At 38.9% G+C, this 110,603-nt stretch overlaps 6 protein-coding genes and 1 long non-coding RNA gene across 11 annotated transcripts; 2 read left to right on the top strand and 5 right to left on the bottom strand.

The window, feature by feature from the left end:
• Positions 1 to 2,519: 2,519 nt before the first annotated feature.
• On the top strand, positions 2,520 to 15,566 carry LOC114939011 (venom protease). 3 transcript variants are annotated; one of them, XM_029313226.1, is made up of 10 exons: positions 2,520 to 3,502; positions 8,745 to 9,226; positions 10,222 to 10,266; positions 11,536 to 11,790; positions 13,468 to 13,556; positions 13,638 to 13,723; positions 13,988 to 14,125; positions 14,254 to 14,390; positions 14,637 to 14,794; positions 14,899 to 15,566. In XM_029313226.1, exons 2-10 carry the CDS (start codon positions 8,752 to 8,754, stop codon positions 15,055 to 15,057), a joined length of 1,542 nt encoding a protein of 513 aa, XP_029169059.1. In that variant the 5' UTR covers positions 2,520 to 3,502; positions 8,745 to 8,751; the 3' UTR covers positions 15,058 to 15,566. The 3 variants fall into 3 exon arrangements, with proteins under 3 accessions (XP_029169059.1, XP_029169060.1, XP_029169061.1); XM_029313227.1 differs by lacking the exon at positions 11,536 to 11,790 and having other exon boundaries at positions 2,522 to 3,502; XM_029313228.1 differs by lacking the exons at positions 10,222 to 10,266; positions 11,536 to 11,790 and having other exon boundaries at positions 2,522 to 3,502.
• A 381-nt stretch (positions 15,567 to 15,947) lies between these two features.
• anne (polyamine-transporting ATPase anne boleyn) lies at positions 15,948 to 30,967 on the bottom strand. Of its 2 annotated transcripts, none has more exons than XM_029313230.2 (11): positions 30,011 to 30,967; positions 23,218 to 23,302; positions 22,899 to 23,126; positions 22,697 to 22,821; positions 22,453 to 22,609; positions 22,147 to 22,351; positions 21,714 to 22,052; positions 20,582 to 21,536; positions 19,977 to 20,496; positions 19,168 to 19,349; positions 15,948 to 19,054 (listed from the first exon to the last, which is right to left on the bottom strand). In XM_029313230.2, exons 1-11 carry the CDS (start codon positions 30,114 to 30,116, stop codon positions 17,622 to 17,624), a joined length of 4,335 nt encoding a protein of 1,444 aa, XP_029169063.1. In that variant the 5' UTR covers positions 30,117 to 30,967; the 3' UTR covers positions 15,948 to 17,621. The 2 variants fall into 2 exon arrangements, with proteins under 2 accessions (XP_029169063.1, XP_029169062.1); XM_029313229.2 differs by lacking the exon at positions 30,011 to 30,967 and adding an exon at positions 23,729 to 24,977.
• A 509-nt stretch (positions 30,968 to 31,476) lies between these two features.
• Positions 31,477 to 41,633, bottom strand: LOC146722883 (uncharacterized). 2 transcript variants are annotated; one of them, XM_085483661.1, is made up of 4 exons: positions 41,273 to 41,633; positions 34,037 to 34,125; positions 33,442 to 33,666; positions 31,477 to 32,812 (listed from the first exon to the last, which is right to left on the bottom strand). In XM_085483661.1, the coding sequence occupies exons 2-4, from the start codon at positions 34,118 to 34,120 to the stop codon at positions 32,168 to 32,170; spliced, it is 954 nt and encodes a 317-aa protein (XP_085339787.1). In that variant the 5' UTR covers positions 34,121 to 34,125; positions 41,273 to 41,633; the 3' UTR covers positions 31,477 to 32,167. The 2 variants fall into 2 exon arrangements, with proteins under 2 accessions (XP_085339787.1, XP_085339788.1); XM_085483662.1 differs by lacking the exon at positions 41,273 to 41,633 and adding an exon at positions 35,492 to 35,547.
• A 604-nt stretch (positions 41,634 to 42,237) lies between these two features.
• LOC114939033 (hyaluronidase) lies at positions 42,238 to 46,861 on the bottom strand. Its single transcript, XM_029313258.2, has 6 exons — positions 46,235 to 46,861; positions 44,807 to 45,274; positions 44,083 to 44,294; positions 43,473 to 43,899; positions 42,723 to 42,927; positions 42,238 to 42,652 (listed from the first exon to the last, which is right to left on the bottom strand). The coding sequence occupies exons 2-6, from the start codon at positions 44,872 to 44,874 to the stop codon at positions 42,488 to 42,490; spliced, it is 1,077 nt and encodes a 358-aa protein (XP_029169091.2). The 5' UTR covers positions 44,875 to 45,274; positions 46,235 to 46,861; the 3' UTR covers positions 42,238 to 42,487.
• A 416-nt stretch (positions 46,862 to 47,277) lies between these two features.
• On the bottom strand, positions 47,278 to 50,353 carry Nmt (N-myristoyl transferase). The gene is made up of 7 exons (XM_029313018.2): positions 50,227 to 50,353; positions 49,358 to 49,599; positions 48,953 to 49,280; positions 48,721 to 48,891; positions 48,454 to 48,634; positions 48,108 to 48,371; positions 47,278 to 48,035 (listed from the first exon to the last, which is right to left on the bottom strand). The coding sequence occupies exons 1-7, from the start codon at positions 50,271 to 50,273 to the stop codon at positions 47,877 to 47,879; spliced, it is 1,392 nt and encodes a 463-aa protein (XP_029168851.1). The 5' UTR covers positions 50,274 to 50,353; the 3' UTR covers positions 47,278 to 47,876.
• A 2,537-nt stretch (positions 50,354 to 52,890) lies between these two features.
• On the top strand, positions 52,891 to 84,961 carry LOC146722882 (uncharacterized). The gene is made up of 3 exons (XR_014924867.1): positions 52,891 to 53,066; positions 63,769 to 63,840; positions 84,742 to 84,961. It is a non-coding gene; the product is annotated as an uncharacterized LOC146722882 (long non-coding RNA).
• On the bottom strand, positions 53,347 to 74,952 carry LOC114938892 (ly6/PLAUR domain-containing protein 6B). The gene is made up of 8 exons (XM_029313019.2): positions 73,871 to 74,952; positions 73,629 to 73,801; positions 59,952 to 60,161; positions 58,830 to 58,991; positions 58,112 to 58,152; positions 57,491 to 57,589; positions 55,120 to 55,194; positions 53,347 to 54,964 (listed from the first exon to the last, which is right to left on the bottom strand). The coding sequence occupies exons 4-8, from the start codon at positions 58,978 to 58,980 to the stop codon at positions 54,758 to 54,760; spliced, it is 573 nt and encodes a 190-aa protein (XP_029168852.1). The 5' UTR covers positions 58,981 to 58,991; positions 59,952 to 60,161; positions 73,629 to 73,801; positions 73,871 to 74,952; the 3' UTR covers positions 53,347 to 54,757.
• Positions 84,962 to 110,603: the final 25,642 nt, after the last annotated feature.

The raw sequence follows: 110,603 nt of genomic DNA, 5'->3' as shown, positions 1-110,603 counted from the left end.
AATAGCTGTTGACAAGCCTCATTAATTATTATTCACTTCGTAAAAGTACAAGCGCAAGCGGAAAATTACGTATTTTCATTAAGCGTTAAAAATTAATTGAGATATCTAATATTATAATAAAGAAACTAAATGAATAAAGTTTGGAATACAATTTCTAATTAAAAGTATAAAAGAAACTCGTTGGAATTTGATTTCGCATAATTCGTGCGTTATACTCTCGCTAATGTGGATGCGTTTTTTAATTTGGCTGTAGCCAACCGGATCATTTACGTAAAGAGATAGCAGGATATACAATCGGCAAATCCTGCTCAGAGGTGTTAAAGAGGAGAAAGGAGTTAATCATGCATCGAACATGACGTATGTGACGTCGCCTACTTTCGTTTTCATCTAGTATATAATCTGCATAAATTTTCGAAGAGTGCACACATAAACACGTAACAGCTTATGTTTATAATTCTCCTTTGTTAGTAAATAATTTTTATTCTACGTCACTCATAATTTGCTACAATTATTTTCTTAACACTCCCACGCAACCGGATGTTTATCGCAATTTGTTTTATTTAAGATCAGCTGGGATTCCGGAATTACCCAGAATTTGATGAATCAACCTGAATTGATGAATCATAATCAAATATCATCTGTTGCTCTTTTTTCAAGATTATAACTTGTTGCACCTTAAAAATGTGAATTGTCGCGTTTTTATCTCACATCCTTGCAACCATATTATCGAGACGGATCTTGCGAGATCGCACTGTAATTCTTTCGCGTCATCAGTGCGAAAGAATTTCATGACGATCGGCAGAGCTGATCTCGAAGGCGATCAGGATGGCTCGTCATCATTCGCCAATCATTCGCCATCGCAAAGATGACAGGACAATCTTTCGTTCTTAGTATTCAACGCACGAAAGTGGCACATTTATATAGCTTTACGCCGAAAAGTAATCTTATTATTATTGCGATTGTCCCATCTCACTTCAACTTGTCACCGACTTTCACCGACGCTTAAATAATAATTCACGGCGCAACGATTTCCTGATGGTCACGGATACGATCATAAATTTGCAAAAACGAGAGTGCCCCGAATAAAAAACGCAGCCTTCTTTCCTTGAACGGGCCGAATTATTCGTCTAACGAGCTGAGGATCCACCGATCTTGAGTCGTAGCGCCAAATACGGTTCAACTTAAGATTTAAGTGGCGTTAGCCCGGCTGCACAAATGCATATATATATATTTAATCGATCTGAATATTTTAATTAATGATTGTGCAGATCAGAAGAAAGTAAAGCAAAAAGTACACTGGCCAAAAATACATATACAGTAAAAGTGAGAAATCTTTGTCGAAAAGTTTTGTCACAAAATTCAAGAAAGTTTTCTTTCTTCGTGCTCCTTCTCAAACAAAACAATGCACTCATTTTCAGCACGACTGCAGTTGATTATCTCAACTACTTCCTAAATGTTTACAGCAGCCGAGCAAAATAAAAACGTACGAATTTGAAATGCGCTTCTTCGGTCTTTTAATTTTTTATATTTGCTGTCGAAAGATTTTACTTTTGTTCTTCTATGTTGAACTTTTACCGTCTGGTTAATTTTGCAGAATACAGATGCTTTGATCGTTGAAATCACGCGAAACTTATATTCTATAATTATAAAAAAAAATTTTATATATAATTTGCGGAGTACTTTCATTCGCGCTTTTTGGAATACGCGGGCGAAATCTCACCTCGATTAATAAAATAGAGAGATGTTAGGTGTCTGTAAAACTTTCTAGCATGACAACGAAATTGGGTACTTGTATCTCGTTCATCCCGTGGAAGTCATTAATGAACAAAGGAACAATGCCAACGAGAGATTAGGTATTCCATCATGAGTTTCGATGGAACGATACTATAGAGTTCATCTTCTGAAATAAATTATCAAAAAAAATGTAATTTTTTTTAACATCAAAATAATTGTAATATAAACACGCTGCTTTATTATGTCATCTATTCATCTCTAATGCTTTAATCAAACACATACATATATGTATATATATTAGTAATATTATAAATATTATATTGCCATTACTAACATGGAGAAGTTGTAAAATTGTTAATTAATAGCATTTATTATTAACCGTTAGAAATAGAGTATTTAGGTCATTATATGCTAAGTTTTGTATTATGCCGCATTATTTCTTAACAGCTTTGCTGTTACGCGCATGCTTTGTTTTACCTTTTGTTGGTGTTGTGTGCATTGTCTTTTCATTTCATTCAAGTTTAGTTTTTCTGTATCTATTTCATATGAACAGTTGTTCTTTGCATACTCATTCTTGAAAAACTATTATATTCACAATAATAATTCAGTACCAAAGATAATAAATAAGTGTGTTGGTATTTATTCAGTAACTCATTCAATAAAAGAAAAGTCCAATATTAACAAAAAATAAATACTGAAAATTGAGCAAATATCCTTCCTGGAAATTCCCATCCCCACTGGAAATCGAGTGTTACGGAAGGTCGGCGAAGTCGAAGGTGAGTGAAAAAAATAGGAGAAGGAGAAGACGAGAGATCGTCAAAGGACAATCCCGGGTTCTCCATATGCGGATGCCGGTTAGGACTTCATCCTGGAGTGGTGGCTGGTTCGGACTGTCGCCTCGTACGCAAACCTGGTGGGGGACAACGCGAGAGAGTTTTATGTGCCGAAATGAAACTACTCGCGGAGAAAGTGAGAGCAGACGTAGCGGTGCCGGCGGACACCGACGACGGCGCGAGCAAGCAGGCCGTTCTTCGGGACTCCTCAAGAAGAGAGGATAGACATGCGGAGCTCCGCCACCGCGTGGTAGCCGAACACCGGGTCGTTCGGGTCCGCGAGAGGACCGCTTCGATCGAAACTGGGAGGAAACTGGAAGAAGTCACAGACGAGATCTCAACTCGAGAAGAAATTGAGAAATTTCGAAATAGTCTATTGGAAATGAGTGACAGTGAAAAAAAGAGGTGTACACTCGTGTGACGACGATACCTTGAAGATTCAGAAGAGTGGAACCACTGGAACCTCGAAGCCGCGATTGGTAGGTGCCGAAGTCGCGGTATTTCTAAAGCAATTTCAGCGACCTCGTTAGTCACTCAAGTGACAGTTGGACACTTTATCGTGTGTATCGCGATAACTAGCGATTACATATGTGACGTCGTCGTGTTTAGTTTTCTTGTCATTCCGGAGGATATGTAAGTCGCGAGAGTGCTCCAAGAATTTTTTGGTGACGTAATCGGGGAGAATCGGCGCGATCGATCAAAAATGATGAAACATATCTCGCAGTGATACACCAGGTGAACAACCACTCTTCGCAACGGTACCCTTGATTGTGTTATGGTGCTGAGGACTACCTCGGTCAGACGAGGCAGACGAAGAGGTCGCAGAAGAGAGGGTGGCGGAAGTAACTTCATCCTGGCGAATTTCCCCCGAGAAATCGTTCGCATTGGTTCGATTAGTCGAGGAGAAATCCGGGAAGGTCACGTCTCGTGAATCGGTGAGTGCAGTCTCACGCTGATTTATCTATCCTTCTCTCTTGTAAATCGGCAAATACTAGTCCATTTTATTTCCCGCGCGTTTTCTATTTTCTAATCTTATTACGCTAAAACAAAAGAATGCGCGAGAAATCTGCGACTGGTTTCTATAAGTAAGATGGAAGTAGATAAGAGCACAGACTCTGATTAGTAGTAGCTGATATGTACTACGAAAAAAAAGATTTAAAACTACATTGAATATTGTTAATTTTACTCGAGAGAAAGCAATTTGTGAGAGAAGAGATTGTTACGTTTCCATAATGAGATGTGCAATTTGAGGTTCATAATCAGGTTATTCATATACGTATACATAGTTCATTATTACAAAATGACAGAGTTGGTGCTTTCTTCTCGACACAGTGTACTGAAGGATTTATCTCTCGATCTTGAGAGATTCGTATTTTTTTAATAATGCAAAAATCGGTGTGCGTAAAAAGTGATCGGTTCAGCTTTGAAAAGGAAAACTTTCTCCCAGGTAGCATCCCGTGTGTTTGATTGTACAAACGATAAATCGTGTGCACAAAGAATTAAAACAGCGAGATTGAATTTTTATTAGATTTACTATCGAAATCGACGCGATGAATTAGAACGGTACGCTCGGTTTCGTTTCGTTAAACTTAATGTCTGATTAAACGCGGCAGTTATTATTAAAAGCAGAGAGAAAGCAAGATCGCCTTCGTGGAGAGCAACTATCTTTCCAAAGAGAGGCTATCAGCCGTCTCTTACGTATAAAAAGTATGTTAAGCGAAAAAAACGCAAACCGATGCGCGGTAATTTTGATGTATGGAGATGATCGATGTCACATTCGCTCTTGATCTGGATTTTTTATTCAATGTTAATTAAGTCTAATAATATGCTTATTAATGTAATTTCTCGTTTATAAATTCTTATATGGTAATAGAAGAGTTATATGGTAATAGAAAAGAAAAAGTATTTCAATATCAATCTTAGATAATTTGCACTTACGTATTCCTTAGTTTTAATTAGAGCATTTTTTTGTAATTAATAATAAATGATAATAATAATACGTGATCGCGTGACTGTGAAAATCACAGTTGTAAGTGTTTTTTTATTTCAAAGAAATTTGATGCAACTATTATATAGGAAAGTTTCACCTTAAAAACTCTCACTTTATGAAAAATTTATACAAATAGAAATTTATGTTAACGAAATATATGTTACGAGAAAATAGTGAAAGACTAAAAGATGTGCTCTTTAAAAATCTCAGATAGAGCCAAGAAAGAGAAGTGCGATCTTATTTTTTGATATAATTTTAATGGAAAAAAATCCTATACCACCGCTAGTTCCTTCCCTTGAAAGGAGGACACGGTTTCGTAAGATCGCCGGCTTAAAACGCGAACTTTTGCGTCACGTGGCATAGTGTCGCTTTTGAGTAGAAGGCTCTTTTATTTTTTAAGTTGCCATCCTCGTAGACAGTGAAAGTACTTCCGTTCTTTCTCAAAACGAAACGCTCGCGACAGCGCATCGAGGATGCACGCTTCGGTACCGTTGTACACGCGTTGCCCAAACACTCCCTGTGGTTTACGTAACGGAATTCGATAGAGGCCTGAAGAGAAACGTGGAACTCGAAGAGTCGCTACACGAGTAGGCTTTTAACTCGGGTTATTTAAATTCATTGTAAATTCGAGATAAGGCGCGATAGTTGAGCTGATGCGCTCTGCAATTCCGTAAGAAGTGATCGATAGAAATATATCTCTTTTGCGGGATTTTTATACTTTTTACATTACTCATTGTCAGTGCTGAAAAGCGTTTGCTCGCGTTGCTGCTGCACATTCATCATCTTCGGAAACGGACGAGAAACCAAGCGGCCAGCGAGAAAAGATTCATTACACAATGGAAAGTGTTCGTCACGAAAGATATCGGTGAATTAGACCGCGAAAATGCTTACTCCTTTCAAGGCCATGAATAAGATCAGTCGCTACAACGCCAAGATTTCTTCGGTGAAGAAACCAGTTTTTATATTTCGAAACAAAACGCGCACGAATGGGTTTTCGAAATCCATATATTATACAAAGACGAATTTTGAATGTTGATGAATCTATTCAAGTTTTTATACGCGAGAAGTAGAAGTTGTCCTCCAAAATTGTCACGTTCGTTATATCCGGTGCGATTACGTCAGCGAATTTGATAATTGAAAGGTAAAGAGCTCTCTTCCGTTCTATTCGATATGAAGTTGAACAGTCTGATAAATTTATGTGGTTTCAAGTTCTTGGTAAAGAAGCATGCAAAGAAAGGAGTTATTTAACTGTTATCTTAATGATTAGTAAAATGTGATAAGTATAAAGTGGTACAAATGAAACGTAAATATAAATTGCCACGCTATCATTATACTTTATTTCTGTCATTAGCACAAGATCTCACTTATTATGTCAAATTATATATTATATATATATCATACATGACATTACAATATTATAGTATGTATATAATATAAATGTTATTACACACATATACATATGTACAGCATGCAATTTTAAAATCTGCGATATATCGATACCGGTCGTAGGATTATCCTTATATTATACGGAACATTAGCCACGTCCGGTTAAGTAGATACGGTATGTTTAATAACGCGCGTACGATGTAATAGTGCTTTATTTTGTTCGACGACGAGATATATACGTATTATTTAGATGTACATTATATAATTTAAACCGCGCGTGCATGCACATAAATATTTCTATTATCATCGACATTATCGTCGTGGCTCGGTGGCGCGTGCCGAGCTTTTCTTCGTGACGCTTGGCCGATTCCCATTGTCATTGTTAGCTATTAGGGTAATACACACGCGATATGCATCGAGGGAAAATTGTGGCCCATTCGTAGCGGAACGCACGAGGACGACTATCCTTCGGAAGTTTGGGCGAAAGTAATGCTTGCGCGTGGCGTCTGGAGAAAGTGATGGGCCGTTTCCCCTCTCGTTCTTATAATGTCGATTCACGCGGAATTCGAGATCTCACCGGAGTACGAGAGAGGAAAAAGGTATCCGATCCGGGGGATCGCTCCATGTGGGTGCTTGCACGTGCGCGAGCTTTCACTGACAGCTGGAAACGGCGACGTCTCCAGCTGGTCCAAGGTCTGAATTCAGAATTTTTACGACTCGATAAACTATTACAGAGCCAATTGTCGTATCTTTAATTTTCTATTCGAAATTGAAGACTGGACTATCAACTTTTGAAAAAGTTGCAGTTAGATTATAACTGAAATATCTCTTTGTATGTATATCGTATATATTGCTATGTATGCGTGACGGACATTATAGTTTGATTTCACAATTTAACACGCGAAGATACGCTCGATGGAGCCGAAAATTTAAAAAAAAAATCACCGCGTTTCGTTGCCTGCATTTCGCGGGGAAACGAAAGGGGAAAGAAAAAAAAAGACGAGACTCATCAGAAATCGCAATCGAGCGTTTATAAAGATCGGAGTAGAAGCGATAGCGCGCGCGTTACAATAATCGAACACTTTCACGGTGAAATTCATCGCGTGCGCGATAAATTCTCATTTTGCGACGACGAACATTTGTATAGGGTACAAAAGGGATATAAATAGAGGAGGAGACAAACAAAAGGCACAAATGGAGACTTACCGAGAACACGATGCAAGCAGCGATTTGTAAGACTTCCGTCGTGGCGGGTCGGCGGGTGGCACCTCGTGAACGTGAACTTCACACTGTGCACGCAAGAAGTACACACTTTCACTTCTGGTGGATCCACGTGACGGGGAGCCAATGACCTACTAACACATCGAACCGTTCACCAAGCGCCGCCGCGATTGATAGTGGCTCGACAAGGCCGTCCATCAGATATTATTCAACGAACAATTATATCCCTCTCCCTTTTCTTTCTTTTTTCTTTTTGACATTTCCCGCCCCATTTGTCTAGACGAATATGAGGTAACGATCAATCAACGTCAATCGGATACGCCTATTTCGCATGTGCCCTGTAGGCCTTAGAAACTTAGCTTCTGAAAAAAAATTAGACGTAAAGGATCCTCTCATATTTTTTTCTTATAATAAAAAATTATAGATTAATTAATGAATCTGAATTTTATTTTTTATTATTAATATTAATTGAATTATAAGCGATTAAAATATTAGACTTACAGACTTTTCAGATGCCTTAGAAATGCTAATAAATGAGAAATTCTTATTAAAGTTTTGCGGTTGGCAAAACTTCGTTTTCTCTCGCTAATGTTATTGATAGGTAATAATTTTGTTCAACAGAACCGTTGATGGATGCTTATAGTGAATCTTCTCTCGAGTATAGATGTCTCGATGTTTGGTTCCGGGTGAACTTCTTTACTTTCACTCGTTACGAAGGATTGTGACGCAAACTGGATTTTGTCTTGTCGTGTCGAGAGGAATCCAAGACGAAGTTGTTCTCCACTTTGCTTCGTTTGACTCTAAGCGTTACCTTATACAGCAGTCTTTCTCTATCCACTCACGCAAACTCTCTCTCAATCATAAATAATAAAATTCTGGATAATAATAGAATCATGTATAATAATAAATAATAGAATCTAAATTTGAAATGATAAATTGTTCTATAGAGCAATATATTGACGCATATCTCAAGTAATTATACAAATTTTAAATAAAAGTTAAGGAAATATCAAAAAGGATAATTATATATAAAAGAAATATTTCGATAATTAATTTCAAGAAAATTTGATTAGAAAGAATTTTGAAATTTCTCGCATTTTATTCTTCTTTCTGTTTTCCATCTGCATAACTTATTTTTATATCATTCTCATCGTTTTTACGTACAGAAGCAACGCTCACGAATGGTTCGTGCCAAAAGAAAGTTCTTCGAATCGCCGCGAAACCGCTACCGATAATTGTCGGTACGAGTAACGTGGCATTCTTCGAACCAGAATCCTTAACGATTCCACCTGGTTACGAGTCCGAGCGATGCGTATTTCCTTTCGCTGAGAATCGGGCGCTTTAATAGCGCTCGATGATGATTAACGACTCGTGAAACTCCGACTCGAGGAGAAAATCGCTCTGAATCGAGAGTACTAACATTATCTAGGATCTTCAAGAATATTATCGTATGATAAGATCACGTTCGTATAAGCTCACGTTTCTCACCTTACGCGATACGTAAAATGTCTAATGTAAAATATGTGTTACTACATCTACACGGGATTATTTCGCATAATTAATTTCTAATTTTTTCTTAGAAAAACGATGGGTGTATCGAGGCCGTGTCATTGGCTTTTCGCTGCGGTCATCCTGAGTCTCTCCTCGAGCTTGATGGTGAGCGAGACGCGGCAGCTCGCGAATTTGGATCCCTTGGCCATCGACGTGCAAAGAGACGAGACGAATCGCACCAAGGGAGTAACGGCGATTCGCCGACGAAGATATGTACGATTTCCTACGGGGTCCGCTGCTTATCTCGCCGACTTCGGTGGCGGTCCACCCTCGCTCGGCAAAAACCTGGGGCCGATCGCGCGTTACGCTCCCCCGTTACCTAGCACGTGGAGGCAGCAAAAGTCCCTTTGGAGGAGCCCCGTAATCGCCGATTACAACAGACCGGTGATGTCCCATCGGACGCCAAGATTGATATTCCGCGACAACGACTTCCTACCGCCGATTGGAGGCGGTGGAGCCTCCTTCTTCCAGCAATCTAATCAGTTGCCGGAATTTGAGGATGATGTCAGAGGTAAGAGCCTTTTCTCTTTTTCCTCGTTTCAATTATATATGTGATTATGTGTTATGCAATATATAAGTTCTTTAATCGTTCCAGTTTTATTCTTATTGTCTTATTCGCTTGAAATCCACATTTAATATTGTGTGTTTAAATTGACTCTTAATTATAGCTTCTCATTATTCTTGTGTCATGTTGCAATTTTCAGTATATGAATTGTTGCATTGAAAACTGCACAGATCCTAGCTCTTCTTATTGTTAATCTTCTTGGTGAATTATAGAATAGTAATCTTACAATTTCTCTAATATTTAAGCGATTCAGAGTCATCATCAAATATACATTTTCCTGCGATATTAGAAACTGTAGGCTGCACCGTTTAATAGAACGATATAGACCCGTGTTTACTGCTGCACATTTTTCTTTCAAGTGTCTAATAAGCACTTTTCCCTTTTACTTTCATCTTTATTTTTGCGCGTTTGCATAATTCTGTCGCTTCTGTAAACTACTTTGTTGTGCAAATACCGCTTTATCGAGAAGAATGCTTAGAAGAGCGTGCAAATGTAAATGACGTGTCGTATGATACTTTCAAAGCATTTTAATTGCAAACCACGTACGATCCGATCAAATAACTCACGCTCATAAGTGCTCGTGAGTCGTGAGATACCTACGTAATTTTTACGCAACAAATTTCAACAATCAATTTGTCCAAGTAAATAGCAATGGTATTTAAAAAATATCAAGCAGTACTTACTTTCTATGAGAATGCTATTTATTAATTCTCGTATTTTAATATTCTTTATTTTTTATTAATTTTTAATTAATAATGCAGTCTTTTTGCAGTCTTCTTTAATAATAAGGTTGTTAAGCTTCTTTAATAAGTTAAAATATAAAAATTGTTCTAATTTTTTTATTGATATTACACATGAGCTTATACAGTAAATTGTTTTTTTTTCCTTGGATACGACGTTAGGCGTCATCTTCCCAGAAAAACATCTCATCTTTATTTCAGATCACCGAAAGCAAACGGCGGAAGATTACCCCAGATTGGAAACAGGTACGTATTAATATTCACACGCTGGCACACGCAGAATCAGGGAATCGATAGTCAGCCTTAACAACGTCGCTTCACAGGGAACTTTCGATTTTTTTCAAATTCGCGATCTCTGCTTGGTTCTCTTCAATCTCTCTGCCTCTTGCACATTCATAAAAATCACGCAACTCGCGATGGCGCGCAAGACTTGTTTCCATTGTAATCTGCAACTTCCGTCGTGGTCTGAAGTACAGAAATTACTACATCTTTATCGCGGGATGATAAATCAACGTAATGTTGGATTGATACCGAGGGACTCTTTTACAATTTGCCCAAATCCATCTTTCTATGGGGAGCTCATTTTCGTCGGGAAAAAGCGATCGTCTCATCGCGTCTATATTTTTTTTATATCGATTGCGGATATTCCTGTCGTGATAGATTTCAACGTAGGTTAACTATTTGCCGTGTTTTATTTTAACCAGGTCTTATACGAGATATAATTATTTATAATATTTTCACATTATCACTTTGTGATGACTTTAATTACACAGATTATAAATGTCATCTAATCCATTGTAAAAATTATTCAAGCTGCACATATCTTGTTAATACAGAAATATATTTACATATTGTTTCACTTAAGATTTAATGAAGAATAAATAATATTTAATTTACAAATATTTATATTATAATTTTAAAAGATTTAATAATTATTTTATTATAATATTGTAATTATATGTAATTATATTAGCTTTAAGTCGATTCTGATCTTTGCGATCGTTTTATATTTCGAAGTTAGACTTGGAGTAATTGGCAGAATAAAAATGACGGTTCGCGTTTCCTTTGATTGATAATGATTGACAATCGGGACATCGTAAGATTGATAGGAAATTTTTGCATTTTCTAAAAGTCGCACAAATTGACAAATAAAAACGTATCAGGATTATTTGTTTTATTCGACATATGTATATTAATATGTAGCAGTAAAAAACTTTAAATGACTGACAATAATAATTGCAATAGTTTATAATAGTTTATATAGGTACCTTGATTGAGGAGAAATCGCATTAAAAATTCGCATTCCACGTCGAAAGCGCTCTCTTGATTTTAGTCCTTAATAGTCATGCAGATCGCTATTTAGATTAATAACCACGATGACGATAGTCGCTTAGTCTTCTTTCTCTTCGGCTGGACCGGAAGCGCGACCGCGCTCTGATAGCTTGACAGTTGCGCGGGACAATTACGTAACTTGACAGTCGCGAAAGACAAAGAGTTTCCATATTTTCTCTGCAGAGACGCGCCAACAAAAAAGACCGCTGTGGAAAGGCGACGATACATTGTGCGCGGACGGACGGAGCTGCGAATTTTTTCTAATGTGCTGGATGTCTGCTGGCCTATTGGACGGCAGCTGCGGCGGAATTATGTTCGCGTGTTGTCAGCGGAAAGAAAATCCTAAAGCCCTCACTGATAATAACCTGATCGAGTCACCTAGAGATCAATCCCGGCCACTTCCGCTGGATTTGTACACGGAGACCGACAGCGACGATCGTAAGTCCTTCCTTCGAAAAAGCATGCTTTCCATGCACTGGCACCGCACTTGCAAGCATGAATTCTTCTTTCCCTATCTCTTCGATATTTCCTCCTTCTTTTCTTGCTCTCGTCTTTTTTGTCAGCTCTTTGTTATTCTTCTTCTTAGCTCAACTATTTTGCAATTCCGCGCACTTGCATGTACTCCAAGCATGTCATTTCTTTCCTCAAACCAATTTCATCTCCCAAAAATTGCATAGTTTCCTCGCCGGATATCTTCTACATATTTCATCATCTTAAATATGATAAATCCTTCTTTCAATTTTCAATCATTCTTTCTTCTTTATATATTTTTTGTTACTTTATTTTTCTTCATTTTCAAAGCATGTTAAATAAATTTGTAAAAATTTCTATCTTTCTATGCATGCTTGCCCGAAGATAATTTTTTATTGATATTGTAATATAATATTGTGTCTCTCTGCACAATATATATCCGTTGAAATTCCCATAAATGCATGTTGACAAACGCCAGTTTCCTCAATCTCAATCCTTTTATAGTTTTCGCTGCAAAAATAAAAACAGCCAAATAAGATGTTCTCTTAAACGTGAAGAAGTGGTATAATTTTTTACGAACTATGATAAAAGGAAATCTCTACGTAATAAAAATTATAAGTTTTACAAAGGACTGGCTTAGGTTAAAACCGATAGAAAATAAGACAGATGTATTAAACATAGTATTATGTATTAAAAATTATAATAATTATGCTCGTCGATGGATCAATTTTCTTGAAACATTTTTTATATGACATTTCGCAAAACTTTGGCGATCTGCAGTCTCCGTTTCTTTTTCATGATATTCATGGCGATGAAACGCTTCGTTGCATTCGCAATAACTCCGTTTTTTGCACACGAATGCTTTTATTCTGTTAGAAGGCGATGCACTAATAAGCGCATGAATTTGCTAACTAAAAGATAAACTGTTGTTTTTATTTATGCATTATGTATATTAATTATGCTGCTTCTCTTCTCGAGATTTTTTCATCGGCAGCTTTGACTCAGTGGCTAATACGTGTATGTACAAATAATCTCGAATAATTTTTTCGTCTGTCGATATTTGAGAAAGACTGGATGATCGAGTTACCATTAAATTACTGCGATTATATATACGCAATGCAGAAGTTGAGGCCAACACATTGAAATCGGATGGAAGAGACGTCGTATTAATTAAAATTAAGTCGTTATATTACTCCAAGTCCAATTTCGGTGATACAAGAAAACGGGAAAGAAATATTTTTGTCACTGTCGATTACTTCACGTTTTCAACTTCACGATGCAATTCGGCTCTAAAAGCGTTGATTGCAATGGAACTGCGTTTATAAGCGTCATTGCGCGTTATTGTAGTCACAGATTACGGCATAATTGGAATTGCCAAACATTTCTACCGAAGGATTTTTAGCGTTTTATACTTCTTGCAAAAGGTATCTGGATATCTTTTTTCGCGCGACTATTATAAATGTTATATAATATGACTATACTTACTAAATATTTCTATGGGAGTTTATGCTCAATTCCCATCTCTTCGAAAAAGCTGGTAACTCTGACGTAATTCGTCGTGAACAATAATTAAATTTGATACGGCGTTATAACTATAAAGATGCCATAATTACTCGCAATTTTCCAAGTAATTACGTTTTGCAGGTTGCGGAATACCAGTCGTTTCGAAGCAAATTGCGCAGAGAAGAATCGTCGGTGGTGACGACGCCGGTTTCGGCAGTTTTCCGTGGCAGGTCAGACACGGCAATCACATGTAACATTTGTTCGAATACATTGAACTTTGTCATTGAAATCATCATTTCTCGCTTTGACAGGCTTATATACGAATTGGATCCAGCAGATGCGGCGGCACTCTGGTCAATCGGTTTCACGTTGTCACAGCTGGGCACTGCGTTGCGAAGTGAGTGAAAAATAATGTATGCTGTATATAATGTGTTACATAAATTATTAATTAAATTGATTAATTGCAGTCGCGTTTGTGACTTGTCTCACAAGTTAAAAAAATATTTTTATGATAGTAATATTTTTAATATTAAATTTGATATTTAAAAAGTATCATAATACATAAAATGGTATTGAAAAAGTTCTGTATATTAATAAATACTATAATTATAAAATAAATAAAACATAAAATATAAAAAAGATAATCAAATAAATTCTTTAGAGCGTCGGCTCGGCAAGTTCAAGTAACTCTGGGTGATTACGTGGTTAATTCTGCGAGTGAGTCTCTTCCAGCTTATACTTTTGGGGTTCGAGAGATTAGAGTGCACCCTTACTTCAAGTTCACGCCGCAAGCGGATAGGTGCGTTTATGGTATCGTTAATTTATTAGAAACACACTGGATGTCTATATCGAATGTTGCAATTTTGTAATAAATTTTATCGATTCTCTTACCCTCGTTTACATCTTCTATATTTGATTATTTATTAGATTCGATGTGGCGGTGCTTCGATTGGACCGACCAGTTCATTATATGCCCCATATAGCGCCTATATGTTTACCAGAGAAAAATGAAGATTTCTTGGGACAATATGGCTGGGCTGCTGGATGGGGCGCGTTGCAAGCAGGTGACTAGAAAAATTATTCGTCATTAATAATTATAAAATTATTAAAATTATTGATTTTATATATCCGGTAATGTAATTGTAAAATCGCGGATTTTTCGCTGTTATCTTTTATATCTAATTATTTAATTATGTATCTTTCGAGAGAGAAAAAAGTAAAATATTAAGTATTACGCATTTAAATGAATAATAATTTTATTAATTAGTTATTCTCGTTGGTTGTTGATTTTCACGAATTATTTCGCTTAGGTTCCAGATTGCGACCCAAAACGCTGCAGGCGGTGGACGTGCCCGTGATCGACAATCGCCTCTGCGAGCGATGGCATCGATCCAATGGTATCAACGTCGTTATTTATGACGAGATGATGTGCGCAGGTTATCGCGGCGGCGGTAAGGACTCGTGTCAGGTAAGCGATTTCGTCATCGTGGGTGCGTATTGTTTGAACGATAAATCGTCATTTCCCATTGTCTCGTTCATCATTCCGCGAGGGCGACGCATTGAATTTTTCAGGGCGACAGCGGTGGCCCATTGATGTTGGAGAAAACTGGCCGGTGGTATCTCATCGGCATCGTCTCCGCCGGTTACTCCTGCGCACAGCCAGGTCAACCAGGGATCTATCATCGCGTGACCAAGACTGTCGATTGGATCACGTACGTCATAAACTCGTAACGCGCCCGAGGAGAATTATCCTCAGGAGGGTCCTGAGAATATATCTTCGCTGAGCCGCGGACTTTGCATGACACAAGGTTCGAGTGTTCTTCATGTTCGAAGGATGGAATTTACGATCGTGCTTTAAAAACCGTGATGCGACGTAAAGAGAGAGACATTTCACGGAAAGATAATTTAAACGAATTTTTGAAAAAGAATTATATGCCTAATGAAATTATAGCCATTTTACTTTACAAGGATGTAAAAATTATTTAAATATGAAATCTAATTTCGCGCAGAGTTTAAGAAGCGAGTTGCGAATTTTTAATATAGTTCCGAAAAGCGCGAATAGAGTCGATATTCTCTATCAAAGGTAATTTTGCGCGATATTATACATAAGTATCTCTATTGACACAAGTGGGTGGCGTAAGTGTGTTGTAATTTTATCGATGTGAATGCATTGTAAATTAAGCGTGTATGATATACGTGTATGAATTTGCGCTTAATAAATACTCTGTTTTCGACTTTCATTATCGATCAGTTGATTATTTTTTTCTTCCAGTCTCTATCATAGCATTATAATTGCATTTTATCTTCAATCAATTTTAATATACATATATGTACTTTAACGCACTAATCGCGTAATAATTACATATAATATTAACAACTTGGTAACGTTGTAAATCTATGTTACTTTGATTATATATAGTAATAATTATTCGTTATTAATATAATCAAAGTAATAGATTTAATTGACGGTATTACTGTTTTATATTAATTGAAATTTTTTTTAATATATTGATTTATATATATATATATATATATATATATATATATATATATATATTACGCAACAAATAAAGAGTAACAATGAGAAAATGAAAGAGAGAGCTAAATGAGAGTAAACAGTATTTACATTAAAAACATATTTCATTTGACAACCGCTACTTTTCAACACAAACTAACAGCGTTGCGAAATCAACGCGTTTACGCATTAAGTATCTATATTTCCGTCGCGTATTTTATAAGTACACATTTACTTTGACAGGATATTTAATAAAATCAATACGTGTCAGCTCCGACGTTGATAATGCGTCTAGCTTATCCGTATCGCTTTGGCCTATTTTAACATTGCAAAGTATTCAAGAAATAATTCTATCATTAAATCTAATACGTAATACGCACTCTCCGGCAGCCTCTGATCCCTTCACATCATTACATATCTTCTACATATATCATTACATATTATTCAATAATCAAATATCGTCGTGGAATGATTTTTTAAATTTTAATGAACGATAACAATAACAATTGTTGTTGTTATTATATTGAACATAATAACAGCAACAATTAATTTTTATCATAAGTCACATCATTATTCGTCATTGCCTGTCGAATTTCATTGTTCCGTAAAATGCAAAAGGAGTGTACATACACACGCTATAATTGATCAATGCTCATGTTGCTTTGAAAGAAACATGAATATTAATGACTAAAAATTTTGAAGAAAAATGCATTAAGAAACGTGTCACAATGTTCGGGGAGAATAGCGGCTCCAGGCTAAATTTTCATCCTAGCTATACACAATATGATGGATTAAGTCGCGAATTCTCGCTTAAGTATTCGTTCGAATTACAAGTGAAAGAAAAGGACATCATTACGTCGAGTTGCATTCAAAATTCTCGCATTGCTCTAAAATCCTATGATAAACATTGTTCTATTATAATTATCTACGTGTGTCCTTGAAATATAAATAGCTGTGCTCTGTCACAAGAGAAATCTTGGTTTCGCGGAACCAATATATATAATTCTCGCTAAATTTTTTTCTAATATAAATAAGAATAATACTTTCTCGAGAGTTTGCCCTCTCGAATACTAATGAAGGGGAGGACGAGGACAAAGGAGAGCTGGGTCAAAAGGGACCCTTTGAGTTTGATAAATATAAATAAGCCGAAGCTAGAATGGTTAGGAAGTTATAAAATGCTTATATAATATATAAATTACACATTAAATATTAATTACTTCTAAAAGAAAGACTCTCCATAGAGAGGAAAGAGAATAATGAGACGAATCCAATTAATTAGCTTAGAGATCGACAATGAGCAAACAGCTTTAATGCTATTCTAACATTCGGCTTATTCGTATCACTCACGTGACTTAAGTAACGTTGTTAATTATCCTAATTATGGATACCGACAGACTAAATGCATCAATTCAGAATTCGCCCGATCAATGACGGAAATCGAGCTGAGCGTCTACTAATCGTTAACAATATATCGTGATCGATATCAAATACGCGTTCTGTATATCACGAGCACCGGACAGAAAGAGAGCTTAACGAGGATGTAAATTGCAATTCCGGTATCCAAATCTCACAAAGGTGCCGCTGGATCAGGCTTGTCAATTTATGTGATATTCTTCTCAATCACAATTATCAAGCTGTGATACCCTAAATACATCAATCGGCAATGGAGATTACGCTATACATCGCGAAGAATATATGCGTAAAAATAATACTCTGCATCAATTAGCCGTTTTATCAGTACTCAACTACCTCTTGAACGGTCTTTCGAATGCTTCGGTTCTCAGGACGGCAGAATATCCAATTCGAGTACGCTTTGAGTGTTGGGCGACACTCGATCGTCGCTCTGGTGCACCAGGACGTCCTTGAAGTCTCTCAACTTCTGTGGCTGAAGCGTCGTGTTAGGATTTCGGGGAAGCGTGGCAATTGGATTGGTGTTGTGAGTCATGTAGGGCTTCTCGTAACGATTGATGCCGTTCTCCGATTCCGAGTTGTGCCGTCGTTTCGTGATGGATTCCGTGTTTGATGGCCTTGGCGACGAGTCCTTGTCCTCGAAGCATGGCACCGTTTGCATCGATACCGTGTTTCGGCAGTCGTCGAAGAGAGATCGTGGATTGAGAGTGACTTCGCGGGCGGAACCAAAATGTTTGAAGCTGGCGCAGATCGGCGGCGAGCTGTTCATGAAGCTGGTATCTCCGGGAAGGCACGGTTCGGTAATCCGTTTTTCAATCTTAATCTCGGTGACGTTCTGCCGGATCAGCACATTCGGTGCAGCTTCCGGTAACGGCTCCTGAGAGATCGGCGGCCACTTGAGGTCGCGCGCCATATCGCGCTCGATCGCCAGGAACTTCCGCCGTGATTTATCTACATCGTGCCAACGGTAGCGCAACTTGCCGAACACAAGGTATTCCACAAAGAGATACTCGACTAAGATCGCGATCACAAAATTCATCACGCCGTAACCGACCAGAATGAATCGGAAGTTCAGATCGTTAGGCAGCACAAGCTCGAATAAATTAATCAGCCACTGAAAGGGACATATGGCGACGTAGATGGAAAATAGGCTTAGGAAAACGAAGGAAGTAAGGAGACCGTAGTTGGTGAAAAGCGATTTTCTATACGGTGGTCCTTTGGAGAACGCCATGGCCAGAATAATGTATTGCATGGAACTGACGATGAAGATCGTATAATTTTCCAAACAGCCTACATTGTCCTTGTTTTCAGATGCGGTCACATTGAACGGCACGTACCAAGACATCTGCTGTAGATGCCAGAAGCTCGTGTACTGGAAGATCGCGACGATTAAGAGCTGGGTGATGAGACTGAGTACCGGCGACGTGCTAATGAGGCTGTTAAGCGGCGCCATTTTCACCATCGGGCCCTCGTAAGCCTCGGTGCGACCAAAGAAGAAAGCGAATAACGAGATGATGAAGAGATCGATGTACAAGAATTCGAAGTCGGTTAGATTGGACTCGATGCTGTAGAGAACCATCACTGAGATAAATTGTGTGAGCGAGTAGGCGGCCATGTACTTGAAGATGCCAAAGGACGTTACTAGGGCGGCACGACCTTCGCGTATCACCGTCAGAACGCAGGAAATGTTGGTCTCGCGGCTGGTAAAGGGCGAGGCGACGGAAGATTCCGTGTCCGACAAGGAGATTCCGGTATGCGCCGCTTTTAAGGCGCCGCAGTCATTAGCTCCGTCCCCGACCATAGCTGTACAAAAAGGGAAAATCTTCTGTCAGATCGATTAAGCATGATTCATCGCATTTATTGATTTTAAAGGTATATTGTATTTAAAAAAAAATATGTTGTATGTTTGCACTTACCAACGTAGTAGCCCAAGGATTGTAATTCTTGAACGAGTTGTTGTTTCTGGTCAGGTGACATTCTGGCGAATATGGCACCACGGGTAACTATTTTGGGTATCAGTTCCGGATAGTACTGCCTTATCAAAGCCCACGTTTTTCCCGTCAACGCAAACACATACTTGTTCTTAGAATATTGTACTCTGCAATTTAGCAAACATATTTATATATAAAATAGAATAATATAAAAAATATATAATATTATATAAAATAATATAATAATATAATAGAATTTAACAATATACTTAATCATAAATATATGAGTATATGTATATGAAACTATATATTATAACATGAATAATATAAATTAGATTTTACATAGTATATATATTTTTAATATAAAGGAATAAATATAGCTCTCATAAAATATAATTTAAATTTTTTGTTGTATATTTTGCATATTTTTTCATGTATGTTAAATATATTGTAGGGATTTATTTGAAGCAAACGGCTATGGATAAAAAAAGAAATATAATATTATCGATCGCGATTATTATTAGGTCGAGCAACACATCGAGATTTATTAAAGTAAGCAAATCAGGTCAGACAAACAAATAATCAAACATTCGAGACGTGCTAACATTACAGCGAAAAAATAAATATAGTCGGTTAACTACATATAACATCTATTGTAATATTTTTTTCTCATAAAATAGATATACTTTAACATTTTACTAGACGTTTTAATTTTTACTGCTCTCGTAAAAATATCTATGATATTATCTTCTTATTGTAATAAATTTGCAAAACTAGAAAAAAGAGATACTCACTCGTCTGAGAGATAATTTATATCGTTCTCCAGTTTAGTGTTGCCGAAAGAGCCGCTTTCGACGGTTTCCAAGCTAACCACGCTGTTCAGATCAGTCATCTCGCTAAGATCGCCCTGACCATTCGGCGACATCGGCGGTGGTTGACTATCACTTTTCGTGAAATAAATTTGTGGTTTCAACAGATTTTGCTGGATGGTTAAGACAGCGATTACCGGCGTGCCTGGTTTCACTATATCGCAATCCCTGGCTACTGAGAGGGCGGTCAATATATTGTCGCCCGTCACCATAACTGTTTTGATACAGGCAGTATTCAGCTCGGCGATTACTGGCGAGGTCTCTGGTTTTAATCGGTTCTCCATAATTATAAGCGCAAGGAAGGTCAAATCGCTCTCGGCAGCCTCGCGATTTATACGTTGCACTTTGGCGTATGGAAGACGGTTTAGAGATTTATGCGCGATGGCAATAACTCGATAACCTTCGGATGTGTATTCCTGCAAAACAGCCGTAAAATCCGGAGGAACTGCAAAAAAAGAGAACAAAAAAAATGTCATTTATTGCAAAATTAAAACACATAGAATAAAACAAGTATAATCATGAAGACTCACTAGATTCTGCTTTCGAGAGACTAAGAATCATCTCCGGACTGCCTTTGCAATAAAGATCATAATGATTAGCGCCCAGTGTCCTGGTAATTACGCTCATCCTCTGAAGACTGGATGTGAAGGGAAACTGCCGAACGATGCCCACCTCTAATCCCTGCTCGCCAAGTTCTGTGGTAGAATCACTGAATTTAGCGTCGTGAAGATTGGTGAGGGAGATAGCATCGACCACATCGGAAGACACGGAGTTTTGCCGACTGAGTGTACCGCCTAAATCACTTGGCAATCTTTTGAGAAGCTTTGAACCCTTCGCTGGTTTGACGATCGTCGGGAAGAGCATGGAGAACTTGGATGTATCGGATACGTCGGGTTCCTCCAGCGACCATCCGGTAGATTCAAACATTTTCAGATCGAGCGGATCTCCTACCAGTTGATTATCGATTATAGTGATTCCGTGGCACGTAACCATCCCGATAAGAACCTCGGACAATGGCAGACTAATAATGTCTTTGACTGGCAACTGGAATTTTCTGTCCGAAACAGTCAGTACGCCCCACATGTCCAGACCGTCCTCGGTCAACGTTCCAGTTTTGTCGAAGCAAATGCAATCGATGGAGCCGGACACGTTGATCGTTCTCGGACTCGTACAGTATATCTTTTTATTTTCCAATCTACGTTGCGCTACGAGACGTCCCACTGTCATGGCAGCTGGCAATGCCGGCGGTATCACGATAGTGATGAGATCTAACGCTTCCAGAGCTATATGACTGCTATGAACGCCTTTCATAATTTTTGTTATGATAGTGTAAACAACGCCAATACTAGCTATACACGCCAACAATATGACAAACTTGTACGAGTCCTGTTCGAACTTGAAATCTACGGGCGGAGGATACATGATGGATCGTATCAGGCCACCTTTGCTGGTGTTAAAACCCGTTCTAATAACTACCGCCAATACCTAACAAAACATACGCGATGTTTAATTATTCAGATAATTAATAATAAAATATTTATATAAATATTATTGTAATATAATAAATTTTCACTAGGTTTAATATTTATCTAAATTATATAAAAATTTGCAAAAATATAGAAAGAGAAAGAATATTTTTAAGTTAACAAGAAGTTAACATACTTTTTCGCTGCCATAATATCTTGTCTGAATAATTCTGGTTCCACAGAAGAGAGTATGCCTGGCATGTTCTTTGGTATCATATATCACATCGTTGGAGGAAGGAACTGGTGTCTTTGTGACGGGCACGGATTCTCCCGTCAACATAGACTCATTTAGTATACAATTGCCTGTTAGCAAGACAGCATCGCATGGCATCAGGCATCCGTGAGAAGGGATGACCAAGACGTCTCCAGGAACTAAACGTTCAGCTGGAACAGTTGCTGTTTGACCAGTCGTACGATCACGCATGACGGTAGCTACGTCGGACGAATGCACTGTAGAGCGTAAGTTTTGCTGATTCTAAAAATAGTGAATGAATTAGGTTATTTTCTGGATGATTGCAACTTTAAATATTGTAAAATGACGAGCAAGATACTAAAGTAGAATGACTCACCCGTCGAGTTTGGAAAACTGCCATCATAATGCCGACACTTGACATCCCGAGAATGACCATGGCGTAGTAATAATAATCGTCCGCAATCCACAGACAAAAACTGAATAGTTGGAAGACGTAGAACGGGTTAAGCACCTCGAGGCAGAGTAGCGTGAATATGCTTTTTACGGGAATCACGATTTCATTGTTACCGTAGACATTACGTCTGTCACCATAAATTAATTAATTAATTGTACTGTATACAAATTATCATTTTGTGCATTTTATAATGCAGTATTTTTATTAAGTGATTGATTCGATTTTTACCTCATATACTGCTCCTGAGAATCAAGACCTTGCGCTTGATGTAACGTGGACGTCAAAACATCGGTGTCGAGGCCGCGCAGTTTCAAAAACTCTGATCTCTCCTGGTCCCAGATGTAGGTCAACTTTTTGCAGTTAAAGGTGGTGATGGATGGCACCTCTGAAAATATATAATATCACTACGTTAATTATATTGGAAAGGCGTACAAGTTACTGTTTTTCTTTTTTAAATCTAGTATTTACTTACGTTTAAACTGACCGCCGCAAAGATGTACAGTCAACGTCGGATAGGTTTCCTTCTCTTCCTTGATTGTTAGTGTACTGCCGTCCCATGCTTCATCAATTAGAGATTCTTCATTAAAGGATTTATTACTGTGGAATAAAATAAAAATTGTTAGCATTGCAATTTCGTTGATGTTTAAAGGCGAGGAATATTAAAGTATACTGACATAACTTCCCGAGCGGTCAAGACTCTCAGTCTCTTCACATAGTAACTCGTGTGTTTCCCTTGAAATCTTTCAATCAACAAAACGGTTTCCGCCTCTTCCAGGGAACATTTGGAATGAGTGGCTTGGAGCATTAGATGTGGCACCCAATGAAAAATCAGCCTCAAGAGACCTCCGGTAATGATAATCAAGAACCATATAATAACGGTCCATAGGCGACTTTGTGTGTAGCTATAACGACGATAAGAGGAGATTAAGCGGATTACGTACAATAAAGGAGAATTCACTTAGAATAATGTGACGTAACGTGCGAACAACTTACCCGTAAATTTCCATCTGGTCCTCTTCGCCAGGATTGATATAATCCACGCCATTCTTCAAATGTTGAAGACCATTCGTCCTGGTACCTGAAATAACGCCAACATGATTATAATGAGCTGCCATTCGCGCGTTTTGCGAACGTTCGCGTGTTCATCAATCGCGGATTTTATTAGATTGATATCTTTTTCGTTTCTCCACGTTTTGTAAAAATTTTTTACTTGTTATCAAAGATACGGTACAATGTGGGCGCGTGCAAAACGCGACGTGTTTCTAACAATAACGACGTTGCGAGTGGCCTTTATACTCTCGATCGTATTAAATTATGGAGAACGAGAGAGGACGAGGAAATTGTACAGTCATACCCAAGGATAGTCGCGTATAGTAAAATAACGAGAGGCTGAACATGCTAACGTGTTTATTTCAGTTGTCAGCGGTATTAACAATCGCGAAACGTGACGATCGATTGTTGTGAAAACGATTTTGTGTTCTTCTTTTTTCCTCTTATTTCTTACCCTCTAATAATTCCGTTTTTTGTTCACGTTGATGCTCGTTCGCAATGGTCGCGTTGCGACCACCAAAGACGCTGTAAGCATTTCTGGCGAAGCTCAGGTTTAACTTGCTCGGCGTGGGCGGCATACTCGTGGTTGAGAAAATTGCGAATCGATCGAAATGTGATTAAAAAGAAAATTTAGAAAATTAAAGACTCTTGAAGCGACGAAAATTCCTTCACGTTGCTCTTCCACTTCCGTCACTTTCTCTAGCGTATCTTTTCCTTTTTTCCTTTCTTCCTTCTTTTTTCCTCGTCTTTGACCGGTGAGAATTATGGAAAGTGCAGATTGTGCAATTTACGAACTTTCCCTCGACCTTCCTCCCACACACTACTTATTTTTACTACTACATATTATTTTAAGCACTAGCCTTAACGTCTAAAGAATTATTGTCTATGTGACAACTCCTCGTCTCAGGGAAACGCGACAGAGTTTCGTCACCTCTACGTGACCGAAAGTTCAGCCGGGACGTAGAAACACGAAGGGGAAGAAGAAGAGAGAGACAGTTGCCGAAGACTATCGGTACGACGAGATGCGATGAAAATCGCTGAAACGGTTGTGCTCCTGGGGGACAAGACGTTAACCCCGTCTGCTACCGACACCGATTGCCCGCCATTTCGGGATCTCTTTTCAAGGTTCTCGCGGCGGGTCTCGGCGGCACGTTCTCCGGCATCTGGCCGGCATCGAGCTGGCACAAGCGACGCGACGACGATGACGATAACGTAGGTGTTACCCTACGGATCTCAAGGGCGATTGCGATCGTCGGAAAAGCGATAGGAGAACGAGGATGCTGACGAGCGAGTAACGGTAGCTGGTGCTATCGCTTCGGAGCTGCCCTCGACTTCCTGGATTCGTGTCAGTCGCCGGGATCGGTGAGCTTCCGCCAGCCGATTCGTGGCGTGATCGCCGCCCGTTCACCTTCGCTCATGCCGCGTTTCAGGCACACCAGGTCCGAATCTGCGCCCCTGCCTACGAAGCCGGCCCGTAGCGGCCGCGGTTGCGGCTGCTGCGATGCTGATGCTAGATCGCGGTAACGGCACGCCGTCACTCTCTTCTTCGTCCCGCCTTTGGCCCTCGAGGACGACGAAGATCCGAGATCTGTGCGACCGCACGCGGCCGCTAAACTAGCTCCTATCGCCTCACTTGTGTGCTCGTGCCTCCCTTGTGCTGCTCCTTGGCGCGATCGCAAATACATTACGGGTTATAGAAGTATCCGGGGTTGCCGTCGGGATATCTCGATCGGCAGAAAGGTCGATGGTTTTTCACCCGCGCACTTAATGTCCACTTGATGTCTTTTTTCCCTTGAAAAAGCCTGATAGTTTGTTCTTATTGGGACAATTTTACCGCGTTCGATCGAGCTGAATAAATCGCGAGTTCCTCTTCCGATCTAATCGATCGATACGACAAATAGTTACGCGCTGTTACGACAGAGAGTGCTCTCCGAAAATTTCTGCGAGTCACGAATCTATTAATACATTAACGATTACGTCGACGGTGACGTCTTGGAGATAAGAAACTCGCGTGGAAAACTCAGAAAAGGAGTTCTCTATTTCAGAAAACACTTAGACACAAATCACTTTAGCGAACGCACGAATCGTCCTCGCGGAAAATATGCGACAACGACGATTTTCGTTTAGTTGCGCAATTCTTTCAGATGATCCGTTTAAACTCTTCACCCTCCTCGGGACTTCTAAGTACAGAGAACACGGTGCGATAGTTTGTGTCTAGCATCTTACTCATAGTGCCGGTACACGTTAGCGCCGATGCGTGGTAATATATCCCGGTTTCGATCACCCGCAAATTAGGAAACGGAAAAGAAAAAGCCACTCTCCTGCGAGAAGTCACTTTGCGCGCTGATGTTTCTTCGGCGTGGCGCTCATCCGTGGTGCGATGTCGTCGCCAGCGGATCGAAATACAATGCCTCGCAGAACGTTTCTGTTCCTCAGAGAACCTGCCACGTTCTTCCAGTATGAGCTGCGTGTGGATCCAATTCGCAAAAAATGTGCTCACGCTAAGATGGCGGCGTTGCGCAGTCGTTTCGGAGTTCAGCTTCGAAAATGCTGATCTTCGGCTGGACTGGCTGAGCGACAGATTCTTGACTGGTCGACGATGTCGCTCAGTCGATCAACGAGCGATCATCGAGAGATGATTCCTCCACCTGGAGGAGATTTTTCACCAAGAGTACACCGACAAACACGCGATTGAAGAGCGCGAACTGAGAAGCCGGGGTTTAGCTGCTCCGTTTTGCGACCAGCCTCTGAACGCGAGTGAATCGAATAAATCGCCTGGTACGACCGACCGAAAGGAAGACTTGCGCCCTGAGTCGTGGCAAACTCGGTCGCAGGGATGTACCTAAATAGGGTGCCACGTCGGAGCAAAATCCGCGAGTGGAATCGAGTTCAATGCTCCGGCAGCGGCGACTAAGTATTGACTCTTTACATGCTACAATGCTTTATCGTAACTGGTGCGATGATTCACAGTTTATTGAGCGCTAGATAAGTTTTATCTATATATATATATATATATATATATATATATATATACTTGTTTTCGTAAAATTATATCTGCGACGCCAAATTACTATACGACTGACGTTACAGAATATGTCCTATCAGCTCTTGTGCAATAGTTTTTAATAATTTAATATTGCAGCACAGTTATCGTTTAATAAATATTTATTACAAGATATAGCTTACATTTCATGATGAATTTATCACAGTTTTATCGCCCGAGTCTATCGTTGATTGTTTAAAACATATTATGCCACCCTCGTGGAGTATTTATCGTGATGTAAATTATATCACATGTCATTTGGAAAATATAGGGCTCATATTACTCCATTAACTAATTAGCTTTGAATTGGTATATGGAATAACAGCACAATATGATAAGAATTATCGGGCAAAAATTGTTCTCCATTTCGAGATCCAAAATATTAGTATAAATATGTTTGTTTCCTCCAAAAAAAAAAACTGAATAAAACGCATGTGTCACATCTTATTTACGTGGCTTCTATTCTTGTATAGCCGTACCTGGAATTTCCCCTACCAAACAAGCTGCTCAACTTATACGATGACGAGTATCAAACATTGCCGTCGATGTCGACCATGACTCATTTTTCGCAAGCGCCAATGCAACCGATGAGTCTCTTCGTCATCATCCCTTCTGATCAATTCTGGCACTCGCTTTTTCATAATTCGACTTCCGGTTGCAACTGTATGCAGTCTTCTATATGTTTCATATGTATTCCTGGCCCTGACCATATTGGCTGTCTTTATCGATACAACTTTGTCTCCTCGTCTTACATTGTATTGTTGTTTCCCTCGTGTTCCCTCGCGCCGCACGAGGTCCCATCCTTAGAATATCGAACAAGCAGACTCGCGTGGCTTATACTTCATTCTAGCTAACTCATTACTGTTCCGACTACACGTGCTCGAAATACCGTATATGTATTTTTAAGAGCTTCGCTCTTTGACCAAGCCGGTAGAAGGCGTTTAACTCTTGCTGAAAGACATTCAACGATGCGAATCTTAATTTAATAAAATTCTTAATTGATAATTTTTTAAAATTTTGAACTTTAATTTTTATTCTTTCTATATTACTAAATTCATTTTTAACAATTACAAATCATTTTGATGTCACGATGTCAATAAATGACTAACGCGGCGTCAGATGTTGCAAAAAAATAATATTTAAGGACTCTTTAAGCGCCTCGTGGAATTGCTTTCATTTGCAGATGAATGGTTCCTTTTAGATAAACAGATAAGGTTGCGTGAGCATTTATATTCGTAGAAACTAACACATTGCAAACTCTCGGTACGATAAAAATTATGTGCTGTATTTCACCGCTTATCTATACATGAGATCGTTTCTGTTGTTAATTACACTTTCGCGATAATTACGATCGTGGTATCATGATATAAACTCGCGATTAAGTGATAACAAAGTACATCAGATGAATTAGCGGGTTTTATCGCAATGCGATAGATAGCTGACAAAAACAAGTAAAAACAAAAAGATACTTTCAAAAAAGAAATTTCTCAGAACAAATAAATTTTTCTCGAAGAAGATAAAATAATTAGCGAGTCGCTTTAATTAAAGTATAGCTTTAATAGCATAAATAATATAAGTATTAAAGTATAAATAGAATTAAAAAATTGTCGACAATGAAACGCTGAGACATTATTACCAATTGAATATATAAGTAAATAAGCAATGTCATTTTTATTTAAACGGTCGCGACTTTAAATGATTCAGAGGTCAAGGATAATGTCGTTCTTAAAATTTTAATTTAACAATTCTAAATATATTTTTTAATTTAACAATTCTAAATATAATTTTTAAATCTGCAGAAAAAACACATAACATACATTTTGTTGATATATCGTAACATCAAATATCTAACGAGAAAGAAATGTCAAGTATATTTAATTAGGACAAATATATATATATATATATATATATATATATATATATTACAAAATATATTTAAAGGGAGAGGGAGCAAATTCTGCGAGAATTGCGCGAAATATAATCTTGATCTATACATTTGAATTTGAGGTTTAGATTATCACACACACAGTAAACAACTTTATATTCACTTCAAGATACGTTCCCTGTTTGGTTGTCGCACCATAATCAAGTTTGAAATGTCAAATAGAATCGTCGGTTGCGTAAGAGCACAAGTTCTTTTGATGATTGATGTATACATGTTGCGAGCATGTATCTTGCGCGACTATATGATCATTACGTTAATTGCATTTTTTTGTGTTTTAACGTCACACCAAGAAAAATTAGCGGAAGAGAGTAGACACATTTATGTAATCTTCTGAAATATTAACACAAGATTCTCCCTACGAAAAATATTCAGTATAATTATTTTAAATACAAATTACATTATAATGGTGGACCTTGGAATATTGTTATGCAATAAGAATTTATATTTTAAATATTATATATTGTCTGTATTATTTTCAGTAATATAAAAATTAACACACTGTCAAGCAAAAATATTTTGTGAAAAGAGTGCTTAATTTGATAATTAATATTTTTATGAGTGTTTATCTTCTTCTGTGATAATGAACTGTTGACAAAGCTCATCAAATATTCGATGGCGATATATTCTTACTCAAAAGAATTATAAACCTAATTTAATTTTTGCAATTTCTTGCAAAAATATATGACTCCTATTAAGAATTATCAAATCTTTCCTTTCAAACTATGCTATCTTTTATAACTTTTAAATATAGTATATAGTTTGTTATTATCGTCTCAGATAAGCACTATAGATAATAATCTCTTAAAAAAACAGAACAGGAAATTAAAAACAGATTACAGATGCATTGGTATTCTGTTGAAAAGCGACACACTTCGCTCACAACACTTTGCTCACAAGAATACTTTCTCTTACTTTTAATTCACATAACTTAATCATTAGTTCGTTTCGGTTACATTATTTATATATAAAGAATATTGAATATTCGACCAAACTAGCTCAAAATTAAATTTTATTAAGTTTCACGACGATATTAGCGTTTTCTTTTTCACTCGAATAAGGACCACAATTACATGATCGAAACGACGTGAAACTTATTAATAAACTTTAATTTTCAGCTAGTTTGGTCGACTATTCAATATTTCTTATTTTACTAGCGACTAGCGAATGCGAATATTTAAGAACTGATTATATATATATATATATATATACATAGAACTCATTAGTTGCCTAAGAATAGTTTATCGGTCAAAACATGTAATGCGATAATTGGATGCGCCTTGAACATTTGCAAAGATGGTTGCGATACGAAATTATGTCACCTCATGAATAATTAAACAGGTTCTTCCTCATAAATAAGACAAATAAATATGAGTGAAAGCGAGTAATGAGATTAATATCTTCAAATGTATTAAAGGAATTTTTTAGTATTTTGTAAATATTTGGAAACTATAAAATTTTTTTAAAGCCGAGAAATTTTGCTCACAAAATTACAGAAATTCAGAAGCGTAATGGTAAACATGTTAAAACGTAGAAATAAAACAGAGTAATCAGTCTTTCAAAGCGATAACCGCAATGTGTTAAAGATTTCAGTCATGAGGCCGAAAGACCAATCACCGACGTAGATCGACGAGCGGAGCGAACGTTCGGTAGTTCAGCAAGAAACGGTTCGACAAGAATTACGAGACCAATCTTCGGTGCTATAAATCATGCTCAGGTTTCACGCTTAAATAAATGATCGCAAGTCTTACCGTTCGCCATTGTATTCATCTTGGTGTCGTACGAAGATCGACGGCGGGTTGATGCGATTTCTCTCGTAGTCCTTAGCGATGATTCGTTTGTTAGCGAGACGGACATGCACTCAGTCTTCAGGATCGGGTTGTAGCTCTCACTGCGTTTGTCAAACTAGACTTATGGAATCTGGTGCAGCGAAGAAAGATTAAGAGACCACAATTTCTTTAAATCACCACCGATTTCTTTAAATCACCACCGATTTCTTTAAATTACCAATCTAAATTTCTGCATACAACTCTATCTCGATGTTTAAGAGACGTACGCTTTTATTACTTCGTATTTCGAAACGTCATGCAATGATAAAAAGGTTTTTTCGAATCTCGGAGTAGCAAAATGTAGCTTAAAAGTAATCGAAAACTATAGGATTTTGGTGCATCGCGTTTGGCACCCTCAAAATATCGAGGGGGTGCGTGTCGATCTTCCCGCGCACGACGCGATCGCGCGATCGAAAAAGCGACGACGGTGCGACGACGACACGCCAGACGACACTGCGCTCCGATATATAGCACTTCGCCGATCCGCTCTCTTTCCACCAGACGACGTATGTTCCACCGCCACTGTCGTCCGAAAGTCGCCTCCTTTCTTATCGTTACGATACTCGTGCCCGCCAACCGATCTAGATCCGCCAAGACTCGATAGCGCTGAGACGAATTGTATGAGATCATGATCGAAGGTCGCGAGTTTCATTCATCGTGTACGCGCTGCGCGCATCACGTACGTGAGGATGATTCGTTTATGACAATTATCTGGAAAATTTTTTTACGATATTTTAAAGTATCTGTACGTGATACCAGTCTGGATTTACATATCTCAAAATCGTGCGGAAACTTATCACTCGTCATCGAATGGCATTGAATTGATTGTGACGAATGTTATTCTTATTACAGTCATCAATATAGATTGAATAGTTCCATCCGCGGTATCCTTTTGTTAATTTATCAAATTTACTAGAAAGACTCCAGGTATTAATATATTAGTACTAAGTATTAATGTGTTTATAAAAAAATACAAATAAAAAACGTCTTGCACAATTTACATGTCATTGCTTAAATACTCGCTTTCAAACATTACTGGCTCATTTATACAAACAAAAAAATGTTTTTATGTTAAATTACACCAGGGAAAACTTTAAAATGAAAGTATAAAGATTAATACAAATCAGCTGAAAAATACAAATATTTTCTTGAAAACGAATAAATTAAGAAAATAATACATATAAGATGAAAAAATACATGTCAAATGATGAAACTTTGAGTTTATAAATATAACGCGCCGTGTATAGCATAATATTATTAATAATAAATATAAATGTAAGAAATGTAAGAAAGAGATAAGAGAGAAAAAGGGGGCAGGTGGTACAGAATATAAAATGGGGAAAATCTTTACATTATGTAGGAATCACATTAAAGAGGCATAAGTGAAGTAAGTAATACATACCATCGATGGTCTTTATTCTCTAGGAGAATAATACAATGTATACGTCATAGTAATTGACGTCATGTCAAGACTGATATTCAATCTCGAGAGTATTATTCATATGTTCATCGATCGAGATGTAGATCTCGATAAAGTGTCACTCTATGTATTTAAAGTTGAGTTAAACACCAAATTGCGCTCTGCAACTTTTTAAATAATTAATTAACATAATAACAATTATATATATAAATATATATTAAAATTTTCTCTCATACACTTCCAATCTTTCCATTTTCTCAAGCTCTTGCTATTTCTCTTTCTCATCCTCATTAGCGAATCCAATAACGATATAATTAATTTTGAAACATCATGTTCACATTTATTTTTAATTCGCATTATTTTCTAGTTATTTCATATAGTATAAGCTTTCTTATAGAATATATTGTAAAAGACATCTTTCTTTGCAAAAATAATTTTATCGTAATAAATATCAACAATTAATATCTTATGCTCCAATTATCGCTACGGAAATAAATATGTAGAAATATCAAAATCAGATAGCGTATTAGGTCCAAATTGTTTACTTATCAAATACTATCTAGACGCGATAAAAACGCGTTTGCTAAAAATCTCGAACGAATTCCTACGAATTTTGAAGAGTGATGACATCCGTGCGACGACGAATTTCCGGCAGGCTTTTAAAAATCTTTCTTCTTTTTTTCCTTGCCTACAAGAATGTTGTCGTGATAACTAATTTCTTGGCCGGCAACAGCGGGATGCAAATAATGCGGCTCCACGTCGATCTTTTCCTTTACGTCCGAGTCTAGTACCAGAGAGTGATGGGGTCCGCGATGTAGGTGTTGTTGCTGTTGTTGCTGATGTTGATGCTGATGCTGATGCTCATGCTGGTGCTGATGATGATGTTCGTGCTGGCCTTCTTCTTCGTCTCCCTCGCTATACTTTTTAAACATCTCCCGCAGCATCTCCAAATCGATCTTTTCCTCCTCGAATTTGGCGAATTCCTTTAAACCGGATTCGTTCAGTTTCTGCGACTCTTTAAATTTCTTAAATAGTTGAAGAAATCGTTCGTTAGTCTGAGTTCCATCTCTAGTCGTGTTCTTCGAAGCATTCAAATTCGGATCTAGTAGTAAATCTGGTGTTTCATGTGCTACATTTACGTTCTTGTCCAAGTTTTCCTCCGTCAGAGACTGCAGCAGAGTATTGTAGTCCGGTTTGATTTTTGAGGTTTCCATACAGGAGCTGCAGGAGCAGTTTGTGATAATCTGCACTTTCTTCTGCATGGTCACTGGATTTTTCTGCTCGTCTTTACAGTCTAGTGTTACCTGCAACGAATAATACAAAATAATCTTTAATAAGAAAGTTATTGAGAAGTGGCAAGTACTTGTTAACACTTTTAAAATCTTATTAATTATATTCTACATATATAAATCAGTTTAAAATATTTTGTTATATTTAGTACTAATTTGATCACAAATTAATATTGGATTTCGATTTAACTTTTTGGTCAAAAACAAATAAACGTGTTATAATTTTTTTATGACATATTAATTTGTGTTATTTATTGTAAAGATACGATTTAAACAAATTGAGGATTTCCTAAATTTAATTTTTTTAAATTAGTTTTGCAAATAGAAATAATAAACAGGTTGCAAAAAAATATGATTGATTTACTAACATATATATATATATATAAACTAAAAACAAATAAAAAGTATCCAGCAGATAATAATTAAGTGACGCAGTTTAATTAAATTCGGGAAGTATTATTATTAGATTACGGAGAAGTGCGTTCTATTTTTTTTTTAATTAACATGATAATCTTTCTAACGGATATAAATCATTTATTTCAAAATCTAAGGAACAGCGTTACGCAATGTGATTTTTAAAAGAGATAAAATTTTAATTATCAATTATTTTTAATCTCATTTCCTGTCCTACTTCATATACTTACAGTGTGCCAAACGCTGTCCAGAGGTTGGCAAGAATCGCAGTAAGGTCTTATGAGATCACCGGGTGCAGAAGGCTCGCTATGAGGGACCATATACGAGAAACAAGCACCAACGCATACATTATTGTCCAATTCCTGTGAAGAGCACTGAGGCCATGTCACTACTTGCTTTATCGGTGTTGTTTTGCACCAGCTATGCTTATCTGGATACAGCACGATATTGTGAACCTAGAGATTTTATTAGAGTCAGTTTTATCTAACATATCTATTTAAAGATAAGCTGAAGAAATTATCTTATTATATATGTACATAATTTTTCCAAATTTATTAATAATAATTTTTTTAAACTTAATTGTGTTTGCATTATTTATTATAATACGGATTCGAAAAGGATCAAAATGTCTAAGACATACCTGCATTTTATTAATACAATTTATCTGTATACATATCAATAACAATTTGTCAAGCTTCTACAACATTAAATTCTCTCTTTTAATATTATGAGAAAAGGTAAAATTTTTTGTACAAGTTTCAGCCAAAGAATATACAATTAAAATAAATTAATTTTCAGAGATTTTATCAAGAGACGAAGACAAACCTTGTGTTCACGATGAGCATCGAGCTGAGCGGAATGCATCATTAACAACACCATTATTGTAGACAGCCGTCTTATCGTCCCCATGATTCCTGAAACAGTGCAAAGAAATAGAGATATTCAAATCGCTCCAATATTGGATACAGCAAGTAAAATAATTCACATATCTAAGAAATCACATATTTATTTCTGTGAAAATGAGATGTAGTCATAATAACAAAATTCTTTACATCGCCGAAGAGTTATCGTGGTGGAAGTAGAATGATGAAGAGAAGAGAGAGCTGGTTCTGAATGCAAATTTTGATCTTTTCTACGAATTGGCGAGACGATTGCAGTCTCCGATGTGTCAGATGTTTTGGAAGATTGTGATTATCTTTTCGAATGAATAATAGCGCAACGTTACTATAAAAATCATTAAGATACGCTCATTGTTAAGAAATGCTCAGAGGTTTTCAAGTTCAATGGCCAGACGAAATTGAGTTACAGAAAGTTAGCAAAACGCAGTAAGAGAGAGAGAGAGAGAGAGAGAAAGAAAAAAAATTGCACTCTCTTAATATTTATAAACTTTATTCATATAATTACAGTATGTTGATGATGAGAGAGAACCAGATTTTAAAGTCGCGATATTAAAATATCAATCTAAGCAATTGTGTAAAGTGTATAAATGTGACAGAGGAAGATAATATTTGAATAAATTACTTTCACTACCGGGAAGAGTTAATTAGATGGTTCGCGCGCGCGACCTCCAAGTATCCGTAAAAAGACGCGTTGAAAGTTATGGTCCGCCCGTTTCGGCGCCAACGAAGGAACGAGTTCTCGTTGTCGAATGATGGCGCGACGTGGTTCATTCATAGATCGTTAGTTAAGGCCGATCCTCCGATCTCGATGTGGCATGCTCGAGTTTAAGTTTCCGAGATCTCGAGATAAAAGAAGTTCTTGTATCCTCGAAGCTTGGCGTATAGGCGGGAATTCGTCGTAGACATCCCCGCCATAAATAGCGGCGGATTTAAAGCAACGAACCTGAGAACGCGATGAACTCCTTCCGGCGATGTAAATAATTTTAAAGTCAGGGAATGCCTGGACGTGAGGCGCCCGCGAAAGATAAAAGATAGAAGAACGTGCTCTTCATTTAAATACAAGCTAAAAACGATGGAGATTAAGATTCGGCAAATAAAAAAATTTTGCCGACGTAAAAGAGTAAAATAAAGTTGACACGTAACATATAATTTATCTCTTTTGAGATAATTTAAATATAAAAGGGATTACATGTACACACACACACATGCACACGTGCGCGAACTTGGTGGCAATTCTAAGGGGAAGAATCAAGAATAGAAAAAATACCGATATAAAATAAAATTGATAAAAATATATACATATGTTTAAAGAAAATAATATACGTAGATCTTTATATCAAGCACAAAAAGTTCCAAGTTTTTAAATATGCTTGTTACGAACGTTTCGACTTATCGAAAATTAAATCTTCCGCGATCCAACCACAGCTACATCGATACGAGTGTCGAATCAGGAGGACGTGGTTCCAATTACGTTGACTTCGTCGCTTTTTCGGCTGCTCCGAAAAAAAATGAACTAAAATCGTGAGATCCCGCGACGTTGCATAGGTACTCTCGTGCGTTTGTCGTCCTTCGAAGGATTCACGTCCTCGTCGTCGGAGCCTCGTCGGACTCGCGAGCTGAATTCCTGACAACGGCAAGAATCTTGTCCCTCGCCGGACAATTGGTCGCCGGCATTTCCAGAGAGAGGATCGATTTTTCGTCTTCGTCGCCGTTTTGCTCACGGATGCATTTCGATTCCGATCTACCCCTCCGTCTCTCTCCGCGCGTCACCTCATTTTCTCCTCGTCTTCCTTCACATCTTCTTTTCCTCTTATTCCCCCGTACATCTCCCGTTCCTATGAACGCATTCGGTTCGCAGGAGGATCTTTTTCTTTGCTCCTCAACGCAACCCTTCGTTCCCCTTTATTCTCACGCAAAATCTCTCCGATCTCCCGTCTTTTATTCCGAATTCCGAGAACTACGATGCAATCGGGACTACGCCGATTTTATCAATTTTAGAGAAGCTGATTATCAGAAGTGACCTGGAGGGAAAATAGTAATTTGTGTTTTAAATATTCGATGGATCGATCCGCGATTGTCGTAATCTATGCGATGAGATTTTTCAATAATACCGTCAAATTTATCGTATCGCAAGGATGGATCTTATTATTCTTGCTTGGGTTCTTGTTTACAGGATGCAACTTGAGAAATCCGGAGAAACGTATCACGTTTCAAAAATTAGGCCTCTCGAGTAATTCTTGTTGAATCACCCTGTATGCTTCGAGACCGCAAAGGTGTGGGGCAACACGATGCGGCCGCCCGTCTCATTTCTACGAGCGGAGATTTGAATGACCGAATAGGATGCAACAGGGACGTACTCGAGCTTCACGAATCTCGCGCTGGACCTGAGACTTATGAAAAGAGCCGCGATAAGACTATCGTAGCTTGTCATCACCCCTGCATTTATCCCGAACAAGGAAATAAAGTCAAACAATAAATATGATATAAAATTGAGATGCACGTGAAAGTCTTCGTAAAATTGAACTTTGTATACCATTCTACGAAACACTTAACTGATTTGCAGTTTCAATCAATATTTTACAAACATTTAAAATTCATAATCTTATAACCATGATTAATCCAATTTGTCTGTTTCTTCATATCCGTACAGAATGATAATTCAGAAGGAATATTAATCATCCCCAATCGATTCGACAATCATTTTCTGGCTAAAACTATTTAATATTATTCCCACACATATAATTCGATAAAAAATACATCCGATCTGGTTCTCTCAATTATACAAGCGCAATGATCCTCAGCATCTCTAATATCACCAATGTAGGCATTTACTCCTAACAGCTCACATATCCGAAAGAGAACATCCAGAAGATGTTTGAACGTCCTCTGAACGTTCTTCGGGTGTGTTGTGCTATAGGGATACATTTTGCCAGGAAATAAAGTGGCTACGGCCCTGTGACGGCCGAAGCCAGAAGTCCAAAGCTCTTTGTTGCTGCGCCACCTTCTCTTCTCGCCTCTGGGTCCGTGTCGGTGGCACGGAGGACCTACGAGGCCCACCTCCTTCTTCGCCTCCATCTCGGTCCCGTGCCTTCGATTTGCTCGTGTCCTCGAGAGAAGATAGATAGAGAGAGAGAGACAGAGAAAGAAATACGATGGGAGAGAGCAGGAGGACAATAGGATCGAAGCGAGAAGAGATGAACGAAGAGAGAGCGAGAGGGTCCTGCACCCAGCCGCGAGATTAATTTGATTTTCAAGCAAATTTGACGCGCCCCCGAGCCTAGGCGGTGCCGGCACAAAGAGCGCCGCGCCTGTCCGCCCATGTGTGTGCCATGGTCGAAATCTCCGACGGTTTTCCATCGATTCTCTCCCCCGTTGATCCTTCTTTATCTATTCTCCGTCGACAGCGCAGCGCCCGATGATGCGTTCGTTATAAAAGCGCGATACGTATCGCAGGCGTTTTAACGTTGAGAGCGTTAAATATTAGATCGCGTATAGCAAACGTCGAGATAATGAAGTATACATATCGATGACATCAGCAGCGAGGAAGCCATTGCATTTTCTTTGATCAGCTACGTTCTTACGAACGCACACGTTTCATGTAATTGATAGAAAATCATTTTATAATTCAAGCTAAAATATTATGTAACACTTGTGTGTCGCTTTCATTATTTTTGATTAAATAAAAAGGAAATCGGAAGAGGAAAGTATCATCAGCTTTGCTCCAGTCTTTTATGATGACACCGAGTTATCGCGATATTAAAAATATATATTAATCATTGCCTAGAGCTGCATTTTGCGTCAGAGCACCGATAAGTGTATCGAGGAATAAAAGGAATAAAAAGTGAAAAGAGATCTCATATAGTCATCCGCATTTCGTGGACACTCACAGATTTTCGTACATCTTCGCGATCGAAACTTTTCAATCTATCGCGTATAATCTTTTCTCTCTCCACGTAACTCCGACCGGTCCTCTCGACAACCATAAGCGACATATATGGTCTGGCATGCAGGGGTCACGGGTCGCGAGCGAGCACTAACGACGATTTGTTTCGTGATGAAGCTGTCCACGGCGAGAAAAAATATTATTCCTGCCTCTCTTCTGGTGCGTGTCGGATTCATGCGTGCGCCAATCTATCCTGCGGTCTCGTGTATAATATCTCGCCGGGGGAGAGAAAGAGAAAGAGAGATCCGAAGTTCAATCTCCCGAACTTAATGATCCGGTGCATGGCCGAGCGATTCGGAGATGACGGCGAGTGATATATCCATAATTAGGTGTCTCGGCCCTTAATCTTCCCCATTGATTTTAATGAAAATCTCCACCTCCTGTTTTGACATACCCTAATTTCACATTTTGCTGGGACGCCGGCGTGTCCGATATTTTTCTTTCTATTTCCTTTTTTTTTTGCTTTTCTTCGAGGTATCGGGCGAACCCTGGGCGAACTAATAGATCGCCCGCGGATACACAGGGTGAGCTTGAAAGATCGAGGAAGAGTAAGGAAATAAAAGAGGAGTCGGCCGCGCGAGGGTGCGGATCGCGCGATATCCAAAGGAGGAGGGAGAAAAAGAAAGAGAGAGAGATTGAAGAAACGAGGGGTTCTTAAGGGAGAACCAGGAACGGGCGGGCGCGCAAGGGAGACGGACGGCGCCGAAAAAAGGAGTTTGCCAACAGCACCGGGGGATGCCCCGAAAACACGCTGGACGTGTGGCGCCATTTCGGCTCCTTTTTTTTCTCCTTCTTCTTCGCCGTCGCCGTCCCCACCGTGTGCGTGGGGGTTTTTTTTTCGTGCTTTTGTTTCTTCGCCCATACTAATTCTTCGCGAGCTGCACGGCGTGTCCGGAACGCGTGTGGAGAACGAATCAACGGAGTCCGTGAGAAGGGGTCGAAGAGGAAAAACGAGCCAGGCGGAAGAAAACTTATATACGAGCTTTGCTCCAGTCTTTTATGATAAAATAGTAATAAAAAGTGCTCCGGTGTTTATTTGATTTGAATTTATTCGCCAAAAAGTATCATATCTTTTATATATACGGAATATTTTTCTATATCTATAAAAGACACGGAAAAACATAAGGGAGGAAACTTGTTTACCCCAAATATTGATATCGAAACAACCGTGTTGTTCTTCTTCCGTTAGTTCAATTTCCGCGTTTGAAATAAAAAGTTAAATTCGCTTCCCTTGCTCTTATCCCACCGAGTTCTAGTTTCATATCGAATGTCGAAAGGAGGTGGAGGTAGATGACGAAAGTGGCCCCGCGTGCGCGCAGCACACGCGACTCGTGTGCGCGACGCTTTAGGGGCCCCCTTGGCGCGATGTGGTTGGCCCCCGTGAGCGCGCGGACCACATACCTGCAAACGAACGCTCTTAAAAGGGAGGGCACAGCCAAAGAACAGGTCGTTAAAATGTAATGACATTGTTGTTTTTAATGCTCGCCTCTTTAAAACGGGCCCTTTCGTCTTCCTCGAGCCTGCCCGCTACTTCTGGCGCTACTAAATCCCTCTCTTCCCCTTTGATCCGCCCTTTCGCCCGCGGCCGAGACCCCTTTAGCACTCTTCTCTTTTCCTCGCTCACGCGAAAAATAAGGAGGGACAAATTGCGAATTATTTGTCCTCTTTCGATCGGTGTTGTTGTTTGAAAATATATCCAGTTACACGTTCATCACAATTTTTCTGTAGAAAGCGCTTCTTTAATATTTCATATAAGAACTATTGAAGAAAAACGTGACATGTTAAGAAAATGCCTCTATAATAATAACAGAAAATGTTTACAATAAATGAAAAAATATACATGACAGCGTATGTCTTACTGAAAAAAATGTCGGTAGCATAATTTCTTTTCATAAGAAAGAGAAAACGAAGAAGAGTTTAGAATCCTATATCCTATCAACAGATCAATCATTATTCAATGAAGATTTTTGTATCGACGATACATTTCTATGCACGTGAGAAATATTGCAACGTTTGATCGGCGCGACTGACTCGGAATCGAAACTCCGATATTCTCGCCTTGTCGGACACCTATGAAATCGAGCAATTAAGTTGGACGGTAGCTGCGAGCTATGGACCAATCGCGGACAGTCTCTGTTAGAAAGGAACCGATTATGGGTTCGCTACCGCGCAACAGTTTAGCTTGGAACTTAACTGTTGCGTCTAAGAAGAGCTATCATTAAGTCTGGAATAGGGGTCTGAGGGCATTTAGGATTAGTGGCCGAAGCGTTTTGGATAGGGTGCTTCTGTATATCGCTCGAGTATTCAGGCCCCACATCCACACTTTGGAAGAGAACCGCGATCGCCGTAACTCGATCAGCTGGTGTTGGATTCCTTGCTTCTCAAAGCAGAAATTTATCAAAGATATCCAAGATATTTACCAATACAAGCCTCGAAGCGCACTGGTATTCGTGTGCGATAAACTACATAAAGTACACCATCCTCGGTAATAGAATAAAATGTTCTTTGAATAACAGAGCAAGAAGAGACAGTTTTCGCTTTCTCAGTGAGAGACGCTCATTAATTCGGAAAAAAACTCTTAAGGAAGGCTGCAGAACAGAGCGTTAAAATGTATTTAAGAAATTAAAAGAAATATAAACTATACCATTTATACCATTATTTGAACCCGTCCATATTTAGTGATGCCTCTAAATGATTAATATATAATCGAGCACTTGGAATGGGAACCGAAGCTTTCGCAATCCTCCATTGATTTATACAGAATTCCGAAGCAATGAGAGTACGTCGATCGCGCCGTACGTACGCATACGGATAATACGCGTGCATGTGTACGTTGCTGCGTATATATATACACACATATATATATATATATATATATATATATACACACATATATGTATGTATATGCACACGCGTAGGAAACGCACGCATTCAATTCACGAATGCACATGCACACAAGTACACGCGAGCACGAATGCGTTTCGAATTTCGCAAGAGACAGACGATCTCTTGCTGAATGCAGACTCTTTCCGACGAGTCAGCGATTTTCGCAAGCTGCTCGTCGACAGCTGGATCAGGTTCGAGTCGCAGCAGCCGATGAAAAAAGAAGAAATTATTATTTTAAATGAGTAACGTGAATCGAGTCGAGCGACGCTCGCGTCTCAAGTCTATCACCGATCCGGGAAGCCTTGGCTCTTCTGCAGAGGGACTGTCACTCACCTCGGTTTGCACGTCACCGTTGTTGTCGCTGTCTCGCCCGCGAACTGCGCACCAACGCGCTGCCGGTTTTCTCGCGAGAGCACCTAGAGCAACAGGTCTTCTAGTCACCGCTGGACCGACCAGGAATATTGCCTCTCTCGCAAGCGGATAAAGAGAGAGAGAGAGAGAGAGAGAGAGAGAGAGAGAGAGAGAGGGTTCGTAATCTTCGGGTTTTCTGTTTCCGGTCAGATAGATCCGTTCGAGATGGAGTACGAGAACCTCGACCTTTCAAGTACTTGAAGGCTTCCGATATCACAAGGCTGAGAGCCGAACCGAGCTAAGCTGAGCACGAAACTGTGCTGCCGATCTCTCGTGTTCCGTTCTCCTCCAGAACCTCCCGCCCGCCCGCTCGCAGCCTCCATCTCTTCTTCTTCCTCCACCTCCACCACCGGGTTCCCCTTCAGCTTCTCCTTCTACTCGCGGTGCGCGCGTTCGGTTCCCGTTCCGTTCTCCCTCTTCGTCGATCTCGCGCCTCGAGATCGACATTCTCCGCAGGTGCGACAGAGCCGAGAGAAAGGACGGGGGCAACAGCGAGGCGAATGCGAGAACGGGGAGAGAGATCAGACCGTGTGTGAGCAAGAGAGATTTGCTGACTACCACCTCCTCTCTACAGAAAACGCGTCGCGTGTACTGTAAAAAAGCATACCGCCCGAGGCGTTACATCGCGAACCAGTAAAACTTGTCGTACGCCTAGCATCGCGCGCACTCATCGTCCTCGTCGTAATCGTAAGACCGGACCGTGCGCAATCGCCCGTTTCAAGGCGGAGCGCGATGCGAAGGTGACGAAGAGGAGGATTCGGGGATGATGAGCCGGGACGCCAGGTCGCGCGCCTCCACCGACGTTAACGAGATCACTAGGGCTGCTGCCGGTCCCTAAGAATTCGGAGCAGCTGAAAACTGCTGGTTCGATCGTGCTTCCCTCTCTTTCTCTCTCAATCTTGGTCTATGATTCCCGATATTTATCTATACGGCTCTTCAATATTTTTTTCAGAGACTAGTATTTTGCTTACATTTTTGTTCAAATCTCTAAATGTAGTTACATAAGAATGTTGAAAATATAAATATGTCAGATCATATTATATAGGAACTGAGAAATTAAAACATGAAATAACAATCAATCATTTGTACTGTTAGTTGTACTTGCGCAACTATGTCGTTTCTATCAATAAATATGCACTATTGTCGTTTGATCCGCTTTATCGCCGGTCCTATGACATCTCTCACGTATTGCTGCAGATCCTTGCACTTCGTCTCCGTGTTCGTATCTTCGGAGCTACCCCAAATGATCATGCCGTCAGCGCCCAGGCTGACAATCGTGTTGATCGTGTTCTCCGTATCTTTCTGCGCGGACAAATTTCCAGGATCAATATTGATATTTTCAAGATGTCTCGAGAAGTTCGGAAGAACTCACCTCACTGAGAAATTCATCTCTGCGATCTTGATACTTGAACCAGTGATAGGGAAGAACTTGTTGTTTACGAGAACTCTTCTGCGCCATTCGCAACGCCTCCGACACTCTACCCTTGACGAAGCCTACCCGATCCACCTCTTTAATCTCCTGCCTTAAGTACACAGAAGGCATGTGCACGTCCTCGAGTGTGAAAAGCCAAGATATTCTACGAAAATTATTACCCGTGATTATCCGATCCTCTGAAACGCCGACCGTCCTTTTATCGCTCTCCGCGATTAGATAACACACCGCGTGCGAAAGTGCGAGTCGCTCCGATTTTTAGCGCTCTGTACTATTCTCCTTGACCTATTTAATCGTAAATATCTCGCGTAATCTCAATACGCGATCCATGCATTATCATAAATCAACCGGCGAATTAAACAATATAAATTTTATCAGGCAATAATGCGACCAGTTAATACCGACTTCAATGTTAAACCGCGAATAACGCGAGATTATCTACCCAGTCAGAAATAATCGGTCGAAAAGATGTCGAATCAATATCGATTCGACCAATACGGCATCGATTCAACATCAATTCGACGTCGATTCGACGTTGATTTATCAATCATTTCTGACTGGGTATTAGAGATCGACCAAGCATAATGACGTTCCGCGTAAAGCATAATAACGCACTTACATATGTATGCTACTAAATTATACCCTCGCTATCAGATGTCGAATTATCGATTCGTCGGACATATTACTCACTCGTCGTTTTCCGCCATGGTCTGCCGATTGCAATGCGCGTTGCGTTGGCCAGGACTATGATTGAAGCAATGCGGATAGCCGTAGTAACCCCAGGTGGCCTTAGATCGAAGCTTATTCGCTACCTTCAGAGTTTCCTCCATGAATATCCTGCCGTGTTTTTCGAAACGGCGCTTTGCTTCCTTCTTGATAGCCGCGTCGCTCCAAAGCGAATGCTTTTCACGTTCCAGTTTTATGGACAGAGTCTTGTAGGGTTCGAGGGAGGCCCAATTTTGCCGAAAGATTGGTCGCCAGCTCTCGAAGTCTATCACACCGACACCGCTGAATGACTCGTCAGGGATTTGCTTGACCAAATGCTCCCGGAATATTGCAAGATGTGCCTTCAAATCACCGTCTTGGGGAACGCCACCGTTTCTTTTTGTTACAACTCCTGGAAATACAAAAACTGATAAGAATGATAACGTAAAAATTTTGGAAAGATTAAAAAATTGAAAATAGAAGTTATAAATAAAATAGAGCGTCTATAAGAGATGTCTGAAAAATGTTTCATAATCTTTTCTAGATGTGCTTTGGAGCAATTTTATTTATGATGACAAAATTATTTTCGATTTACCATTTTTATCGGTCAACAGCGCCGGAAACATTCCAGGATCATAAAGAATCGCGATCTTTTCACCACGAAATGTGTCATTTGCATTCTGATGAATTCCAAAATCCTTAAGATCTTCGAATTTCACACCGTATTTATGGCATACAAAGCTGGGCACGTTCCAATAAACGTTGAATTGTCGCGGGTTGCCTTCCTCAGGAGTCATTGCGCCGAAACTGGATAGAAACAAGAGGTAACTCGTGGACAATGACACCGGTTAGATAAGATATTTTCGGGTAGTCGGACTCGTACATTTCGCGTTTATGGTATTTCTAAAACCGGATTAGCAACCCTCACATCAAACAATTTAGTAATTAAGTAACCAATGAAATAATAAAGCAATACAAAATGATATAATTTTCTTGCAGAAGTGCTACTAGATTCATGATAGATATGTTAAAATAGGAAAAACACAACATTTAAAACTTAAAATGAGAAATTCATATTTATATATATATATATATATATATATATATATATATATATATATATATATATATATAAATATCCCAGAAATTTATTTAATTATTAATAAAACTAAGATACCGCGCGCTTTTTACATCTAACAGATACTATAATAAGGAACAATTTTACGTATTTATACTATGTAAATAAAACTAAACTTTCTTTCGTATAAAGTGCGCGATTTTGAAAGAGTTGAGGAATATATTTTTCAAGCAAAAAATACCCGAAGAAAGTGGCGGCCGCGATGGTTGCAAAGGTAGAGATGAAGAAATATCGACACGATAACATCATGGCCTGCTCGACGATGAAGTTTCGCAGCAGGTCTATATGGATTCCGATGGGAAATTACAAACTGATGATTGAGAGTCCTGTGGTGTCGAGGTGCTACTAATTAATAAATTAGTAAAGTGATGCCAAGTAATAAAGGTCCGCGCGTGAACAAGGATTCCTCACAATAATCAGACTAGAGTTAATGTCGTTAGTACACTAAGAGTGCAACTGAATTCCGCTCGATTTCAGGGCAGTATTTATTCTGCACATCGTGTCTGTCTCGTGTCTTCCCCACCTACTCGTCCACGCCTCGTAGTGTTATCTGGCTCCGGGTATTGTTTGATGATTCGACGTTTCCGCCTTTGCATATATTTCCCCTTGGATTTCTTTTTTGTGTCCTTTCTTGTTTATTACTATGACACTGTACAAAAGACACGTGGGTGTCAGTAAGTCATTCATGGCTCTTGACGGACGCCTATTAAAATGCAACTAACACAGTGCAAAATCGATGCAAACGTGTACCTCACCAGGAACTTTCTAACATAATAAAACACAATGTATTGCAATGTATTCTCTTACGAAATAAAATAGGCCCTCTTCTTTTTTCTAGAATAAAACACTTTCTAACACTCTTTAAATAAGCGATCAGAGTTAACAACTAAAGTTTCATCATTAGATATATACTCAGTGAGAAATCACTAGTTAAAAAGACGTCGAATTTTTTAACGTCCTTTACACCAAATTTGGTGTAAAGTAGCTATAACTACTCGTAATTCAAAGGAATTTTCTTACAATGACAAAAAATATTTTGTTGTAAAAATATTAGTGATATGGAATATATTCTTTGACATATAATACTAAAGAATGTAAAAAATATTAAAAAATATATTTTGTAACTATTTACTAGACGTTTTTCATGAAAAGATATAAAAATATCGAGTCTGTTATTATATTTAAGTTTGATAAAAATAATTGCGAACAATTTATATATTTACGAAAAAATATTTTAGTATAGCATAAATATATAAGTAAGACATTAATCAAATGTATTTCTTTTAATTTTATAATATTATGAAAATTATTTCTTATGTTTGAAGCACTATTTAGAAGATTAATAAAAATTTGATGCGTATAAAAAATTGTTCGAATTAAATCAATAAATGTTTGTCGATATGGATAATAAAATTATATTATACTTAAATGTTATATATATTTAAATAGATATTAAATGTGATACTTGATATAGATATTTAATTATATATGCAACGGTTAATATAAATACCATAATATATATTATCGACAAAAAAGAAGTGCAATTAAAATGGTATCCAATTATTTTGTGCGTCATTATAAATTTTCTCACATAAATAAAACATCTCACGTTTATAGTTATACATAGCAGCCATATTTATTGCATCCTTGACTCAGTTTTCCTGATCATTATTTAGCATTAATTAAACAGGTCGACGTTTATATATCGGTCTAGAAATTTGAATAGCTTAAATGTACATTTTCACATCTGAAAAACAATTATAAATGAACCTGCAAACAGATGTATTAGTTATTATATCATTAGCAATATCGTTAGATTGACAATTTATATGTCACTCAAAGAGAAATGAGATGCGTGCATGTCTTTTACTGTCTGTTACTGACGGTATTGATCGATTGTTTGTACATGTAACGGGTCTACAAACTTATCGAAGGTTGGTCGTTTCTCGGATGTCGTCTTCCCATTTAAAAACAAAATGTAAATTTTAACCCGTTATAATGGCTACGGGTTTTCTCTTATCTGCGGAAAGACCTTGTCGCGTCAGTAGTGTTCTAGGTTGCAATGTGACGTTTGTTCGTAATAATCATATTATGACAAAAAGTATTGTTGTGCGATCATCTTACCTCGAAACATGCATATAGAATAAAGAAATTAAGCTTGTATCATGTTACCACTATATGAATAGAAAATGTATGTGTGATGTAATTACTCAGCGAATTTAAGCGAAAAACTTTGTGAAATATTAATAGCTGATATTTTGCTGCTTCATTAAAATTATATTATGAATATATAATTTATTAAAGAATGTAATTTTTTCTTTTTATATTTTTCCGATAACGAGAATTAAATAAATATATTTGATACTGCAATAAAATAATTTTTTATATGTTAATTTATATCTATAAAAAAGTTGATTTCTACAACTAATTTTGAGTCTTGCAGAGATCCCTAATCAGAGTTAAAAACGAATTTTTGTTATATAATTCTGAAATCTACAACTATTATATATGTTGTTAATAATATTATTATAAGAAATAATATTTACTATAAAATACAACTTAATTATAAGTATAGATATAATAATTTGAAATAGGGGAGGAAAAAGGAATAAGAAACTTAGAAATAGCGAAAGAGAGGGCAGAATAAAATCATTCTCGATAAATTACGTTTTATTTTTAATTTGTCTGTCGCACTTCGGCATATCCTGTATCATCTAATTAGCCGAGATGTAAAGGAAAAACGAATAAAGAGTTACTTGGCGTCTAAGAGGCTTACATTATTGAAAATTTTTCACTGGTGATGGGATGGCCTCCCATGTATAATCGCAATTGCTATTAATTGCATGATACTTATCTACATTGTTCGAATCACGCAGGTACGTATATACACGTGCGCTGTACAATGCACAATTTTCATAGTAGTCCCGCTTGCGTAAAGTCCAACCTAGAATGTTCAAATGCTCCAACGACGAAGACAAAAGTGATTTTCGAGAGATCGAGTTATCTAATCGATTGTCGATGTTTCTGTAAGAAAACTCGTATTCTTTTCAATCACTATAGATACGTTTATTATTTTCGCCGGTAAGAAAAGTCGCATTAATTTCCGTCAGACATTGTCATCTTTACTGCTTTTATTCTATTGCTCTATGAGTCCATTGTCCGCTCGTACTTTAAACGCTATCTCTCTTGCGAGAAAAAACGCAAGAAACTCTTTCTTTCTCCCCCCCCCCCCCCTCTCTCTCTCTAGAAGCTTACTGGAGCACGAGACCGATTTTGCCGGGTGTCATACTAGGGCAACGCCAGTTATATAGGTAGTACTGAAGATTGCCATCGCCAATTCCAAATTTGAGGGGCTCTAAAAATTCCTTGTTGTCCATAAGATCCAACGCGTTAAATACATCAAAACCCAACTGTGAATAAAGACCGTATGTTTAATAATCGTTCGAAAGTTCTACGTGAAACACATAAAATAAAAGACTTACATCACGTGCAGATATTAAAGCATCCATCATTAGTTCAAGCCATGGCGTCACGGTAGACACATTGTAGAAACTGTATGCGGCTTTGAGAGTCTTGTGTGTCTGATGATGCATGATAGAGCTCGGCAACGTGTAATAACTTACCATATCGGTGATCTTCCCTTCCTTCTCCACTACAAAACTGTTAATAATGCCGGTTCGTGGCAGGAACCAATGTTCGAACTCTTCAGCCGAAAATGTCGGAGCAAGATCGAACTTTTCCAAATACTTGAAGATAAATACATTGTGATAAAATATAATCATAAATCAAATATATGGTATAATCGATAAACTTTGCTTTTATACTTACTTCCATTAATATCTTACGCGCTTGCGGTATATCTGTATAAACCAACTTTCTGAAACCTGGTACCTTTGTATTCTCTGGCAGTTTATATAGCTTTAGAGTTCTCTGCATCGTCATGTTGCGAGTAAGATGAGAGAACTTGATATCGATTAACTTCTTTGGATTCAAGGATCGGTGCCAATACCTATAAGGTATATATATATATATACATACAATTAATATTAATTTATTAATTATTAATATATAAGATTTTGAATTTTATATATTGACCTGCAAGTTGCAATAGGTTTTGGCAAAACGACACCGGCAGTATACACAGCCTGAAAAATGCCCTGCAAATTCACTCTCCTTGTAATTTCACGAATCAATACAGGAGCGACTCTCTTCGATCTTAGCTTTTTATGTACGCATAGGAAATTGATCTCCACCATTTTTTGAATGCTAGAAACATTTTCAACATTACATTACGAAATCGAATATTGTGCAAGCATGTAATACTCACTGATTATAGACACGTAGAGTGGCTGGTATAGCAGAGATAAAACCGACAAGACGTCCGCTCTTGCTCACTCGCACACCACAATGCCATTCCTTGCACCAACCAGGAGGTTGCAGCGCCCATTTCAAAAAATTGGGAGGATAATCAAATCTAAACATCGCGTCATCATCTTCGACATAATTCTCCGAAAGTAATGTATATAATTCCGATAAAACCAAAGGATCTTCCAAGTTCAAGGTATCCCATTGAAAGTCGGCAGGTAATGAATAAGGCTCTGCTCTAATAGATGTTTTATCAGGTTCAATTGCCTCGTTGCGTACAATTTTTTCATCTGAAAATCAATAACCAGAGTTTCTTTAGAAAAAAATATTAATAACAACAAAATAAATCTTTTAACTGCTTATTCACCCATTTTTGGTACTGGCTGAGTGTTCCAAAATTGATAAGGTTTCTGCATTGCTTCCTCCTGAGTTTTGGCAGGTTTTTGTTGCATATTAAATACCTCCATCGCCATCTGAATCTCTTTGATGGAGATATTGCATGCACTAGACATCTCTTTCTCTTTGTCTTCCTTATTGTTGTTGTGATTTCCACTGGCTGCGTGTGCTGCTGCATGTTCTTTTCTTCTTCTTCGATCTTTCTTTTTGCGACTATAATAAAATAACAACATAGTTCTATTATGGTTTTTCAATAGACAAATACAGTTCTCCATGTATATGTACATAACGTAACAAAATGTAGCAGGAAAAAGCATGTTGAATAATCGTTATAATACAATCAGACAATTATGACGTTACATATACATATATAGCAGGAATATAGATTTATACATATTATGAGCAATCATAATAAAGTGCAGTTTTATTTATACATGCATAAATTGACGATAATCAAAAGCTGTCTCCCAGTTATACGTTACATATATCTGTCAATAAATTAAATTTCATCAGAATGAAATGAGATCACGAGTGACAAAGCGTAAGAATGAGCAATACATGAAAATGTCTTTCCGAGGTAAAATTCCACGTAATTAGTTCGAGAATCGTCTGCGTTTTACGCTAAACCGTTTTATGCTAAAAATTCGCGATCGTATCTCGCCGTAGCGATACTTGTAGAAGAATCGTTAATAATTATGCGGCAAATCGTGTCCAACGAGGATCGTTTCTCGAGCGAATATAGGTTAAGACGAGGAATATGTGACGCAAGCGATCACTAGGACGTCGTATCTAAAGCGAATCCGCGATTATTTAACAAAGCGAAATGTGTTTCTCCTGTACCTCTTGTTCGGCTGATCTGGAAGCTCGCCTGGTGGCAGCTCCTCCATTTTAATATAGATTTTCGTTGCGCATACGACGTTCACAGTCACTCACAGTGACGCTGCTGGAAAGTGTCCGAACGTCTTCCCAGATGGAGGGATGCTTGTACGCATGCGCAATAGCGCTGACATTAAAAGCGTCATGAATATAAAGTGTTATGAATGCTCATCAAGCATATCAAATTAGATATGCATACATACATGAATTTCGCAAAATTATTTTACATATGAATTTAAACTCGAATGCTTCATAAACCTAGGTATTCGGTAATTTTATCTAAAAGTCTAGTATTATTTTTTCATTGCTTAAAAAAAATTCATTTCTCTTGTTGCGATATATGTATTTATATCTGCAAGAAAACATTTATAAAATTAATATAATGTTTGTTGATTTAGATGCTGCCTGTAAATAGGAGTTTTGCATATTTCATATTGTATATTTACTATCCGCAACGTATCTCGCGTATCACGAGCTAGAGAATATATCAAACTATATCCGGAATCCGCGAATTTCGTTACACGTGTGTTATTAATTAACCTAATAATAATTCATGTTTATAATAACAGTTTCTACCATATCGCATGTCGACTCCGGTAAACGCTAAAGTTTATCTGATGTCTAACTACGCAAATTTCTATCTCAAATTTGCATTACTATTCATTCTGCAATAACTCGAGCGTTCGCGCCGTACTCAGGTACACGCTGTATACTTACTAATTACTTTCGCCGTTTATTCAAAATAATCGCGTTTCGCGGCGAGCGAATTTAGTTGCGATTTATCACGTGATGCGCGCATGCGCGTCATACTTCACCCGTCCTCGCGTCGAGACTGTCGAGAGTTAAACGCCGTGACATTGTTCCGCGTTATCCGCGCTAATCAGCGAAATTATCAGGTAAAAGAGCGTCGCGTACATATTAATTAACCTGACACGATTCAATTGCGAGTTTATCGTTTATCCGCGCGTGAACGCCTCTATACATAGCGTCTATTTATCGTATTTTACATCGAATTAAAGTCGAGCGCAATTCAAGTCGTTTGCAAGGAATACTGAAAACAGCGAATAAATAAACGTGGAAAATATATCGAGGTAAATAATAATAATAGTTTTATAAATATAAATTTAACATATATAAGATAGGCAATAAGAGCCAAATCGCGGATGACAGTGCGTTATTCTAAACGAAACTAAATTTTTTCGTTAGAATTAAATACCTGTGCACAAGGCACCAAATTTTTACTTGGACACGGCCAAGATATAAAATTGGAATAATCTCTACAAGAGATTTTTTTTTTAAATCCATGTATCCCCTATTCCCCCTAAAGAAATAAAGTGCGAGAGAAAAATATAGATCCGAAAGTCGCAGAATCGGGAACCGAATAATAATAGTTTTAATTAATTACTATATGATTATCATGTTCGTTATATTGATTAGAATAATGTCTCTGTGTCTAGCAGGTGTGTTCCACTTGAAACTTGCAATGCTCGCGCAATTATTTTTATCATGGACGAAGTATATATTTCTTACGTCCATGATTTTAATAGACAATAGAAGCGTCTAGCGAAATCGCCGCGAGTTGCGCGCGCTTCGCGTAATGACGCATGCGAGCCGCGCATGCGCGCCATCATACACTTTGCGCATAACCCGCGCCGGCATAGTTTGACGTCGTGAAATTGTTCCGCGTTGTTCGCGCTTGTTTTATCCGACGAACTTGTGTATCGCGTACCAGTCGGCGTTGAAAGTGTCGCGCGTGACGCCGGGCATTGTCATAACGCGTTAATTGACTTCGAGCGAACATGATTAACCGCGTATCTACGATAATGTGTACTCTCGGAGTCGCGCGATTCGGTCGTAGCGTTGATGCGAGACCTCGAGTGCCGCGCATGCGCGCCATGTTCTTTTCGCGCGGCTTCGCGCCAAAAAATTGCCGCCGAGAAATCTCTCCCGCGTTATTCACTCGAGAAAAGTGCATTTCACGCGTCGTGTCTAGGTACAGTCGTAGTGTATTAATTAGTGCGCGTAATCAGGATACATCGCGTTTTCGCGTAATTCGCGATTCGTGTCGCGTACGAAGCTCGTCGAGTACATTGAATAACCTAATCGACCGCGATGGTGAATCAATTAAGGTAAGTGATACTAATTAACTACTCGTTGACGCGCGATAGTCGAGTAGATTTGTCAAGTGGAATCATGTCGATTCTAAATCAAACGACTCGACATTATGTCGGTCGAAAATGAACAGCAGGACGATCGTTACGTTGTGTTAATTGATACGCGGATAATTAACCGCATTTTCTCGATCGCAATGGATGGTTCTAAATCTCAGTTTTTATATCGAGGTCATCGATGTCCATCGAGATGATTAATATTCATCCTTGTAATAATCCTGTAATAATGATCTGTTTTATAAAATTTTGCCACACATTTTTCATTTATAATGTACAATTATATATGTATAATTTACATAATTTTTAGATAATTTATTATGCATAAAAATAAATTATATTCAAAGTGCAAAAATTGATATATAAAATGAGAAAATAATTTATTGTATCAAAAGAGATATATGTAATCCGACTAATTATATATTGAATATTATTACAGCTCACCAACCTCAAACGTATATCGACGACGATACGAGAAAATTCGTTGTGTGTGTGTGTGATTACAATTTTAAACGCAATTTCCACTCGCATCCACGTGACTCGATGGACTTTAGGCTAAAGCGTTTCAAGCAGAAATTGACACTGCATCGATGGAACATATAACGACAGGAGTGTTGCGGTCGTCCAACGTTCTCGGTGAGTAAATTTATTCAATTTATTATATTTCATTATATGCGATGATTTATTTCATTATTTGGAATTGTTTCGTGAAATTACCATGTTTTGCATACCAGAATGTAATCCGCTTTACAATACCGCAAGCTTGGTAAATCAAAATTAATAGAATAAGCGAATTAAAAATCTCTTCCATTTTATTAAATTATTAAATTCATTCCGGATAAATGAAACAGTTGCAAATGCAAAATTACGATAGATATTCATAGCTTATGCTACAAAGATAGTAAAGAGATGTGTGTGACAAGTATAATTTTCTTTATTTCATTACCAACAGTATTTCTTACATCATGCCGAAACAATGTATAGTATCTATATTGTAATATATTATGTATAATCGTTAATAATTATGATAGCAGTAAAGAGTCTGTAGTAGGCGAGTTTGTAGATGTGTGAATAATTTTTTATTCGATAATTCGAATTCGCTTCTGATGCGCTACTTACGTAGTTGATTATAATTTACACCAATAAATTTCGATGTAGCGAATTTAAGTGGTTTCTTTGACAAATTACGTCCTTATAATTGGGACAAACATTTCACATTCAACATGTTAACTGTCAGTCACGCGCGATAAAATAATTTTATCCGTTCAATTTTCCACTAAATTAAATGAAATATGTGCATATCACAAATATTCTGATATGGAGAGAAATCAAGTTAATTAGATTTTTTTATACCTTATACAATATAATACACATATACTCTCTCTTTCTACGTTTTATTATTATACTCTCTAAATTAATTATTTTTAATCACGATACGTTTATTTAGCTTTTGATTTTGTGAAAGAGTGTCAAATATAGACATAGATCGTCGTGATAAACTACATCTCAGTATGATTGGTAGTCGATTTTATTGCATAGTGTGTCTAGATTGTCGTCGAGTCTCGCCGGAAACGAATTCGGAACTATCGATTTTCTCCAAGTCTTCTTCGGCCGTACTTTTTGTGCCTTAAGTTCCTTCTACTTCGAGGCATAGCGATACTACCGATACTACGACGAGAAAACAATTCCTTTTGCCATCACGGGGGACCCGATTAGTTCGAAGAGTCCCCGATTAATAACGTCTCGGACAGCGCGAAACGGCGCCAAGTTTTTCGACCGCTCTATCCCCGAATCTCGTCCCTCTGAATCTCTCCTGGAATTACTCCCAAACAATTCTTTACAGACACTTTATTCCCGAAACAAACATCTCGTTTTCCTGGCGTGTTTGAAACACAAGTGTTCGATTGACATGTATAGGTACGTCGAAATTTGCGATTTTCATTAAATATAAACGGTTTTAAGTAATAATGGTGAACGTGTGAAACGATAGTACGAAAAATAGAGAATGTCATTTTCTTTCTAAATAATTGGACGATAATCGTCGTCGAGATCAGCTCGACGAGTGCGAAAAATTCGAGCGCGATAAAATGGTCCTTCCATCATCAGTTTGGCGGAAGTTTGTCGGAGAATTTGGTCGGAATTATTACGGCGGCGTCAGTTCTTTAGTAATTCTTTAGGCGAGTGTGAAGCTACAGAAGGAATCACAGAGAACAACATTCGATCAAAAGGTGACGGCGACGTCAACCACGTCGTTCGATTCGTCGCGGTTGCGCGATTTCCGCGCTGTCCGCTTCGCGTGCGCGAATTTAGTTAATGTTGCTGCTTCCTCAGCAATGATATGCATAGAAGAGCGAGGCGGGAAGCCAGAGCAAGCTGGGCCCGTACAGCCGCATCGCCGCGTCGACCCCGTTTCTGCCGGGCCGTTTGCGCTTCGATTTCGACTTGGCGCGTCGTTTGCGCGAGTAGATCGCGTTTGTGGCGTTGGTAGGCGATTCGATATTGCAGTAGCTCAGGTCGCAGCAACTTATGCAAATCTGAAACGAAATAACCGAATTTATTTCACCCGGCTCCGTCGGTATTTCTCTCTTAATATTTTTGTCTCTTTGTTTTTTTTGTCCGTCATTTTTTTTGCCTCGAGATTGTTCGAGAAATCTCCCCCGGGTACACGACAAAATTCGCTATTTCGCACCTGCTGCGTGTCCATGGGAATGCAACCGACCGACGCTGGTCCGCATTCCTCGCTGCTGGCACAAGACTTGCTTACCTAAAACGGAAGAAAACAATGATAGCGCGTGAATGAATGCGATAATGGAGATTCCGGTGCATGGCACGTATCAAAATTTTTTGTATCTCGCGATCGGAACTAAATAAAGTTTTCATACTTTAAGAAATATAATTGACAGATATGTTTGAAGTGATTAACGAGATGAAAAATATCGTGGTGACAAGATTCTTCATTCCAACATTTACATCTCTAATAATATTAATTTTAATTAAAAAGTTGGGAGAAAAATTGACTCACACTAATTATGTAATTAGTACTGTCGCATCGGTAATGCGCGACATTAAATTATCGCGTATTATCGTCGTCAACGTGGAACGTGGAAAGTTCCATCAAAGTTCATCCGTTGGTACATCGACCGGACTCGAAAAGCGCTTAAGCTCGAGAGGACCATCCATCTCGACGTCCAGACCCGAATCCGTTCGCGTAACTTCGTTCATTAATAGCCCGAAAATCGATTATCTTTCTAATGTAAGTCAATTAGCCACATACGATAACCTTTAATTGATTTTATTTAACCACGTATATACCGTGGTTAGACAGTAACGAAATTTACTCCGATCGCGAGAGTCGATGGTTTGTTATTAGGTTCACGTTTTTTTTTTCACGGTTTCTGTTTGCGTCTCTTGTTTCAAGAGTGCTATTGATCCTATGACAAAGGCAACGTTCGTAACTGAATTTTTTTAATTTGTTGGGCCGTGATATCAAAATAGAAAAAACACATCTAGAAAAAATAATTTATATATATGTATGTGTGTAAAAGCAAAGAAAATTTATATAAGAAAAATTTCAAATTTAAAAAATTCATCTTTAGTTATATATATCTATATATATAAGCACCGTCCGTCTGTCTGTCTGTCTGTCTGTACCCGAACTACTTCCGCATTTGTGGACCGATTGTCTCGAAATTGGTACCAAAATGTTGCAAATTTTTCGGGGGTGGCTGCTGTGGGTTTTTTTTTTTAATTTTTTTATTTTTATTTTTTTTCCTCAGAGGAGGGTATGTTTTTGCAAAAAAAATTTTTTTTGCAATATTTCTGAACACATGGTATCAAAATGTTGCAAAATTTTTGGAGATAGCGACGATGCGGTTTTTTTAAGTGTTACACTTCCACCTACTCACCCACCCACGCATTTACTCACATGCATGCGCATTTATGGACCAATTTTCACGAAATTAATACCAAAATGTTGCAAATTTTTCTGAGGAAACTGCTGTGTGGGTTTTTTAAGTTTACGCCTCCACCCACGCACCCACCCGCGCAATCGCATACTTATGAACCGATTTTTTTTAAATCGGTACCAAATTGTTGCAAATTTTTTGGAGATGGAGACGATGCGGTTTTTTCAAGTGTTACACCTCCACCCACGCACCCACCCACGCGCATGCGCATTTATGGACCAATTTTCACGAAATTGGTACAAAAATGTTGCAAATTTTTCTGAGAAAGCTGCTGTGTGGTTCTTTTAAGTTTTATCCCACCCATGCATCCACCCACGTATTCAAACATTTATTCACAGACTTTTTCGAAATTTGTACTCAAATTTTGTCCGGGATGGCTACTATATGATTTTAACAAATTTTTATTACTTTATTTATCCACCCCCGCACCCACCCACGTATCCACGCACCCATGTGCATAAAAATAAATATAAATAAAATAAAAAAAATAAATAAATAAAAATAAAAATATATAATAAATATTTAAATATATGCAAAACGCGGTGTAAAATAAAATATCTGGGAGAAAGAAATAGATAACATAGTAGTCATCCAAAAAAAATTTAAACATTTATTTTGATATAAATTTCATGAAAGTCGGACAACAAATGTGGAAGTAGTTCGCGGTAATACAAAAAAAGAATTAATTTTTTGTGTTAAACCGGATTTAATATAGGCTATATGAGGACCGCGCGAAGCGCGGTCCGAATAGAAAGGCTTTGAGGACCGCGCGAAGCGCGGTCCGAAAAGCTAGTATATATATATGCATAAAAATAATGCATTATTATGCATGTCGTGTATGTACAACTTTTCATAAAACATTTTTCAAACATATTTTATAGTATCTCGGAGATATTCAGCTTTAAAGTGAAATATGTCGAGAGATCGAGGAGTTGCCATCTCTTCATAAGACACATATAAAAACATAGATATCTCTTGCTATGAGCTATTCGACAATATATTTGAAATTTATGAAAATCGTGGGATGGGAATATAGTTACGAGCGTTCCTTTGCGCAATGTATTAGCAGAATAAGTGAAAAAAAAGTATGCTTGCCAAGACGCTATTTCCCCGGCTGTCCAGAATGTGCAGCGATCGACAGAAATCACGACCGCCTGCCGGACACGGTGTATCTATCGCCCATTCGTTGCACATCTGCAAGAACAGAAATAGTAGCAATCTCGATGCAAAGTTTTCATAAAAAAAAGTTAAATTTTTTATATTGCCAATATCGTCAAGTACGTATTTTTCTTTGCACAAACGTCGAAAAAATATGCATAATGTATAAGATTAAATTTTCGTCCTTTTAGTATTTTTTTATAGTTTTATCGAAAACGAATTTTTTAAATTAAAAAGAATTATTTAGCACATAAAAATATATTTTATAGTGTTATTGTTCTTCTAAAATTCCGCCAATATTATGCAGTTTACGAACTAATAATATATTACATTACGGCGTATTTCTGTAAAGAAAAAGACAAGAAGCGGCGGAAAAATAAAGATAAGATCGGAACTATTATTGCGAAAGAGAAGCGAAAAGCAATAAAGGGAATTTAGAATAAATCGAAATCGATGGCAGAACAATCTACAGAATCCTACAAAATTGCGGCTGGACCGGCACGATAGAGCCATTACGGGAGACTCTTAAGGGAGCGTTTAATGGAGTCGTCGATATACCTGGTTATCGCTGACGTTGACGCAAGTGTAGCACGTTAGACCTGCAACAGAAAGCGCCGGGTTGAGTAAGTGCGTCACGGGGACAATCGGGGCGGGATGAAGACGCGTTAACTCTTAATTGCACCGTCGTGCCTGTAGAGATACGAAAATTCTATTTAGGAAGAAAGAAAATTAAAGGGAACATACACATTTAGAGATTAAAGAAGGTTTAGGACGTCTAGACGTCCAAGAGAATTAACAAGTCGGGTTATCAAGTTTAAATAGTTTGACGTCGAGTTTATCAAGAAAAGAACTTTGCGACAACTCTATTGGAATAGGACAATACGGTTTTGTACGAAATTTAATTTCGTTAACGCGAAGTTACGTCGTCGTGATTTTATCATTGCTATTAAGGAAGAACTTTCGTGCAAGGATAAATGAGGATTGTACACGAAGAGCGTCGGGAACATGTCATTGACAGAGAAAGGGTTGTGGTACATGTGCGAAGTTGGTAGAAAGGATAAGCGGTAGGTCGGAGATTAGTGGCATTCGATTGCAGAAACGGCGAGCCGGGATAAACTCGAGTTAACCCGAGTAAATCATAGTTTTCGTTCAATTCTTTTCATCCCCTCTCTATCTATCTCTCTCTTTGCCCCTCACGCTTCTCTTTTCCACCGATTCTCTGTCTATTCTCCACCGAACGTTTTCTTTTTCTCCATGGTTTAACGCCAATACTCACGATAGATGTCTTCCTCGTCCGCGCTGACGCCTTTCAGATCCTCCCGCTGCTTCGCTTCCTCCTTTCCGTTTCCGTTTCCGTTTCCGGAGAGGACGTTTCTGCCGCAAGTTTCCGCAGCCAGAAGCAGCCCGACCATCACCCACGTGATCATTCCTCACATCTCTGGAACGATAGAAATGGGGTCGCGCGTTATGTAAGTGACCTCGATGGGACATTAGAGAACGCCAATTACTCGGGGGGTGAGAAGCATTAGAGTCAGTGGGAGGAAAGCGATCGAACGAATTTTAATTCTGATCGATCACACCATATCGCGAATATATGTTCTCTCGGGAGATAAATAATAGAGTGACTTTACAGTTCGCGAATGCTCGTATTTTTGTCTCATGCATTATTTGACATAAAATGTGACTACCTAATCCCCTTTCTCATTATAACTATCATCAAATAAGATATTATGTCAAATGAAGGAAATTAGGAATTGACACATTTATCGTTAAATGTGCAGATAATAATAGTAGTAGTATTAATAAATTTTAATGTGAAAATGGATAGATTCTCTTGAATCTATACAGAGTAGTACATATATATAGTAATAAAAGAATATAATATTGCCAAATAAAAATAAAATGGAATATGTAAACGGGGAAGTAAAGATAAAGAAAGAAATATAGAAATAATAACCGTAATTAGAATTAGGAATATATTAAGAAATAAAAAAAAAGAAATATACACACAAACGTTATCGTAATAATAAATGTACAAAAAGATAAGGATATAAAAACACAAATTTGCTTATTTTGTATTACATATATGTACTATATTAAATATAATTATTGCTATTACATATTGATTTTTCTAAAAATTTATGTTATATTTTTTCATTTGAACACGTCTCAAAAATAAAAATAAACATACGTGAAAACTGTGAACACGTTCTTTTCTTTTGGCAATTCGATGGACGTGGTATTCGGATTAGAAATTGCGAAAGGTACGTAACGAGGAACGTAACGAGTGCGGCTTATTTAAAGTGTCGTCTCCGTCGACGGCGGGAATTTGCCGTTTGCGTATGTGTCGACCAACGGATAGTGTCTCTGTCTCGGGTGGATCGGTGGATGTACATACCGGTATTGGGATGTCGATCAGAGCCCGATTCTGGGACACGGGCGACCTATCGGCCGACGTCAGTTCCGTGCGCCGTATTAGGGTCTCGACGAATCAATGGATCGAACGTTGGACCTTTCGAGGTAGATAAGGTCGTGTCGTGGCTTTCCCCTCCCTCTCCCTAGGGCCCGAACCCGCCGCAAGAAACCCTCTCGCGATGACAGGCAACTCCTAATCAAAGTAATTAATTCTGAACTGCATGATCGGGGTCTGACAACCACTTTTGCATTTCAGCGTAATCAGGAAATTTTCCGAAATTATTATTATTTTTTCGTCATTGCGACGAATATAAATAAGTGAATTAATTTATTTAAAATAAACCGTGTTAATTTAATATTCTATTATTATTGTATAATATAAATGTACAGAGAGAATATTCCTCGCTGTATATTTTTTGTTTATATAACTCAATTATTAAACTGTGTACAGTTGTATTATCCATTTGTAATAATAATAATAAAATTATATCTCTCTTTCTACAACAATAAGAAAATGAGGATTAAATAACAGTTTAAATAGAGCTGATAAGAAACAAATCGTAACTTTTTGTTAGTAGAAACTTTAGGAATGATACAGTAATTACACATCTCGCAAAAAAGGTCATGAAACATAAAAGTACCATTGATGTAGTCATAGCTAATTTATGCTAGTTTTAAACTCGATCGCTTTACGCGCTTGTATTTAATTCATTCTTGTAATAGACCTTACGTCTCTCTTAGCCTTCTGATGTCTCACTATATCTCCTTGCTTACGTCCACTTCTGAATACTCTCGAGTGCTTGACTCCCTTAACGGAGTTGTTAATTACACACTTACTAACTTTGCTTTTATCCATGCTCCACTTATTCGTGAAGTTTGGCGCTGGGCGATATATATATATATATATATATATATATATATATATATATATATATACTTAGTTGCGCACCTAATATATATATATATATATATATATATATATATATATATATATAATGCACTGTATTTTTCTTCTCTCGTCGTTTCGCGACATCATGAAGGAATATAACTTTGTGGCAAAATGGCGTTTTTACGTGCATCTTTCCAAGAACCAGTGCCGAGTTTATCTTTTCCGACGTTTCTCAGCTCCGTTTTAATTAGTTTGAGTAGCTGATGGAAAACTGTGCAAAGTGCGCAAAATAGACTTTGCACAATATGCAATACACTTGATTCTTAATACGCGGTATATTTTAATTAGAAATCATAAACTATTCAATATCTCGTTTGCTAAAAGTAATATTGTTAAAATATAAAACGAGGGATTCATATTTGCTTTGATGGGGTGCATCTCTCTTTCAGATCCCTACTGCTTTCGTTGCTTCACTGCTTACGATTTCGAACTTTAATTATTCAAGACAGACGGAAGTGACGGATTTCGCGGAGCGCTTTGAAGCTCATAATTTGGATTCAGCTTTGTAAATGTATATAGTCGCGCGCGCGTACCGCCTTGAATCCTCGCATAAGTTTTCGCCGTTTATGTAAAATAACCATACATCAGGATAAGAAAATCATTTTATGTAAAATGGCTCGCGCGCGTGGAAATACATGTCACGAAACACCTGTCGCGTAAAACTTTTTCGCCAGCTTGGCACAGCACCGAGTGACAAAGCCCCGCCATTTATTGGTCATGTCTCTGACAATGCGAATACCTCTCCTCTTTTATATCCTATAGTGCTATTGTCTTGTCTGATATATGTATATGTATAAATGTCGATCGTATTTTCATGGTGTGATTGACACTTTACACGATATTGTTTAGCAGTTAAAATAATTAACTTCCGTTTAAATGAATTGTCTATCAATAGAATTTTGTAAAATTTCGATCAAATTTCAGATTACCGCCGCGTTAATAATTTCAGCCAGTATCGCAAATGAGACGTTGATCGAGTAGTTATGTATATGTGCGTTATATACGTGGCTTTTGATCGAGCATCGAGTATATGTTTGGCATATAGGATTATGAAAAACGTATATTAATCCTAGACAGTAGCTTTCATTCTCCGTGTAGATTTTCAAATGATTTAAAACTTGTATCAATATACGTGCATTATAATCTGAATTCTATTCCGAATTATAATTCTGAATATCGGAGAATAAATAAATCAGAAGCGGAAATAAACAAAAGCGCGGTCGTGTGTTATCATCATGTTATATAGTTACGACCATTAACTTTCGAGCTGTCGAACAAATCCCCATCGTACAATTATTACACGTATTTAATTACTGGTCAAATCAATTAAAATAGATCAGTCGATGAAATTATCAATGACGTTTCATCTCATTTCCTCTCGTGCGAAAGTTATCGATGGGCAATACTTTTTTTCGTACAAAAAAAAAACAAATGCCAATTTAATTCCGCATCAATCATGGTGGCTCTCGCGTTTTCAAACCTGCAATTAGTTTAAAGAGGAACTATTTTTCAAGAGACCATTTTTAAAAAAATATTTGCGAGAAACACACATTTAAATGTTCGTTAAACAATTAATCAAACGGTTTGAACAATATCAATTTACATAATTTTAGTAATAATTATAATATTTTAGAAGTACTTTGTGCAACATAGATGCAAAATTATATTTATGTATTAGAACTAAAATATACGTAACTATGATATAATAAAATTTGATTGTCATAATAGCAAAAATTTCCAGATCAAATGTTCATGCAAAACTTTTTATTCAAGAAAATGTAAGGAAAATTTAGTCGAAACTGTTTTAATTAAACCTAATTAAATTTAATTAATTCAATTTAATTATATATTAATTAAAACATTACCTCTAGGTGGATTTTTAATGAAATTACATAAAGGAGATGTTTTATATAAAGTAAACATTCTCCCGGTGTAACATTAACGAAACGAATTAATGTTTTAACTATCGCTGATTAAATGAATATGGGTAAAGTTTTGCATGTAAGAAACACATGAGAGTGCTGCTGGACGAAAATGTAATTATCGCGTCGATAATGCAAAAACGCTATTTAAATTATTCACCGATTAAACGCGACAAGCAAAATCTCTCGGACACAATCGGATTTTCTGATTATCCGACCTATCCCAAGTTATATATATTCGCGCCATTTGCTTCCTTACCCATTAACATGGAAGTGCACGTTTTCAGTGTGTTTTCTAAACATTTGTAGCAATGGATCGGGATAATTGAGATAACTTGCAAATCGCATCGCGTCTAAAGTTACCATCACAGTCCCGGATATAAATGTGGATAGGCTCACCGGATGAATAGATTTACGTTGCGGTTGCAAATGTGCCGGAAATTGAAGAAAAACAGGTCGATGGTAATCCGGTGTTGAATTTTGTACGCTTTTAATGCGTTATGATAATATTATGTTAGGTATACGTTTCATGCCGTACAGTGCTAAGCGTTATATGCGAGAGATCCTCTTTAATCCAAAAGCGTCACAAAATCCGCGAGTGAATTTTCATATATAGTTTCAACGTTCAAATATAGTCCTTGACACATTTACATAGGTATATTACACATACATATATAAAAGTATATATATATGTGTGTGTGTGTGTGTGTGTGTGTGTGTGTGTGTGTGTGTGTGTGTGTGTGTGTGTGTGGGTGGGTGTGGGTGGGTGGGTGGGTATTTGTGTGTATGTATATAGTCCATGAGTATTCTATATATCTGACTTTATTATAGAACATGTATATGCATTACTCCAATATATAGTGCATCTTTCACCAACCTTTACTTATATTTGCAGCTGTTTTATATTATGCATTTCTTATCTGTTAAAGGTGGCAGCTTGATGATTTCAAGCGGACTTCTTCTCTGAAATGATTGCAACGCGGCCCGGCAAAGCACAAAGGGTAAGTCACAAAGTGTATTTGCATGTTTGCGCTCGTTGGTGAATCTTGTGCGCCACCACGAGTTCGTCAAAGTGATTTGCCGTCTATTGTTTATCCACCCACCGGTAGTCGTCGGCCTTTCTATCTCTGCAAAAGAGCGAACGACATTGCAATCCGGCGACTTTTCCAAGTATACGATGTTCCGGGTCAAGAGTCGACCGGATTTCTCTTGTTATTTATTCGATGAGAGTTGGAGACGTTCCGCCGAGTTTCGCGGTAATCCTAGCTGTACCATGCCACAGAGGCACCCAGCATGAGGGTAAAGCGAGGGTAAAACGAGGGTTATAGCGCGGGAAAAGGTCTCAGAGACCAGCGAGCCCTACGATAAATATAATATATTTCCGACCGGAGAGAGAAATATGCTTACGAAGCATACAAATTGCCTTTTATGTGAAACAGAAAACAATTTTTTATATATTTTACTCAAAAATTTGAAATTTTTCTCTTCAATGTTTGGCGCATTTTTTTTTCGGTTTTATAAACTGGGATACTCTATTACCACTATTTTATAGTATAGCACGTTGATTTATTGATCACGGCGAAAATTCGTTGGCTGTATATCGAGCAATCACATAATAATAAGTTAGTAATTTTCGACATTTTTTGAAGAAATTGCCAATTAACAGAAAATAACAATGCTTTTCGCAATTTTCCCACTAATTGATAATTGGCTTTCGCGACGTCATGAACGTTAAGAGCCCAGCAATTAATCTAACGAGGCATTTTTTTTCTACAAAATGTCGGATTTAGGAGATTTAAAAAATAATCGCGCACGATGTTGGGGAAACGCGATTTGCCTCTTTTAAACCGGTCTAAAAATGTGCGAAAGTGAAGGCATAACGGAGGGCTGGAGCGCGGATGGTGAGGTTCAAAGTAAAAGCCGAAAGTGTGAGGTCGCGCTGGTATAACGTGGAAATGCTCGTACTAGATGGAAAGGGTCATTTCACGGGTTGGAAAAGTATGCGGTTGGCGGGTGAGGACGCGTTGCTTTATTAAATATGGAAGCTCACGACCCTGTGTGCCGTTACACCAAGCTTCTCGCACGTGTGCCTGTGCGTGTGCATATACATCCGTATATGCATACATATACGCGCACGAGAGGGTATAGCGAGAGTAGCGAGGTTGAAACGTGACGGAACGTATCCTTCCTTCCTTCCGAATCTCGTAATTCGCACGGTGGAGAAATTTGTACGTCGCCTCCCCGGGTTTTATCATGTTTCTTACATGGCCACTCATCTTCGTAAGTGCTCGACCGGGATGGATGCTGCGGGGGTTGACAGGGGAAGAGGGAAGGGAACGTTCAGAGAACGGGTCGATGATAAAGCTGCCATCCCTCCACCCTCCCCCTCCCCCTCCTTCTCCTTCTCTATGCCGTCCCTTCGATTCTTGCCGAAGCCTGCGATAGTTTCGAAAGAACCGCTTTCCGAGTAACCGCTCGAGTAACTACGGCGAAATCACGTTACAACGCGAACTCTCCGTCGAACCTTGAAATTAAATTTGTCATACCTGATTTTCGTTATATCAAATTTCCTCTCTATATTGTTATAGACGGTGACCGAGGAAATTCAATCGAATCTTATACTAAGGAAAATTCTATTTTCTTTTGGTGTTTCGCTCTAGCTTTTGGTTAGGTCGCGTACGTGATACACGTTGTTCACTTGGTTGGTTCTCTTGACGGGGGAAAACCGTTCGTATCGTTAGGCGAAGGTTTCGTCCGATCTTTTTGTATTCCTTCATTACACGAATGGCCTTCGGGCATTTCGAGAACGCAGGATGCTCGTTCTTTTGCGAATCTATTCTGAACGGTCTTTCAAGAATTCGAAAGCGGAGCGTACGGAACGCGAGTGTTGATTGCGCGATGCGATCGCGGCGCGGGAAATGGAGCGCTGTAAATTGTGTGTGAACAGCAATTCAGCTCTAAAATGCCGGAAATGCAGTCGATTTATTTGTGAAAAGTACCCGCGCATCGTGCTACAATCCACCCTGCTTGTCTATTAACACTACATTTTACGCTGATATCGTTCGCCACATAAAATGCATAAATATGTGTTTTTGTAAATTTATATAACATTTTCACAAATGTCAAATTATTTTCTTTAATGCACATATAAACGCGTGATTAATGTTTTATGTAATTACGAACAAAGTCAAAGAGCTGCAATTATACGCAATTTTTACAAATAGTCGGAAATTTTATTTTATCATAAACTAAAGCCGCGCGATGTAAACTTTTCAAGTTTAATATAGTGTGTCAGAATTATCTTTTTTCTCTTTACACTTATTGTTAGACCACAATTGTTTCCTCAGGGAACAATACTGTGTCTGCCTTCGGTAAATCGAAGTCGGGTGAATCAGTTTGCGAATTGAAGTAAACGTAGAAAGATTATTTGTCTATTTCTTTTCTATTTTCTTCATGCGGTGTGTATTGTTCTTTTTTTTTTTATATTACTTTTTCTTTCTCAAAAACGTGAGGAGCAAGAAACTAAACGTGCTAAGAAACTACAAACGAGACATCGTATCGATTCTCAATGCTGTCGCTTCTTTGAACAGAACCGCACCAAAGCTGTAGGAATCAAAATGCTAAAGTGGTTCGTGTCTCGATCAATCGAAGATGCTTCGGTCCGAAAAAATAAGGAAGTTTGCGGTAGAATAAATAACTTTGTTCTTCTCTCAGAAAATAGAGGATAAAAAAGAGGAGTTCTTTAAAGCGTAAAATTAATTCTATAACAAATTTATATATCTTAATAAACGCGCCTTGAATCAATTTGCTAAAATTACATAATGAATGGTTATGCAGAGTATAAGTTAGTAATAAAATTCCAGGTCGATTCTCGGCCGAGAGTAGCTTTGAAAGAACGAGACGATAAATTATATTTTATGGCTAGTCAAATATAATGAATAAAGATGTACGTCGCGCGCACACGAGTTAATTTACTACCAACCAGTGTTTCGCGAATGTAGTTTTTTAACTCGCTCTTTATAATTCTTTTTTTATTATTTTTTATTTTTTTTTTTATCAAAAAACAACGGTCGAATATCATCGTACCGCCAACGGCGATAATTATCGATCACCACTCGCGGTTAAAAGAATAAAAACTACGCCAATCGCGAGGGTAGAACTTACGCCCGTTTGTGTTCTTTGTTAAATCGGAGCAACTTACAAAAAGCGCACTATCGTCGATGAAAGATTAATGATGGCAATTATCAACTTGGGGTAGTGTAAATTAAACGAAAAGCCGAGTGTCGATAGGGCGTATATCTGTTACGCCGCAAGTAATTTACAGAATATACACAGAGATTCGCCATTACTGCCCGTAGTTACTCTTGCAACTACACGTACTTCAGTACTCGGCCATCGTGACTATCGCTAACCAGTACGATGCTTATGACAGTATCAACGTAAAGTTGCAGTTTGCGCGAGGCGAAACGACGATAATTATCGGAAAAAGTTCGGATCGTCTGGATTCGGGGAAAAAGGGATGAGTAGCAGTAGTAATGGGCGCAACATTACAGCCCACCCACGCTCGCGCTGGATGAATATAGCTCGGCGGTGGCGGCGGCGGCGGCGGCGGCGATACCGGTGTCTGAAACCCACTTCCAGTTTAACGCGATTGTGCAAAATCAATTACCGTGGAGTTCGCGTAATATACGAGCGAAGTTTACCGCCGAAAGTGTCCTCCTCGCCCGGCATCGGCCGAACTTGTCGCGCTCGGTGCACAGATCCCAAACCCTCGATCCTTGGGACTTTAACTCGCGAAATTATAGCCACCTAGGCTGCCGCCCAGCTCGCACGTTCGGCTCGCAGAATTACCGCGAAACAGCCGTGGAAATAGCCGCGTTAGCGACAACCGCGACGCTGACTTCGATTCTGCGTGTCTCTCTCTCTCTCTCTCTCTCTCTCTCTCTCTTTCCCTTTCTCTACATCGTTAATGCCCGGCGTACCCGCAAATTCCCTTTATTGCGGCACTTGGCCGATACGCGCCATCGGACTACAGGGACAGCGAACTGACCGGATAAAACGATCCCGGATAGTTCACTCTAAACGAAGTGTGTAACCGCGACGGGACCGATTTCTAGGGAATCCGCTCTAACGACGATCTCACCCCCGTGCTTTTCATCCCCTTCGGTTAATCCTAAAAATTGGATAACCGGTAACACCGTTGTGCACGTTACTGCACGGGGTTATCGAGATTATAATGGAGATCTTTTCACGCTCTCTCGTCCATATCCTCTAGATATCGCGCAATGTGAATGTAAAAGCTCTTACACAGAGAGATGAGCACGGAGCGCAAAATGTAGTCGTAACGCCACCGACCGAAGAGACGGTCAGCAATCCATTTCGTAATTTAATTACGAGGCTGTTACAAATTCGCTTTCTCTTCGGCAGGCGGAGTAAATTGCATCCGAGGAAAGAGAAATCTCTTTTTACGAGTCAAGATTTGAACTTGTTCACGGCAGGCAAATTTATAGAACCGTGAGAACGATAATGGTGAAAAAAGTGATTTTTATTACTGCAGTGTAAAATCATCTCTTTGTCGAAACGTTCGCACAATTGTTCCCATTTCGATATTAAACTCTTGCGGAGCTTATAAAAAATGGTAGATGACTATATGTCAGAGGAGTGAACCGTAATCCACTTTGGCTTTTCATTACAAGCCCGTTAAAATCTCGCTTTCACACTCACCCTCGGGATTCTTTTGCTAAGGGCGCTTTATCACGCGATATATCGCATTTAAATGAAAAATTTAAATTTTCTTGCCATAATTAACGGTAGTTAATTAACTGCAAAAAATGCGATTTTTTTATTAGTCCTATCTTTTATTCTATCAAATTGTAAATCTTTGTTTATCCCACAAATACATTATTTCGTATTTTTTTTTAGTAATAAAAGATTCAAATTGTCATTTTACATTCCAATGGAATGTCCAAACTAGATTTTGAAATTGAATTACGAACCCGCTACCAGTTTGTTCACATTTGTTTTCGCGTTCTATTTTTTTTTTATTTTGAAAAACACGATGTATTGCAATCTTTTTCGCAAACAAAGTATGTATTCGTTTACTCGTACGATGGATTTATGCAAAGATAATAATTATGTTTGCCAGAGAAGTGTTTCGTATCAATATCCATATCGATGTATCGTTGCTCTCCTCTGTCGAAAATTAAAAATATTTGTTTATTGAACACGAGCAGAACCACTATCATTCTCGAATTTTGAATTGTCTCTTGTTCCGAAAAGATTGAAAATATCTGTCCTCGTGGAATGCAATTCATTCCGGAATTTAATTACGAATGTGTTACAACTTCGCTTTCGCTACCACGAGATTTTTCCGAAAGCTTGGCATATTGCATCTCTATTTTTGCAAGCAAGACTGCAATTTTTGCAGCCAATCACGAGTCACTATTATGACATGAAAAATCAACGAAGAAATGAGGTTTTAATATCAATATTGACATGTAAAATAAAAAATCGTTTTCTCGCTGGATAAACGCGATAATTTATCACTTTTAGTTCCAAATTTTTCATTATTTCTAAAAGCTCGAGAATATATCGTTTTATATCGATGTGGGCCGTCGATTCATTATATAATTTAATTTCAAGTTACGGAGTTCGCTTTAAAAGGCTTTTGTTGCTCCCTGTAATGGGCAAGCTGTAAATAAACGAGTTAAGTTTCTCATACTATTTTGTTAGACGCGCAAACTCAGCATCTTTGGTCGAAATTCCTCATTGCTCGTTGTCTAGCGTATGTCATCTTGATTTATCACTATTCTTCCATTGTCGCTTTTCTGTTACTTGTATAAAGGATTGGAAATACCGTTCTGTGGTCGCGCACGGTGTCGTTAAAGCCGGAGAAAATTTATCGCAACTACAAGTCGTAGCAGTACGGCCATCCCCGCCAGTAGCATGGGTGTTACTTTATTTCATTCCCGCTATGTCATTGCTATACTCATGTGTGGACCGGTGTGAGTAGGTTCCTTGCACACCTTTGTGTAGGATGCGTGTAGGTGAGTGTCACGGCCACGGAGTCTGCCATAAATTCGACCGCGGGATTTCGCCAGGACCGAGGAAAAGGGATAGGTCCTCTTACCGACGGTAGCCTTGGCGAAATTATGTTATTTGATTTAGAGGACTGATAGCCAACCGGAAGCCAATGAAGTAAACTAAGCGGATAGCAAGAACAGAGAAAGAAACAAAGAGAGAGAGAGAGAGAAAGCATGCGGTTGTTTTTCAGAAAATATCCTCTCTCGCGCCTCTCGATAATCTTGTCGGGGAAAATGGGAAAGAAAAAGGATAAGTCCTGAAGCCGATAATTCGAGCACGATGGTAGATCTCGAAAAGGCGAAGGGAATCGAGAATCCACGGGAAGAAGAGACCATAGGAGAAGCCGTCGATATCATCTCAGGAGCGTCTCGCTGATGCTTTTAATTGATTGCGGTAATGGAGTTTTGCCCTTCTTCGATGTTCTGTATATATATATATATATATATATATATATATATATAATTTATATAATTTATATATATATATATATATAAGCCAAAGAGGCAAAGTACAAATTATTTCCTCAGTTTCGAAGTTTGTCGAAGCAATACAATTTTTTTCCACGCACACTCTTTCGCAACTCTTACCTCAAATTCTCGTTTACACGCTGGAAATCGCGTCGAATTAAACGAAAGAGAGAGAGAGAGAGAGAGAGAGAGAGAGAGAGAGAGAGATAAAAAGAAACGGAGGGAGGGAGACGCGGATTTGTCTTTTACGATTTATTTTTCAAACGATAAAACTTGCCAGACGAACTTTCGAATAACTTACAGTCATCCCTGATAAAATATGCTTTCTGGGGATGAAATATGCGCTAGAAATTTTCCGCGGTTCTCTTCTCGGCAACGAAACGTCCGAAACTTTTTTTTCTTTACGAGCTTTTTTACGAGAATGCTACGGCACTGGCCGAATCGGCGACATTCTCTTCCGAAAGAACGACGACCTCGCGTCGTTGCCCTGTGTCTGATCAAATGGAAAGGAATGGAAACAGGCGAGAAAGTGGAAACCCGCTTTACGAGCGTGTCAACGATTTCACGGTGCGAAATTGCGGAGATGTAGACATTCGCGTTACATTCGCCGCAAACGCCCGCGTGATGTGTTCGCGATTGTCAAAGTACCATGCCAGGAAAATGGAATTGGGTAAGAGAGTACGAGAGAGAGAGAGAGAAAGAGGATGGGGGTGATATGATTGCCTTTGACGCGAGCGATGAAGTAACACGCCTCGCGGCGCGACACAAAACCCTTTCTGTAACTCGCGCGTCTCTGAATCTCTCGTCGTCTACATCTATCCATCTCTACATCCCTGCGAGGGATGAGCGAAACACACGAAGCCGCTGCTGCTGTGTATCCAACCGCGTTTCCGCGCTTCTCTGTCTGTTAATATAATGCATGACACGTGCATGCAACACTTCCCGCGCCGAAAATATCACGCACGTACGCTCGCTCGGCACGCACGCTCGTTCGTTCGCTCGCACGTTCTCGCCGTTCGAGAGCGCCCAGCCACCCCCTGCTACTGCTATCTCGAGGGTAAACTACGGCGGTAATCCAGCGCGCGACTGTAATTTCAGGAACGCCTTTTAGATACCGATAATTAGCCGATAATCTCTTCCCGGGGGAACTTTGGTCGCGGTCTGACGGACGCTTAATTGTGCGCTCTCGCCTCTGTTATATTTCTACCTAACTCCCGCGTTTCTCCAGTCTTTTATATCTTTACAGCTTGCTCGCGTTTTCTCCTCACGCCCTCGTTTTCCCCTTTCTCTCTGATCCTTGCTTCCCTCTTCTAACCACGACTAACCTTTGTTCCTATACGCCGAGCAAGTTGGTAGAATCCGCAGAAAGTTATATCGCTCCACCGTTACTTGAATAAATATTCCTAATTTCGTACTTGTCTAACCCCTTGGACTACGTAAAATATTTCTAGCTTTATGCATCCCTCGTTGAGCGTTAAGAATACGTAAGTCCGCGTTGTTTAATTTTCTGAGCCTGCGAAAAGCACCTGCACGATTCGTCGCTACAAGCCGCAAGAGAAGGCAGAGAAGCGCTTATCTTTTACGGTGTAGATTTTACCCTCGTTCTCGTTTTTCTTTCTTGTTTTTTTTTTGCGTCGAGCACGTAGAGGCTCATGGAAAAGCGCGTAGTTACTCTAGCCTTATATAAATGCTAATATAAATGTTGTATATCGCTCCCGACGTGGACGATGTATCTTTGGCAAAATTACAGCTGCGCTACAGTCCCTTTCCGCCTCGAGTTTCATAAAAAAAAAAAAGATTCCTCGAGGAATTTACATGCGTGAAAATTGTCACTGCGTCTCTCTGATGATAGGTCGATGATGTATACCGAGCGAAATCAAATTTTCGTATGCAACTTTCCGACATGGGATACGTGTCTTGAAAGTTGTCGGTATCTTTTCCTCATCTTCTTAAGCGCGATATGTGTCGCGACGGCGCGACAACATTGATTCCAGGATAACTCTGAAAAATATGTTGACTTGTTCCCAACTATGTGAAATTTGCTGTCGCCACCTTTAATCCTGTTTTCTTGATCTCTCGTTTCTGCTCTCGACACTTCTCTCGTTCTCGTCTCGGATCTCGCGTCGCTCAGATTTCGCTTCCAAGTCACTCGCGCGTGCGGAAGCTTGTGCGCCTATATAAATGCTAATGTTATACACATCGATATGGTTCCACGATCCACCACGAAGAAGTACTACAAATTTTGAGTGGAATGTAATCCATCTCACGGTATATTGCACACCACACGGCATGATCTGTGAAGATTGATCGACGTCCTGACCTTTACAGAGATAGCTCATTAATTAATGGCAAAAATTGAGGAATGTGCGATCTCTCGAAATTTATTCTAATGAAAAAATTTGAAAGCGCGTACTTATTAATAAAAGTATCATGTGATATTTTAGTTATTAAAAAAGAAGTATGTTGAAGTTGTTTGAACAAAATTTGGATAAAATATAGAGAGGTGTCGATAATATATACGAATAAAGGTCTGTATGTGAAGATAAATATGTATTTTTTTTGTAGACAGCACAGACGGTCTTTTTTTTGAAATCGTGAAAAATGGGTCGACTTGAATCTCGAGGTCATATCCTTCAACCGTATCGACAGCGCTGCCGACGTCGCCACCAAATGCAATTTTAAAGTAAAATAGAAAAACTTTTTCGAATTATACGCTGAACAATTGTTGCGCGTCGAGCAATTAAATACCTCCCAGTTCAAACTTATTGAATAAATTAAAGCAGACTCGTTTCAGCGCGACGATTAATGTACCAACGTTAAACGCCAGGTCAGGAGTTTTCTCTTTTTTTCTATCATCGCTAAACGAATTTCTTTTCGGATCTCGACGTGAAAGCTATCGTTAAAGCACGAGTCACGAGTCACGATGTATACGCAGGGCCAAAATGAATCGGTCGGTTCGATGCCAAACGTGTGTTGGATTTCGCGCCAAATGTGCTGGCTTAGGCAGCATGCATGCATCCATTACCAGTTCCCATGATCCTATCGACGATCCAGGCTTGAAAAATGAGTGGCAATAAAATTCTCCGAGTGTAAAGCTATGCTCCGAAAAAAAGGAAAAAAGAAAGAAAAACGGAAAAGTCACGGCGCGCGGTGACAGAGTTTAAATAAAAGAAAAACGAAAAGCTCTTCCGAAAAATTTTGCTTTCAAAGTTTTCTCGTGCCAACTTTTGCCAACGTACTTGATATGCCGGACAGACGAGACGTATCGATCTCCCTGCTATTTTTGATTCGGTTGAAAAGACTTGTTGTGGTCGAGCTTCTCGAATTCTCGAGCAGCTTCCAATTTTCTTACGGCATCCTTCGTCCCCAAGGCGGAAAACTAATTTCGTTCCCGAAATGTTAGTGCTCGCAACTACGCAGATATATCAAAGGGAACGTTTCCGCAGTATAATGCAACTCGGCATTGCGCATAGCTACTTACTTGGAATATCCCAAACGCTGTGCCGAGGTGTTCATTTGTCTGCACGACCGTCGTCACGATCATTACTCTCTCTCTCCAGCTCCTCTCTGTCTGCCTCTCTCTCTCTCTCTCTCTCTCTCTCTCTCTTTCCACTTCTCTCCCGAGTAATTCCTCTCTCCGTCTCTCTCTCTTTCTCCCTTTCGACACCCCTTCTTCCTTGCACCCTCTCACAGTTTTCCGCAGTCTCGAGTTCCCCTTCCGCCGCACAAACACCGTGTAGTACTACTCACTTTTAGCTATTGAGAGCAAAGAACCGCGTTGTATCGTAACGTAGATTGGTCCGCGTTACGCGTTACGCGTCGTGGACACGCGTGTACAGATGCACGCGTACGATACACGCGCGCGCGCATAACTACGCTCGATCCGCTGCAAATATCCCGCGGGTCTCATCCACTGAGGGAAATGGTACGGTTGGTTCTCCTCCTTCTCGTGGTGCGAGAGTAAACGCGTTCGCGGCTTCGACCCACTTTGCAGAAGCACAATTTCACGCGATCCGACCTCGCTGTCTTTGCCTGCTCGATCGATCGATTATGACTCCGATCGGTGATGAATCTATTTCTTAAGCACCTTGTGCTAGAATTTCGACGGTGTCGCACTGCGTGTCAACCGCAATGTCGAGTCTTCTCTGGTACCGCAGCTACTGCTGCTGCTTCCGGACGTCATATTCGATTTTCGAGAGCGGTCGCCAGTCAGCTAATAATTACGTGGCGCGCGTAGATCTCAAGGCCGATCATGACAACCCCTTATCCCTCGCGCTACCCCCTGCCTACGCTATTGCGTGCCGCGCTCGTGATCTACTGATCGGAGCAGCTCGTACGGGGAGAGATGATCTCGCATATATTAGGAATCGACGGGGATGGAATCGAACACGAGAGGACCATGTGCCGCGCGCGCGCTCCTGGCGACGCAGATGCTGTGTGTGCGTTCCAAAACACGCAGAAGGGCGCACGTTTGAGCGAGCGCGTTCTCGTGTGCGTTCTCGAAGGCACGCAAGCACCGCGTCGACGCGTCGGCCGGAGGCTGCGGGCCGCCCGCGGTCCAGGCTGCCGCGCAATACACTGAGCCGACGGTGCCGAGCGCCCGGGAGAACCCGCGGGAGCCCATTCGTGGGTGAACGAAGCTCTCCGAAAATCTGCGAAGATCTTCGATTCGATACACTCGGGGTCGCGCCACCAGCGCGCCGAAGGACACGGACGGACCACCGGGACTACCTGTCGGACCGATCACACATCACTACTACTGTGAAAAGAGTGCGGAACCTCTCGCCTCTCTTTCTTTCTCTCTCTCTCTCTCTCTTTCCCCCAAGCGAACTCGTTTGCCTCGTCTCGATAAAAGTCTGCAATAAAAGAAGCCGTACACAATCGTTTCTTTCCTTTCTTTTTCTTTTTTCTTTTTTTTTCCACCCTTGTCGAGCGCGGCGTGATCACTTACGTGCTTTTAACAGGCGGAAAATTGGAGGCGGATAGTTTCGCTCGGTTTATACGCGCGAGAACGTACTAAATTGACGATTTCTCTAAGCTCAAAATCAGGGATTACACCGTCCATTGTCGTCGTAACACCACAGTCACGGGGCGTTAAAGTCGCATTGAAACAGCGGTGCATTGATTTTGGATTATGATTGTTGCACACGGTGGACACTTGGCAATGATGCTGCATGAGAAAAATTCTTGATTAAGGAAAATACACATCGCGTTTTTAAGTAACATATTTCATAATGCATTCTTATATTTATCAACGCGCGTATATATTCACGTCGAACGAACGTTATTGTATTTATTCTTTGATAAGAAAAATGATCTTATGTATGGGATATTATCCGCTCGGTTGCATTTCAGATTATTCTACGTTCTCTCGATGTTTGCGATGCTACGTCAATAATGGACTATAGATGTCTTACATAAATATAGTTGACGTAATTCAATCCTTTCTACATGTGTATTTTATACTTGCATAAATATTACGTGTTGAAATATATTCTATACACATATATCTTTTTTCTTTTTATGTCTTTTTGTACCGAAATCAAATATTTGCACGTTTCGTATTTCTTTCGTTCGGTATTGTTTCTTGAATATTACGAAAGATAACATTTTTATACAGGATCAGGGGTTACGAGATTAGATTTTATATATATATATATATATATATATATATATACAGTTTTATTTCGTAATTGTATTTCGTGCGATCCTTTATTTCTATAATGTCGATTTTGCATCATTGTCGTGTATCAAATCTTTCGTGGGTTATCGATCGGCGCAGTGACTTCCAGCAATTCGGTGGCAATGTACGGAGAACGTCGTTGTCACGAAATACAATCTGGAAATATGGATTCAGGATGCTGAGTCGTGAGTACCAGCTCACCGCCTGGGTGGGAAACATTATCCAGAACGAGGGTGAATCGATCAGAAAATTGGACAAAATTGTTGCGCGATATAAATGTTAAAAATTATTTCACGTATTTATTTTGGCTGGAAAAATTCGGTGAATTGATTTACTCTAATGTACACACCGAAGAGCCTCCAATTTTTTGCTTCGCTCGTATCTGTGTTAATCCTGAAATATTATCGGTTTTCGCAATACTTTCTTTTGCTGCTCGCATGGAATATGAATTTTTCACGTGTTTTAATGCTGTACATTTATAAGGATTAAATCGTATGGATTGTTCACCTGAATAATGTAATTGTATCGTGTATGTTGAATTTTTAAGATAGAGGTTAGCGCCAATAAGGTTCGAGGTAATAAAATCCTCTTCGCCTTTGCCCTGACAGTTTGTACTCAATAAAGAGGAATTCTTCGTGAAACTGGTGTAAATCTTGCCCGGAATTCGTTGAGCACGGAGGTGCCCGAGATTTGTAAGAGAGGGTCGGCGGGGGTTAGACGCTACCCGTTCTGATTGGATTCCCTTAGGATGTTCTTCGCGGCATGGTCTTTTCTAGTTGGTCGTTTTCTGAGTTTCCTAAGAATGGAACGGAGTAATCGGCTACGGCTATTTTGCTTCCACGATGAACCAGTCTGTCTTTTATTCCGCATAATGAAGCTCTTTCCGTGAATGTGAAGATTGTTAAAGATTCTTTATCTTTTACCTTTATTTTTTACCGGATGATACGAGCATGTACTTATCATTTATTAGCATTTTTCTACACATAACTGCCGAGATAAAATTATTTATAATAAGACTCTACTAGAGCAACTATTTTTTTAAGTTTTACTTTTAGAAGAAAAAGAACAAGATAACATTTTTAAACGGTTCTCTCGGTTGATGCTGTCGCAGAGAAGACGCAGTATTGATCGAGAGATCCAAATTTCTTGGTAGAGACGCAATGCCACCCTCCGCGCATCTCTGACCGCGTTTATACGCGAAAGGGTCGATCTCGCGGAAAGGGAGAGTGAAAGAGAAGGGGAGAAGAAGAGCCTCGCGGCGGTGTTTATCGGACGATGGATACTTTGCGAATCGAACAGTTTTGAATCGCCGATGCGAGCCGAATTAGCCCGAGCACCCTCGAGCCTCGCGCAACGCGATCGATTCAAAATAAACCAGAGGTTTCGCGCTGTCGACCTTCCGCTAAGCTCTCTCTCTCTCTCTCTCTCTCTCTCCCCCTCCTCCTACGTATGTGAAAGATCCGCAGCTTCCCGCGAGATTGGTGCATTGTCCCATATTTAATCAAGAGCTTCGCATCAGCTCGATACAAAGTCGTGACACGTCTAATCCGAAGCTGACATTACGCGCGAACTGGTTTGGGATTTCCGCAATAAGCCACGTGAGAGCTGCTATAGGGATACGAGTTTATAAGATTATGCGGAGAGTTTTCGGTTTACAGAGCGTTGTTTCCCTCGTTAATTTTGCATTTTCACAATCAGAAAGACTGACAATGAGTTATAAATTATGAAGCATCTTTTAAAATTAATTTTTTGGAATTTTAGAGAAAATTTTATATCGTAAACAAAATGAGATTAAATGTTTACTTTTTTGTTGAGATTCACTCTTCTCTCGATGTGTATTTTATGTCTGACAAACTTTTGACAACTTCCTGATTGTCGAATGAGGAGGTCCTTATGAAGATCCTTGACCTGTCTCTCAAAGAAACTGGTAGAGAGAAAAGCATTGTTGCTTTTCTTCTTTCCACATCTTTGTACAACTCTTGTTGAGAGAGCAGATGTACTCTTTGACCTCTCAGCGGTTGTGAGTCGTCTCGTTTGTTCAAGGGCTTGCCACTGCTTCTTATTCTCGTCTCACCGCATCGGAGCAAACTTTCCCCCGGGACCTCGAAACCGCTGTATGAATCGCGTCGACTGTAATTACGATGCTGAAAGTACGTGTTGGATTCTTTCGACAAAGTTGTTCATAGCAGATACTGTTGCTGTTTCCCCCAGGACTATAAGTGCAAACGTTTGCTCTCATCTCACGATTCACTGGATGTACGTTGTTGGAACAACAACAACATATTGCGCTACTTTATAACTCCCCTTATATACTGCCTCTCTTCGCCGCGAAAATTTCCAGACAACTAGACGAAATAAGGCAATCATTCTTACTTGACATTTTCAAGGTGTGTAATAAAATAGCCTGATAGATTATTGTAATAAAAATCACAAGATTAAAGATAAAATTTATGAAATTAAAAATTGCTTAATTTATACTAACTTTTTTTAAATTTATTTTCATAGCAAATTCAGTAATCATCTCAGAAATAATAAATGACATTATTGTGATTTGATTGAAGTGAATTAGAAGAATAATTTTCTTTATTTCGATATTACATTAACAACTTACGGCTGTAATCTTTCTTTTTTTAATATGAAATATTAAAATATGTAATATAAGCTTTGTGCATTTTTTTCTAAATTGAATTTTTTGCACATTTTAAAATTTAAAAATTATTTATAATAAATTATTATAATCACAATAGAGTTTATTTCAAACTGTGCGGCGTTGTAAGTGATTTCTGTAACGCGTCGTTAACATGGGATTCTGCACGAGATGGTAAGCAAGTTCTCAGAGGGAATTATACCAGATGTTGGTAGTCTCAAATCCTGAATGGAACCATTCATAAACACCGATGCTTAAAGATTCATTCCAACAGTGGTTATAGAACTATTAATTGCTAACTTGTTAGATGGCGTCCCTAATCATTTCACATGTAAAATCTCATGTCTATAAGGCAAAGTATGTAAAATGTAAAATATGAAAGTATGTGTTCCTCGACCAGTTCGTCGAATAGAATTTCACATCGAGATTAGAGATCCAATGCGGCATTTCAAAGGTTTATGTACTCACCGTGCGTAACTTACCAATGAGACATTGACTCTTCGTGTCGAGAGTTTAAAGGTTCTTTTCGTAAAAAAAAAAAAAAAAAAGATTAATATTTGATAAACCAAACAAAAGTAGCTGCAATCGTTTGGCTAAGTAACATTTACTCAAATGTATACGTCCGGTCTACATACATGACTCGATCGCTCAAAGCAGCAAGAATTCCTGTTCGTGGTGGAAACGATCAATCATTACGCGATGATTATACATAATGATCACCTGCCATGCATATATCCTAAGAATATTCAATGTCAAGGCTCTTAAAGTAGGCGGTTCCATTCAATGTGAATATATGTTACACTTCTTTTTGCAATAAATAAATAAGAGTCAACGCTCTGCGCTTTTTAATTACACTGTACAACTCACGAGCTAAAACTCTGTTGCATAACAATTAATTGTAACACAGTTTTTCGTAATAAAAAAATTATTAAATTCTTCTCGCCACATATTTCTGCATCTAAAAATAATTTATCACATGTGAATAATATCGTAATGGTACATTGACGCTCTAAATGAAAATTAAACGAATCTCTATAAGAATCAAGTAAATACAATCATTTATATTTTGTCTTAGCCGTATTGACCGTGTCGGAGAAATGGAACCAATAGAGCGATGCGTGTCTGCTTTTGCAGTGGACCTCAATCGCGATCTGGCATCCATAAATCAATTAATTTTAGTTCGATATACGCGCGTCGGGACTAATTTAAATTCTTTCGGGAGCCTCTCTTCGGGATCATTGCGACGGGCCGGTAGTAGTCTGAAAGCTCGTCCACCCGATGTCGAGCGGCGCTTAACCCGTCGGTGGGGACCGATCGGTGACTTACGGAGCCTTGGGAGAAATGTGCGCGAAGCCGCAAAAGAGAGGGAGGGTAGAGGGAAAGTAGCAGACGCCACCTTAAGTATTTCTCATCGAATTCCAAATGGCTGGTTCGTCGTCCGGTCGGTCGGCCGGGAAGAATTCAAACCATGACGAGCAAATGGACGAGCCGCTCGTCGAAAGGGCACAAGAGGAAGGAAAGAGAGAAGGAGAGGAGAGTAATGAGAGAAGGCGAAATAAGCGTCGGTGAAAACCGCGACGTAAGAAGCCGATTGCGAATATTGGCGCTAACCAACCGTCCGGAGCTAATCGATCTCCAGATCGATCGATGAACTCTTGGAATTAGGGACGTCACTTTCCTTCTTTTCGCTAATGTGTATTTCGCGCGAAATTAGCAGAAATCATGAAAAATAAAAATTCTATTCTTCTTTATATGTGAAAATAGTTGGTAAAATATCGCCATTGCATCAACCACTTCAAATGATAAGATGGTCCTAAGCAAAATAGTATATTAGTAAAAGAACCTCAAATATTTTCTAGTTATCAGCAATGGTAGTAAAACATTTAATATACACACTATTGAATAAATTTTTTCTAACATAGGACTTTTAAGAGAGATAAGTTGATTTAAGATCATTTATAATCAAAGCGGCCTGCTTTCATAATGTCTTATCGTAGAGATCACGTTTCTGATGTGTTATTTCAGCCCTATCTTTTGATTCGTAGATCAAATATTCTATCGCTGTTTAACTTTGACGTAAACAGTCGTCGTTCCTTCGTAACCAAGAGTCGTGTTACATTTGCGGGTCAAGGAGAGGCAATTCTCATTCTGCGTCGCGCCATAGCTGACGTTATTTGAATTCGATATAAATTCAGATCCATAAGGCGTTGACTTCTAATCGATAATAATATTAATGACGGCGCGTTTCAACGTTGACACGTTCGGCATTGACACCCTCGTAACAATATAATAAATTCCCCTTTATTCATTGTCAATTTTTCTCGTGACATTTTAGGGATTTATTTTTTTACATACGATGCAGCAGCGCGAGAAGTACGAATAGGAATTATAAAAAAGATTATGAGTGCGGTTGTACCTGATATTAATGATGAGGAGACACGAGTATCGTTTTATAAAAAAAAAATAAATATTTTTTATTTTTTATATTTATGTTTAAAGAATATTTGTTTAATTCAACGATTACATGTATTAATTAATAAGAAGACAAACGCAACTATTATTTCGTATCGGAAGGCGGAACAAGAGTAGCCATTTTGTGTCCCATTGGCTTGTAATAACCGCCACCAAGCGCATCGCGTGCAAGCTAATGAGAGTAATCACTTAATAAAGGCGGCCCGGCATCGCGTGACGTTCTACGCGCGCATAACCGAGAATCAATATTTGATTTTGAGGTTTCGCCGGCACACGCGTTCTTCCTTTTTCTTGCTTTTATTTCTCGCTTTGCGCACTATTGGACGAATGAAGGAAGAAAGAACCGGTACTTTTACATATAATCGGCATTCTATGAAGAATAATGGTTATTTCATTATTCACCGAATAATCGATTTTTCCTTTCTTCTGAAATGCATGCAATCACACAAAATGAATAAATTAATTGTAGAAAAATAATCGTCATAAATTTGCAAATTTTTGCTGCAAAAATTATATTATAATAATTTTCATTAGCTGTTGTTTTTAAGCCGTATTTTGTTATCGTGATGTTATAAATAGTCTTGATGGACAAAAGCAACATGTCAAAATTATACTTGCTCGTTTCATTCGACTTTGACATATAACGTAAGTAATTTATTTAAAAAATTAGTTAAATTACAACGTTTCGGCTGTCATTGCAGCCCTTTTCAAGTAATCTATGAACAATTATATACATATAAATATACTCTTAATGCGCTTAATCATACAAATAATTATAAATTTACAAAAATATATATGTTTACATACCAGATTAATACAATAAATCAAATTTACAGCAAACCCCCGACAAAATTAACCATTGTTTTAATGAACAATGTATAACTGACAGAAGTGAGCACGAAAAAAATAGATGTTGACTGTTAGCAGGAAACTTAGTCACTAACGCGTTGAGAAAATAGAAAACCAGAGTACTGTGTCTTTCGCAATTTTTAAAACGTCAATACAAAGTCAAATAAATAAATAAATAAATAAATAAATATGTAACATATGACAATATAATATATTAAATAGCTTCAAGAACGCGATCATAAATCCCACTGAAATTCTCCGTATCTTTTTGTAAATTAATGCTCTTTCTTTGGTTTTTTATATAGAACATTTCTGCTATTTCTCTTTTTCTTGTTTGTTTTTCTTGATGCAGAATCACAGGAGAATCCCAACGGAACTCATGATCGTTGCAAGTCCGATGCAAACTAACAACTGAGTGTGATGTCGTGTCTTTTTTGATGTTATTTTTATGTTCCTTAATACGTGTTTCTAAATGTCGCTTTGTTTGTCCAATATATGTAGAGTCACAATTCGCGCATTCGATCTTATAAACGACATCGGTTCTTTTTAAGTTGTCAATACTATCTTTTCCTCTTTTTATCAATGTGTCTAATTTTTTAGGAACGGTATATAATACACCGATTCCATGGGGGTTTGCTGTAAATTTGATTTATTGTATTAATCTGGTATGTAAACATATATATTTTTGTAAATTTATAATTATTTGTATGATTAAGCGCATTAAGAGTATATTTATATGTATATAATTGTTCATAGATTACTTGAAAAGGGCTGCAATGACAGCCGAAACGTTGTAATTTAACTAATTTTTTAAATAAATTATTGCCAGTCTGGTCGACTTGAAAATTGGAGGAGAGATTTTCATTATTTATTACTGGCAACTCTTAAGGATTATCATTTATATAACGTAAGATTGAATAGCGACGCTATTCATTACTCTAGAGCAACATTGTTGAAACATTTGACAACCCGTTATTCATCGTTCCAAGAAATCGGACGCGCGTCGTTGCTCCGACTTTTTCCAATTCCGCGTCCTGGCGGTCGGCTCTTTTATTCGTACGCGGTTTTTATTATTATTTCGCGACGATGAGATCCGGCAACGATCAGTTCCCACATGGTGGAATTAGCATCGTGGCGTCATCAGTCACTCGTTTTGACACACCGAAAATAAATAGTCCGACCAATTCGGCGTGTGGAGTGAGCAAGATAGAAGGGGAAAAAAAGAGGTAACAGGACTCGCGTTTTCTCTCGTCCCGTCGATCTCTCGTCGCAATCATCAAGCCTGGCGAGTGCATCCCATGATACGTACCATACATATGTACAACGAATATCCCGTGAAAATCCGAATGGCGCGAACCGCGCGGTGCGAATTTTCCACGCATGATCGCGCCTCTCCATCGATCAAATTTGGCGACGCTCAAGGAAACAGCGAGAGCCGCGTCGGCCGAATTGGTTTCGAGTGGATGCGATCGAGTCCAGAAATCCATTTGTCATCTCGTGCGCGCAGGGGCCCGAGACGCGATCATTTTGCTTCCGAGAGGAGAGACGGGCCTTTTTTTTACGAAAAGGTCGCGAAACCCTCGCTACAACGAGTCTTACGTTCTTCCTCGGGCTTTAATCAACGATTTTTTTGTCGTGGAATTGTTGAGAACGAGGAAACGGCGGGGTGTCCGATCGACGATTCATCAAAATACTTCAACACTCTTGAAAAATTATTTTTCCGAAGTAAAATAAACATTTGCAAAAGCATCAACATTTTTCACTCTTGAAAAATTATTTTTCCGAAGTAAAATAAACATTTGCAAAAGCATCAACATAGTGCGAATATATACGATGCAATAGGTTTATTATTTTCAACTATTTTTTTCGTATTTTCTTTAATCGATATTGTGAATTATGTAATATTAACGGAAATATGTTGCGCGGTAGGAAAGCAAGGGATAATCGTGGTCACGAACAATAGTAAGAAAGAGTTGGTACGGAAAAGAGGGAGGGGAGAACGGGTACCAGGTGAAAATCAAATTTTCATCCAACCGGTCCGTACAAAATTTTAATTTGACGTCTGAAACTGACGACTGAAGGGGTAAAAGTACGAAAAGGGGTGATTATTTCACCCCTTGGGAAAAGATTTTTACGTATAATGCACGTATATATTCGAGACAACGTGCGTTCGCGGGCGAAAGGGTGAGGCCTTACTGCGGCGCAGAGGGGTGAAATCGTAGAAAATGATAAACAGGATGAATCTTATTCAAATAGAGAGACAAGATCCTGGATTTAAGCGGGGAACCCCGGGTATCGTACCGGGTGTCTACCTAGAATCGCGGGATATACCTGAGTCCTGGGAAAAAGGTACGGGACTTTCAACTTTTCTAGCGTTTTTTTACGAAGCATCAAGGGGTCAAATAAAGTGGTGGGATTTAAATAAAGGAGAGTATTCTATTGTGGCACTAAAAGATCTATCCGTTGTTTCTTTTGCAACAAAGAAAATGGAAGTAAATAGCGAGATTTTAAGATTCGCGCAAAATTTTTTATAACTCTACTTTTATATTATAACTATATAGTCTTTTTTAAAAAATAATTATTTATTTGTTTTCTTATTAATTGTATAGAAAATAAAATCTAATGCAATAATAATTGTTTGAAAAAATAATTTTCTCGAGCAAAACTCTACTACAATTTTTATTTTATTTATATGTTACAGATCAACAGAGCAAGCTTGCAATCAACGTTACTTTGCTGTCACGCATCGATTGGTGAATGATAAATTATTATATTTACGAGGTAACGGTTTTGAGTGTCAAAATGTAGACTTAGATTGTGTAAATTGTAGACTGTAGATTGTAGACTGTAGATTGTAGATTGTAGACTGTAGTTAGTTCCGTTACCTCAAAATATGGATGGATTACAAATTACAATAAATTAAGACAAATATTTAATTTATTATAAGATAATAATTTAATTTGAAAATGGAATAAAAACATTTTATAATACATAGTAAATTTAATTTAATCCGTTTGATAAGAACATACTAATGTTTAATTATGATTATAATGTATGATTTATAAATTATTTTGTAAATGATTGTATAATTATAATTATTTATTGTTATAATTTACTTGAATGTAATTTTATACTAATATTTTGTGATCCATTCATTTTTATATTGATTGTTAACTTAGTAGTAAACAGAGAAGCAAAGTTATATTAAAATAAAGTAAAGCATATAATTTACATTAAAAATTCTAAAATATGAGCATAAAATTTACACTTCTAAAGTTCATAAAGTTTAATGAAATAAATACAACAACTCGTATTAATTACAGCCGCGGATTAATGATCGACATGATCGCATAACAAGAAATTTTTTTATACAATATTTATTCATTATTATCAATATTTATATCAATATTAATATTTTTTATATATAAAGAGAGAAAGATATTATATTAAATTATAGAAAGTATAAGCACAACGTGTTTAACGTATAATGAAATTGTGCTCATTGAATAAACTGATTTTAACATACGCATCCTAAGTTAAGCATTCTAAGACATTCGAATGCTATACAAAATATCGCGTGTTTAAGTGCGGGAGTGTCGTGCAAAGTGTCGCGCGCTTAAGTGCGAGAATATCGTGCAAAGTGTCGCGCGTTTAGTGCGGGAGTGTCGTTTAAAGTATCGCGCGTGTAAATCAAAGGACTTTGACACCGGACGTGAGAGGAGGACCAGGCCTAGGAGGCATCGGGCACCGGCAAAGCAACCTTGAGGTACATAAATAGTTATCTATTATTTGTAAAATACTTATATTATAAATTACGTTAATTTTATTCTTATATTTGCATTTAAACAAGAAATAAAAATATTTTTGATATAAATAAAAGTTTTTATAAAAGTTCCTATAAAAATATATGTGAAAAAATAGTCTTTACAAAATTTTTAAAGTTATTTAATTATATATTTGCTGATTATTGGACGCGTTGAATATAAAATTCAATAGATATAATGATAATTTTTCGAAATATTAATTATTTTGAGCACTACTATAATTCGAATTTTATTTGTTTGTTATAGATCAGCGTAGCTCGGAGCAACTTCGCCGTTATGCATCGATTGGTGAGTGATATTATTTTATTAGGAGGTAACGGAATTTTGTAGAAATTAGATTATGTTAGATTTAGATTGTAGATTGTAGATCCGTTACCTCAAAATGAATTTTCCTATATTTTAGACACACTCTTTCATTTTTGAAAGAGTTTTAATTATTAACGGCGATAATGCTATACTTTAGTAATTAAAATTCTTTAGAAAATAAAAGAGAATATGATTTAAATTATAAGATAATTCTAATAGAATAAACCTTTGTAATTAGAGTTTAGAAAAAGTTTATTGTAATTAAAAATTGTAATCTATTATTGCACATTACATAAAAGAAAATCTATTATAAATTTTATGAAAATTTATTATTGTATAAATTATACGGAAGAGTCAGTTAATCGTTTTTTTGCTGATTGCTTTTTCGATATTATAGAATCGTGAAAATAACCGATAAAAAGTTGCGAAACTTAAGATTTGATATTATCGTCGATTACAAAAATTGGAACTCGCAAAATACGATGATTATAAATACGATTTATTTTATTTGCGATTAGATGTATTCACGAATTCCGCGTATGTAGGTACATCCTTCCCTTAGTAAAATTTTATAGCAAAATTTATAAATAATTATTCTGCTATAAATATGTTTACATCACGAATACCGTATTCTTTATATGTTTTTGAACGCTATCTCGGTGAAGGAGGCTTATCGTTATCGCGACATATCAATGCTAGTGAATACGTATTTCGTACCAATGAGTAGTCGGAATGATCTTGATCATGAAAAATCATTTTTCATCTCTTTTTCTTTTGGGATATCTATTTTGGTTTCTATTGAAAACTGAGAGTTAAAATTAACCCTCGTTTTCTCTGCAATTCCTAAAAATAATGATTTTGACAATTATTTAATGATAAGCACGATATATAATATTCTATACGTATACGTATAAATTTAATAATAATAATTTTATTATTTTTAAAATTATAATAAAATAAAAGCAAAATTTCTATTTGGCATTTCTTGTACACGATATTTATTGTTTTCTATACTTTTGTCAATATATTTTAAAATAAATAATTTTGTATCGCGTGCGCGCGTTATTATTATCGTTATAAAACAACATTGGAGAATTGCACAAATGCATGCAATAGCATTTAAACAATTGTCGCAAGTCCCGGTATGCTTTATTGTCGATATAAATGGATAATACCAGCGCGAAACCGACATCGATGCAGGATCAACGTCTGCTTGTAGACAGTATCAAGATCTAGCGTCAAACTTGATCAAAAGCTGCGAGAGCTCGTAAACCAGACTCTGACCCGAGATAGAGCTCAAAGGCACGAAAGCGGGAGCGAGAGAAAGAGCTAAGAAAGAAAAAGAGACAGAGTTAGTTAAAGCAAGAGAAAATATCATGTCAGTCGCAAAGGAGGGGAACTGTGACGCAATCCGAAAATCTCTAGAGAAAATACAGCTGGTAGTTTCTGGTAGTCAGGTAACGGCGAGGTTCCGTCATTCTGGAAGAAGTTGGCATCGCGGGAGGAAAAAAGAAGAATAAGCGAGCCGAGGGTGGGGAATAAAAAAGGGGGGAGAGTACGAGATGTCATCTCGTACAATTTTCTTTTTTTTTTTTTTTTTTTTTCGTTGTAATCGCAGAGATCGCTCGCCATTCAAGGGGTTGCGCGCTGCTTCTGAAAGGGTTCTCGCTGGAAGGGTACAATATCCCTCTTCCTTTTTGCCGTTGGTGCGCTCGTTCTCGTTCTTCCTTCCACGATGCTGCTACCTGCCCAACTGTTTTCGATTCTCGGGTTACTAAAGACGCGGAAATCCAGAAATTGCGAAGGGCCCGAGACCAGGAGAGCTAGACGAGAGAGACCCTTTTCGTAGGGTTGCGTAAAGATCGTGAATGGTCCCGCGTAGCGAGCCACCTCCTCGTTCTTCCTCGCGACCGTCCTACTTCATCGGGAACCCTCCGCGTGTTTCGGCTCTTCTCTCCTCTTTCACGGATATACCCGGGGTCCTTAACCCCTTTCTTCTGTCAGCTGCCGCGCGCGTAACAGCTGTACACCCTGCCGCGGTCTTAAAACCTGTGTTTCTAAGCGCGATCGTGCGTGGGTATATAACCGTTGTAGCTCTCGTTGTAATGTGTCGCGTCACTGATACCGGTATTTGCGTCGATAATGTTCTCTTTTCAAAAGACGCACTTCACGTGACACGATCTTGATCTTTGTAGAAATGTCGTTCGTTGACATTGCTACTTTCCGATATCGAATTAGGATTCTCATTTTTATGTATATACGCTCTACTTTCTGCTCGAGAAAATGATTTATTATTATTCTACTCATCAATCTTGAACTTTATTATGACAGGTTATATTTATTTGTTTAGAACATACGATCGTGACTAGCTCAATTAACGAAAGTAACTTTATTACAAGATTCATGTTCGAGATGTATCTATTTTAAATAGATCGCATGCTTATAAAGATGTAATCGATAACACTAACAGATTCTACAATATTTTCTACGTTGTACCAAACCAATTTAATTCTTTTTGACAAGTCAATTAAAAGATAGGAACGTCTTGTCTCTCTCCAGAGATTATGCGGCCCTCATTCGCATAAATTGAATTATATATATTTTGATATATTGTATTGTACAATCACTTATATAACTTATGTACATTTGTTTTTTTTTTTTTTATAAAAGATTATATATATTAATTTTAATATTTTGAATAATTTCAAACAAAGTTGTTGTAATAAATGATATATTTTTGCGCATTATGAAAGAAAATCTTAGAAAAGAGAAATCACTCATTTGATCGATATCAATACTAAACATCCCGCATATAAACACATTTCGCGTCTCTGCTTCCACCGTGGTTGAAAAATCTCGAGTCACGGCTATACGCCTCCACGACGATCTCCCGTCCAAAACGTGACTCGCGTGAAATTCTTAAGATCTTACGACGCGCGACAAAAAAATCCTGTTTCGGGGATCGTCGATCGGCTTAACGTCGTCTATGGAGCGAGCGGGCGTGAAAGGAACTGCTTTCAAAGGAGGAGTCATCGTAAAAATAGATTCAGATAATAGAAAGTACCGAATGCGTACGCGTGTCAGATTGAAGGGGGAATAAAGTACGAATCATGTAAGAATTCATAAGCGATACGAGTCGCATAAAAGTGTACCATGAGACAGGATAAGATTACGTCAACGCGAATAGCTTTGCGACGAAAATCATTTTCAAAGAAGACAAAAAGAGAAATTTTGTGTATGGCAAAAATTGATTTATAATTATAGATAATTATTTTTCTCGAAACCGTGTGTGAGAAACTACTTCTTAAAATGTAGTCACAAATTTACTGTTCTCGAAGCAATCTCATTTTACAGCACGTGTAAATCTCGATAAATTTTTTTTTTTCTTAAGATGATGAAGTCATTCTCTCGTAGAAGGCGATTTGTCATAGTGTCAGTGTACGTAGTGTATGCTAAAAACATTTTTATCCTCGTAATTCCCGGAGGCTTTTGGAGAGCAAAACCCGCCCGATGAGATAGCGTCTCCTTGAGAAACAGCAGACTTCGAAGATCCCGTGCCCTCCACTAGATCTCTTCGACCATTCTCGAGACACAAACGCGCACATGGCCCCTCATTCGGAAGATTCGGCTCGTTCGGTCCAACTTATCAAACGTCCCGTAATTTTAGAATTACAAATATGCCGATTACAGTTCATTGAACCTCCTCTCCTCGAATTTTTTAGAAATAAATTTGTACAGACAAACGCGTGAGAATATATTTTTTGCATCTGCCGCGTTTTTTCGTATAATAAATAACGTAATGACATAATGACTCTATATTATCATCTACTCCATTACTTATTTTCTCAATTATTTATTTTTAAATTCCTTTTAAAAATAAGTAAAATCTTTGTGAAAGCAACTTGTAACATTTCTTTCATAACTATAATAGTTTGATACTCTTATATATCCTAGCACGTTTACATCATCCATCTTAATAGTTATTGATCATCGAGTCCTATATGTCAAGAAGCATCGTTGAAAGTCAAGCAAATTAAGAGTCAAGAGTGGAGAGAGAGACATAATTTTCTCGCCTGGTTCACACGAACTGGCAAACCTAAGAGGGTGTTTTTTTCGTCAACTTTTTTCTTTCCCGTGTCGTCTCCCGCACCCTTGGAAATGCGCGATAGAGCGCGTTACAGGTTGTGGGAAGTAGGGTAATTTTGAAGAGTGGATTGCGACCCTCGTAATTTAATGCACAAGTTGCACTCGGAACATTTAAGAGTAAACTCCTCGCTTCCGCTCGTCGAGCGGAGGAGATTCGGTTTCGGTAATTTGCGCCGGAACTTCCGCGATCCGGGCAAATGTGATCCCCCTCCTTGTACGATCGGCGACAAAAAATAAAGAGAAACACCGGTGGTAAATCTTCGAGTCGAGTAAATTTTGGGGCGTCTAACGATTCGCGCGACGATTAATCATCCTCGCTTTTATACGCCATCGTGCACCGATCAACCGATTTCTCATCGTCTCTCTTTCGAAATCTCTCCGTTTTTCAGATTCCTCGATAATTTTTTTCTTATACCTTCTCTCGTTGGCGCGAGATTTGCCAGCCGGCATCGGGAAGGGGTTTCTCTCAGTGGAATCCATCGATCAGTCGATACCGGTAAAGGAGTTTCACCATGGCGTGAAAATCTTAATGATCGAACGGTATGAGAATCTTCTTTAATAGTTTCATTTTTTATTTTCGTTTTGAAAGGCGAGATGGACCTAAAATTTTCCCGAAGTAGCAGACGTTAAAGCAGGTGTTCTATGCAAGAAGTCAGTTGTTCGAAAAAAAGTTTTTTCCTAAATTTAAAAATTAATTATTAATATAAAAATTATGTTACACCATTTTTTTTGAAAATTACATTTGGCCGTTTTAGCATTTTTCTACGGGTGCTATATTTGCGCGGCGAACTTAAATTGACAGATTATGATACGATATTCCCTACGAACAATTATATATCAGCTTGTACGAGGTTAATTAATTCCAAAATTATTACAATGATAAAATATATTTTGTAATTTAATTAATGAAAATATTTTATAGCGGTGAAGCAAAAAAATTGAGCCATTTGTTCCTACCGTAAAATCTCATACAAATTTAGTTTACCAAATATACATACGACGTTAATCGAGTCGCTATACAGCGTTACCTGATGTCGCGCTAAATGACATGCCTGTCTCATATTTCTTCTATGCACGCACCCTCCGAAAAGCGGTGGAAAAAGTATCGGGGCTACATCACGCTACACCGCGAAGAGGAAAGAACTTTTTATCGCGCCGGAAGTCCTGCTGATCCAACTAACTCTCGAAGGACGACAATCCGTCCGTAACCCTTCTTAAATCTTTTTTTCTTTTCTCAAATACGTCCCACATTGTCGTGGGAACATCGGGGAAAGACGCGAGTGCGAGTGTTTTAGACGCAGCGACACAAACCACTGCTATATTTAAATTTCATCTCTGACAAGGAAAGCCAGAAATGATGAAAGTAAACGCCTTATGGCACACAGGATGGCAGGCAGGACCTCTATCCTGTTCACTTTTTACTTGTAATTGCTCTTCAAATAAAAAAATTCGGATTGTTAATTAAAATAGATTGAAATAAAATCCACAGTAATCAATAAGTTAAAAAGAGAGAGAGAGAGAGAGAGAGAGAGAGAGAGAGAGAGAGAGAGAGGAGAGGAGAAAGTAATAATGAAAATTGTACAGACAAAAAGAATCGGTGGCGATTTTTATCGAATGCTTATTTAATCGGACGCAAAATTAGACAATCGCACTTTTTCGGGAATGGATTCTAAACGAGGAGGGAGGGATTTATAGATATTTGATATTTGCGCCGATCGCATAGAACGATAAAGAAGGCTGGTATTCTTTTGTGGGCAGATTTCACGATTAGAGAAAGCTTGGAATCTGATAAGATAAAAAAATCTGTGAAAAGTAACAGAAACTTTGGTATTTCGCATTGTAATCGGTCTTCAGACAGTCGAAATCGGCCATTGAATTTTATTCAACGAGTGATTTGTGGAGTAAAAAAAGTATCTAGTGAAGAAAATATTTGTGTATAGGTATATTAAAAGTAAAATTTAATAAGAATATTTTTTTAGTATTTCGTATATATTTCGAGTTAATGAATCGAAAAATCTATGTAAAAAGATTTAGAAAATGTGATAAAAAAAATAGCGATAAGGATCCCGCAAGAGAAATCGATCGATTGATGGCGCAACGAGAATAATCAAAGCACCGATCTATCTGCGCGTATCCTGCGCGAGGACCTTGGGGAGAGCCACAGCTGCATCCTTGCATTGCACCTCGTAGAGAAGGTGAGGGACAGACAAACATATAATATGATCTAACAGGTCGTACCACATCAGCTTCGTGCGAATCGCGTAATCTTGATCCACGGATGCTCGCATAGATTTCTCTGCACGTTGGCGAACTGCACATTGATAAAAGCTTATTCGTGTTATTCTCTTATTTCTAGACTTTTTTTTAAGAAATCGCTTTTCCTAATTTCGAAATAAATTGTTTTCCCAGGTTGACATTATTTTCACTTACTTTTCATCAGCAATCTTTCTGAATATACTTCATTTATACAAGTTAAGTGAAAATAAATGTTATTTTATTTTATCGTAAGGCTTATCACGTGTTCTTCATCAGAAATAATATTGTAATATTTACTCGAAAATTAAAACGCTGAATAATCGTTCCGAGCAATATCGCATCTACTAAATCAATAATAATGGACTTTATCGGAATTATTTGCGCATTTAGATCGCACTTATAACAATTCGCGATCGATTCGGCGAAGGCAACACGACCGAGGTTGACCACCACTGCGAGCATTCAGCAATTCAGGGTCTGTTGGGCCCTTCTACGATAATTACACGGTACGAGCTGCGAGTCGGCCCAGGAATATATATGTTCGATCGGCCGGTTTTTGAATTATTTGAAAAGAGACAGACCCTGGTATAACCGCGATATTATGGTATCGCGATTCCTCCTCCTCGGATCTTCGATCCCTTTTCTTCTTTCTTTCTTTATTTTTTCTCATTTTAAACCGTCTCTCCTTTCTGTTCTTCCTTCTGTTTTGTTGGACGGGTTAGAAAATCGCGAACAGATTCACAATTCAGAAAAAAAAACAGAAACGTAGTGATTCCTGTAATTATTCTTTCGATTAAAAACTGGAACCTCGGATAAATCCAACATGATAATGTTTTCGCAAAATTTATAAAAGATTGATTATATTCTTGTATTGTTGTAGATTACGTGGCAATTCGATAGAGAAAGATGTAGTAGATGTTAGAAATACATGACCCAGTCATCGATTATGTATAATGGCCGATTAGATTAGATAGCGCGATGCTTCGATATCGGATGAAAATAAAATGTCGCAAGTGTCCCTATATAGTTTGATATTTTGTAATGTTTACACCGCGAAAAACGACAGAAAGTGATAACAAGATTAAAATCTATGAAGCAGTTTATACGCGTGAGCGTATATACGATAATTATCGCGATTGTTAACAGCTTTCCATTTCTTATCATTTATATATTTGTCTTATAGAGACGTGATAATTTGTGATGACAATATTTTATTTAAGAACATTAAGATCATATCTAATTACGCCATAACCCTCCCCCCTCCCCAAATACACACATCTTGAAATTTTGCGCGAGCTACTTTTTATTTATCGTTCATACGCAAATATTTTCTATACTCATATGCACAGAATTAAATTAAAAAATAATCCTTTCAATTTTTACGCCACTGGCCAAAAAAAGTGGCCACGTCGTAATTCTTTTGGCCGAGATATAATCCGATATAATCCAAGATATATATATATATATATACGTATGGTCCTTTGGCTCTCGCAATTAGCTAATCTCCGATCTCGATCACGGGGAAGACTGAAATGCGATTTCGGGCCGCGATCGTGCGTTATTACGTGCCTCAGAAAAACAATAGCTGCGAAACGAAACTACATCCGCTCGCGGTTGCGGATGTTATAATTTTGAATTGGCATAATTTTCTGCTGCCGAAGGGAGGCCGGTGCCCAGCTTTTCGAACACGATACAAAGAAACATATAAAGGGGGATGATCGGTATATAAATATCTAAAGATTCGGGCGTAGACCCAGTCTCTTAAGTGAATCTAATATGTGCAAAATTTTATCAAAATCGATAGCTAATGCGTTAAAATTATAATTGTACAATGTTATAATTTTATTTACAATAAATTTGCAGAAAAGTCAATAAAATCTTGATCATTGCGGACAAGAAATATATATCTCTACAACGTAATGAATAAAATTCTGGAGTCATTTGACGAGTTCTTGATCGAAACGTGGGCGCGCTCGTGCTTTCGTTGCGTCGCAGAAAAAAGAATCCTCGGAGGATAGACGCTCGCACACGGATAATGAAACGAAAGAAGGAACGTAATAAACGAGCGATAGAATAAGAAAGAAAGAGAGAGAGAGAGAGAGAAAGGGCAGGGACGAGAGAATCGGCATTGGCAAAAGGCATAGGCACCGGGGCGGCGAAGATCGCAACAAATGACTGTGTTTAAACTTGAACGTGACAAAATTTAAAAATCTCGCCTGCGGCCCGCGCGAGATACGGGGCTAAGGCCCGGCGTGCCTCCAGGATCGGATCTACAAGGTGGCGAGGAGGAAGGAAGAGGGATGGGGGAGGGAGGGACAAAGCGGAAAGAGGACATCGGCCCGGGGTGGATAAAGGTCCATCTTGATCTCTCTCTCTCTCTTTCTCTCCCTTTCGTCTCGACCGTTTTTTTTCCTTTCCGCGCTCGCGTTTTGCTATGCTCTCCTCGTGTGTTACCTCGTCTCTTTCGCTCTTGTTCCGGCGCGCGCGTTTGCGCCGCGATACGAATTGTTTTGCTCTCGTTTACGCGAAATTGGCTGTAATTGCGTGCGCGCGAGAGGCGGCCGGCGCGAGAGACGGAGGAAAAGGGACCGGTCCAAAGCGCATTTTACAAATGTCGAGGCTGTGTTTAAGCTATCCTCTTCCATTTCTGGCCCGTGTTCGCAGTCGTGCTGCACGGAAATATTTCGACCGTGTCGATGCATGGCTAATGTTTCGCTGTACAAATCGGTCTCGCGCTATAATCACGAGAGAGCGAACGCTTTACAATTTTAAACAATATATATATATATATGGTATACGCGACCATCATTTTTATATCGCGACATCTTAAGCGCGAAAATTGATATGTTAATCAATATTCATCTATGTAAATTCAATCTCATGAAAATTTATGACGGTCCAAATTTGGATTTATGTATATCGCTTTTGAAATTATATTGTACTATCGAGGTTGAAAAATGAGATATTAAATCAACCTGCGATATCAACTAAACTGTAAAATAGTACAATCCCATCAACACCCTCTAAACACTTTATATATATATATATATACATCTTTTAACTATTTTTATCTTCAAATACATGAAAATACATTAACGACAGTGATTAATTAAGCTTTCTCAGTCTGATAACAATCGTCCCCGTCATGAACATATGAGGGACGTTTTATTTCTCGAAATTTTCTTGTAACTGCGAGGCATGCAAAGCGACGAAAATGAAGGAACCAGTTTCCTCGAGTCGCGGGACACGCATGCCGCGAAGACTTATAACAGCAGAAAAATATCCACCGGTATAGTCTCTCTCGGTTTGGAAGCCTCTGCGTCGACGAAATGCCACGACTGGGCAATTAATCATATTTCGAAAATCATTCCGGCCGCGCCGAGATCTGGCCAGAAAGATAGAGTCTCGAGAGCGCCTCGAAACTCCAGAGTCATAGGGAGCCACTATACAAACGCGGGGTGCTTGACCGAGCCAAACTCTTTCTCTTCGACAACTTCTTTTTTCCGTCAATACATTCCGGCGCGAGGGGAAGAAAAATTTGATTCGAACCCTTTCGTTAAACACTAACTCTCGGCGGTCCATTAGGACGCGGATTGTACAATTTCTATCGTCGCGTCGCGTCGTGACGAAACATTTCATTCACGGTACAAGACGCGCGAGAGGAGTATTATTCTCTACTATAGCCTTGTAAATATCTCTAATCGCTTCATATATATTTTTCAAAATATTTTCAAAAATCTCTATTACCGTGCAATTAATATTTTATTTTACGTACATTCTCGATTAGATATATTCAATTTAAAATATTAAAAACCCATTGATAATAGAATACTATATTTCTGCATATATAATTGCTGCAGCTTTCATGCAGCTGAACATATATGTAATCTTTAAAGAGATATTCCGCAAACTGAATGAAATGTATTATCTTTATCCCGGGGCGGATGCGAAACTCGAGAAGATGATACGAGTAATAAGAGCAATGATCGGAAGAGAGAAAAGGGGAACGTTAGGAAGAAGAGGTGCGAGAGAGAAAGAGGAAGGCAGAAAGAAAAAGGGACTTTCTGTTGTGCGTGATGTATTAGTTTTAAAGCATATGGAGAGCCGCTCTCGGCCTCGTGGCTATTACAATGCGTCGAGCTCTCGAGTTCGAGATATCTCGAATCGGAGCGCGTTCGATTCATTTAAGAGATAACATCTTTCGTTCGAAATATGAATATTATATTATAAGCGCGCGGTCGATGCTGGGTTTCTCTCCCCCTCCTCCTTCCCCCTTCCTCAGCCAACCTCTCCTCTCTTCTTCCTCCCCCTCGCAAGTCTTTATAAGTCTTTTGCTCCAGTCTGCCCCACTCGCGCGCTGCCATCTTCATCTTACTTTTTCTTCCTTTTCATCTTTCACGCTGCCAAAGCGAATGCCTGCATTATGAGAGAGGAACTGGGCTTCTCGCTGTTCCCTCCGAATCTAACGATCTTCGCGAATGGCCGAGTAATCGATCGACACAAGAAAAGGGAGCGACTGCGACCCGCGGTGTTTAACCCTTTCATTCTTTCGTTAGCGCGGTTGCGTATCGCGAAGATAGGATCGTTCCGATACAAGTCGAGTTGTTCTTGCATTTTTAACAACGCAGTTTCTCTCGACAATCAATGAAAACATTGAGCGACGCATTAAAGAATTAATTCAATAAACACATGGTAATTTAAAAATGACATTTCAGCGTCTGATTATAATATTTCGAAAAATTTGTCGACGTTTAGGGCGGTTGTCGGCTAAAATGGCAATTGGGATAAACGCGTTACGATATAACGAGATGATGGACACAAGTTCGCGTGGCAGGACGCGGATGGCGAAAAACATTGAGCGACGCATTAAAGAATTAATTAAATAAACACATGGTAATTTAAGAATGACATTTCAGCGTCTGATTATAATATCTCGAAAAATTTGTCGACGTTTATGGCGGTTGTCGGCTAAAATGACTATTGGGATAAACGCGTTACGATATAACGAGATGATGGACACAAGTTCGCGTGGCAGGACGCGGATGGCGAAAAACGGAGCAAGAAGCGCATCGCGGTCGGAATAAGGCGCAAAGTGCCTAGAAAGAGAGAGAGAGAGAGAGAGAGAATCTCGCAGGATGTAGACGAGATAATAATAATAGACGATCGTGTATTACAAACTATAAACGTCAGGCCGAGTGCGTCTCGATATTTTATTTTCCGTGGGGGTCGCACGGGTACAAACATATATGTGTGTGTGTGTGCGTGAACTCGACTCACGGTTCTGACTTTATTTTAAACGTAATGACTTTACCGCAGGCCCTTAAACGACATTCTGATCGTGCGCGTATTCCTTCTTATTGTTACGAGAGAAGGCGGATAGAGAGAAACAGAGAAAGAGAATATTCTCGCCGTAACTTCAGCAGTCGAGTCGCTCCGCGATGGAACGCGAAGGGGGGCTGAAAGTAGGCGGACGAGTTATTAGAATTTAGATTGAAAATTAGAGATTCTATATTTTTTAAATCTCTCGCTTCCTACCGCGACCGATGTGTGATCGTAATGTACGATCACGCTCGCGTTCCTCATTATTTGCACTTTCGTAATTAACCAATTTTCGCACGTTTCTCCATTTTCCTTCGAGTCACGTGAATTTTCCCTACGAGTTTTACAAATAAATTATTTACCAATTAGTCACAATTATAATAAAGAAAAATAGAATTGAACAAGAGTATAACGACGAGATTTATCGATATACTTTAATTAAAAACTAAAATAGTAAAAGTCTACCGCGTTATATACATATTTTGTGAGATTCGATTGTCGAACGCGCTCAAGGGGATGCAATCCCAGAAGGCAAGAGAAATAATTCCGATGATAATAATAATAATAATAATAACTTAACTCGCGCGCGTAAATAAATCTGGGTCTCGATATAAATCCGCATTTATTTATTTATTATTAATGCGTTGCGCACGCACGATAATTACTTTCCTTTCACATCCTAGAAATATACGTTGCCCCGAGCAGAAATCGGACTACCACCGGTCTTCCCTCCCTTTCCTCCCGTTCTTTCTCCATCTTCCCGCGCGAGACGCAGATCGGCATACACGGGATAAATTGCTCTCGGGGGTAAATTCTACGGTCGAGAAAATTTCGCTGGTCAAATCGAACACGGCCCGGTAATCAGCGAGCTTTACGGCGGTATACGCGTCCGATCGAGTCTTCTGCGCGCGCGGTTCGTTCTCTTTTCTTTTTCTCTCTCTCTCTCTCTCTCTCTCCCTCTTTTGCCGGGTTATTAGTAAGAACGGGACCTCAGCGGGCCCTACGATTTCTCGCGTAGTGTGGTTTTACGTGTCCACACAAAGCGCGATCGCGTACATGTGTGTCGGCTGGGCTAAGCTCGATCGTCGTATATACGCATTATTTGATGATACCACGCACACGAGTGCGCGTACGTATACATGTGTGCTTTGACGGGGCCCCGTATTGTCCTCGTATGCATCCTGAGCATCATCGTGTATCGGTGGGTACAAGGGGGATGGAGGAAACGGGACCGAAAAAGGGTCCGCGAGCGCGGCACTCGTTCATTTTTTACTTTCAAAAATCATGACGATGCTCATTTTTCTGACTCGTGAAGAATTCTTCAAACTGACGTGTAACCAAACGTAGCTCTGGGTTTTAGGTGGGCGGGAGCGCGCGGGGGATGAAGGGGGGGGGGGCGAACGCGGGCCCTACGGGGCCGGAGGCTCGAAATCCTCCACCTATGAGCACGATTACGAGATGTTACTTTTCTCGTCTCTTTCAGCATCCCTCTTCGCATCGTTCCTCGAAATGCCGAGCTCTTGTTGAGTTTCGATCTTTCTTTTTTTGAACATGCATTGTTGATCTTTTCTCGCTCGTACATTTTTTTGGAATTATATCAACGAGACGATTTTAATTAAAACCGTACGATCGATCCTTTCGACGGGATGTCATTATAAACTCGATCCTTGTTCTATTAGCTTTCGCGCGTAGCCTTACCGATGGAAATCTTTGTCGAACAGATGACTCTCCATCGGCATCTGGTAATCCTTGGGGCATTACCGTAGTTATGATTATTTAGACTCGTTCCTTTTGTTGCGGCTCCGTAGTAGAGCTGCGCTTCACCGGCGGGGCCCGATTATTTGAATATCGAACGTATGCGCGGACGGATGGGAATCGATTCGTGGGGCCTAATGGGGATTACACGGGCAATCTGCCTTTGGAAAGACCCTGCCCTCCGTCTCTCTCTCTCTTGCTTCACGGCTATCTTCCTCGCCGCCTATCGTTTCTCTGAATCCTTGCGAGACATCTCGTTTATCTGACAACGCGAGTAAAAGTTAAGAGAATATTTATTCGCGGAATTTGTTCCCATTTTAAATATCATGAAAAATTGAGATAATTGGATTATAAATATAGCAGAAAATAAATGATAAGCTATTAATATTATTTAAACGATTGTTGATCCGTCGAGGGGCTATTAAGCGCTCGGTAAAATTTTTCAGGCACGAAATATCACTCTAATGTGATTAATACAAATTCGCGAGTTAACCTTGGATTTCGGGCACGACGAGATTCCGTCCGTTCGCGAGTATGAGAAATCACCCTTCGCATTCTCTCCTTTAGAAAAAGCGAGGCCTCGTCGAAGCCACCTGACCGTGATGAATCACTTACGTGTCCGGTCTTTTGCCTCTCTTTCCCCTAAGCTTTCGAGACGCGCGATATTAAGCGGCGCTATATTTTGCGACGAAAATCGTCGCGAATCGTTCGCTTGCGCGCGGTTTTAAACGATGAAGCATCTATTCGCTAGCGAATGTACACATATATGTGGCGAAGATTAATTATTCCGCGGAAACCGTGGTGGTCCGAAACGAAACGCGGATCAGGCCGATAAATAAATAAAAGCCGATAGACCTTGCTGAATGCCTCGTTATCGCAATTTAAACAATGCTCGCCGGGATATGATAAATAACCTGGAACAATGCTGGCCGCGCAGAAGTAGCTCGCAATTACGAGTCAATCAATGCATATTCATATTTGAACGAGCGTTCCTGGAATAGAAAAAAGTATTCCCTCGTCTTTTTCTTCGTCTTCTGCATTCTCTCTCGTATTCTCGCTGTTCGTGCCGCGCTGAGTCTGCTGCCCACGCACACTCGCGTATATAGCGGCCAATACGTGGTGGAAGAAGAGGGAGAGAGCCATTTGGTGGTCCGGGGAAAAAGAAGATAAAACGAAAGAGAGAAGAGAAGACGCGGATAGGGATGGAAGGATCGAAAGGATCGAGAATCGACGAGCGATTCGAGAAACGCAGCGGAAAGATTCCATAACGTCTCACAAAGAGAGCAAGCCATCGAGAGAAATTAATAAGCGGTCGCCACCGCCAACCACGTATAGGTTGAAGAGACAGAAGGGAGGAAAAGATAGGCGGGGGAGCGAACGTAAGACTTGGCCAAGTGCGCGAGAAGAGAAGAAGGAAAGGAAAGGAGAAGAAACAAACGACTTGGTCGATTCAAATTTTCTCAATGTTTGTGTTCGATTTTTCGAAATTTACTTTAGACCAAGTTGGAATAGCGCGAGCGATTTGGCGTTATTTGAGAAATTCTTCATTTCCGTTTAAAATGTATAAATGTAACGGTATATGAATGGTGACGGTTCGAAAGATAAAAGGGTAACAAGGAGCGACGAGTCGCGTCGATAAGCTCGCGTCAATCGTCGCATTCGAAATTTAAGTGGACGAGTATCGGGATGGAGGGAAGATCGAAGGGGGTGCCAAGATGGAAGCGAGAGATCCATCGGGACGGACTCGACCGAGCAGTCCGAGACCTGCGGGGTCCGAGGCATCCTTTAAAATTGGAATAATAATGTTCTTTCATCTCTCTGAACTCGAAACGATGACTCGACGGCTTTCAATATTGTGGGAACAAAAATCGGTTAGGAAGACGTCGGCCGGTTTCTCCTCCCTATTCGTCTTCTTCTTCTTCGTCTTCTTCTTCTTCTTCTTCTTCTTCTTCTTCTACTTCTTCCTCTTCTTCATCCTTGCTTCATCTCTTGACGAATAACGAAGCGACAGATAGAGGAAGAATCCCATCGCGCAAAGGACGACGTCGCGCGGAGGCCGCGTCAAAGTTGAAAGATAACCGGATAAAAGTCGCTTTTGTTCGAGTTTACAAAGATCGGTTACACACGTTCCTATATATATGCGCGAGATGAAGATGAGAAAGAAGAGAAAACAGACCGCGAGAGAGGTTGAATAAACCGAGATTCTTCGAGGCGAGAAAGAGTGAACCCGAACTGCGTCTGAAACTGGACCTCGAGAGAAACTGAATCCGAATTGAGCTGTTTATTTTGAAAGCGGTGTGAGTCCAGTTTTGAAACATTATAAATTTCAATAGGAGGCTTAGTGCGTTCGTCCGTTTTATAACTTCCAAATTTAAATCCCGAGTATAATTCCCTTAAAAATACCTTTGAAAACGCATTGTCACCATTACACGGTAAATAGCTGAGATATCATCTGAATTAGAATCTTATTTAGACTTAATGCGCTGAATTACGATGACGTTCCGATATAGCTTTCTCTCTCTCTCTCTCTCTCTCTCTCTCTCTCTCTCTCTCTCTCTCTCTCTCTCTCTCTTTCTCCCTCGCGAAGTGATAAATTATAATAAAGACAAACTATATGATTCATTATCGGCTCGTCGTTCGCTCAGCAGTGCATAATAGTAATTACACCGGCGAGCACGAGACACACACACGCATACAATTGAAAGCAAAACGCGATGGAGTCGCGGATCAGCGAAGGAAAGACGCGGAGGAAAGACTATTTATAATTAATAGTAGTATAGCCGATCAAATGAGAGACAGAGAGAATGAGAAGGAGAAGCGACCTAAGGGGACCATCGGGAATAATGCGGGAGAGGAGCAGAGGAAAAAATGACGCGAGTCATCCTACGGAGCATTAGATTGAGCTTGATTACGAGTAATTATTCCTACGGTTCGGTTACGTACGTCCTTATAATGTCTCGTAACGAGGCCGGCGATCTTTGATCACTGCCACGATCGAGATGTACATCGTCAGGGTACGCAACTACGTGCCGACCTTAAAGATCGATTATTGGATCCCCGCGTATATATCTCCTTTCTTCGCTCCTTTTGGGAAAGGTCACAATCGATCGCACGCGCGGTTTCGATCGACGCGAAAAATGTCTCGTTCTCGAGATTGCCTTCTTTCGTTTTTTCTCTCTCACTCTCTCTTTCGATCGATCGATTCTCCTTCCCGATCGTTACGCGAGATCGAATTGTATCGATCGACGATCGGCGAGGCCAGGCTCTTTTCGCGACTGACATTTTGTATATATATGTATATACAATACATGACGGCGATTGAACGAATAATCTGCAAGAAGCGAGCGTTTGCGGAAAAAAGATCGGCGATCGCCTTCGGTGATTTCGACATTTCCCCTTCCCTTCCTGCTGGTCCCCTCTGGTCCCCTTGTTCGTTCGCATGTCCCGAGGCGACGCGCGATGAATAACGAACTTCTTTTCCACGCCTCCGAAATGCTGGTGATTAGCCATGAAATATCGATTTTCGGATATGGAGAAATTACCAGCCACGCAGCGGCAGAAATGGAGCGATTGTGCGCGCGCATCGGAGGCGCGACGAAGCACAATCGGCTCGATTATTAATTACATTCGTGTAAATGGTAGTTATCAAATGTATCATAATGAGAAGCATTTGCTGTCGACGTACGCTGATATATTTCGCTGCGGTATTCGCGGATAGCTTAATGCGCGATGCATCATTCAACGAGAATCTATTACAATTCGGTTGTATTATATTTTTATCGTTGAAAGGCAGGGTGTTTTAGCGGTCAGAAAAATCTGGAAAACCGGGCATCGTCGGGAAATTTTATCTGAATTTTTTCACATTGTTCTACATTGTCTCAATAATTTGAAATTTTTGTGTTCGTTAATTTATATTTTCATCGTCGTGTTATTTTATTTCAATGTGTTTAATAGAGATCAAATTAAAAAATTTGATAGAATTAACTTCCGAACCTTTTCATTGTTGACAAAAATATCTCAAGGATTTCATGATTTAACATTTAATTGATTTATCGTATAGATACGTACAAATTATATATTTGGAAAAAATAATACTAAGAAGTCAGGAAATTTTTTTCATTGAATCTGCTGGACACCCTAACAGGATTAGAATGTATAATTTCGTCAAATGGATACTGGCGAGGAAAAATAGTACATTTCAAATAATAATATATGTAAAAGGTAGAAATGTAGACTGATATGAAATCTAATTGAAGTCAACGACTGGTTGAAATAATTCTAATGATGTTTTAAAAAAATTATATAAAAAGAAAAAAAGAAAGAACTCGAAAGAGATGACAAAAATCACCTTAGTTTTCCGATAACCGAAAAAAATACTAATTTAAACATTTTTTTATGTAGGAAATTCTTTCAAGCAGTTTTGTCAGATAGTTCTCTTTTAGTATTAAATATCCTCGTCAGTGATGGAATAGTCGAGGAGGAGAGATCTCGAAACGCGGTTCACCGATGAGAGTCGGCGGTTAGTCGGCGAAAAACGGCGCGGTGAGAAACCGATTTGAGAACCAGTCGCGAACAATTAAACGTCGCGAAAGGAGCAAAACGGGAGTAGGGAACACACGGAGGAGGAAGAGGAAGAGAAGGAGCGGAGGTGCCGCGCCGCGGGAGAAATAAGACGGAGAGGGAAAGAAGTCGAAGGGCGGCCGGTCGAAAGTCCGGGAGGGAGAAAAAAAGGATGAAAATCGCGGTTGTAAAATCCACGCGGGTTGCACCAAACGCAATTAACCGCTAAACCCGAATCCCCATAGGAGCCCGGGATGGCGTATATAGGTGGAGAACTTGAAGAAGGGAACGAGGTAGCGGGACGGGTGGATAGAGGAAAGAACTGGATGAGAAAGGAGCAAAGATGGAAAGGAGAGAAACGTAGAAGAAAGAAGGAAGCGAGATGGACCAAGAGAAAGAAAGAAAGTGAGAGAGGAAGGCGAGAAAGAGAGAGAGAGAGAGAATTCTGGCCCTCTCTCCCGACGACTGCTTTCGGTTTGGCCAGCCTTGCCAGCCCTTAGGGCTCCAGACGGAACGCTTTTAAAATTTATTGACAATCATAAATTTCGAAAATAAAACCTTATATTCCCGCGTGCGCGCGTGCTCTCGTCGCTGCACATGCACACACCACTGGAAGATTTTACACGCACGCGGTCCAACTCATATAGGTGTGCCGGGTTTGCGACTCTCGCGGAGGCTGCATACATGGCTGCAGAAAAGGTTTCGCAGACGCGAACAGCCTCTTTGCTCTCTTGCCTCGTCTCTCCGCGACTCGACGTGGCTCTCCGCGGCTCACCACCGTCGGGTAGCAATCTGGAATCGTTTTCTTTCGCATTGCTCGTTTTGCGGGGTGCCTCGAAACAAAAGAATTCGTTACGAATTTGCCTCCCCTCGTACCCTTTTCTCCAGTCGGCCAGACCAGCTCGCACCGCAATTCCAAACGCGTCCGGTAGCGCACGCACAAATTCGCGTATTTCTGCTAAAGATGCTGAGAGAAATTCCCGCAGAACAACTTGAAAAATTCATACATTTTTCTTGATCTGCTAATACGCAAACAATGATATTGAATATATCAATTCATTCCTTTAACGGGGTAGTACATCTCTTTTCTTATATGCACAGTTGGCTCTTGAAACGATTCACAATTATCTTTGCCGAATGAATTTTCATTTCCTGTTTACGCTGCGAACCGAGTCCCGGTCCCACGTTCGTTCACCAAAGCGACTCCACTTTATTCGAGTACGTCTTCGCGTCGGTGGAATGCGATATGATTTCTACGTCCGCGATGAAGTAGATACGGAACGACGTGCGCTGGCGTTCGTCGATCGTCATCGATGCCCAGCTTGCTCCGACGTGTAAGAGCGACAAAGAGGATGAGATCGTGCGTCTTTCTCTCGTGTTTGAGAATCGTTATTCGAATTGTTGCTCGTGGACGTTCTACGATAGATTTTTAAACAAATCGAATTCCAGACCCGGACCGCTTATAAACACCGGCGTGTTCTCTTCGTAAGCAGAGCCGAGTCGCGAGCCAAGACGAAGCGAGGCGTGACGGGACGAGGAGACAGTCCCGGAGAGATTGACGGAGGATGCAAAGGAGGCACGCGGAGGTTTATTATGCTAGCAAGCAAATTACGATCGAAATGACTCGCGCAGCCAAGCGAAGTGACTAATTGATTAGGTCCGTCGACGGATACGCGGTCGCGTCGATCGGAAACTGGTTCTGGTTTCTTTCTTTGTGTACTCCTGAAATGAGATTATGCTTTCGGACGGTAGTTATTGTGTCGTATCGCGAATTACGACGGTAATGCTGAAGAGAGAGAGAGAGACCAGGATCAAGGCCGTAAAGCATGCTGGCCGCGAAAACGACGAGGAAAATAAGTAGTTGCCTCGTTTATAGGTTTCTGCTTAACGTTCGTGAAAATTACTTACGATAGAATTGGTTATCGGAAAAATTTTATGTCCGCAATGGCCGCTGTAATTTAACTCGCAATTGTTTTTCCAATTTTATGTTCTAGTTCTAGCAATCGGTATAACTGTTTCTCTCTCTCTCTCTTCAAAATGTGCCTCTCTTATTTTCTCTTCTTTAAAATATAAATAATTTCTTGAGAGCCAGAATGCGCACTCTTGATACGGAGCAACGTCAAATGTATTTTAGTAGTATGTTTCGCAAAACTTTGACGTATCCTACTGCGAAGAGTACCGCCTTTTATCGTTCTTTCTCGTCGGCTATTCGTGATACGCAATTTCTGGTCGTGTCAGGAATTACGTTAATCCATGAAAGATCTTAGAACTGACGGGAAGGTGGGGGTCGCCGCAGAGTCGAAGTATAGAAGCACGAGCGATGGCACGAAAAGAGGGGGCGAATTCATCATCGGTCCAAGTCAGGAATTATAACGGAGCGATTCATCACGAGAGGCCACCGATCCGTCATGCCGATCCACGCGTGCGAGGCGCTTTTTGAATATCCTGCGCGGACGTATATCTGTACATCTCGGTTAACCCGTGTAATATCCAGGGAGGTTTTTCAGCCGTGACCTTGAATATAGTCACGAGAATCGTCGCTAAAAAAGACCGTAAGAATCCTGAATCCGCTCATACGTGACGTGTGCGAGCTGCATATGCAATATATGTAGATTATTTCACATTTTGCTCACAAATATATTTATGACAATCCAATTTCGCAAAAATATATTTGAATGGAAATTAGAAACAATTATATTTTCTTACGATTGGTATCTAGTTCAAATAAATATAAATTTTTTAAATAATTAGAATATAATATTTTAACTCGAACGTATTAAAAGATTGATTGAAGTATAATTTACACGTGATGCGACAGAATGTTACACGAGTGACAATATAAAACTTACATCGATATCAACGATCCTCGAGACGTCGCGATGAGTATCGATAAAGAATAAATGGCGTTAATTATGCTACGCATAACGCTCTTAATTCGAAATTACGACGGTGAAATAATTACGCGATCAATTGCCGATCATATGAAAGCCGGATGATATTTATCGCACCATCTTTGTTGAATCATCATCAAGTTTTCATCCGCTTCTCCGGCGACCGATTAAAACGAGCGACGTTATCCATCGCGCGCGAGAGGAAGACACCCGGCGCGCGTTTCGCGTCCGTACCAGGAAACGGAAATGACGTCACGCACGTTTATTGGAAGTGTTTATTTGCCCCGATGTATAACCGCGATCTGTGTCGTCGTATTCAGTGAACGATTCGCTGAAATCATTCCGTTCGATCTATGGATGAGTGACGACCGCTCGAGAAGTCGACTCTTCGTTTTAAACTCCCCGTTGTTATTCTTTTCTCCATCTCTGAACGTAGAGATTGTCATTATACGATTAGGGAAATGTGATGTTTTATATGGATTTTCTTTATATTCTCGATAATAATAATGTGTCTAGACGTTTGTGTTTATACAGTCTTGTCTGTATATCTATCTACTTGTTATTGACGTACCATATATTTTATCACACAATCATATTAATACAGTATTTAGAAGAATCTATTATCTCTTGAAAAAACATTCTATTGATGCGCAAATATTTTTAAAACGATAGAATAAATTTATTTAAATTATTTTATTTATTTTAAAAATCATTATATTTATTAAATTTATTAAATTACTGAATAAATTCTTTTATTTTTGATCTTGCGACCATAATCGTCTTTTCGAACGAAGGGGAACGAACGCATGGGTGAAATGCGTGATACGATGTCTTTCGCTCGTCGAATACTTTGTAAAGAGTTTCAAATGACGTTTCAAACTAACGGAAGCCCGTTCATGGAACGTACGTGCTTTTCTGGACACTACACTAGGCGAGTGGACCAGCATGAAAAAGAGCTCGCGCTATCGCACCGCTCGGGCAGTTTTGCAAAACTTTCGAAAGTTACGTGTCACCGTATCCGTAAGACACGTAAATATTCTTTTATCGAACCCTTTCTCGGTATTTCTCATGATAAGGCTGACCTAACGTTGATGACTTATTAATAGCGCGCTGCGTAGCAATAATATCGCTGATTTTTTTTCCAAGAAGTCAGATGCAAATCAGCATGATAGATGCATTACCATTTCGTTCCACAAATTCTAAAAATAATTTAGACGGGCTGTCAAATTTTTGGTGCTGTTGACAATCAGTGATTAAGATTTTGAAAATTTAAAAGCACGCAGTTTTTTCTTCACGTCATCATGTATTTTCTCCCTTCTTTTATCCCATGAATAGCCGATGGTCTCCGTACCACCAACCTCTTCCACATTCTCTAATTGACCACGATTCGCGATCTTGCACTCGCGCTAGGAAGAGGGGAAGGGGAGACGGAAGGAAACGGAAGGGAGCGGTCTTTAAGGCAGGGCGGGCGCGATTTTTGAAATTTCAAATCCGGATTTGCGTTGCAGATGCGAAGGCCCCGGGCAATGTCGCGGTCGCGGAGTATAATGTTTTCTTCTCAATTAAGCCTTAATTAAGTTAAAATTAACATCGTAGAGAACCCTCCCTCCTTTCCCCACTTGCTCTCCCAGAGCACCTCGTGTCTTCTCTCCAGCTTTGGGTGGCCTGAACACAGAGGTACAATCACTGCTAAAACTCTTCAGTCCAACTAGTTGATTCTCATATATATAAACAATTTGAAATAATTATTTAAAAATCTTACTATCGCACAATTAAATTTTTAAATTTTTAATACTATACATTCTTGTAAAAATTGAGTTGCTTTACGAATAAATAGCTACCTTCTTGTATAGAATAAATGTTCGTACGTAATTAAATTTCACAACGATACTCTCAATTAGAGCGAGCAGTTTTATTCCTCTAATTTTGCTTACTAGAATTATTCCGTTACATTCGTAATTATCATCGTGTTTTTTTAGAAATATTTTTTCTCTGTCTTTATTTTTTCCCTGTTCGCTACAAGTGCAGCTTTTGTGCGAGATTGTACGAGCCGGTGGCTAGCACCACCGCGAAGGTGTCCACCATCACCGACGCGTACGTGTGGTATGGGTTATACTGGGAATCGAAAGCCTTTCAGATAAACCAGCCTTCATTAGGGCGAGGATGATCGGACAACCCGATGCCCGGGCGTTGCTGCTACTGTCGTTGGTGCTTCTGCCTGCCTATCGGTGGTGCAACCACGACATAGACGAGGATTGACCGTGGCGTGAGTCCGGCAGAGGGAAAGAAAAAGACAAGAAAGATGGAGAGAGAGAACGACATCCCCGTGTGTGTCCTGATTCTGTGTCGCAAGTGCTTCCGTGCGTTGGTACCCGCATCGTGGGTTCTCGTGTCGTTGGGGGGATTATGCTAAAAGGACACACAACCACGGAGGAGGTTGTGTGTCCGCGTCTCGAATTAGGAAGAAGTCGCGAGACTTGCTTAAGGATCGTCAAATTATCGATTTTTTTCAAACCAAGTAGGATCTAAAACAATTATCGATGCAACGAACCGTATAATATACAACAGTGCGAGATTGTGATGTTATCGCGACGAACACGATATATATATATATATATATGTAAGATGGTTCTATTATTGAGGATTTCGAAAAGAAAACCAATGTGTTGCTCTGTAACAAGAGAGTTTTCTTTAAATTTTAATCACTGTGTTAACATTTTATGTACAATATTTACAATCTTACCTGTAACAAGAGAAACGACAATTAAAGTTTCTTTCTCCGTTACCTCTAATTACTCTCTCTCTACACTCTTTATTCGAACAATCCTTCTATCGCAATGTCTTTTGTAAATTCCGCACACGTGCTTATTATCTTCTCTCTCCTTCTCTATATATCTCCTTCTCTATCTATCTCCTTCTCTATCTATCTCCTTCTCTATCTATCTCTCTTGATCAATGTTACCAACTTCCGCCTACTGTCACTCATGTAGCGCGGCCGATTCAAGTGAAGAAAGTACTTTTCTTTACATCTCCCCCCCTAGGGTTGAAGATTTATAATAATGGTTGTTTCTTGACTTGTATATCTTTTTTTTTTTTTTTTTTTTTTTTTTTTTTTTTCTTAATCTTCTTTGCTTGCTTCTTCTTTATTATTTGAGATAGGTGTTAGTTTTGTAATGTGGAATAGGCCTGTTTCGGATTTTTTTCTTCCTGTGTTTATTTTGTAGATTGTATTTGATATTTTTTCTGTTATCTCAAAAGGTCCTATTCTTAATTCGTCTAGCTTTGTCCTATTTAGTTTATTACCGTTTTCTATATATACTCTGTCTCCTATATTGAACTCTTGTTGTTTACGGTTTTTATCAAATATTTTTTTGTTGTAATCATGTGATTTGATAGTGTTTTCCAATGCTACTCTTTTATCCTTGGTCCAATCTTCTATGGTGGTTTTTCCTTTTACTTCGTCAGGTGCTGTAGAAACGTTCGTGCTATCTAACAGATATTGTGGT

The sequence above is a fragment of the Nylanderia fulva genome, unplaced genomic scaffold (genome assembly GCF_048542155.1).
Source record: "Nylanderia fulva isolate GAGA-0341 unplaced genomic scaffold, ASM4854215v1 Scaffold26, whole genome shotgun sequence".
Taxonomy (NCBI): Eukaryota; Metazoa; Arthropoda; class Insecta; order Hymenoptera; family Formicidae; genus Nylanderia; species Nylanderia fulva.
Note: the sequence above shows the minus strand (reverse complement) of the source record. Positions and strands in the feature narration are given on the sequence as shown.

Excerpts from the sequence above, each read along its gene's own strand:
- LOC114939011 (XM_029313226.1), top strand. The coding sequence starts at position 8,752 with ATGGGTGTATCGAGGCCGTGTCATTGGCTTTTCGCTGCGGTCATCCTG. Across the intron at positions 9,227-10,221 it reads ATTTGAGGATGATGTCAGAG|ATCACCGAAAGCAAACGGCG; the intron begins GTAAGAGCCTTT and ends TCTTTATTTCAG. Across the intron at positions 14,126-14,253 it reads TTCACGCCGCAAGCGGATAG|ATTCGATGTGGCGGTGCTTC; the intron begins GTGCGTTTATGG and ends ATTATTTATTAG.
- anne (XM_029313229.2), bottom strand. The coding sequence starts at position 23,852 with ATGCCGCCCACGCCGAGCAAGTTAAACCTGAGCTTCGCCAGAAATGCT. Across the intron at positions 22,053-22,146 it reads CAGTTTTCCAAACTCGACGG|AATCAGCAAAACTTACGCTC; the intron begins GTGAGTCATTCT and ends CACTATTTTTAG. Across the intron at positions 20,497-20,581 it reads TCTCTCGAAAGCAGAATCTA|TTCCTCCGGATTTTACGGCT; the intron begins GTGAGTCTTCAT and ends CTTTTTTTGCAG.
- LOC146722883 (XM_085483661.1), bottom strand. The coding sequence starts at position 34,120 with ATGGGGACGATAAGACGGCTGTCTACAATAATGGTGTTGTTAATGATG. Across the intron at positions 33,667-34,036 it reads ATGCTCATCGTGAACACAAG|GTTCACAATATCGTGCTGTA; the intron begins GTTTGTCTTCGT and ends TAAAATCTCTAG. Across the intron at positions 32,813-33,441 it reads TGGACAGCGTTTGGCACACT|GTAACACTAGACTGTAAAGA; the intron begins GTAAGTATATGA and ends TATTCGTTGCAG.
- LOC114939033 (XM_029313258.2), bottom strand. The coding sequence starts at position 44,874 with ATGATGTTATCGTGTCGATATTTCTTCATCTCTACCTTTGCAACCATC. Across the intron at positions 43,900-44,082 it reads GCTGTTGACCGATAAAAATG|GAGTTGTAACAAAAAGAAAC; the intron begins GTAAATCGAAAA and ends TTGTATTTCCAG. Across the intron at positions 42,928-43,472 it reads ACCATGGCGGAAAACGACGA|AATATCTTGGCTTTTCACAC; the intron begins GTGAGTAATATG and ends TAATTTTCGTAG.
- Nmt (XM_029313018.2), bottom strand. The coding sequence starts at position 50,273 with ATGGAGGAGCTGCCACCAGGCGAGCTTCCAGATCAGCCGAACAAGAG. Across the intron at positions 48,892-48,952 it reads ACTCTACGTGTCTATAATCA|CATTCAAAAAATGGTGGAGA; the intron begins GTGAGTATTACA and ends AAATGTTTCTAG. Across the intron at positions 48,372-48,453 it reads CGCGTAAGATATTAATGGAA|TATTTGGAAAAGTTCGATCT; the intron begins GTAAGTATAAAA and ends TTTATCTTCAAG.
- LOC114938892 (XM_029313019.2), bottom strand. The coding sequence starts at position 58,980 with ATGATCACGTGGGTGATGGTCGGGCTGCTTCTGGCTGCGGAAACTTGC. Across the intron at positions 58,153-58,829 it reads GGACGAGGAAGACATCTATC|GTCTAACGTGCTACACTTGC; the intron begins GTGAGTATTGGC and ends TTTCTGTTGCAG. Across the intron at positions 57,590-58,111 it reads TCAACGTCAGCGATAACCAG|ATGTGCAACGAATGGGCGAT; the intron begins GTATATCGACGA and ends CTGTTCTTGCAG.